The sequence below is a fragment of the Rattus norvegicus genome, chromosome 13 (assembly GCF_036323735.1).
Source record: "Rattus norvegicus strain BN/NHsdMcwi chromosome 13, GRCr8, whole genome shotgun sequence".
Lineage (NCBI taxonomy): Eukaryota > Metazoa > Chordata > Mammalia > Rodentia > Muridae > Rattus > Rattus norvegicus.
In genome coordinates, this window is record NC_086031.1 from 51946595 (window position 1) to 52068490 (window position 121896).

The 121896-nt window shown below is 39.3% G+C and overlaps 1 long non-coding RNA gene and 3 other non-coding genes across 4 annotated transcripts; 3 read left to right on the top strand and 1 right to left on the bottom strand.

Annotated features, from left to right (window-relative positions):
- Nucleotides 1–22185: 22185 nt before the first annotated feature.
- LOC108352541 (uncharacterized) lies at nt 22186–119039 on the top strand. Its single transcript, XR_005492483.2, has 2 exons — nt 22186–23084; nt 55369–119039. It is a non-coding gene; the product is annotated as an uncharacterized LOC108352541 (long non-coding RNA).
- Nucleotides 90454–90570, bottom strand: Mir3570 (microRNA 3570). Its single transcript, NR_037358.1, has one exon. It is a non-coding gene; the product is annotated as a microRNA 3570 (primary transcript).
- On the top strand, nt 90473–90572 carry Mir181a-1 (microRNA 181a-1). Its single transcript, NR_031926.1, has one exon. It is a non-coding gene; the product is annotated as a microRNA 181a-1 (primary transcript).
- On the top strand, nt 90634–90743 carry Mir181b1 (microRNA 181b-1). The gene has a single exon (NR_031899.1). It is a non-coding gene; the product is annotated as a microRNA 181b-1 (primary transcript).
- Nucleotides 119040–121896: the final 2857 nt, after the last annotated feature.

Below are 121896 nucleotides of genomic sequence, written 5' to 3' on the forward strand. Positions count from 1 at the left end.
TTTAAGTACTGTTTTGTGAGCTGGCTGAGTACCAGTGATTTGAAGGGGCAACAAACAGCTCTCCACTTTGGTACCCTTCTCAGGCCTCTTAGCAGGTGACTTCTTGCACGGAGCAAGGCAAATTTTTAGTGTATCCCCCGTCTGTATACCCTGAAGACTTTCTATTCCACTGTTCTACGCCAGTTTGACCAGTTTCCTAGGTGTGATCCCTGCTGCCTGTAGCTGACCTGCAGTGAGCATCACAGCGTCCTGCACTAGCACTGCAGACATTTCTTGTTTCTGTTGGAACCAACTATGGAATCCAGCAAAGGATGCTTAATCTACAAACTGTTATACAAAATGGGGTTTCAAAAAAGCAGTTAGTAATTAGCTGTATCGTTAAAGGTCTGCATGGCGAAAAGGTGTTGGCTTTGGTCATTTAAGAGGATGAAACCACTAACGTCTTTGATTCCTTCTGTACATTACAGCAATAAATGCCTGATATCTTCAAAATGCATAGCATGATCACCTTTTAAGTGGAACAAAAGTAGCAAATAATTCAGCCTCCTCCCAGCTGTGTGGCTGGATCCCTGGCAAGCACATCGAAGTTGATAATGTCTGATTTAAAATTACTTCTGCCCTCCTTCTCTCACCTCAGAACTAATTCTTGTGTGCGTTCTCCTGAGATTTGTGTACATAGATCAGCAAAGCCTTACATTTGTCTCCTAAGGAGCTGACACTGCCTATTAGGTTGAGCAACCCCATATTTTTCCTTCTGTCTTAAAGTCACAATGTGTGGAAAATCCACAGAGTTACAGGGATATGTAGGTATGAGATGAAACTCTGTTTTTCTCACACTGTTTTATGGGCTTGGTCTGCATAGTCAAGGAACCGAATCATTAACGCGTGCCAGATATGTGTTTGGTGTAACAGATATGGCTCAGTTCCACAGTTATTAATTGAAAATTTGATCTCGTCATTGCTATACATCCTAAAAGTTCTTATTTTTCATTATGTAAACAATATAATTGCCATTTACCAGTTTTTAGTGTTTTTTTTTTCCTGTATTGAGAAAGATTTAATCGTCAGTGAAATTGCTCTAACATTTATTGTTCAGATGACAATAGTTCATTTGAGGAGTAGAGCAAACTTCCGCTGTTAGGAAGGAAGGTCTCCTGAGCCCTGCTCCTTAGTGCACCTTTCTTTCTTAGTCTAGCATACAAAATATGAGACTGCTCCAAATCACATGTCTCAGTGTTGCACTTTCCCAAACCTGCACCCCAACTCGGGTGGCCCTATGTTCTTCCCACAGGCAGAATTGTGCATTGTTCATAAAAAGCACCACAGTTTCCCGTTTCTTTCCCAGCTTGACATCACCCGAGCAAATACTCAAAATAATCAGCTCAGAACATATTCAGTTGGGCTCATGGTTAGAGACTGATTGGCTTCATTGCATCCAGTTCCACACAAGGCAGCACATAACCATGGGAACACATGTTTGTTCCATGAGAGGAAGCAAAGAGAAAGAGAGACCAATCTCCTTTGAGGGAACCCCTGAATCTAAAAGACCTACTTCTTAAGACAAGATTATTTCCTTGACATGTCAAGTCAAGGCCCAAACCTTCAGCATGTAAGTCTCTGGAGACAACAATATCTACAACACTAGTACACACAGTGCCAACGCCTTCTGTGGGTTGTAAACATCAGTGTCAGTGGGCAGGTGAGCACTGCACATGGACTCACAGACTGTTGCACTTACTGCTGGGCCATATTCAGCACACAAGTGCATATATTTGCCTCAAAGTTTAGGGGCCGTGGGGTTTTGGAATTATGGGTACATAAGTTTAAAAAAGATAGATACATGTGGAATAAAACTTACATAGGAGCATGACGATTAAAACACATTATTATCGTAACATTCCTAGAGTAAAATACTTATTTTTATGAGCTATCAGGTAGAGCCTGCTAGGCTTCCACTTGCAGATCCTTCTTGCCTCTGAAGCATAATTCAGGGCAGCACTCTGATGCCACAAGACCACTTTAGGCTGAGGATCCTGCCTGGCCTGTTCCTAGAACCAAACTCTTGTCTCTGCTCTACTCCCTGCTGCAAGAAGATAGCGTCCGTGGGCTACACCAGAAGCATTCCTCATGCTGATCCTTGGAGGCCATAACTTATGAATGAGCGGGAGGCTGTCAGATGACTGGAATGTATGGCGGGGAGAGACCTGGCTCTTTTCCTGATGTTTTTCAGCGTGTAGGTGAATCTGCCAGGTCTGCAGCTCCCATTGTCTCGTCCCTAACTACCACAGTGGAAGTCACTGGGCTTTGGTAACACAATGTCATGTCCTTAACCATACAGGCCAGTGATTCTGAACTTGTGGATCTCAACCCCTTTGTTGGGTCGAACAACCCTTTCACAGAGGTCACCCGAGAGCATCGGAAAACACAGATATTTGTTGTGACTCATTACAACAGCAAAGTTATAGTTATAAAGTAACAACAAAATGATTTTATGGTTGGGGATCACCACAACATGAGGGACAGTAATAAAGGGCTACAGAATTAGAAAGGTTGAGAACCACTGGACTAGGCTATAAGGCAGCTTGTTTCCTCCAGTTAGCAGATCTCTGATGGCTTCAAAATACGTGATGTGGTCTTCCCTCCCTTCACAAACTCTCCACTGTCTCTTACTCATTTAGTCTTGCTGTTTTCAGCATCCTGTCCCCAGGGTTTTTTCTTGTTCTGGTCTAAGGTTCAACTTAAGTTGAAAAGTAAACTTTACATGTAGAACTTTCAAAGCAAGTTGCATTTGTAATTTATCTCCTTGCTTCCACAATGGAGCAAATCTTAATGTGCTTATTTTTTTTAATGAACTGTGGAGGGATGTTACTAAAAACAAAGCTGTGGTCCTTGTAACTTTTCCCCAAAATAGGATGTTTTTTCTTGGGACAAGCAAAATTATATATGTGACTTCATTTTTTTTTAAATGACAAATCATAACTTTAGCATATGTTTTTACAAGCCTACTCTGTGCTTGATAAATTTATTTTTTAACCCAGTGTTGTTATATGGAACTAGTGAGAACTTTGGATGTTTTATTGAGTTTATTGATCATATTCTAAAGTTATACTACCAAACTGTAACAACTTCCTCCTCCTCTTCCTCCTCCTCCTCCTCCTCTTCCTACTCCTCCTCCTCTTCCTCCTCCTCCTCCTCTTCCTCCTCCTCCTCTTCCTCCTCTTCCTCCTCTTCCTCCTCCTCCTCCTCCTCTTCCTCCTCCTCCTCCTCCTCCACTTCCTCCGCCTCCTCCACTTCCTCCGCCTCCTCCTCCTCTTCCTCCTCCTCCTCCTCTTCCTCCTCCTCCTCTTCCTCCTCCTCCTCTTCCTCCTCCTCCTCCTCCTCCTCTTCCTTACACTCCTTCCTCTTTTCTTCTTTGTATGTGTGGACATACGATGTATGTGAGTGTGTGTACATGTGGATGAGCTCTTGCACCTAAGCGTATATGTTAAGGCTAGGAGTCAACCTCAGGTGTCAGATGTCCTCGATTGAAACAGAATTCCTGGTTATTGTTGGTTTCTTGGGTGTTGGGTTCTTACTTGGCATTCGTTCCCCTAAGCTACCTAACCTGGAAGCTTCCTGAGACTGATTCTCCTTTCTCTACCTTTACTCTTTCTGTAAAAGTACTACATAGCAAGGCCCTTTAAAAAATGTGTGTGTATGTGTGTATGTGTGTGTGTCTGTGTGATAAAGGTGACATCACTAGGCTCTCGGCTTATATGTAACAGTTGTATAGTTCAGTCTTCCTGTGGGACCCTTAGCAGCAGAAACAGGGGGTTCATCTGACTGTTGCCCACCTTTGTTCCCTTCCCCCTAACTGGGCTGCCTTGTCTAGCCACAGTAGGAGATAGTACACCTATTCCTGCTGCCACTTGATATGCCAAGGGGGGTTGCTATCCACGGGAGGCCTCCCCTTCTTTGAAAGGAAGGGGATGATTGAAGGACAGGGGCAGAGGAGAGGAAAGAAAGAAGGACTGGGAGGACTGGAGGGGAAGCTTTGATCAGGATGTAAAGGAAATAAATAAATTAATTGAAAGAAAAATGAAATCGTTTTTCATCTCAGATAAATAAATCAATTATTCTACACCGATTAGTCATTAAATAAGTAAGAATAATTTTTATTACCTAGAACAATTTAAATGTATTAATTATGGTCACCAATTGGGTTTCAAACCTAGAAGAGTATCTGAAGACACATCAAAATCAAGTAAGCAAAATATCCAAATTCAAGGCCAGATGCTATCATGTGATTTGACTCAACTGGAGTCGACTGACCATAACTCTTTTTTGTGCTGTCCAGTGTAGAGAGTATCTGTGTTCCTGCAATGCATAGTTGATACCTTATGTGGAGAAAATATAAGAGAGAGAAAAGCAAGCTACCAAAAGAGTGGGAAATTATTTTAAACAGGAGTTAGAAAGACACCTCTGTGGATGTGATATTTATGCTGAAATCTGACGGACTGACAGAAGCAGTCTTAATGGTGGTAAAAAGAGCATGCTGTGAAGGAGATTGCAGGAAATAAAATACCCAGGGTGAAATGTGAATTCCCTGGTGACTAGAACAGTTGAGCTGGGCAGACAGTATAAGGAGGAGAGTAGCTCAATTCGAAGAGGTAAACAGGGCCACAGATTTGAACATTGGAGCCCTGAAAGACAGATGGAAAACTGACGTGAGGAAATATGAATTGATTTATGCCCGTTACTGACTTGGAAGATTTATGGGGAGAAATGAGAAATGTCAGAAGCATGTCCACAGTGAAGATGGAGGATAGAGACGGAGGGGAGACAGTGTAATATGCCAGTGTGAGTTCAGTGGGAAGGGCGGATACCGGTATCTAGGAAATTAAATGCGAATCTGTTGATGGTAGCTCTGGCCTTACCAATTTTCTGGATTCTGATTACATCCTAGGTATAAGGAAGAGATGCTTGAGCATTAACTTCAAGAATCCATAGCTGTGCATTGATCATTGTGACTGTAGGGAAAGCTCAGGGCCCAGGTCTGAACCTGAGCAAATTTGGTGTCCTTTCAGATTAAATTCCTTTACAACAGAAGTATGCATTATCCTTCTGTGCCTTTCCATAGGTCAGCCTTCATTTCTATAGATATTTTTTATGCTTTTATGCAACTTTAATTTCACATATATAAAAACTTTTGTCTTCTGTTTCTAGGCAAAATAATTCTTTAAGTGACAGACTCATATAGGCTCCTTGGCCTGATCTTCAGAAGTGCCTCATGAGTATATAAAATGTTGTAGGGTCGTGTTTAATCTTGCTTTCCTTCCAGCCCTCAACTGAAGAAGGCAACTTGACCTCTCTGAATTGCCCATCTCAGCAAACGACACTGGCGCTCACCCCTCTCTGCCAGAGCACCTCACGTCTCCATTGCTGTAAGGTCACCTGCTATGAACAGTTTCTGTGAGAGGATTCAGTGAGGCAGTATCTCAAGCGAGCCGAGGAGAAAACAATTTGACTTCTATTTTAATATTTTCACACCCATGAGACCTTCATTTGCACGTATATCTGTGTAGCACATTGTGCAGTGCCCCTAGAGACCAATTGGAAGCATCATGAGTAGGATGGATGAATGTCTGTCTTGTAGGAATGGGATGACTGTTGAAGGACTGTGGTCTCCTTTCCCTCATCCTGCGTGCCCTTTTAGCCTTTCTGAGTACCATGTCATTCTAAAGCAACAAGACAATGTCACCAGACAAGGCCTCTGAATTTTGAATGACACACATTTCTTCTTCCTCCTCCTCCTCCTCCTCCTCCTCCTCCTCCTCCTCCTCTTCTTCTTCTTCTTCTTTTTCTTCTTCTTCTTCTTCTTCTTCTTCTTCTTCTTCTTCTTCTTCTTCTTCTTCTTCTTCTTCTTCTTCTTCTTCTTCGTCTTCTTCTTCTTCTTCTTCTTCTTCTTCTTCTTCTTCTTCTTCTTCTTCTTCTTCTTCTTCTCCTCCTCCTCCTCCTCCTCCTCCTCCTCCTCCTCCTCCTCCTCCTCCTCCTTCTTCTTCTTCTTCTTCATCATCATCATTGGTTATTTTATTTATTTACATTTCAAATGTTATCCTCCTTCCTGGTTTCCCCTCCTCAAATCTCCTATACCCCCACTCCCTCACCCTGTTTCTATGAGGGTGCTCCCTCACCCACTCCAGTCTCACTGCCCTAGCATTCCCCTGTGATGGGGCATTGAGTCTCCCCTCCCATTGATGCCGGATAAGGCAATCATATGCAGCTGGAGCCATGGATCCCTCATGTGTACTCTTTGGTTAGTGGTCTAGTCCCTGGGAGCTCTGGGGAGTCCGGTTGGTTGATATTGTTCTTCCTATGGGGTTGCAAACCCTTTCATTCCCTTCCCCTAACTCCTCCATTGGGGTCCCCTTTACTCAGTCTGATGGTTGACTGAGAGCATCCACATCTGTATCGGTCAGGCTCTGTCAGAAGCTCTCTGCCACTCAGATCTCTTAAAGAGCATCTTAACTCTAATCCTTTGCTCAGGCTCACAAGCTCAGTTATGGCAACAGGAAGCAGACGGGACACTCGTAAGTAAGAAACACCGGGACATTCCTTCAACCCTGTCTTCAGACATGACCCGGAATCTCTCCACTTTGTTTTTCCTCCATGTCTTGGCTCACAATCCTGCCTGCTTCTTCTTCCTTTGCTGCTACAGTAACTAGCTAATTGAGTCACCTGATTATGGCCTCACTGCTTCCCTCTACTTCCCAGAAAGAAGAGAGCTTACTGTGGTGCCTTGTCTCCAGAGGTACGAGTAATCCAACACAGCAGGGTTTCTCCTCACGGGCAGCACTTCTCTTTAGCTGATTCAAAATTTATTCAATTGCACAATTAATTCAAAGAGGAAGGCACCACAAGGTTGAAATTTCAACTGAGAAGACAGGCATCCCGCTGTCCTGGAAGCTGTAAACGTTTCTTCTGGGTTTTTTTGTTTTGTTTTCTTTCCTTGAGAGCTTAAAAAGAAAAGCATATTTAAAAAAAAGTTTATAATTTATCCGTTTTATTCATTGCATTCCGGAAATGGTAGTGTGTTTGCGGAAAGGGAAATGAACCTTCGTATATCCATTTCTTAAGGTTTTACTCTGCTGGTTTGTAGCTCTAAACCATAGCAGGTGACAAGAAAGCACACTAAGGATCCTTTGCACAAGGGCATCACTTGCAAAATTAGAAAACTCAAGTGTACGTTCCTTCACTGCTAAGTCATAATCTGAACCTAATATTTTGAAATCTTTGCAAGTAAACTGCTATAAAAATTTAAAGGACAAATCATTTAAGTGAAATAGAGTATAAAAGGATATGTTTCTACTTTAATTTTGTTTATGCCTATGAGTGTTTCGTCTGTGTGCATATCTACGCACCACGCATGTGCAGTGCCTATGGCAGTCAGAAGGGTGCGTTGGATCCCCGGAACTGGAGTTACAGATAGCTGTGTCCCACCATGTGGATGCTGGGAACTGAGTCCTAGTGCTCTGAAACAGTAGCCCGTTCTCTTACTCCCTGAGCCGTCTCTCCAGCCCAGGGATATGATTTATGAAGATAAACTGACACGGCTTTGAAAGTTCTCTTCCTCTATGCAGGAAATTTTGTGAGAGGGCATACACTGTTTTGTTAACCTGTAAATGGTAGCATCTAAGTTGCCCTTTAACGCCAGCTCACTGAGTGATCATTACTTCTACACCTATCCAGAACTATCAGAAAAATTTGCATATTCTAAACTGCTACAAGACTTATTATTACTTTTAACCAGTGACTTGGTCCATGATGTATTCCCCTAGCCCCACGTTCTAACCTGATTCCCTATTGGAACTCGGCTCTTGCAAGGTGGAAGAAACGCTCTCTTCCCACAAGCCTGTGCGCCACCCTCCGTTATGTTGTGCTTTCTTCTCTGTGTAATTCTCCATCACTTCAAACCTTTTCTCAAAATTCTCAGCCATGATTCTGAATTCGCATCAAGATTTCCAGTCTGTACTTTCTAGGGCCCTTTCCCTTATTCGCCCTTCATAAAAATCTGTATGGTCATGTCTTCTTCCTTTGTTTGCCAACATTTCTGTCCTGCTGAAGTTCTCCCCAGGTTACCAGTGTCACGCTCAAAGAGCTTATCTTGCAATGTTTATGAATAGTTCTTTTGATCCTAAAAGTTTGAGTTCATTTAAGGCTGGAATATTTCCTTTCTTCCTTGTCATAATACACTGTGAGTTACAATTCCCTTTTAATGATACCATCAGACTTTTCTAGACCAAAGATAGACTGACATGATGAACATTAAAAGAAATCCGCAATGAATGCCAACCTTCATCAAAGTCCCTCTCCAAGTGAGCATATAATTTTAAAATATCCAAAACTATCTACTCCATTATAAGAGGCTTTGCTATTTTTTCCTCACAAAAACTTTGTGGCAGTATCAGACGACCCCTAAGTTCATAAATATTATAGTATATTTAAAAAATTCTTCTAGCCTCAAATGTCCGAAGTTTTAGGAGGCGTAACCATATTTTCAAGTGCACAGCATTAACAGAAAGAGGGAAAGCTGTGGGATATACGTTAATCAGTAATTTGTGATTCTTTCCCATCCCCCACACAATGAAAACCTGAGATTTATTTTCCTCCATGCTTGTTAGAGGTGAGGGATGTGGCCCTCAGCAGGGCAGGCTGGGGGTGAATGTTTTCTTTCACTGCTGAGTAAAGCTTCACATTAAATCTAAACGCCTCATCTTCTTGCTCAGTTACTTCATGATAGAGTTTCAACGGGGCTTTTTCCCTTCTCCTGCTCATTATGGAACAGATATTATAAGGGCTAAAAGGGGTCGTACATTAGCTGGATGAGATCCAATTATGGGAAAATCCAGAGCAGTACTCCTGGGTAATCTGAAAGCCGTGCAGAAGTGTTCACATGACTACACATTAAGAAGCCTGAATGTTCACTTTTTTCAAGATAATTTAATATATATATATGTATTTCAGTAAATGAGTAATGAGTATCTACTCATTAGATATAAATACAAAGTGATTAGACTTTGTAGGAAAAAAAATCCAATTCCTGCCATTCAAAAAGCCATTTTCCAATAGATATTTGCTACTGTGTCCTCCACTAAAGTGCTATAGAAGTGTGCGAGTGTAAAATGTAGAACTGAATTATTTATTTGAAAATAATGAGCGCTTCTGACTTTTCACCGAAGTCTATTTTTTTTAAATTTTCAGTTACTGTTACTAAGTTGGTAAAGCCGTGATGTCACATAAACCTGAATTCACAGCCTTTAAGTATCCGATTCATGTATCCTTCTAAAACACAGTCATTCTCTGCACATTAGCAACATCTGTTATTGCTATGACCAAATACCTGACAGGAAATAACATACAGAAAGAAGAGGCTGGGGGATGGCAGTTTCAGAGGGTTGCAGTCTGCCTTCCAGGGGCGGGGGGAGGTAAGAGAATCCTGAGGGAACAGTCATGTGACATCTGCAGCATAAAGCAGAGAAACTGCACGTGTGGCCAGAGTATCATCCCCAAGCTCCGCCTCACTTTCCAAAGTCCGACAGCCTTCAAAAAGCTTCCACTGACTGCCCACTAACTGGTCCAGTGCTTGAACTAGACGGTTCACATTCAAAGCAGGAGTATATTAAGGGATTTGTCCCAAAGGCACTAACAACAGGTGTTCCCCTTGGGATACAGAGCCTGACCGTCATTTAACTTTCAGTTTTGAAAGTAAATATACATGAAACTTATTAAGTATAAACTTTTGACATCAAATGGGAGTCTATACAAATCTCAAGGAGTAATGTTATGTCTGTACAATCCTACTGGAGTCCCTTTAACATTTTAGAGGCTTTTTTTTCCCTCTCGAGTTTCACGTTCAGATGGATAAAACAGTTACAAGTGGATAGTCGCTGGATATTGGACACAAACTTATTAAAGTACCGATTTTCTTAGGAAGCAGAGCGCCATAAATAATGCCAAACATGATAAAATTTACCTCCAAATTACATCACTCATTGGCATTTTTCACAGTGAAGTATTTCATCACACTTCTAAATTTCTTGTAAATACTTAATGATAAGCAAAAATTCAGAGCCAGGGCAAGCAAACAAGAAGGCAGCACGCTTGCATGTGAATCGAATGAACAAATGGCATTCTCCTCTCGCACCGAGGAAGTATGAAGCTAAATGTGGCTCTAGTGGACATACAGGTGAACACAGATCCATCCACGGGTAGCAGAAAAGCCCAATATTTGTGCTTACAAATGAAAGCACGATTCTTTCGTCCTTCATTATGTGTCCAGTATTAATCTAAGCTCACCCATAGTCAAGATGGCATCTGTCCCACAGAAAAAGAAGTCCGGCTCTGAATGGTTAGCTGAAATAAACTGGCGAAGAGCGAGATTGAAGGATGACCTGTTCAGCCATTCATTGTCAGCCGAATCAGCCCTGAGGACTCGTATCCAGAGTGCCCTCGTTTTAGCTAAAATTAAAAACATAACCACAGACTATTATAGCCTGGTTGTTCCTCTCTCCAGCTTTATTAATGTATAACTGACATAAAATTCCACATATTTAAATTCTGAGCAAATATTTGATATAAATAGATAATCTGTAATAAGCAATAAAGTTGATCCAATTAACATACCCATAACCTCAGACAGTCTGCAAGTATCTGTATGTCAGTTTTTAAGCTAAAATCACGGTGCTTTGACTATTACAGCTTTGTTAGATAATTTGTGATACAGTGTGTGACGCCTCCAGAGATGTCCTTTCTAAATTCGTTTGGATATGGTGTATGTGTGATCCCTATTTATTTGATGACTGATTTTTACCTTTTTTTTTTTTTTTTTTTTTGCACAACTGCCAATAGAGATTTCATGGGAACTTCCCTGACCGTAGCTCACTGTGGCCCAGGGTTTGACCACAACCATCTTTGAAATGGGATTCGGGAGCTCATTCACTGTTTAAAGCTTTAATTTCTTACACAGGCGTTTCATTTTTTTCCACTGGCCAATTTTTTTGCCTTGCTGCTTAGACATATTTTAAGTAACTCTATAAAAAAACATTACTATAGTAGATTTTTTTTAAATTGTAGGATATTCTGTTGGTGTAAAATATGTCACTGATCTTTACTTTTGAATAGTGACTGTGGAACTTGTAACTTCACTACCTTTACTGTTTTCCAGAATTTTTGATGGACTTTTGGTTTTCTAAAACATAAAATTATATCATTTCCCTAACATGCACAAGTCCCACAGTTAATGAAATATATGGCTTAATATGCATTTACCCACATGTGTTCAAACCAGAAATTCAAAAATCTGTATCCCCGGACCAAGAGCCAGCAGCTTTCGGGTCCTCAGGAAGCTGCCTGCTGTTTCTTCTTTGGCTGATGGTGAGGCTTGATTTGTTACCTCATCACTCCGGTCTCTATTCTGTTGGCATGCTGCTCTACCTTTGTGTGCATAGTCTCTTCTGTGGTTTTCAAATACCTATTGTCCGCTTTGATTGGGACGTGTGATTGCATTTGGACCTACCCGGATAATGAGGAGTGTCTTCTCACCTCGGAAATCCTACATTATGTCTTTTACCTCCTAACAATATGTTCACAGCAGACAGGTGCTTCTACTCAACGTCAGTATAATACATCACCCGTCACCTTTAACAAAAGCCTAAATATTTGTAGAATCTACCAGAAAGAAGCCTATGCATTTCAGTCATCGTTCATGAGAGGAACCAGGTCACCCAGGATTGCTAAGCAACACTCAGAAGCAGCCATGGCAAAGTTCCAAGCAGCTGTCTTATTAATATTTATGGCTCACTTTGTTTATTTTTGAATAACATTTTTAATGTTTCTGTCATTTTCATGTTTGGTCTATACAAAATGCCCACTCTTCGAAACCACGGTGCTCTAATCTGCTTATTCCTTAAGAACTGGACTATTCATTCACAGAACATTTAAGTACTTTTAAAATTTCACCTGAGTATTTTATAACAGGTGTTCCTAATTACAGGTTCATAACTTCCAGGAAAAAAAAATGATTCAAATCGATTTACCGAAATTTCTTATAGCTATGGCTTGAATTAGCCTATTCCGGTGACAATGTTTTATGGAATGCTAAGTATGTCCTTAGTGCTTTACCATACACTTTGAAAAATATAAAGCATAAACTATTGTCAAGGAACTACAGGGCTTTAAGGAAACCGGAAGTGATGTAATCTGAACAGACAGGATCTCAGCCAGCAAAGCCCGTGCTCACGTTGCTCACATTATTGTATCCTGACTGCATTTCATTCATTACATGGAACTTAACATTCAATAGAGAAGTTACTCCCATGAAGTATGCCATTTCTTAGAGCAAGTGGACACAGGACCTTGGATCCAGCAGCCATTGGTTGAGCTCATGACTCTAGCATGTGTATAAGTGAACAGACCATTCGTTTTTCATGTTGTTGCATACTGTGCCCAGATACTCTAAGCCTCTAAGTATGTAAAAGCTACCATTAGCACACACAACTGAAGCAAGAAAAAAAAAGAAATCTTAAGCTACTTAGCGAGAGGTCAGGCATGGCCTTGTGTGCAAGACATTTTAAAAGATAAGGAAGGTCATTTTGGAGACTCTTGGAGAAAAAGTTACTAAGACAGGTCTTCTGCTTGTAAGAAATGGAGAAACAGAAGAAATTAGTAGAAAAGCCAACACACATACACAGAGAGACATGCACATACATGTATGCACACACACACATATTCATACATGCGTAACATACATGGGCATGCACACATGCAGTAGGCAAGGGTGGACAGGAGGAAGAAGAGCCATGGGTTATAGTGAGTGTGATGTGTCTGTGTAACTGCGTGGGAGTTCTGGTTATGTTAGAGAAGGTCTGTGATTAGCGGAGGGACCCAGAGTTACAGGCATTAAAACCATCAGATAAAATGGCTAAATTCGATATGACAAGAGATAGGGCAGAACTGGAGTTCTTTGAGCGGAAGAATGTCATGATGATGGTGATAGATGATAATTTGCATACATGGCAAAAGGATTTAAAGAATACTAATTAAATGAAATTGGAAACTGAGAAAATATATGTCTTCTGAAATAGATAATTTAATGGAAAATTCTAACAGTACCAAAACAAAACATAACCAAAAAAAAAAAAAAAAGCCTTTGCAGGATATTGATTGAACACATGTCACTTAGGCAAGAGGATATCTCAAACGTGCATTCTCCAACATGCATTATGCACGCTCTAGTTCTTTGTGCCTTGGACAGCTTATCTATTTACCTCCCTCTAAATAGCAGACACAGTTTTCTGCATGAATTGTTTGTTTATGATGTATAGACTTGAGCAGTGTGATAAACTGAATCTCAAAGAAACGCGGCACTTTTAGAAGTTACTCAATCTTTAATACACATGGCTTAGAGTATCATGAATAAGAATGAGTACAATTAAACACCGGCCAGCAGCAGGTAACTGCTACCATCGTCATTTGTGGAAAACTTATCACCGTCAAAGAAAGCACTTCAATATGCACAAACGTTTGTAAATTGCAATTTGACCCCATTGTATGAATTTCAATAGTCATCTGAAACATTGAAAGAATCCATTCAAAACAATTCTGTGGATTCTAAATTGTGCACTCAAATGCTGTGTTCAGTACGGTGTGGGCATGGGACAAGATTATTTGCCATAAAAACAAGGAGAAAAGTTGAAGGTAGTTATCAAGAAAATTGTCAATTTTAGGAGGCAGGTAAGGAAAGTTTACTTCTTCAAAGGGGGCAAAAAAATATTAAAGACAAAAATGGTGTGATTATATACATATAATTAGGTATAAAATTAGACTTCCTTGTGGGGAAAGCTGTGTGGAGTTCTTTTGGGATAGAGAAATAAATGTCATCCCCTATTAAAATGAAACAAATGCCTTATTTGGGCAAGACAGCATACATAATTTAATTAGATGCCCTAATATTCTGGAAGATGCCGTGAAAGGGCTGCTCAGATTTGGGTACCAATTCTAGCTAAATAGTGTGCACTCCTGCTGCACACATCACAGTCCTCTTATTTCGACGTGGTTGCAAAGTCTGGGGAGATTTCTATCCCTTTAACTTACAAAACAGGACAGACACAGGAGCAAATGTGTGGGAAGCTGAGAGGCAGAGAGCAGGCCAGGCGAGCCTCCTATCAGCTCACCAAGGTCTACAGTGATCTGAAAATGCTAAGGGATGTGAGGGGTGTGGCCGTTGGGCACTGGGATGGAAGGACAACAGTTCTTGCAATTGAGGCTTTCCATTGGGGCCGAGATGTTTGATCTTCTTCATGGGTGTTAGCAAATAAGAAGAGTGGCCTGTCATTCTTTGCAAAGCTCTGGATACTTGTGCAAAGCCCCCCTTTTAAGGTGGAAGTCAGAATCAATTGAAGAACAATAGTACACTCGAGTTGCCCTCTCTTCTTAGGGAGTTGTTATGACCTTAAATCAAGGAGACAATCTGGATGTGAAGTGATAAATGACATAGACAGAGTGAAAACACTAATTGAAAAGCTGATCTGAGGGCCTTAATGAACATCAGACAGTTCACAGGCGCTAGAGAACATAAAACATCAAAGGGCCACAGTCATGAGAAATATGCTCAGAGCTATATTCCAAATAGCTGTGGTATTAGAATTGACTAGATTTGTTTCTCCTAAACATGAGAGACCATTTCCTTTAATATAGCCTTATCTATACAGTATATTATATAGAGTAATGATATATAGACATGTGTGTGTGTCTGTGTGTGTGATATTATACATCTACTATACTAAAGCCTAGGTATTAAAGTTGCTTGCCATTTTACATACATTTTTCAGTATCTTTAGTCACATCTTATTATCTCTTGCAATAACCTAATAAAAGAACATTATTCTCACTTTTTGTTTGCCCTATTGATGATATTGGTCAATAGGGCATTCTCAAAAACCTTTTGTTGACTGACTGGCTCAGTCTTACCACTGGTATTAAAAATAAAATTATTTAGAACTCATATTGTGTCTTTGACAAAGATTAGACAATATGCATCAGTTTTCTTTACAAGAAGTTTGACACTAAAGAAGTGAATTGCCTTTTTATCTAAAGTTACACATTAACAATTCCAGGCAGTCACTGAGACCTGTTTACTTATGGTATGAAGGATTAAGTACTTAGAAAGTGATGGAGAAGCATGGATGTCCGTTTCTATATCCGGCATGTGTCAAGTCTCAGTCATTAGGGCCGGTGTCTTCGGGGTTTGGGGGACAGACAGCTGTCAGGACATGGAACACTCAAAACATAACTTGCCACCACGCCCAAATCTGATGATGTCACCGAAGAAAACTGGAGAGTTATTGTGCGTGCATACCCGAGTTCTATATTACTTCCTTCTTGCTGAAGATCGACTTCACTTTTACTTCATGTTCTTGTTGAGCATGATGTGGACTTTCTTTCCTTTGGGGCAGGTACTCTGACCCCCAAGCCACATAGTTATAAGTTTCCATTCCTAACAAAGAAAATGGATTAACTCACTTTGGCCAAGGCTCAAAGCTAGTCCATGGAGGACTATTGGACAGTCTGAGAGGAGCTGCAATGGGGTTTGCTTTGTTCCTCTCAATTTATTTATGTATTTATTCACTCTACACCCTGTTCACACCACCCTCCCTCCTCTCCACCCGGCCCCACTCTCCTCCCCTTCCCCCATTCCCTCCTTCTTTTCTCCTTTGCCCTGGAACTTCAATCTCAGCAGGACTAGGTGCATCCTAGCCCACTGAGGCCAAACAAGGCAGACCAACTAGGCGAAAGGTATCCAAAGGTAAGCAGCAGAGTTAGAGCAATTCAAGATTCGATGGTTAGGAAACCCACATGGAGACCATACTGCACATGTGCTGTATGTGTAGGGGGCCGAGGTCCAGCCCATGCATGCTTTTAGGTTGGTGGTTCAGTTCTCTATGAGCCCCCATGGGCCCAGGTTAGTTGACTCTGTAGGTCTCCTTGACCCCTCTGGCTTCCTCAATAGTCCACTCTTCCACAAGACTCCACCCTCCACAGCTCCACCTAGTGTTTGACTGTGGATCTCTCTCTGTTTTTGGTCAACTACCGGGGTGGAGCCTCTCAGAGGCAAGTTAAGCTAGGCTTCTGTCTGAGAGCATAGCAGAGTATCATTGTTAGTTTCAGAAGTTTCTCCCACGGGATGACCTTTGGGTCAGTCATTGGTTGACCATCCACAACGGGATTTCCTAGAAGACAGATCTAGAGGGATCCAATAGGTCCAGCGTGTCCATCAGTGTTAGCTGATCACATGGGTATTGAACCAGTTGAGATGAAGTATGCTCCTCTTAGGATGACTAAAATGCTGTACCTTGCTGCAGTGCAAGTGACCTGCATGACACCCTTCACTGTTTTAAAGGATGGGTTTTATTTGCTCACGCATTTTATCCTAAAGAATAGTCCTGTGGCCTCGGCACTCGAATTTTAGATCGTCCCATATTTTCTTCTTATTCTCCTCCCATGCAGACTTGAAAATCAGGCACCAGCATATCTCCCGCCTGTGTCCTCTGAGGTGTTTTCCATAGCTTTCCATGCACTGGACCGTTCTGTAACGGCAGTGATTAAACAGGCTACTTTTAAAACAGTGGTCATCTCCTGAGGCAGCCAATAAATGGGAGTTTGTACTTTTCTTCACCTCCACTACTTTTAAAGATAATTTAACTTAAAAAAAGAAATTGACTAAGATATAGTTGATTTTTTTTATGTGGAGGGTCAGGGAGTGCTTCTACTTTTTTTAAACCTTTGAATCAAGTTTTTGATTTTCCCCTTTTATGTATTACTCTGATGAACCAGGAATTTTCCCTCTGCTTTTAAGACAAATTTTAAAGTACTACACATGTTCTGGCTACTATTTGCACTGCTTATAGTAAAGCTTTAGATTTTTAAGCTTCACTGGTAGAACTTTCTACTTAAATTATTAATCCAATTTAGTTTAAATTTTCATAAGTTATTAAAGTAGATTCCATGTGAATAGCTGATTTTCAGATTTTGGTGAGTCCTAATTCGAGACAGTGCTAATGTGTAGCCTTTGGGTATTAACTTTCCTTAAGTAATGGATAAAATAATTTCTCTCATCCAAGACGAAATGTGGATAGCAGATGCTTTTCCTGGGGCTTAATTAATTATCTCAACATTAGACCACCCAAGAGCTAGAAGTGAAGTTAGAGATGACTGTGTGGATGGATCTCAGAACTGCAGTGCTCTCTGTAAAGCTGAACACTTTTCATAGTGGAAACTTCCATAAATACTTGCTGTGGCCCAGATGGTATGGATTTATCCAGGTTAAGAAGTTCAAGCCACAGACTAATACATTGTCCCTTATGTCTTCTGCTGTGTTTCACTTTTTTTTTTAATGGTCAGTACTTTTTAAAATCAGGTAACTGTTAGAAGCTAGCTACCATTAAACAAATTGTCAAGTCAGCTGTTATCACAGGGCCTCAGGAATATTTTCTAAGACAAGTAAGAAAGTAAAGTAAGTAAAAGAAGCCTTTGTCAAATAAAGACCCTAAAAGTAAATACACACACACACACACACACACACACACACACACACACACACACACACATGCCTGGATGCCTGGTATTTCTTTCTGTGAGTATGTATAACTCCTAAGTAGTATTTATAATATTTTAGCCTTGCCATGCCGTTGAGTCACAAACACATGGGCATTCTTAGACATGGAGAATCTGGACCATTGTAATCAACCCTACTTGTTGTGTCAGAAGAAGCACAAATATACAAAGTGGATGGCAATGAAGAGGTGCTTCATAGTGTTAACCTAAGGATTACACAATGATTTTGCTCTTACCTCTTTCTTTTCCCCAAGTGTCACATTACCTACAGTTTTCCCACTGGCTACATGGATGGAAGATTTATCGTACCTGCCTGCAAGGCTTCTGGCTAGGAAGACAGTGATCTAAGGGATTGTTATTAACCCATCAAGTCCAGCAGAACACCACATAAGTGTTTCAGAGAAGGAGCGGGTTAATTTCAAATTTGGTTTAGGCAAAAACAATTAATACCACACAAAAGATTAAAAGCACACACAAAGCAAGCCCAAAGTACCAGCTTTTGAGAAAGAAGAAACAAATAACTCAAGAGTTCAAAAAAATGTGACCAGAGTTGAAGTTGAAGCGTGATAACCTGTAATAGACAAACGGAGTAGCCACCAGGTTGCATGGGTTTATGTTGGGGATGTGTGGGGAGGGGAGCAGCTGAGATTTTGTAGATTCAGTTTGTTGGTAGGTGAGGAAAGAATGGGTGAAGCTTTCTGGGTCCCATTCGAAGGTATCCCTTGAAGTTAAGTGAGTGAATGAGAGGCCATATTCTGTCCTTTGAGAGCAGGTTGTGGCACAGCAAGGAGAGAGGGCTACAGTTGGAAAAGAGGAAAATGGAAAAGTCGAGAAAAGTTCTCTCCTTGGGATAACGGTCCCATGGGTGGCATAGAGCTGGTTTTTAATGTTATGTCCTAATGTAAATGCCAGGGCTTTGTTCGTGAAGGAAGCCGGTTGACCAGAGACATCAACAGCACTCAGGACTTTTACTAGGAAGAGTCTAAGACCATACTTCAGACTATCATAAAAACAGGCAGCATTTTATCATGACTTCAAGCCCTTTATGCACACAACGATTCGAAGCATTTCTGTATGTGAGTATCAAAGCATGGTGTATTGACAAGTAAGAATCAAACTCCCATAAAATAATTATCCTTTTATCTAAAAATAAGTGTGTTGTTAATCTGATGAAGCAATACTGTTACTTTGTGTTGGCTAACTTAATTCTAAAGAAAGGATCTTTCTCTGTAGCTGCTGTCCTATAATCAAAAGGAAACAGGAAGTAAACTTTGCCTCTCAATCAGCTGAGGGTTTGGAACTGAGAGATTAACATGCCAGTTGGTCAGATTGCTTATTTTCTCTATTCTACCTGGTGCCAAGACAGCCACATGAAAATGAAAAATCAAAATATTGTGTTATTGGCTTTGCCCTGCATAAACCATGTGTATATTTGGCTCACTTTCATTGTCTAAATTATTTAACTTTTGCTTACTTGTAAGAAATGTAATCTTAGTACTCCAGTGAAAATTAAGCCAAGAAAAATGAAAAGCATTTTAGCTATTTCAAGGTAAAAAAAAAACTTGTTTCCCCCAAATATTTGTCATTTAGAATTTAACAAAAGGAAGAGGTTTTGTATGTATGTAATGTGCTTGGCTCATCTCTCTCTGATCTGGCCACACTTCTCAATGTGTGCTTATTGTAAATTCAGACTGGCTGTGACACTTCCTGTTCAGATAGCTCATTTTCATCTGATCTCAATTTTCCCACCCAAGGCTCAGACCACCCATGGCAAACAAACAAAATTACCACCAAGAGCTAATTTTGTAATGAAAACAATTTGAGCATAAATGTGTGAAAGGCAGAAACTTCCATGAATCTTTTTCTTCGGAATGAAAGTTTAGGGCCATGATTTAATTCTTAATCGAGTAAAGTTGTTTGCATGTGTAAAATACCGAATATTCTGTCCTTACTGTAGCCTTAAATGTTGGGGGTACAGAGAAAGCTGTTTCTATGTTGTGATTTCTAGATGTCATAGAATTTTCTAGGTTTCGGTTTTCTAGTATTGCTTGGGTAGGGTTTTTACCTCTGTCCTGATTGTTTGATATTGTATAAATAGGACATGAATGTTAAAGGGCCTTGAGATGTAGTGACTGTAGAAGCATGATAGACTGTTACTGAAAAGTGTGATTTCTGGGAGACATTTTAGGATTCCCAACATGTTCTGGGCTTATTTGGTAACATGTAACTTAGTATGTCCAATTCTGCCATCAAAAACTTTCATTTTCTAATAGATTTCTTTCTGCATGTTGGAAGCAGAAATTACTGCCTTTAACACACATTTTTTTATAGGACTAAGACTTTTTAAAATGTTTGTTTGAGTACATTTCAAAAGCACATCCATGTGACTTGGAAATTTTGAGGAAAACATATCATCATTAAATGAATTTATTGGTGTTATTTCTAGTTTCAATGTGACCAATAGGAAATGGAGCGGAGTTCCATATGTCTGGGGACAAGAGATCTAATCCTAACCCAGAACACTCATCTGGAATGGGACAGAGCAAGTCAAGAGATGTGTGAGTTATGCTAGTTATCTAGGTATGGAGATGTCTGGAGAAGAAAGATTTGATCTGAGTTCCATGTCACCCTTGCTCTCTGGTAGACACTGATATTTTGATATTGCATAATTCAAGGAAGAAACACTAACTTAGATGTCGAAAGGGTTGTGTTCATGGGATTGAGACATCCAAAGGCAAGGGTGTTGTGTGGTCTACGATTTCGGCCAGCAGCCTGTGTGGTAAATGGCAGCCGATCTTCAGTACCACATTGTAATCGACAGCCCTGTGGTGAGTGGGAAACAGAGCTTTTCCCCTTCATCGGATCCCGCACTCAGTCTGCTTTAGCCCAGTACTCATAAGTGCCATCTGTTCACAGGCTGAAATCTGTGGAGTGAAATCCGAAGTCACATAGGAGACTACAAAATACAGATCTGTAAAGAAACCAGAGGAAGCACAGTGCATGAAATGAACAAAATAATAGCCTTGGAAATAAAGAAAAAAACAGGAATACAGGGCAACAGAAGGAGAACACTTCCAACGACGAGAAGCAGTGAGCTTTAAAATATTTCAGACAGGAAGACTTATCTGAATGATTGAAATTTATAAGTGAGATTTCATAGCCCAGAGGCATTTAATTGTCCTATTTGAAAGAGTGCAAGGGGTAAGGACTGGATGCTGAGTTTCCCAGGTTGAGACAGAACTTTTGACCGCCATTTTGAAAGTTTCTAGAACTTGTTGTCCTACTAAGCATTTCATTTTAGCATTTGGACAAGTAATAGTGCTTCTAATGGCTGGAACAACACTGTAGACAACATTTAAGCTTCTGTGGCCATAAGTTCAGATGGTAGCATGAGCTTTCTGCGGGGTTCAGATGTCAGCATGATACCACAGTTGTCCTTCCTCTGTGTTTCCAGTCCTATGTGGGCCACTTTACAGTACAGTCTGAATCTGAACCTAGCATATATTGGTGACAACAGTGAATATCCCATCCCATGGTTATGCATAAATATTCAGTATGTTACACAAGGAGGGAAGTAATCAAGGCAAATGAAGCACGTGGACACCTTGGGAGAACTCCTGTTTTGTCTCTATAGAAGAATGAGAGTTGTACGTGTAATGAGTGACTACCACAGGGCACCACCTACCTTGAGAGCGTTGAAGCTCATTTCCTCAGCTATGAAGTGTGAGCGAAAGCAACTGCTGACAACTTCAGGTCAACCCCAATTTGTTATTTTTAAGGGCGTGGCTGCTTGTAGGGCCACTGTGTTTGGGTGGATGGCCTCATACCAGTGAATAAGTTGGACTAGGTGGGTTGTTTAAGGCGAGGAAACAACGGAAAAGGATACACACAATGGGAGTAGACTTGAGAGGAGTTAGGCGGGAGACTAGAGGGTGCATATAATCAAATTATATCCTAGGAATTCCTCAAGATAGTAATAAAATGTATTACAAGCCTAAAGCTAACTCAGTCGCAGTTGTGAAGGTGGACTAAAGGTGTGAAGTCTTGTTACGTCCCTGACTTAAAGTAAGGTGTCCGTAAATAACGTAATTACTCATGGGGGCATAAGCAATTGGGTAAGATCCCGAAGACGCCATTGTGGAAAAAGGTGAGTTTCTCATCGAGAAATGAAAGTAAATAAAAGAGACTGGGTTATCCTAAGGACAGACTCAGTGAAAGAGTGACGGGCTCTTAGGAGGTGTTGCCAGGAAGGGCAGGATGAGGTTGCAGTAAGATTGCTTTCACTGGGCTTAACTCGGGCGTTAGTGCTACAAGGCAGGCATTATTGGTCGGGCGCGCGCTGGTACTGAGAGAGTGGGATTTGATGATCTTTACGGGACCTTAACCTTTAAGTCTTGACAAACAGCTCAGGCGTTTTAAGAACCCTGGTGTGCAAATATTCCCCGAATAACTGGAAAATACAGTCTGTTTCCAAGTTTTATGGACATTTCGTGTTGCTTAAAGAGGTAATTAAAGATGGGATTTGAGTGAGAAGAATGTATTTCCTCCTCCTCATTAAAGGACTTAGAGTTCCTGATTTAACTTCTCTGGCATTTTGCTTTTTGATATTTTCTAGCGTTACTTTCCCCTTGGTTTTCTCCAAAATGAACTAAGGACTCAAAAACCTTAATTCTGTTGCTGGTGTCACTAATGAATAATTCAGTATGTTGGTTTAGAACGGCACTAAAGCTTTCTTAGTTTTCAAAATAAAATCAGAAAACTTATCATTGGAAGACCTTGATCCTGTGCTCCTCAACCTGACACATTCTGCAAAGGCATGCAATGATAATTTATTTCTATCATCACTGGAGCTGAGGGAAAAGCCACAACAACTACATTTTTCTTGAAGGCAAATCACACACAAGATTGCAGGTCAAGGGAATGAAAAGGGGTGGGGGTGTGGATCTTGCAAAAGCTGAGCTTCCCACCCCCTCCCACGGTCTCTGGGAGGTGACTTTAGTGGCTCCTAACTGATTCTGTCACTGTGAAATCCTACAGTCATTCTTCCACACATAAAGGACAAATAGGCAGGAGAGGAGGATCTAGATGCTTTCAGTTTTAACTCTTCACCAATAGTAGAAAAGGCAGAATGCCTAAGCTATGGTTCTGTGGCCAATAGGATGGCTGCGTGTCTCTCACATGACTGCCTGTCCCTGCCTTTCGCATGGGCTCTAATTTAGTTCAATTCAGAACTGCAGATAGTACGGTGGAGCAGGGATCCCTGAGCACAAGTGGCCGAGTTCCGAGGGACTTTAGGAAATGCTTCTCCTCCCTTCCTGGGCATGCAAACAAGATTCTGCACCTGCACCGCAGTTTGTCCGAGACAGAAGCCTCTGCCTCGCCTCGCCTCGCCCGCAGGGACAAGGAACTAGAGCAAGAAGCAGCATTTGAAAATTGTAAGTATGCATTTCTTTCCGTCAAGTGGGCTGATTGAAATAGTTTTCTGCCAGAAGCACAAAATACTCGAGGATTTGCCAGGGAATCCTTTTAGGTGCAGTTTGAAAGGTAGCCAAAGGGCAGGGAAGCTACACCGGGAGCATTTGTTGCGTGCCTTCTTCTGTGAAAGATAAAGAATTAAAAAGAAAAGTCAGGCTTTCTGAAGAGTAGCTGTAGGAGGCTCCGCACTGGGACACTGCTCGAGCATGCTGCTTTGTTCATAGGGAGAAAAAAAAAATGAAGGCACACACATATGTACTTAGTTCCCTTCTTTTTGCTCTTTATGTCTAATCAGATTTGATTTGTCCCCAGGAAAAATAAAAGACAAACTTTGCTGACTCCACAGACTAGGGCACCCCACACTTTCCAGACATCTGACAGTTATTATAATTAGCTATGAAAGACGGCTAAAGACACTTGGAGGCAAAATAGCTCTTAAATCTGAACAATGGCTTCAAGCCAGGGCTTTCTTTTGATTCATTTTTGAAGTGTTTTAAATTTTACCATAATGACAGAGACTGAACTGGGTTTTGTGTTTTGCCCACAAAATGTGAAAAGAGGTCCCCGGCACGAGTGACGGCAGCTGAAAGTGGCCAGTGTGGAGAAGGAAAAGACAGCTTTCTGTCTTAGGAGCCAGGCCTCCATATAAAGATTTTTTTTTTAAATTCCTAATAGGGTGGGGTGAGGATGTGGGGGGGGGTGGGGAGGAAGCATGCCGAAGCTTCTTCATAGAAGACTCCTCAAAGAATAAAATAATTTAGAATGCCTTCCTGCTGGAGGAGGCAAGGTTATAGCTAACATCTAAGTTGTATTTCTGGTAAGATTGTTTACCCCCTGTGGAGTTTTAAACAGAAGTGACATTCAAAGCAGCATTTTTTTTTACATTTATACAATAATTGGAAACAAATGGTAGAAATTGTTCCAGTTACTGCTTCCTTTTCACAGTCAGCTAGGGTAAGCGGTGCATTATGTCTTTCCTTCGAGAATCATCCAAATCCTTAAAAAGTTATGTTTAGTCTCATAAGAAATGAAACTGCACATCAGGTCAGTGTGATTATGACTGATGAGGATTCCGAACAACAAAGACGCTGACAGAAAGAGAGTTTATAAGAACACGCTGCCCTCCCCGTTCTTAAAAGAGAATATTAACTCCATCAATTATTGAAAGGAATTATTCAGAGGCTCCAGACATAACTAATTATGGCTTAGAGAGGTGCCAGAGCTGAGCCTGTGCTGTAATTATAAAAGTCCAAGACGCTAGGAATCATTTTTTTTAAGGGAGGCTCGAGCACGAAATTTCACATAATCTTTTAAAAATACACCAGTTTTTCTTTGTCTGCTCTCTCCTGTTATCTACACCTCCCCCACTGCCGCCCACTGTGCGCGGAGACACCTGAAGGCTAGACATAATGATCAACAGAGCTCCAGCCTGTCTGGACTCCAGCCAGGTCCCCCCCACCCCCCTTCTACAATCAAGGAGCTTGCACGCAATGCATGCCGAGCCTTTTCCACCACTATGTGCAGATCCGGGATGGAAGTCGTACACATACTGCGGAAAGATTAAAGACAACAATATCCCCTTTCTCCTACCCTAGACAGACTCAATTTTTAACCCTATCATTACCTCTGAAACCAAAATGTCTCAAGCACTCGAAGGCAGGTCTCCAGGGACCCTGCAACTCCTGCACCATTTCGCGTAGAAGCACACGCCTCATTTGGTGTGGAAATCCCATCTCCACGGATCCTGGCAGAATATTTGAGGATTCACAGTGTGTTAACTAAAAGAAACCGAATTCGCTGGTGGAGGGAACGCATTTTTGAACAAACTTAAGCTATTTAAGATCGAGGGGGGGAAAAGTCAGAGGGCTGTGGGAAGGTTCTTACAAGCCTCGTTGAGGGCTGCAGAGGGTTTCTGGGGCTGCCGTTCTGTGAGCATCGTTCTGTTTGCCTCTGTGTCTTTTTCTCATTCTCTCTCTCACACACACTTAAGATGCACACATCAGCTAGAAAAACACACCACTCTATCACAACGAACCCAGGTTAGTTGGTGATGTCATCACAGATAAAATTTCGCCTTTGTGGGCAACATTTTCAATCACCTAGACGCCAGCGTCTGCTGGGTGTGTGCCCATAGGAAGTTCAAGTGTTTGCGGGTTAACCAACACCCACAGGAAAGCAGTCTTTTATTCGGAACTATCTCTCTGTCTTTAAGATGTGTTTATGGGGCAGTATGTGTGTGCTTATCATGATATATGTAGTCAGTCAGAGTTCTGTGGTCCTAGGATGCCTTATTAATATGTTGATTGCACATGTCAGAGGTGGCTGAATTTCAATATGAATAGATGAAATGAAAGGCGTTTTAAAATAATTTGCCTCAAAATTTTACAAAAGTAATAGCCATTAAGAATTGGTATTTGTCCTTTGCTATTAATTTTAAATGATTTTTACTATTAAAATTTCTCAAGGAAAGAATCATTTATACAAATGGTTTTGAAGTGATGCCCATTCTTGTGCCTTTGTGAGCATGTATCTGGGTTAGATGAAAACTTGGATTTAGTGTTTGTGCAGGAGTTCACTAAGTATTTTTCATTTCTACTTTGTGGGTCATTCCTAAAAAGTCACTCACCAAACAAGTGCTCAGATCTTTATATTATGCGTATTATATTATTTTATTTTTCTTGTATCAACGGGAAGAAAGGTTACTGTTACCGCACAAGATGACTGAATTTGAGACAGGCATGGAGAAAAATTCTACGGACATCCTACACCTTAGCTATCAAGTTTTGATATGTAACTTATTAATAATATAGGAATGATGATATATTTGCTAGCTCAGACATGTCCGGCATTTGATATACAGTTTTTGTAAGCTTCAAAATTCATTCTTTGTACTTCTAATTTAGAAAAGATTTCCAAAGCACGTGCCTGTGAACTGAAGGACCAGCACAACAGATTTACCTGCCAATGTTAATATGTGATTGTCTGAAAGCAAGAGAATAAAAAATTATTGTTTCATTTGATTATTGCCCAGAAAAACATGCAGTTGAAGAATTGACACATTTTGTACTTACAAAAATAATCTATCCATGTTGACTGGTATTTCTGTGATGCAACACTCTACCGTAAACAAGTAAATAACTTTTTCTGAGGTATGACTTTCTATTTTTTTATGTAAACAATCCCGTCCAACGCACGCTGAGGTTCTGACTTGGTGAGACATAATTTAATTTCTTTATCCAAGAGAGAAAAGGAACAAACTGTTTTTGATTCCACCCTACATTCTGAAAGCCAGAGCTGACATTGCCCTCTGGGGACACAGGTTACTAGAAAGGCATCTTTCAAAGACAAGAAGATAATGGACTTGATTGAAATAGTTGGACTACGTGAGGCCCATTCAAGAACAAATGCTGTTTCAGATCATAACTACGAGGGAACAATTTTCTATAGTTTCTTCTCCTTATACAATGGTAATGGTCTATTGGACATGGCAGAACAAACAGGAGATGAATGTACCCAAACAGAAAACAACCAGTGCTCTTTCCTGTCAGGGATACACCAGAAGTCTTGGTTATCACAGAATATTCTTACTGTCTTTTTGTTGAAGATTGTGCTGGCTGTGCTCCTTGGTATCAGCTGACCATGTGCGGATTATATTCAACATATACATTAGAATATAGGCTTGCAGTCACAGTTTATTTTTGTTATTATATAAGAGTGTCTGAAATGTTGGAGAGTATGACTGTACTTTAATACAATGAACATTTGGGTAGCAAGATCCACTGGTTGTGATTATTCTAAGTGAGAATCGTGCTCAGGTATTGAATAAATTAGTTTATTGGTGAGATAATTATTATTACGAATACCACACACACACACACACACACACACACACACACACACACACACACACTACTTTCATAACTCAAAAACGTCAATCCAAATTTGAAGAAGAGAACAAAAATTACTACAGAACCAGATTGTGTTTCTGAGTACACGGTTGATTCCTAAAAGTCTAGAGGTCATAATCTCTTCATGAAGAGAACAGTGGTGTATTTTTAAGCTTCCCCTGTAGTCTGAAGGCCTGAGATTATTGTGCACAGATGTCCCAGCGGTGTTCAGAGAGTGCAAGGAAAGTCTAGTTGCAATGGCTAAGAAGGGGAACTGGTTCTGCTGCTTTATGCTCCAAATTTTCTTCTCTCAGTCTGGACGCATGCTGAACTCAAAATTAATTTGAATGAAGGCTATCAAAGTTATTTTTATGACTTACAAAAGAGCCACTGTTTTGTTAGATGCCCTGTGAAGGCAGAGAGAGTTTGGAAAGTGATTGACTGACCCTCTGCTTGCAACCTACTCAGGCTCAGGGAGACGCTGGGTCACACCATCTCATGAATCACAGATAGGAACTGAACCAAATGCATATTTGGGGGTTTAAAAAGAAACATTTAGGGTATATATGTCTATATACCTATTTTTTTTTTACTATAAATGGATTTTGGGTTGATTTTTGGCACATCTTTTAAAAACACCAACCCTTAGTTCAGCCGAAATAACTTTTTATAGTATAGCGTATAGCTAAGACCAGATGGCCACACGCTCCTTTCTTATTTAGATGAGACTCTTCCTTTCAATAACATCTTTCTTCCTGACCTGCTTAAAAATTCCAGCGAATGAAATCAGCGCAGGATTTTCAATTCTAATTGACCATGTGCAGAGGAAGGGCCGGGACAGAAATCACTGGAGGCATTGTAAGTCTCTCTGCCTCAGCTCTGCCTTTGTATTTTACCCTTGCTAGCCAACCCAAACTAGCTGAAAATATTGAAAATGTTTAACATTAAAATAACTGCACTATTATTCTTTAGTGAGAATTAGTTGCTTGATCTGATTTTCTCATTTAATCATAAAAATCAAAAATTGTTATGCACTTACATAGCTTCGTTTTTTAAAAAGTGCCCTAAAATAGTAGCATAACAGTTGAATTGAGATAGAAAGATGGACTGTCATATTTATTTTCCTCATTGCTTAAGTAAATCATTTCATCATATATATGTATATATATATCTATGCATTTTAAATTTTTATGGAAATATTAATTATCAGGATTGTTCATATATTGTATATGAATGCTAACTAATGAAAAATATTTTCCTTGAAGTTTATTCATACTTTTACTAGCAATTATACTGGAAATAGAAGATGAGATATATATGTATGTATATGCGTAATATATAGTTCAGTGAATTATATATATTATATGTAAATATAATATATAGTTCAGTTAGTTATATATGCTTTGAAAGTGGATATATACTTTAGTAGGCACCCCTAAATTTTTTGTTGTTCATTTTAGGGATGTGGCGGTACTGAGATTTGAACCCAAGGCCTAATACGTGCTAAGCACACATTCGACCACTGAGCTATACTCAGACCCTCTTTTGGATAAATTCTTGGCTCAAATCATTTTCTTTATATTTATTTTTTGCAGTTAAAAGAACTCTGTTCTAAGAAGAACATTTTTGGAATGGCAATCCCATGAGATACTGGCATTATTTTGATAGAAAAACTTAGAAGTAAAGTTGAACTCAAGGTGCACATTTTAAAGACAGATAGGAATTTAGAAAATAAATATCAGTTATTGGTGCACTGAAAAATCCTGAAGAGGCTTTACAGCAGTGCAGACCCTGGGTTCAAGGTCATGCTCATTATTGGGGTACAACCTAGTATGTAACAAATATATTGACTGCCCCAAAAGAGATGCTTTATCAAAAGCCACGTTCATGCAAATGCTTGAAAAAATGCACCCAGTGAATGGTAACGTTCATGAAATGTTTTGCATCAAAATTATACAAATACCAAGGTGGACCACCCATGGAATTTGCAGTTCTGAAGGCTGTGCTCTAAGTCACTCATACATGGAGTCAATTCTTCACATACCTTGGGGAAATTAGCGTTCGGTTATCTTAACTTCCTGTGAGTCAACTTGTGCCTCCATGCATTGGACTGAGGACTGTAATCGTGTCCTTTGGCATGTGAGTTACTGCCATTCTCGTATTAAATATTTTTCTTAATGACTTAAAATTGGAAAAACCAATTACAAATGTAAGTTTAATGCTCTAATTTACCCAGTTCTGTCTTATCCTATAGGACGATGTAAAAGATCTTAAGGGATCAAAACTATGAACTAACAATAAAAATGACAGCGAAGTACCACCTAAGATTTTAATTTATTAACAGCTACAGCATATCTTTACCTTTAGAACCACAGAGTTTATTTAATCATGAATCACAGCCAGGCTATAGCAAATAGTGGAGAATGGGATTATGGGTGTGATTAAATTAAATCGGTATTGAAAATTTTCATCATTCATACTAAATAATAAAGATACAGATGCAAACAAGGATGATGACTCTAATTACTTCCATTTTTCTCCTTTTCTGTAGTATCACTGGCTACTAATCAGGTCTTGATTCTGTGGGGTCAAGGCTGATCAAAAGTGTTTAATTCAACAATAGTTCTACATCTCCTTAAGCTAAGTGAGTGTTAGCACTTTTTATTTTTGTAGGTTTGTGGTTGAGATTCCCACTCTAATTCCGCTTCATGGATCCTAAGTTTCATTTTGGTTAAAAAAAAAAGAAGGGGTTGGGGATTTAGCTCAGCGGTAGAGCGCTTGCCTAGGAAGCGCAAGGCCCTGGGTTCGGTCCCCAGCTCTGAAAAAAAAAAAAGAAAGAAAATCCAGGATAAATGACGGAGAGTTATGGAACCTTTGCAGCTGTGCAAAATGTCTGCCCTCACTATGGTCTCTTTCCTGTCCTGTGAGACTGTGGGAATGACTCTGTGGTAGAGAGCCATGGGAAACCCAGGTCCCCTTTCAGCTCTCCCTGGTCACTCTTTGTACTGGTTTTCCAGTTTAGGAGCCTTCTGCAGCTTAACCTCCCCTGTATAGTCGCTGCCTCCCATCCAGGGTGCTGTGCACCCAGCCGTTAGTCCTCAGTGACGGTTTGCGTCATCCTGCATTGAGAGGCGTAATTTTATATCCTTTGCTGTAAAGGAAGTGGTGCTATATGAATAGATGTGAGGATAAATATAGGGGCTCGTGCAGATGTCTCTGGCATTCTGACAATCTGAAATGTCGTAAATAACAAGCCACCGAATTGGCCTCTGTGCCTCTCACGTCTAGCTCACGCAGTAAGCCCACCTCCAAGTGGAAGGGTTCTCTCGTTTAATAAGCTCAAGATGGATGCCCAGTTCATTCTTGTGTTCTCCCCTCCAGTAAGTATATTTCCTGGAGGAAAATCACTGTTTAAAAGAAGTAGAATTTCTTATTTTGCAAATAAAGGTTAAAGGAGAGACAATAAGGCAAGCAACCAGGAGATGAAGCCAACAGAATTATCAGGACAAGCTGTGTCACCTGACCTGAAGTTGTAAGGGTCTCAACATTTGGACGTTTTCAGCACTCATGTGCACATATAGAAACTCCTATGGAAATTTAACTTCTATGTGGTAGTAAGTGGGAGAAAAACAAGTCCTTTTAACATTTGAAGTGTTCATTTAAATCTACCACAGGAGAAGATGTGTAAAAGACACACTCCCCCCCCCTTTTTTTTTGCTGATTCTGTGGTTTGATTGTCTTGATCCATTTAATCGTTTACCAGAATATTATTCAAACGTTTTAGGCAAAAAGGAATCCCCCAGCCAGCACTGTGCTTAGAAAACACTTAAGGTGCCTCTTGTTCTGGAAAGAGTTACAGATGTAAGCTAACAGTGACATTTATTGGTTAATGGGGAGGGGATACAAAGGGTTAAATTTTTAAATCTTTGCAAAGAGGCGGGGTGAGGGGGAGTCTCTGGAAGATAAAAACTAAACTAAAACCAGAGGCTAAGCTGCCAGCGATTTGGCTGTATTTATGGATTATACTCCATGTTGAAAAGAGTAAAATCAGAAGTAAGATGACGCTGCAGGGGGCGTCTGGACTTTTCACTCAGTCTAAGGTCTGTTTAGTCAATGCTTATTAAAGCCTGGTTCTGACCTTTGCCCTCTTCACTCCTCTTGGTTCCAGGTGCAACATTTGTGAAGTGCTTGCCCATTCTTAGGCACTCTGAGCAAACGTCCATTCCTGAATGAGCAAAATATGTTGAATGTTAAGAAGAACCCAGTAGTTGTTATGGGAGCATTCTTCAAAGCTCTGTAAACTCAGACCCACTTCCTTTGTAATTAATAAGCAGTGAGCATGGCTGTTCTTTAAGCTATAACTGAGGCTGCTCAAGTATAACTTGAACCTAAAATACATTACTGCGGTATAACTGTAATATTTCTGTAAGAATATCTAAAATGGCTACTTCTACCCAAACCATGTCTCTTGGAAGGGAGTACAGATATTTTTGTATAGGTATTTCTTTTAAAGTTATGCATACCCTAAGCATACTCTTACATTGACTACTCTTAAAAGACTAATTTTATTTTATAACATGCAACTAAAAGAGAGATTAAAAAACCCAAAACAATAGCATGTTGGTATGTTGGAAACTTTTAGCTATAAGATTTTATAAATTACATTTATGGATTTATATCACATTTGATAAGTGTTGATCGTTTATGAGAAACAGACAGATTTACACATCCAAAATCTAATGCATGATTGCATGTATGAAGCATGAGATACCCCAAAACTCAACCATGGAACAGAGAGAGAGAGAGAGAGAGAGAGAGAGAGAGAGAGAGAGAGAGAGAGAGAGAGAGAGATTAGACGGATATTTAAAACCATATTAAAAAGATTTAGAATATTGTTTTACTTTTCTGAAAAAAGTATTTGGCAGGCGACATTCTAAATATAGATCATATACTCTATATGATTTTAGTTCACTAATTTTAAATACATTTTTTAATTTTAAGGAAAATTGAATCTCTGATTTTTGACAAAATACATGACTTTAAATATGCAAATGTTTCTTATGGTTAGAAAAATATAGATGAAACTTCATTTTAATTTTAAAGTATTTCAAATTACACAGGAAATTAATGGCAAAATAATATTTAGATTCATGTTTCTACTTCAAAGATGTATAATTTTCAGTATTTTGTTTTACTTATTCCAAACAATTAGGGAAAACCAAACACACAGATTCTCCTCTGGCTGCGGAATAGAGGCCTTTCCTCTAGTTGGTTGTTCATCTTTCTTATCTGCATTGACACAGTTTGATCAGTTCTACGTCAGAGACTGTTAAAAAAAAATGAGATGTCAAATGTAAAATTCCCAGTTAGCCCACTTTAAAGGAGGGGGAAGGGGCAAAATTACTGCAATTAAACCTTTTACGTATATAACTTGGTGACTGTTGTGGTAAGACATTGAAAGAGTTTTCTTCATCCTCCACTAACTTGGGTGGCAGACACGGAGAAAGCCGACACCTAGCTCCCCTTTCTGTGGAGCCTTTACAGGCCAGTCCTTTACAACTCATGTGGCACGAGGAGTGGGTCACAAGGCGATGACGTCATGCTTTAGCATCCTGTTTCTCACCTCCCCCTGCTTTTATAAAGAACCTGTGTTAGAGTCATCTCCGTACATCGACGCATTCACCTTTCTCACTCTCTGAGCCGTTTGTAAGGATGCTTGGTTTTAAAATATTCTGAGAAATTCTTAGAACTGTGCTGAGCTTGACATGGGAAGGAAACTCAGTAAATAGTGTCATGTCATTATTTTTTTTTGTTTGTTTCTTCATTTTGAGTGGCGTGCCGACCTTTGAGAAAAGAAAAGAATGCATTTCTGAAAAAGTTTCCTATATGTATGTGTTGTCGGAGATTTGCAATAACCACATGGTGGTACATTCTGACACAGACTTACCAGGGATCTTTCCGCACCTAGCCATTAGAGCATAGACCTCCTCCATCACTTAATGTCTTCTCTTACACAAAAATCTAAGAAAAAAAGACGTTAATACGCATAGGTAAGATGAATTGTTTTCTTTTGAAGATTCCTTAGTAAGTAAACTACTTGCGAAACAGTATATGAGAACACATCTGTAGTAATTTACAACTTAAGCCAAGTAGCTTACCATTTAATTGGAAAAGACTGAGGTACTGACTCAGATACTTAAGGTGGGTATTCATGCAGACTGCACTCGTCGTCCATTTAGAAGCTGCCTGCTATCCCAACATTGGGTAATTAGTATCCAGTAATAAACATTGACTCAAGACAATGGCCTCACATGACCCAGTGAAGAGAATAAGAGATATGAAGGGCTCCATTCTTTATTATCTTCTATTCAGAGTTTACCACAAGCTCCAGTAAAATATAATCACTGATTTTATTTATGCTAGAAATATAGGATAATACCATGCCCCTTCTAACAACGTATGATTGATGCACAGCAGATGTTAGATTATTTTTAGATATATTTTGTAGACAAAACCACTTATTTACACGTCACATTTTTTGATAGAGTACATTAAAGACTGTGGAAATCAGCTCTTATCTTATTTATTTTATCCCAAGACTTACAAATGTATACAATATCATTGCAATGAGGTCTTTCTTTGTTATCTTTGGCTACTTATAGTCATTAGCTGCCAGTACTCTTCCACTGCAGGTAATTACATAGTCAGTGTCACACCCTTGGCCATTTTCATTGCTGTTTTCCCAGAACCCTGGTCAATTCATTACTAGTCTTTCAAAATCCTCCTGTCTGCTTCTCATTATGCTTGTTCAACGACTATGAAGCACCTTGCATAAGGACCAAGAAAGGTTGCTCCTTTGGAAATGCTATGACTCTCTATGGCTCTGGATGGTGTAATGATTCTCTAGGAGCTCTGGTTCCAATCAGTGACTGTCAAAGACTGAGCTACGTCTCCAAGATGTTTACAAATCTCTATGCCAGTACAGCTAGAACTCCCACTGTCTGATGATTTCTGAGCTCTTGGAATAATCTATACGTTATACAAGTGTTCCATCCTTTTAAAATACAGACTCACATTTATATAGCATTATCTGCTTTCATTTATTTTGCTCTTAAAAAATGCCACTGGGCTGTGTGTGTCTTCTGAGGATAAGCGTAGTCTGTGAAAATTTCGTAGTTGAACAGGTCAAATAATTCTGATAATACATGTCATGGATAAAGCAAGGGGAGTGAGGAAACCTTGCCACTCACAGGTAAAGATTGTGTTGAGTAGGAATAGCTCTCAAAGATTCTCTGATCATCTGGGAATACTCAGTAGCATAGCAACGAGGGATAGCGCTGAACTATCATTGGGAGGTCATGGTTTGACCCAGGGATTCCCAGGTGCTGACTTAGATGGTAATAGGAAGAATAGATATCTTCAATGTATTATGAAATTTACTAGGTTTTAATTAGGCATTGGCACTATTTCCATTACAGGGAAGCTAATCCTTGAGTGAATGATGAGAACTTTGCCAAGTTTACACTATGAATTTTTTAATGCGAACTTGCTCAAGATCCTTGTTTGTGAACAGCTTGCCTCGTAAATTGTTAGTTCATACCGTGCACGAGGTAGCGCTGCACAGTTTACGACGGCAATGAACAAAGACCTTTTCACTCTGGGAATGGCCACGGAGATTTGAACTAAGAGTTGCAGGTGTCAGACATAGAAATAATTTCAGAATCAGGACCGCCACCTGAGTAACGGTAACCTATGGAGGAAAAAATTATACCAAGTGATTCAAACAGTGATTGTAATATTCATTTCAGTAATTCCCAAGATATAAAAGTTTTAACTATGTTGAAATCCTTTTCCTAGTGAGGTCCATATAAAAGATTTAATTGTTCCTTTAAGAAATGATAATCAAACAACCGTTCAAAACATGCCATAAATCTGACAGCCACAAATGTCTTGTATCTGTTTGTGTGCCCAAACTATCTCTACTTCTAAAGTAGTTGACAAACGGAACAGATGCAAATTGAAAGGCTTCTGTAAAAACTCAAATGAACACAAGACATTGCTAATGGTTTCATTTGGACTTGAATCCCATTACTTCTGTCACTTTTGAGTGTATAGGTTTAATCCTCTTACAAGACATTTTTAAATGGAATGCTAACCTAAAGAAAGAACTGCATGGGACTAGAAACTACCAACGCTTACTAAAGGGTACATAAAATACAACAATTTGTTAGTCAAAGGAAGGGTTCATATTTTTTAAGGTCGATCACTTAAAGGGAAAATTCAGTGTTTAAGAGATTTAGCTGGTGAAATGGTGCAACATTATTTTCTATCAAAAATTCAAGAGATTACTAGAGGGCTAAAAAATTGAATCCGAGCCGGGTGGTAGTGGTACATGCTTTTACCTCATCTCTCTGGATAAGGAGGCAGACAGATCTCTGAGTTCATGGCCAAGCAGGGCAATAGAGTGAGTTCTAGGACAGCCAGGGTTACACAGAAATCCTTTCTCAAACCACGCTGTCCCAAAAATCTAGGGGCAGAGCAATGGCTCAGTGGCTAAAAGCAGATAAAACTTGTATAGAGGATTCAAGTTGGATACCCAGCCCCTCACACTTCCGGTGTCCTACCCCAGAAAATCGCAAAGTCCTTGGCATTGATTTGGGCAATTTCTAGGGAACATGACAAATCTGACTATCTGCCTCAAATATCATTAAAGTTAATTACAACTGAGGGAAAGACAAAATAAGCCACTCTTTATGAGCAGAGCACACAAAAGTGGAGAGACAGTGATAGTAAGAGTGATAGAATACAGGAGTTTAATAGTAAAAACAAGGCTCTAAGAACAAAAGCAAGTGTCAGAGCAACAGAAAGCAAGAACTCGTTGATGATGGTCTGCTGACCAGTGTCCCCATCTCAATAACCCTATGTGCTTCTGAGAATCGCCCTCCACATTATTTTATGTTCTTTGTGTAATTCTAGGACTTACTTAATTCCTCTTCTTGTCCTTAAGAATTTCAACTATTCAGTATATGTTCAAAGAGAAGCGTCTTGAGAATGTCTTTTCTTGACATTTCAGACCATTAAGGATTGTACATATGTATAAGCTGACTGTCTCCAAATTTCAGATTTTTACAAATGAAACACCACATAAATGTAAAGAATATTGGTCTATTCCGTAAACATTGGCAAAGAAACACATGATCATTAGGGCACAGGACCGACTAAAGATTCTGCAGTGCACCCATTGTATTACCCGGAATCAAGAATTTTCAGAAGGAAAGTGTTCAAGCATAGACTGATTTGTTTTCTGCAAGGCAGAAGCTGATTTGAGTTACCGTTTCACGACTTAAAGCTTCCAGTTGAACACTTAGTAAGTCACGAGGGAGGTTTCATGTGTCTCGTCAAATTTCTGAGTAAACCAAAATTTGTTAGAAAAAAATTAAAAAGAAATCAAGAGTTTTAACAATTCTATATTCCTGGTTACATATTTTAACTCATAAAATCTACATGAAATCTCTAAAGAGAATATTGTCAAAATATTTTTCAGACAATATAAGCATGGATTTTATATATACATATATATATACATATATATAATGTTCAATATTTTTGATTGATTCATGTGCTTAGATTCAGCTTGGCCTTTTTGAAGGGATTTTAACGAGTCTACTCCTTTGAATGGAATAAGTTATGAGATGGACCTCGGGGCTATTGTGAATGAGTTATAGAGAAACCTAATACAGGTGTAAGATTGGTAAACATTTCTGATAGACACATTACATCAGTCTAGATGGATGTACAGAATATAGCATGTTGAGTAGGCAAAGGAGATTAAAAAAACAAAACACTGAAAAACTGTGAGGAAAGTTGACTGGGCAGCCATCACAGAGGGTCCTTGAACAAATATAACTGCTGTAAAAATTAACTGTACATTTAGAAACAGAGAAAGAATCAGACATTGCGATCACTTTTGTACCCCTGGTGTACCCCAGGCATCAACAGGTAGGCCCAATCCAATGGTCAAAGCAAGTTAGTTATACGATGAAATGAAGAGTTGTGCATCTGGGAAAGGGACAGGGAGGGAGAAAGGAAGGGACAGGCATCAGAAGGAGATAGGAGAGGGAGGTGAGAGGGGAGAGTAACCAGAATGAATTGCAGATACAGAAGAAATTGTCAAAAAACTAACTTAATAAAAAAAAAGAGTGGTATATTGTCATAGTCATAGGTCGTAGTTTATTATGGTGTATATCAAGGGAGATCAGTATACAGAAGTATTAATCAGTAAAGTAATTCGGCTTTTCTGTGGTGTTTGAACACATTCCTTCCCAGTCTTCCCTGGAATGGAACTCATTAGACATCTGACCTGAACAGTCAAGTATTGATTACCCATGATAATATGAGATAAAGCTACATAATTCTTGGAATTCATGCCAACTTGCATTTTAAAATGCGTTACTGGTTTGATGGGTTTTTTTTTCTACCTCACAGTGACTGAAATTAAAACAGAAGAAAGCACGTCATTTAGATGCAGAGATAGGAGTCTCTCACCTCAGGGTCTAGTGTGGGTCCCTAAGTATTATAACATTTGGGAATTATTAACTAGTCACTGTCTTTAAGTTGCTTAGTGGGACTTACCTGAAGAAAGTATATATGTGTGTATGTGTAAAATGAATATATGATTTGTTTATATAAACTTATAATACATATATATGTACATATAATAATAACTTAGAGAATATTTAATAGTATGGGACATCTGCCTTGTATACTGTGTTGTGCACATAAGGATGCCTGATCGTTGCAGATGTGGAAACAGCAGCAAAGAGATGAGCTCTTTTTAAGAAGTCTGGTCCTTCTTGTCTAAACAGACCACACCTTCTGTTGTCTTCAGTGGGATTTTTATCAAAGCTAATGTTTGCAACCAAATGAGTTCCTATATGCTTCTACCCTTTATGTTTCCCTGTACGAACAATTTTAAGAAGCCACGGTCAAGATGTTAAAAACTGTCACTACCATCGTTCTGGTTGTTTTTGTCATGAATTTTGATGACTAGTTTCTATATTCTCACTCTTCTGGGTTTTTAGTCATTAGGGTTTTTTTTGTCATTTTGTTTTGTTTTGCTCTGTGTGTGTGTGTGTGTGCACGTGCATGTGTGTGTGTGTGTGTGTGTGTGTGTGTGAAGGAGATGTGTCCCTGTGAGTGTAGGTGCCCATGAAAACCTAAAGACATTAGATCCTCTAGAACTGGATTTATAAGCAGTTTTAATTCACCCAGTGTGAATTCCTACAAAGTTTTGGAGCTAAGACAGTTTCCTTGCTGAAATATGTGAACTTATTTTATAAAGAAATTAAAAGTTAGGCTGTCAGCAAACAATTGAGATTGAAGGCAGATATGGGGCATTCTGACTGGGGAAGACTCACCAAGCTCCCAGGGCATTCAGAAATGAAGTCAACATAGCTAATAGGTCATAGAGAGATTCAGGTGCACAGAGACTCAGGTGCCTTAGAGTGGTTTCAAGTGCCACGAGAGGCATTCTCTGCTAGTCTGCACGTTTCTCTCATTTCTGTGGAAGTGACACTTCAGTAGGTTTCCCAATAGCGATCATAACAGACACAATGATGTGCTCTCTGGAGTGTGTTCTCCCTTCCTGACAACATAGCTGATTTTCCCTAATGAGCCTTTTGTCGACAATGTGGCTTTTTATTAGCCATAGCTGAACTACTGGTCGGTCTTTGTGTCCTCAGATTATGCTCTTCAATGTATCACTGCATTTCTTTGCCTTAGTGCAACCAGTTTCAAGAGATTTGACTAACTGGCCAAAGCCTTTATGTAAATGGGTAGCAGATGGTTTTATGAGATGGAGGTTTCCTTTACTGAGGGATTAATGAAAAAAAATATTTTTTTTTGGTAAATGCTGGGACTTGAACCCAAAGCCTTGCACATGAAGCTGGAGATGTGCCTACAAAAAGGGAATTGTATTCTTCCCTTCATTTTTATGGTTTTTGTTTTGCCTTATTAAAGAGAAATGCTCTCTCTAGATTAATGAAAACACTCAAGGAAGAAGTGAAAAAAATCATCTTATGTGACAAGGGGAGGAATCAGCCCCCACCTTGATAACTAATGTATTTTAAAAAAATAAAGGATTAAAAGATTTTGAGCATTTTACACAAATTAGTGAAGTGCAAGAAAAAGAAAGTTATTAAAGTTATTTCTTTATAGTCAAGTTTAAATTGCCTAATGGAACAAGAGAAGGTATGACACATGTGTTTTCATTGTAAGTCTTAATATATATTTATTTGACATATTACCATCATTTTCATAGACATTATCATTTTCTTTAGAATAAAGAATTATGAAAAAAATATAATCAATGCTTTTACCAGAGGAAATAGAGATCATTTTCTAAATTCGGTTACTACACATATATTTTTGAACCAATTTTTAAGTGGAACAAGACTACAGTAAGCATATGAAATATACATTTGCAGTGTGTTGGTGATATGAACACTTGTGCAGAAGCAAATATTTGTTTCAAGCTATGTATTGTTTGAAACTCCTGGCCTTCTTGAGGCAATAAATCACACCCTCTTTTCTCACTTACACTTGGCAGCAGTGAAAAAGTACAATGAATGGAAATAGACTACTGCTGTCATTCCTGCTACAGCCGGCTATTTTGTTCAATGTGGCCCTTACCTCAAACACGTAGACTGAAAAATTGCATCATGGGATATCTCTTACGTTTACTGTGATGTTCCACTTAAAATCCATCCAAAAACTTACATGCCCTGCCTTAAGGATAGGATAAAAAAATGATGATGGAGTGAGAGAAACAGGGTTAGTAGAGAGAGCAGAAGAAGACATGGCGATGTTCACGCTCTCATTGCCAGGTTTTTCTTCCAAACTTCTTTATTACACTATGAGTAGAGTGTGGAGCAGGGTGAATAGAAGAGCTAACAATGTTTGGTTGGTGGAGTTCTTTACACAAGAAAAGTCAGGAGTAAAAAATATCTCCTCAAAGGTATTCTACAAAAATTAAAAGGCAAACATAAATTACAAAAAGGGAGTTTTAAAGAGAAAAACAAAAAACAAAATTATTTATTGACATTATAAATATATCAAGAAAACAATACACACACAGACACACACATAAACACACACAGACACACACACCACACACACAGACACACACACATACACACACACACACACACACATAAACACACACACAGACACGCACACACCACACACACAGACACACACACACACACCACATACACAGACATGCACACAGATACACAGACACACACACACACATGCACCACACACACAGACACACACACACATACACACAGACACACACACACCACACACACAGACACACACACACACAGACACACACACACCACACACACAGACACACACACACACCACACATACACAGACATGCACACAGATACACAGACACACACACACACACACGCACACGGTGAGAAAGAGTGGCTTTACTACCTAAACGAGTTGAAGCGATTCCCAGAACTGTAACCATTCTCCCTGCTCCACACCCTACTCACACTGTAATAAAGAAGTTTGAAAGAAAAACCTGCGAATGTGAGCATGAACATCGCCATGTCGTCTTCTGCTCTCTATACCAACCCTGTTTCTCTCACTCCATCCTCATTTTCTCACTGACATTTTACACCAGAGACTTAGACCACCTATTCTTTTCAGGAAGTGGTACTGTGAATTGCACAGACAAAACCAGTTGATCTTCCCAACAAACTAGGGAGGATTGCCTTCTCAAACTCCTCTTCACCTCTATACCAACCAACTTCCAAATCTCATCATCGGATGCAGCATACATAGCCTTTAAACACACTCGTCCCTTCTATATGTCAACAGGAAGTCCCACTAACGGGGAAACATCTAAGAAGATAGATATCTCATCATGTAAAAACTGCCTGAAGATTCATATGCTGTAAAGACGTCTAATACTATTGAAAGTGCTTTCATCCACTAATCCAAAGAATAGACTCTCTCTAGCCAAGCACCTTTGCTATATATTATTACTGGGTTTGCAGAGAATTTGTTAAAAAAAAAAACCTTGGTTTAGTTGTGAATTTTTCATTCCTTTTCTCCATTCTCTTCTGTTCTTGGCTCTTCCACTGGTATCTGCCCTTTGCTATCAAGGGCAGATTGGCCATAGCGTACAACTGAAATAGCTTGTAACACGGCTTCTCTTCAGACATTTTTAAGAGGTATGGGATTGAGCGTGAGGAAAGCTAGTCCTATATGCTGGACTGATTTTAGCATAAGAATATAGATTATACATCCAACAGATATCTATTGGCTTAGTTGTAAAAGGATTTTAAGAAGGAGTCTGGGCAGATCGACCAAGGTTTTCAGATACCCAAAGAAGCTTGTCATTATTCAGATAGCCATCTGAGACAGAATCTTCTTCCATTCAGTTTTTTTTTATTTTAGGGAACAAAATTAACAGAATTTTTCATGGTGTGGAGTCTAAAGGTTTACCTCAAGCACTGTAGGTGATGGCAAACACCAGAATCTATTGGGCAGGCCAGTTATATTCTGGAAGACCGGAATAGCTGCAGTTTGAGTGTAAGGGCAACCTGTGGGCTGGCTGACTTCTCATAATTCATGTATTTTACACAGCAACCCCTCTTCAAAGTGAAACTCAGCAAACATGCAGATCATTTTCCTCTGGGAATCCCCTTTGTGTCACTGCATGTGATTCATTTGCACAATTGTGTTTTGCAAGCACTTTTATTAGAGAGTTGACAGCCGTTAGAAGATGCCAAATCAAAGTACGAGAGGATGAAGGTTACCTTTTAAGAGATGATTCAGAAATTCACTCACATGGGTTACTTCAGATTTCCTGAAATGAGACACTAGGGTTGGAGTATGAAATATAATGTTGTTAGTCAAGGAATTAAAAACAAGTATCCATTTCCCTTTCTTAGCCCTGTCCTTATAGACAAGCCAATCAGTGTGGTTTATGCCTGTGAGTAGAGAACGCACCTGTAGTCCGCATGAGAACAACACTCACTGGTCGTCCTTGAGTTCTTGAGAGTCTGCACAAAGAAGGGATGCTGATGCTTACCCCAGCAACTCTCATAGCTGTTCGCCCTAGCCAGGAACCCAGTTTCCACAAGAATATTTAAAAAGTAACCAGCAGCAACAACGAAAATGATTGTGCTTTTGTGTGTGTAGAACACAGTGTTCTTTTGCTTGAAATTGGAACAGATCAAGAAATTTATAGTGAGTCACAATTATTTGCACACGGAAGACAAAATAGCGACTCTCTCTAGAAATACCAAAACAGAAGAGCAGATTTCTGCAAGGGCCTTTAGCAAGCTCCCTGGATTTGTACTCACTGTGCATGCAAAACTAGAAGAAGTACTTCAATGTTCACACACAGGTACACATCTCACCATACAGGCTAACCCCTGATAACTTTAACACATCTAAGATGTGATGGCATATGCCCCTCATATCCTGATTACAACAATGCCAAAGAATGGTTTAAAGATTATGTCATTTCTGTCTGCAAGAGCTCAAAACTGGTCAAGGGGCCACTCTTCTCAATGGTATATGTTACTTGGTGGCTTATTTAATCTACCTTGGTCTTTGAGAATTTCTTTTGGTTTTTAAATTATAACCTAGAGAAAACAATAGAAATCGCTTTTTTGGAGAACATATGTCCACGTATATCTAAATGTATTTAGCTTTTATAGAAGAGTTCGAATCCTCATCTCTAGAGAGTGTAAGCATATAAACTATCATAGCCTAAGGCTTCCTATCATTATGTGGGGCTATCGCTAGTCCCATATACCTTTCAAGCTTGCTTACGATGTTTACTCTATTGAAATGTTTCTTCCTTACTCTTTGAACATTCAGATGGAGACTAGCTGAGATCGAATCATCTAAGATTCATCTCCCCTATCCATACTTGACAAATAGAGTCCCTTTAAAGTCCAATAACTTTATAGCTCTATGCTGTGCATGGCACTTACCATATTTTCCTTTTGTAGTATCTCTTCATCTTTTGAAGACTATTCCATAAATGGAGGTTTCATTTACTCAACATAAGCTCTTGATATAGTGAATTCCAGGTGAATATTTATTGAAATATTGAATTAATGGGTAAGGACTTAGGGGAAAAACAGCCAGGAAGACATCAAAGAAGCAATCCTATGACTGAAATATCTCTAGAAAGTTCTTTTTCTCCTGAATGATAGCATTCAAAGAGCCTTATTTATTTCAACAGTCTGAATAAAAAATACTCTTTGTAATTGAAATTCAGATTGGAGTTGTTTGATTTGTATTGTATAAATTCATTTTCCTTAATTTCCATGACTTTATAAGTCTGTGTTCAACAAATAGCCAGTATTGAAGATAATGGCTTCCATCATTACAGACTACAAATGGTGAGCTCATCAAACAGGCTACAGGAAACAAATAGGCCTTTTCAAATAGAAGCCATTATATGACTAGGAGAAGAGATGACCGGGAATTTATTTATTCAGAAATAAATATGTCAAAAGGTCATATGATCTATACACTTCTGCATCTGACTGTTAGCTATTCTTTTTCATTCAACAAGTATTTATTGATCACATATTTAACTCCCAGCATTCTTCTCATTGCAGAGGAGATAATGGTAAACAAATGGTTAACAAGTCCCTAGCTAACCATACACACACACTAGAATATAACCATGTATGCCATAAATACTGAGACGAGAAATCAAAGACCAGGAAAGGTGAGCTATGAGCATGTGTGTGTGTGTGTGTGTGTGTGTGTGTGTGTGTGTGTGTGTGTCTTGAGAAAGATGCACCTAAGAAGTATTTTACTTAAGTCTTGAACGAAAAGGTTTGGGGAAAACATAAACTCCAGATCTTTCCAGACCAGAGACCCAAAGACATAATGGGCCTGAAATGCAAACATCATTATAGTGAATGGGGAAGAACAAAGTGGCCATCATAGTCAAAACAGAGTGACTAGGAAGGGAGTGGTAAGAGGCACAATGAAGAAGTGGGTGGGTGAGTCGTACTTCTAGGCATGGGGAAGATTTGGTGTTTTATTTTAAAGCTGTTAAAGTGTTTGAACAGTGGTCTGTGTGATTTCTCTCTTGTGTCAACAGGACAGCATGGTGACATGCTGCTTGGAGAACAGGTCTAGAGGGATGAATAAGGGGAAGCATGGAGCCCAGTCAGAATAGTATGCTTCCTCAGGGCGTGCACAGCCATGCAGATGTTGAGAAGTAGCTGGAGCTTGGAAATAGTTAAATTGGCACCAAGGTTTTATTTTCCCCCTAGACATGTACTAAATAAGGTTCAACTCCATGTAGATTTGAAAAGTGTCCTTATGAGAAGGTGCCATTGTGTTACATTCATATGATAGTCATTGTCCAACTTATTCTCCAGGGAGCTCAATGTCAGGATTAACCCAGCTCTCAGGCAGGCCTTGGTGACATGCTTTGTGTCACAAGTCATGCCAGATCCCAGAGCTTCAAAGCTACTGTTCTGCCCACCAAATTTCACATTTCCCCCTGTGTTTTTATTCTATGTATCCAAGAAGAGATTTGAGTTAATGTATAAAGCATTTTTAGCAGAATTTAAAAAAAATTGGAATTTTAAATGACTGGCTTCATGAAGAACTTCTAACTTCTAATTTGTTTTGAGAAAATGGGCATAATGATTTTCGGCGATGTTTTGGACTTTTTATGCTAAAAATCCCACGGGTGGCAAGTCACTGTAAGTATGTGTAGCCCGTATTCTGTAGAGGGCCAGGCTGAGTCTCTGTGAACCATGTTTTCTGTGTTACTTGGGTTTCAAATATGTGTGCTTCAAATTTGCATAGCCATAAAAAGGGCACCCAGAGATACACTCAACGAGTTGTTAAATGTTAAAATGTAAGTTTATGGCTAGTTCTGATTATTGACGTATTTTGCTTAGTCTAATACATTATCCAAGGACATGATTTTTTTGTCCCAAAATGCCTCTTTAACCAACCATGTGTTACTTGAACACATAGTAAACTTACTAAAAGATTTCATGATCATGATCATATTGTACTAGAGAATGTGTACTATCAGAACACTGGAGTTCCTGTATATTCTTTTCTTATTATTCTTGAACAACATTTTAATACTGCTTAGTCACCTTGCTGTTTATGCTAGAACATGACACAGCTGCTCAGTTTTAATCAGGAGCTATGAATGCTGGTATTAAAGCCTTCCCCTCACATACATGTGCACCATTTCCCCCACCTCACACACAACGTTCATTTCCCATACTCTCCGAGGCTCACCTCTGACTCGCGGTCACTCTTCTGTCTCCTGAGTCAAATATTCGCTTCATTCTTTCTGTAACCTCCTCCTCTGGAAACCCAAGATGCTGTGCACCATTTATAGCCGTCGTTTGCTTGGCCAAGAAAGAAATAGAGTAACAGAGAGTTGGACATGAAACATGCTTTCTAAATAATCAGGGAAGTTCAATCTAACAAGCCTTCAGACAACACCCCTCCCAAAAAAGGCAAAGCAAAGGAAACGAAAAAAAAATACCCTCCATCTTTTTCCATTAGTTATGAGAAACTAAATATTTGGTTATTTAATAATGTTTACCAGTGGCTTATTCTTAAAATAAAAGAAGTGAGCATCTAGTAGGTGTTAAAAGATAATTTTAGCCCCTTCTCTTCTGTAGTAATGATGTGTGAGGTGTTTTTTTATTCCCTTTAGGGTAATTTCCAGCCTTTTTTACTTTTTTTTTAAAACAAATTCTGCCCTTAGTATTGTTTGACTCACTGATCAGAGGAAGTGTGTAAGTGTGGGAGGCAGAAGAGTGGAGGGGGGGTAGGAAGTTCTTCTTTTCTTCTGCCTGAGGTTATCTGTGTTTAGAAGAATGGGGAAGGACCGCTTGGAATAGAGAAAGAAGCCTCATCAGTCGTAGACTGCACCCTCGGCAAGGAGACCCAAGACCAGGCTGAGCGTTCTCTGTGAGCACCTCCATTCCTTACAGGGTGTGTCAGTTTTGCTCCAATGAAAGCATTGTTTCTCTTTGATGTCCCCATGTTGGAGGGAAGGGAAACCTGTGCCTTTTTCTTGCTGCAGAGGCAGGAGAGTGGATGCATACACGTTTGCTAAAATGTAGTTTGTAAGACCTTGTTCTGTCAGACCTATTGGTGCTCGATTCTATCTCTTTTGGAGATTATGTTTATGAAATTCCTATGTGCTTAAGAACTGCTGCAAGTTGTGCATGATTTGAAAAGATTATAGAGGAGCTGAACTTCCTTTTTTTCTGACGATCCCAGTGGGTACAAGAGAAGAGGACAATAGAACGTGGTAACATTCTTCAGGCCCAGGGTCCAGGAGGTTCCAATCCCTTTAAAATAGTCTATCTCTTAAAACCACAAATATTTTAAATATTTAAGTTTACTAAGCCTATAACTAGCATAAAAGATATTTTCTCACAGGACATCAAGGCATAGGGAAAGACTTCTTAGATTACAGACGGGAAACTGATAACATAACACGAATCACTACTATAGTCTGCAGTGTTAGGAAAAATTTCCTTTTAAAACATATTCCAACAGGATGAATGAAAGAAATTATGACTAAGAGAAAGAAATAAAAATGTATATGGCTTTGCTTTGAACATTTTAGCGAAGTAACCTATAGTCTAGAATTATAGGACTTAATAATGATAAACCAGAGAGTGGAGGCAGAATTTCGTCTTCCAATACACCTTTCTTTCTAGATTATAAAGGACTAAAGGTGACTGTTCCTACCCTATGGAATGTGAAAACCCTGTGAAGAGATCAGATTTGCCAAATATTTAAGCACACAGCCTGTCTTTAAGAGCGATTGGTGCTTAGGTAGAGAAGGAAGGATCTCCAGACTCAGGCAGAGCTGTGTCGCCTGCTAGTCTCTAGGTGGGAGCAGGCGAGCCCCATCGCCCTGAAGAGCAGAACTGAAAACTCAGCTGCAGCCCACACAAAATGGTGCAGCACCCATTTCATTCAGGAGCTGCCCGCGCATTCTCTTCCTCGCTGCGGAGGAAAGCGAGTGTCTCGTGTGAGAGTAAGTTTTCAACAAACCATTTACCAGACAGCAAGCAGAATTTGAGATGAGTCACGTGAGCTTGGATTTTTCTACAGACTATTCAGAGAACCCAGAGTTCATTAACATTGGGGCGTCTTTCGAGCAACCTTCATGTTTCTTACTTAGATTTAAAACAAAAATAATAATACTACAACTTGTAGTTAAAACTTGCCTTCCGAAATATCCATAGACTTTTGCCAGAAAAAAACAGGGTTCGATTAATTTTTTTAAAAAAATGTATGTATGATAGGTGGGGCTGTTATGAATACTTGTTAAGCCACTAAGACAAATGCTATATTTTTGCCTCTATAATTAAAATTTACAAACATCATTTCCCATGCCTGGCAAATTGATTGAATTTGCAAATGGTGGGAGAGAAGCAGCTGAAGGGAGAAACTACTGGGCAGCAATGAGGCCTCACTGGCTCTGACTGCAAGGCAGACAAGTCTTTTTAATATATCTTGAGTGGATTCTGTTATTTATCATGGGAAAAAATCAGTGTTGTTCTGATATTTAATTATATTGTGTATGTCCATTTCTGACCTATAATTATACTGCCTGTAAAATTTTAATTGTTAGTTCAGTGCAGGACCATTACAACCATCACTTGTTTATGACTGAAAAGATGTTAAAAAATTTGCTCCTTGCTCTTAATAATTTCTGCTGCTAGCACATTATTAGCAAAACATCATGGTTTCTTCCTGTAGGCTCAGTGTATAGTACAGGTTTCAGTGTTTAGAAAAATGACAAAGACAGGAAATGTATGGGGATGTGGTCACTGACATACACAAAAACACAAGACAAAGGGATCCCCAGAATTTGAAAGAGCATCTCTATTTGGGGAACTGTGAGATGGGTCTTAGATGTTTGACGATAAGCAGTCTTCAGAAAGAACAGGAAGGGAATGTCCAAACTTCTGAATAATCTGAAAGGAGTCCGCTGACGCTTTAGTTACTTCAGTCCTCTTCCCATGAATCCTGCTCAGGAGGACTGCCTAGGCCCCAGTTGATACTTTTCAAACTCCAGAAGCCTTCTGGTTCCCACTGCAGATTTGTTGTGCCCCAGATACGCTGCGTTGTTGTTAACATTAATTCCAGTCATCTTCCTTCTACACCCAAGCACTTTTGCTCTTTCAAATACCTACTGAAGAAAATGTGCACATGACCAAATAGCAGAAGGCAAGACTGTGGGCACAGATTCTCGATGATTTTGAGCACCAAGCAGAAGAAGAGTAGAAGACAGAGATCATCTGTTACTCACTGGAGGGATGAGCAGACAGGAGAGTAAAACTCTATTGTCCATGTTGTTTGCAACGGAGCTGAGGCCATTTCCGTAGACCTAAATTAAGACTTTACTTCATAAATCTTAGCACTTCAGTCAGGGGTCTTGCATATTTGAATCAATCAGCCCTCCACTGAGCCATGCCCAAGGCCCTTTTGATATAGACATTTGTCCAAGTCGGGGGGAAAATACATAATATTGCATTCCATACACTATAATGTTGTTTTCTTCTACATATAATTTTTCAGAAGTAAAACAAACATTGTTGTTTTGTGTTCCGAGATGGATTCCCTGTCTGTAGCTCAGACTACCCTAGAACTCCTCTGGAGGTCTACACAGCCTGAGAAATCAGCCTACCCAGGTCTTGGCTTTGAACTCTACTAAACACTAACTCAGAGCAACTCCATACTCCACAGGACAAATCATTTTCACAAATGAATATCATTAAATTTCATAGCACGAGCATATGACTGAGTTACCCTGTAAAAATAAATAATTTAAACTTCCTCCTCCTCATTTTCATCTTCATTTTCTTCTTCTTCTTCTTCTTCTTCTTCTTCTTCTTCTTCTTCTTCTTCTTCTTCTTCTTCTTCTTCTTCTTCTTCTTCTTCTTCTTCCTCTTCTTCTTCCTCTTCTTCTTCCTCTTCTTCTTCTTCTTCTTCTTCTTCTTCTTCTTCTTCTTCTTCCTCCTCCTCCTCCTCCTCCTCCTTCTCCTCCTCCTTCTCCTCCTCCTCCTCCTCCTCCTCCTCCTCCTCCTCCTCCTCTTCTTCTTCTTCTTCTTCTTCTTCTTCTTCTTCTTCTTGCTCTTCCTCTTCTTCTTCCTCTTCCTCTTCCTCTCCTCCTCCTCCTACTTCTTGTCTTTTCCTCCTCCTCCTCATTCTTCTTTCTTTCTTCCTCCTCCTTCTTTAATTTGTTCTAATTTTCCTCTTCCTCCTTCTCCTTCCCCTCTCTCCCTCTTCCCTCCCTCTTTTCCCCAGTCACAGATCATTCAACCCAGACATGGCACTCAGTTTACTATGTATCAGTACCTATAGCCCTCATTTAATTTCATGTAAAATTATTTAATAGTTAAAAAAGTAAATAATAAACTTTATACTTCATCTTTAAAATGCTTCCAACTTCTTTATTTTAAAAACAAAGGAGCATATTTTATTCTTTCTAAAACATCAACTTATAAATAGCATGAATCTGTCTCTGTAGAGATCTGAGAGAATACTATGCTATTAAAATTTTGCTAATAATCAATACTGTACATTCTACACCTTATCCTTAACAAAATATACCTTAAATATATCACTTTAATACTCGTATATCTTTCTTACCTCTAGGCTTTCTAAAATTTTACAGGCTAGAAAATTATCTTATCTTTGATTTAGCAAAACTATATCTTTATTTTTTCCAACTTGACCAAACTATATTCTTATTTCTAAACTGAACTGTTTTTAAATACTCATTTTATTGATTACACAGATAATGTGGATGCTAAACAGGTAAATTGAGACATATTCGCTTCTTTTTATCCATATGCACATGCACATATGATCATGCATGCATGCACATACACTCGAGCACACACACACACACAGACACACACACACAGACACACACTCACATACACACAAGAGAATATTTGGGTCCACTTACTTTTAGTACAGCTTCTCTGCTTTAAGTGTTTAGGTGATAACTATATTGGCTAAGATAACAAGGTTTTCAATTCTAGGTCATCTAAGTGTATGTGTATTACATTTGCCCTGCCATGCAGAACGTCGTCTAGTCTCATCTTTCTGGAGCTAAGGCTTGGTTTGCTGGGGTCAACCAGCCAAGCACATGCCTGCAGTTCTGTGGTAACCATGGAGATGTGGTTTGCTCTGATAACATGGCCAACATGCATCTTCACTTATAATCCATGGACCCTCTCTTTTCTAGCTTTCCCTATTTTCCTGCTCACCTACACTTTTAATTGAGCTGAGTCTTATATTTAACCTTTGTGGAGCAATCGCCTTTCTCTTACAGACTTTTTCCCCCCTTATGAGGGGAAAGGATTCACTATAAAAATTTAATATAAATTAAGCAGCTAATTCTGCTTTTGAAACTTTAAACTTTGAGATTGAGTTTAGCATTTCAAGCAAAAACAAAAAAAAACAAAACAAAACAAAACAAAAACCAGGGACACCATACATCACTTCAGTTTGCTGCTTTCAAGGTCAGGACTGGGATCAGACAGTCTCCATTTTTTGATACAATTAGAAGATAAAGACCTGTCAGTTCTCAGAGAGCTTAGCCCAGAGCTCTGTGTAGAAGTGGGTCAATCGCCCTGTCCTGTTAATGATGCATTTAGTTTGAGACTCATAAATCTACCCATCCACTTCTCCAAACACCTTACGTGTACGCGGATTCCCTCACTAGGTATTACCATCTCCGGTAGGGTACAGTAAGAATGGATCTTAAAAATATCAAAATAATATTTTTAAAATAACCGTCCTTCACAATTACTTGCCATTCATCTGCCCGTTAACTATGTCCGTTGCCTCAGATCACTCTGGGAGACATGGCTGTGCTCTCCCAAGCATGTGTTCAGACAGTCAGGAATGGAAAATGAATATTCATTTACTTCCAAGGATTCTGTGAGCCCATATCTTATAAGTGTTTCTGGTCTGAACCACTTGGGTACCACAGGCTGCATTTGCGTCTTTCACTGCTTTCTTTTATGTTACTGTTTGGGGTTCATTTGTAGGCAAGACTCTGTTTACCAGCTTCCTGTTATTAATTATGGGAAACGGGTTTTCTTAAAGTGTTAGGGACACTCTTGTAATTCTCCTTTGAACACTTCAGGCAAGATACTCACAATCTCCTGAAGTTCCCCAAAGTCAGATGCTCATTTGAAATACATTGTCTCTTCTCCTACCCTCAACTTATCTCTCCTTGAAATGAAAAGGCAGAAAGGGCAGAAAGCTTCTACCCAGCCACGAGACACTGAGATGTGAATTTTGAACTCTAGTCACAAAACTGAGTCCCAAAAATTCAATTAAAATAGTAAAGTGCTAAGAGACAAAATATATTCTAATGTAAAGCTACAAACAGGAGAAATGCTCATTTCATGCTTGATGTATTATTACAAAGCTTTTCTTACAGTAACATCTGCTTGGTCCATGCTAGTATATACTCTATCCATCTCTGTGTGCCTCTCTGCCTGTCTCTGTGTCTTTTTGTTTCTGTCTCTGTGTCTCTCAGTCTCCTTGTGTCTCTGTCTTTGTCTCTCTTCCCCCTCCCCTCCCTCTGCTCTCTCTCCATCCTTCTCTAAAATATAAGCAAATGTATTTGCATACATTAAAATCATAAAGAACCCAAAACATCTGGAAATTTTAGAAGCAAAGCAAAACAGTCAGGGGAGAAAAACCCAGTTTTAAAATGCAGACGTTTAATTGCGCTGTCTGTCCCGTTACAAGGGTGTAAGAGCAGAAATAACCAGAAGCCAATGGCGGAAAATTAAAACACTTTCAGGAGCCCTTGCCAAGGTAAAAGCAATGAAATTGGTAACACAGTATGGACAGGGCCTTTCTAGACTGAGGTCTGAAAATGTTACCATGTGCAATTTCGTAAATTAGCTAGTTCAACTAAAATCCTTCTCATTAACGCACACAATAAAAGTTTTTCATGCTCTTCTCTTCCCTTTGGTCATCAACATCAGGCAGTTATTGGGGGGTTTGTCTTTCATCAGTGACAAGCTCTTTCCCCCACCCTTCATGCCCCTTTACTAAGACTCTCTGAAAGTGCTGAGTGGCCAGAAATTACAGATGCAGGACAGCTGACAAATGACTGCCAGGCCCCTCCCCCAGGGCCTTGGCAGTCACAGCTCTTGCCAGAACACGCCTGAGCACAGAGCGCCTTCCAGACAAAGACACAAAGATTCCATTTTCTCAAGGAAAAATAGATTTCATGTGTAAAACGCTGGTGAGAAAAACTGAAAGCTGACGCGTATGTGCGGTCTCCAAGAGGCCGGGCTGAATTGCTCTGAGGACTCAAATTTCACTTGATTGCATCAAAGCCTAACAAATATTATTTAACCTAAAAGTATTTCAGGCTGAAAAAAAAAGACAGGCAACGGTAAGATATTTTATTTGTTGAAGCACGTGGTTGAGAAGGCGAAAGAATCTTGAGGTTGGTATAGGTATTGATCGTAGAGGAAGGATTGATACTCACATCATCCTGGAGTCTGCAAAGTAAGATTTTTTTTTAAATTAAAACCTTATTGAATCAAAGGGTTGCACACGATAGTATTAAATCCCTATGAGTATGTTTCTAGTGAAAAGAATCTCCTCCCAGCAGCCCCAGAATATCATTACTGGAGAGGCAGCGAGTACTTTATTACACATGAAACCTTGGCGTCTCAGCCTTGCCAAGCATAGCATGCAGGGTTCGTCTCGTGGGCCCAGAGCCCTGGCTTCCCCAGCGAAGGCCATCTGCTTGGCCTCCCCATCATGCCAGGCAATGTGTAGGTGCAAAGGCCAGGGCTGGGAGACAAAGAAAGACTGTCTAATGAGAAGGATTATGCTTTTCTTCTTGTCTCCCTGGACGCCCATCCCCGCTACTCAGATGAGTTCAGTGTTTGCAGAAATCTTAGCTTAATGTACTTAAGAAAGTAAGCCCTTAACAGGTTAAAATATCGTTAATCATAGCTATCAGGGGTAATAGACCAAGAAAGTTTACTGGAAATGTTTTAATGTTTTTTAAAAAGTTGTATAACAAATTTAAAAAGAAACAAACACAATTAGTACTTTCCTGTACCTTTTACAAGATCCCGCAATTCCTAAATTTCTTTTGCTTCTAGAAACATTAGGGGAAGAGAGAGAGAGAGAGAGAGAGAGAGAGAGAGAGAGAGGAAGAAGGAGGAGGAAGAGGAGGAGGAGGAGGAGAGGGGGGAGAGAGGCAGAGAGGCATTACAAAACACTTTAGAATTCAAAAAGAGGTATCATGGAAGATAAATAGGTTATTAGGTAACTGTATGACTATATAAACTCTTTATTCACATACACACATACACACACATACACACATACATGCACATACACATACATACATACATGCACACATACACACACCATTTTAAGGCACTAACTATTATGATCAACTGGGAAGGATATTAGCATCTTAAAAGATATTTGTAATATTAGTCAGTAAACTTGATACTTCATATGTGGTATTGAAAGACCCCACCTAAAGGGGACTGAAAACATCAGCATGCTTGTGGGAAAGAAACAAGAGCTTGGTTGGAAGTGTTAACTAAGCCATGCCGCCATCTTCCTTTGATGCCATCTCAGCTCTCCTGCCTAGAATAGAAAGAATTCTGCAAGTTGTAGCTCACTTTTGGAGACTAATCTCTGCTCTAAATTGCAGATATATGTACTGAGGGGAAAGGGTGCGAGATTTTTATTGTTTTAAAAACTTACATGTGCAGTACGTGGCTCTGTCACTCTTGTGCATTCACTGGCATAAAGCAATTCAGGGCTCTGCATTGGGACCACTGCAGTACAGCTGTGTGTGTGTGTGTGTGTGTGTGTGTGTGTGTGTGTGTGTGTGTGTGTGTGTGTTCTCATAATATTTCAACATTCTGTAACCTGAAGTGCAATACTCTGCTTTAAAATTTCTTATAGTGTACACTCCGTGTTTACTCAGACGTATTGACTTTCCTCTGTCCACTTTCACCACTACTCTACTAACTGTTCAGGAATCCTTAGTGGCATGGGCTGAAAGGCATGATGGGAACCTTCCTGCTAGAAAACAGTCCTCTTCAGCTCCTCCCCACCTGAGGAGCCTGTGCCAGGACATGTGGAGTGGGTAGTACCCTGACTCACAGTGCTAGCGAACAGGGTCATTATCCCCTCTTCAGCTGGATTCTAAGGGACTCATACATACATACATGCACACATACACACACCATTTTAAGGCACTAACTATTATGATCAACTGGGAAGGATATTAGCATCTTAAAAGATATTAGTAATATTAGTCAGTAAACTTGATACTTCATATGTGGTATTGAAAGGCCCCACCTAAAGGGGACTGAAAACATCAGCATGCTTGTGGGAAAGAAACAAGAGCTTGGTTGGAAGTGTTAACTAAGCCATGCCGCCATCTTCCTTTGATGCCATCTCAGCTCTCCTGCTGAGATTGGAATCCTGCTGGGATTCCAGAGCTCAGCTCCAAAAGACAGTGAAAGCAAACTATCCCAGGAAAAAGCCAGGCTAGGAGGTCTGAAGAAAGCCATAGCCACAGTCTTTGGAAATAAAAAGAAGAGAAATACATTTAAAGAAAATAAATCATGAACAACCCAAGAAAATCAGTAATCAGTAGTAAGAAGCAATTTTTTTTTGGGGGGGTGAGGTATTTTTCATTTTTTTCTAGTTTTCTATACATTCTCTAATATATTGAAAGGAAACACTTCTATATTCAAATAACACTACTGAATTGCAATATTTCTTTCCTGAGAACTTAAAATTTCAACAATGACCATAGGCTGAAAGAATGGTATAAAAGTAGCATGATGCCACAGGTAAGCTTGACTCTTCAGAGAAATGAAATGATAAGAAACAAAACTATATATTTAAGATATTTTAGAATGCAGGTAGATTTCGTTGATAATTGATGCATTTAAAATATTTTAGACGCCTGTGTGGATGGAAAGTACACAGATTACTTGTCTGTGGAAAAGCAGTATTCATAATTGTCATAGTCTGGAGGTAGCTAAAATTATTAGCTTACATTTAACAGGTGTGTTTATGCAAGTTGGGAACTTCTCTGGTGCCAAAATTAATCATAAAGATAGCAAAATGTAGGATGGTCAAAGTGAGCAACCCTCACAGGCTGTTGGGGAGGTAGCCACCCCCATAAAAGGCTATGAAGGGGCTTTGTCTAATTTTCCTGCGTTCAAGAGAGGCTCTTTTTTGTTGCTGCTTTGCATAGGCTCTGGATTCAAGGACCAACACATCTCATGAAGGAGAAAGAAGGCAGCTCCATCGACATGTTCAAAGGCCATCCAGTAGGAACCACAGCCATGTGCATGTCCCTGAGGAACTTAAAGAGGTTGGTTTTCTGCACCCTAAAATTAGGCTGTGATGAATGTACATCCTTTCTCTGAGCTCCCTGGAAACACTATGGTCTCTGCTGGTCAGACTTTCCTCTCTCAATGTCTCCACATAGATACACTCCAACATTTCTCTCTCTCTCTCTCTCTCTCTCTCTCTCTCTCTCTCTCTCTCTCTCTTCCTCTTTTTCTTCTCTCCCTTTTTCCTCCCCCTTTTTCTTGCTCTCCTTAGCAGATGTCTTTTATAATTTATGTTGTTTGCTATCCTTTCATTAGAGCTAAGCTGCTTCTTAGGCGATCGGGCAGCCAGAGCACCTAAGTACACACTAGAGGAGAGTGATACTCAGGAGCCGCTCGCAGTCTCATTGGGGCACTTCTAATAAGCATCTTGGTGCCACTGAATGCAAAGCTGCATTCAAATAACAGCTTTCATCTTCGGTCTTTGTAAATATAAAAGTAACCCTTGAAACCCTTTGAAGGACCCAACCAAACATCATGCACAAAAAAAAAAATCAGCAAGGCTTTGAAAGACATGTTTGTGTAAAGTCATCACACTGCCTTTATCAAGCAAGTAAATGATGGCTTTTAATAAGACACATGACATTCTCAATTATGAGGGTCATGATTATGTGTCCTCCATGATGTTTTGTGTTCCCACCAGGGTGTTTTTCTTTTCCTCTGTTTTTTTATTTCTCACATCAAAAAATTTCAAGACTCTCTACAGTTCTCTGTGTAGAAAACGTATCCAGAAAGCTACAGTTGTTTTTGTTTTGTTTTGCAGTGTTTGTTTGTTTTTTAGTGAAACCACCCCTGACACCCTGAACCAAAAGAGCAAAATAAAAAAAATCTTTGTTAAAAGGACAGACATACTGGAACTAGAGGGTTATAGGTGAGAGGAATAAAGTGGAGGATTGAAGGCTATAATTTCTCCTTCTGTGGTGGTAGCAAAATCAGGAGATGGATGAAGTCAGGTGACTGCAGACATGGCTGCTGGAATCAGAGCCAGGAGGAGTAGACGGCCAGAGCCTGGTAAGAAGAACCCCACTCGTCAGGATGTGCTGTGTGGCATGGTGTGGAGTCCTCACTGAATCCCTTCCCCACTCAGTGACCGTGTCCTAATACCTGCCCACTTGTATCCTAGATTTAACAGTTCTATGTTTGGTTTTCCTTCCTTCTGTTTCCTTACTTTAAAGCAAAAGAAAAGAAAGGCCCCTGACCTCTATTCCCTGCTCAAAGAAGACACTGCATCGAAAAGAACCCTTAGTGGACCAGAGGCACGTGCGCTGCATGTGCACTTACAGTCCTCGGTTTATAATGTAGCCTTATCCTTATTTTCATAAAATTAAATAGAATTCTAGAAATGATAGTAAGCACAGAAACTGTACGCTGTGACTCATATTGAGTGGAAAGCAGGAAATCCTAAAACTGTCTCCTAAGTCATCGGACTAGCTAGAAAAAAATGCTTAATTACAGGTTTGTACACTCAGAGAGGATGCTGAAGAAATGTTTGAGGAGAAAGGCCCTTATCAAAATACACACACAGCAAACTGGAATTGCCATCTAACCTAGACAAGAGTATGTGTTTAAATTGCCTGAGGATATTGTTCACACAGCAAACTGATGTCAATCTTATATCTTCTGACGTCTGTATACATATGCCGCTCAGCAGAATTCTGCTGAGAATTGAATGTTTTCTTCTGGACACATCTGCAGCTTCTGTTTGGCTTTGGCTTTTTTTTTCTGTTCTGAAGGTGTTTGCTCACTTCCCTGTAGTTTTGATTTGCTCCTGAGGATGCCCAGAAGAAAAGAAGGTAAGGACTTGCATAAGTTGTGTTAGGCCTTAGGGAATTCTTTCCTCGTTTTCAGTATTGTGGTTTGGTTTGGTTTGGTTTCTTTGACTGGGTGAGATGAAAGTCTTGTTTTCTCATTTATAAATAGCCCCACGAGAACTGGTAGCTGTGTGAGCACAGAGAAGCATGACAGACAACTGATACATCGGATCTTTAGAAGTACTGTCAGTACTCTGTAGGAAATACAGCTTACTCTGGAAAACACAATTGACACAACTGTTTAAAAGAAACAAAGATATTAAACACACCAATAAATAACTGTACATTAAAGTTGTAACATTCTTTTTGTTGTTGATTTTTGAGATAACAGTACAGACTAGCCTCAAACTCACAGTCATCCTCCTGCCTCTGTCTTCAGTGCTAAGTTTACAGAAATTAGTCGACACACGACATAAAACTTTAATTCTACCCCTTAACCAATTATTGAGTTTTCCTAGGAAAATAGATTTCTTTAAAACCATTTTGCTAATATTTGAATCAGCACACAAAATTGTATAGTTTTTAAAAATTTGGTATGTAGGATGCCTTAATTCCTTAAAGTTTGCCACACCTCCCCTGGTTAGGAATGCAAGCTTGGGATGTTTTGAAGAAATCAGGGTGTTTCTCTTCTACAGATGGTTTGATTGAAATGTTTTAAGGATAGGTGTCTCTTCAGTCAAACCTAAACATTTTGATGAAATGTTTGAGTGGTTCTCAGTCTCCACCTACAAATGCCATTTGCTGTTTATGTGGGACGAACGTCTTGCAAACTAAGGTCGTGCCTAAATAAAACAGAAATTCTATAACCATCTGCTTTAAAAGAGATTAAACCAGAATTTTGCCAGTTACATTTCCCCAGCGTTAATTTTATGTAATAAAATTATAGTATATTGTGCATAGCATCTTTAGTTATGATGCTCTAGGAATGCCTATGGGTGGTGTCGAATTATACACACGAGCATGTATTCCAACTCTATTGGGAGTTTTTAAAGGTGCATTGAGAGGTGTCAGTGGATCATAATCCATTTCATTCAGAAACTGGGCTGCATACTTTAGCTTCTACTTCTGGTTTGAGGAAATGAAGGGAGGTAAAATATGAAGTCTTATCAAGAACAGTGTTAGGGGCTGGAGAGATGGCTCAGTGGTTAGGAGCACCGACTGCTCTTCTAGAGGTCCTGAGTTCAAATCCCAGCAACCACCTGGTGGCTCAAGAACACTGTTTACTCCACTGTCAAAATGAGCAGTGCAATCTTACACAGCAGCTTGCTTTTCCCAAGAAGGCGACTAGCCAAGCTTAACCCTCACACTGGGGTAGGAGATATTTAACTCAGAATCTCAGTACAAAGAGAAGCCTTCAGTTCAGATGTCCTGCTGATCCAAACCAAGTAGCTATGTTTTCTGCACCGGGGTGAAAACTCTTCGCAGGCCTTGGAAATTAGAGTGGAGCTTTGGGTAGAGAGGAATTTCACTTGTCTCGTGGAACCGTACCACTGTGATGGAAGGCTCTCATTTCCCACGTGGGTAACATGAATTATAGCAACGATGGCCAATTTATATCGAGGGAAAAGTCTGTTATTTTTCTCTAGGTCAGGGTCACTCATCCTGACCTCTGCTGATATTTTAATCTATATAATTCTTTTCATGGGGAGATCTCACAGTCTTGGCTTCTGCCTGCTGTGCGACAGTTCCTCCCTCCCTAACAACTCATATTCATACACAACCAAAGGTCCTTCAGAGACTGCCAGCTACCTGCGAAATATATTTGGTATCTTCTTTGATCTACACATACAATTAGTTATATTAGACCTTCACACTCACTTCAATAGAATTTTTGTGTGTGTGCAGCAGTTTTCTGAACAGAGCAGACAGCTTTGATGCAAATGCTCCTGCCAATCCGTATCTTATCGGTGTGTGTAAAACTGTAATTCCGGCTGTGTGCCCCTCACCTGCATCACTCACGTGATTAACGTAATAATATTAAGAGTCATCGAATGTGGGCTAATACTGCTTTATTTAAAACCATTCAAAGTGCCCAGCTATGCTGATATAAAATAGTTGCCTTCATTTGGATGTGAAACACTCTTCTTAGGCGTTATCATTAGATATAATAATATGTTTTTAGAACCTAGTTTTGACAGTGTTGAAGAAAGCAGGGCGATTTGGATGACTTCATGGGAAACAGCATATAAAAGTGGTATTAATTGTGCTTTGTCATCGGTTTGGAATTTCTCCAACTACTAGTTTCCTTGAGAAGGCACGTAAAATATTGAACGCTGAAGAAAATTCGAAGCAAACATGTATGACCAACAGGGAAGTAGGTTGATAATTATGGTCCTTTCCAGGCAGGAAGAGACACCTTGCTTTTGAGTATGTGTTCATGTGTTTGTTGGCTGGTAGTGATTTTGATTGGAAGGAAAAACATAAAATTCTCATAGTCACATAGAAAGCAAGAAGATGAGTCATCAAAAGGAAAATGTTCTGGGTACAACTTGAGATGACGAAAGGGAAAATACATGCCATGGCCTTAACTTGCTCTTTTTAAAACTGTTAATGTGATTAAGATAGTAAGTATATTGTAGTTTGAACTCATTACCAAAAGTGAATAATCTGGGTCTGTTAACTGAGGAAGACTAATTTCCTGAATAAATCGATAATTTCCCTTTGAGTGAACGTGCACGTGTGTTTGCACATAGGCTTGAGTTTACATGTGGGTGGGTCATGTGGCCTCCCCATTGCATACCTGTGGGACAAAGCTGATTTTCCTCCTTATTCATTTTAGTTTTTTTCCAATTTTTCAAAAGTTTCCGTGGTTCTCTGCTTCATGACTTCTACCACGTGATACAGAGGCAGTAAAGTTTAAACATGCCTTGTTTACGTTATTATGTGTTTACAGTTTCAGATTTTAATAAGTCATCCAGAGCCACATACTGTGGTATGGTGAGAGAACAGGCTTTCCTCCGAGGGCCTTAGTTGTATGCTAATGCAGGACCTGGGCTAAACTCCATTCAGGGGTAACTTGTAGCATCACAGAACATACAGCTGTATATCGGTAGTGTCAAGAGTTAGACATAAAAGCCAGAAGACTTTAGGGCTCCAGTTTGTAGTAACTACATCAAACCATGGTCTTACGTTTCTAGCTCATTGTTTTTCTTTATGAGGAGGTTATAATGAGTGTGCTTTGTTTGATATGTCACATAATTTTTAAAATTATGGTGGAGTCTTTCCCTGGTCATAAATAACAGGATCTGAAATAAAAGGGATGAATAGATAGGAGAACTTATTGCTAGTAGATGTTTCATGTGATAAAATAAACTTTTATAGTGAACGAGTTCACATCAAAGAGAGATTACAACTTGGTTTAATGGTGAACTGGGAAATAGATTTTCAGCAACTTTGTGGCTAAAGGCATTTCTAATGATCACAGTCTGTTCTACACTAGAGTTTTACAAAACGTTGGCTGCACCAGGACTACTCAAAGGGTTGTGAAAATATAGATTTCTCAGCTTTGGGCCAGAGTCTGCTTCAAGTGAATTTTGACAACCTTGTATGTATGACCAGTTGTCCGGTGGTTTGTGTCAGCTCCTGCAGGTATGACCAATTGTCCAGTGGCGTCAGATGGCCACTGTCGTAGAGCTTTACTGACCCTCAGGAACCAACTCTCAGTTGGAGCTAAGAACTTTCTCTTTGATAGAAATGACAACTAGTACAGGTTAAATAAATAAGTTCGTAAGTTGGGAATACTCATTTGTAATAGACTGACAGCTTTATCAGAGGAATGGATGGATTGTGAATGAAGTTGTTTCCAACAAATTCCTTCACAAGATATTAAAGACAGGAAATACAAATATCAGCCAGCTTAATTTTAAAAGTATATAATATATAGTAACACAAAACAAAAATACCTCCTATCATCAATGTTTTATTCATCTTTTCTTGATTATCTCTGTTCTACCTGCTCTCAAGGAATTAACAACTCTGGTTTTTCATAGTTCAGCCACACCCAATTATCCAGTATCTCTTAGCCTTCTATGGTTTTTTATCACTTACATGTACTACAGGTATCTACTAACTCAGCACGGTTACTTAAAATCCATTAAGACTTGAATAAATTGAATTAAATGCTAATCCACGGGATAGAGTGCATTTCATAAGTTAGACAGAACTGCAAAGCATATCTCGACGGATATTCAGGGCTACCCTCCATGGTGGTGGAGACCACACACCTGAAGCACATGCTGTAGCTAATCATGTGGATGAGACTGTGGGAATTGTGGCCATTAAACATGGAATACAGGGTGTTGAGTGCTGGCTTCTCTCTTGTACGTTTAGCTACCTGAGTAGCCCCTGAGTCAGATGTCAGACGACTCATCCTAAACCAGGGGTCAGCTTCTCATCTTCACTCCCATTTTGACACCATGACAGAAGCACAAGTAAGAATGGCTTGCTGGGTGACCGTTTAGTTGAAGATTATCCTTTACCACAGCCAGTCAGCTGTCACCATGCAGCTTTCTACATAAGGCTTGGTGTTTTATAAGAAGTTGAAGACAGTAGAAATGAAAATGATATGAAGTCCTTCTCTTCATGCTCGGGAGAATGAATCCAAAATTGAATTATAGAACTCACCATAAACCAGGGCACCAACTCTTCTGCTTATCTGGCAGAAACAGTGAAATCATTTAACCAAATTAACAACACAAACCTTTGCAAACAAGACACCGTCAATTGAATTAATATCTAATTTGTCAATAAATATTTGTTACAGTTGACAATAAATTCTGACACACCAATGCATGTGTGCTTTAAGATTACACATAGAATTATGACTCTTGAGTGTACCTGTGGAGTGAAAGCTTGCTGAGATCTGGAATCTGGTAGTTGTTCCGACTACAGAGCAAGAGAAGATGGAAATAATTGTTTCTGGTGGAAAACTGGAAAGCCATCATCCTTTCCCCCCTATTCCATTAGTGCTACTTGCAGAACCTTGAGTAGAGGTACTGATTCATTAGTGAGTAAATATTTTTATATCCCCAAATGCAGTGGATAAACACTCCATTAGAACACTAATAATTAAACTTCACATTTTTATTTCCTGGCTTTATAAACCATTGTTTTCCAATACCTTGCCAACAGTATCCAAATTTGGGAGTTAGGGTTAGAAGTTGTCTTCTGGGGGTTGGGGATTTAGCTCAGCGGTAGAGCGCTTGCCTAGCAAGCGCAAGGCCCTGGGTTCGGTCCCCAGCTCCGAAAAAAAGAAAAAAAAAAGAAGTTGTCTTCTGTTTAGAATGACTAAAATGGCTATAATTAGAACAATGTAGGTCTGTCTCCCCTGTCCTTTCTGTTTTCTATGTAGTTTACCAATCTTAGCTTTCCTTTTTTACAGAGGCAAAAGTATAGATCTCTTTGACACAGGACTTGTAGGTCATCATGTGCCTCTCCAAAGCATTGTTGATCCTGGATTCAGGGTTCTGAATGGTGGGGAGGAGCAAACTGTGATGACAAAATTGTATCCTTTTCTTCCTGCAATTACTTCAGCGTCCATATAGCCTTGACATCTGGAAGCCCCCAGCTACTGTCGCAGCTGTGATTCCTGCACCATTGCAGGAAGTTAAGCACATGTTGCAAAGAACACTCATTGTTTTGGTATTTTCTGGGAACTCAAAATCCAGGCTATTAGAGAGCATACACTTGGTTCCATGGACATATTGGAATCATGTACTCATGTGAACCGCACCATAATATGAACCACTTACTTACAGATGGTGTAGGCTGTGTTTTCTTAGCAACACACACACACACACACACACACACACACACACACACACACACACACGCACACCACATATCATGGCTACATCCTGAATTTGGCCATTTTTAGATATACACTGGTCTTCATTGTTCTTGTCTTTGATTTGGAGACATCTGCCAACGTTTTCTCCAATGATCAAGGTGAGAGGGACATGTGCCTCAAGACACAGTCCTATTTAAACTGTGGGAAGAGAATTAAGTTAGACAGTAAATGGGAGAATTTTACCACTCTGTCTTTGTTCATATAGAACTTCAGGTAACAAGCAAATGAACTCTAAAACACTTAGGAATCAGTTCAAAAAATCTTCAGTTTCCCAAATGAAATACAGAGTCACCGAGTGTTGGTAAAATCCAGCTGACTTTTGGCATCAGATCAGTGTAGGGAATGGTTTTGTGATTTGAAGCTGATGAACACTTATGGCTGTTTACATGGCATGCTTTGATTCTTTTAAAATGATCAAAAGGAGTGGGCGCTACATGGGCTAGCTATTAACTTATCTTCAAAAAAAACATAATGACTATCCTCAGCTTAAGAGCATTAGTAGGTTTTGTTCACAAAATTAAGAGGGAGATGGATTTTATTAATGCTCCATAATCATTTTGTTAATCAAAATGATTGCCAGCAATCTTCTAGAAACTAAACTGCTCCAGAAGAGATTGAGTATTGCTGTCGCTCACAGTGCCACTTGGCAAAAATATAATTGCATATGATTTTTATTTAGTTTACTGATTGTATTTTTATTTCTGTTTATTCATCTTGCTTTCATTTACTCCAAAACATTAAAATAGTCTCCGTAGCATATTATTCACCCTAACTTGCTACTTAATTCAATATTTCCCTTTGCCTGATTATTTTTAATTTTGCACTCATAATGATTAATGATCTCTTATAATTCAACAGTTTATTTCAGATGATTAAAGTAGGCTTGTCTCATTCATGCGATGGCTTCAAAATCTATCCTCTTTTGGTTAGAATTTTTGACAGTGTATTTACAATATGTTCATAAGACATTAATTTTATATATGTTCGAACAGTGTGTTTAGCTTTAGAGGATTGCTCTTCTGATAACCAGAATTTATTGGACATTATTCTAATATTTGAATATGATGTTTCATACTGAAGACTTAACTTTAAAACAAATCTTTGTTTGAATAGTGGCTGGTTTTTCTACCTCTGTTGCCTTCCAAAACCTTGCCAGGGCTCATCTTTCTGAGTAGCAATTACGAAGCCCAGAAAGATGTTTAGATGAATTTTTTAAAACCCAATTTAAAATTGCACAGAATGCACAATACATCTTGTCCAGTTGCCTGGTTGCCTTTCTCCGTCTGCATTTTTGTTCTCTTAGTGACAATTCACTTTTCATTGCCCCACGGTGAGCAAGAGCAAGTTTTGTATTGGTTTGAGCAATTCGTGAGCATTCAGACACAGGTGAAGTATTTTCAGAATCAATACAGCAGAATTGTGTTTGGGATGGTCTGTTCACACACCATTGATGCTTTGTAACACATTGGAGAAAACACTCCTTTTTACTGCTACTTAAACAAGAGGGCATGGAGCATTCCATTTGCAGAGAAGTTCCATCCATCTGCTCATGGGCAAAGGGGAAGGCAAAGAGCTGCAGTTGGGGAGACCATACCCTAGTCTTTCCTGAGAGGAGATTCAGCTCGCTTTAAAGATTCCTCAACAGAAAGGACCCCCACCCCAACCCCATTTATCTGGCTTACAGACCACTTGCAATCGCTTAGGGCAGGTTAATGATGTCATTTAGCAGCTGCAGTCTTGACGTAGATTGTTTCCTTATTGAAGAGCACTGTGCAAGCCTGATTTTGAATTGTTTCTGTTGGACATCTATGTGTCAGAACTTAAGCTTTTCTCCGTATTTTTTTTCTTCGGCTTTTCTCACACCTCAGAAATCACTTTTAACTTTCCAAAGACATCTCAGTTCTGCAGCTCATTGCTAGAATCTTTGATGTCATGACATAAAATGTCACAAGGTGAAAATAAAAATGATTTGTGCACAGGACATTGTATCTTCAGAGTGTTTAAGCCAGCCTTAGTAAAGGTCATTATCAAGATTATCCCATGTGACAAATTTGGTTGATAGATTTTATTTTGTACCGTGCATGGGTTTGAAACCGGGTCCTCACACATACCAGGCAAGCCTGCTACCACTGAGTCACATCCCCAGACTGGAGCTAGCATCATTTTTGTCATTACATAGACTGCCTTTAGTTTCTGAGAAGTTCTTCCCTACAAAAGAAACTAAAAATGATTGTTGACGATGAGAATAGACATGCTTCATCTTGGTAAAAAATATTTCTAACCCCCTATTTTTTTTTAATAAAAAATAGTCACCATACAAATGTATGAGACCTAAAATATACTAAGATTTGAAAACTATCACCAATGTATTTATCACATGAAATACATGATTTGGGGACAGATTTTATAGTGTCACATCTAATGGACCATAAGAAGATAACTGAAAGGAAAATGGCTTTTCTTTTGTCTGGTTTTCTATGGACACATACTGAATCTGCTAGGAAAACCTTCCGAATCATTTTTCTCCCTAGAGAAATTACTAGACATTTTTAAAATCATAATTTAATACAAAAAATGTGAACATACCACTAATCTGTCTGTGACTTAGAATCTTGACACGGGCTGCCTGTCATTTGTTATGGTGTGGTGAATAGTTTACTTCAACCTCTTAGCCCTTGAGCTTCCTTAGAGGCACAAACAGTGTCGGTGCTCTCTGCTTAGCCTTGTGAGCAAAATATATCGCCATTGATCCCGAAGAAAAATTACAGAGAAGAGCAGTGAACTACAAAGTCCCTACTTCCTAACACAGAAAGATGTAAATGGTCTGCATCAAGTCCTGGAGTTAGAGTGTAGGCTCTTCCTACCAGATGTGGATATTTTGGGCACATTTTTTTCAGCACTACACAATCAGAATCCAGCCCAAAATAAGGATGGGAGAATACGAAACCCTCCTCCATGTAACGTGTGTTGCTTTTTATGTGGTGTTAACAAGGTGACTCTGATGGAAAATGTAGTCTGTCTTAGTTTAAGACGGAAGGCACAAAAAAGATGTTTTCCTTCTGGACAGCAGACTTCAGCACTGAGGGATCAGAGGAACAACTTGATCGGCACTGTGAGTGCAGACCTAAAGATTTCACAGCATTCCTGCCTCCTTGCTAGGCCTTATGTCTCTTTAATGGCATTTAGATTATCCTCCTCTGCAGCCACACAGTCAAAACACCATGTCATTTTGGATACCAAATTGCAATCAGTCAGGATGTCGCCATTAAAGAATCCATATATGCTGTCTCTTGTTTTCAATCTTTTGATAGAAAAGGTAAGAGTACTATCTTCTAAACTTGGTCTATAGTTGAATGATTCAAAATGGACAGAGGACATGCTTTTATTTATAGACGTCCCTTCCTTTGTGTAATGTATTCCTCTCACAATTTTATTTTAACATTGCCATCTATTTACTGTATCACATACATGATATGCTTACACATGATATACGGAAATTAAAAGTATATATTCAATTATAGGAATTTTCTTTTCTCCCAATGTGAGATATTTGATATAGAGCATACTTATACTAGAATAGGTATTAAATATAAAGAAAAGGCACCACACTCTGAATTCTGGAATGGCATTCAGTACAGATGGCGTGTTTCAAATGTCATACAAGAAACGAGTTTTAATTGGAATATGTGCTTTTAAAATAATGTTTATTATAGTGACTTCACACTAAAACCCTTCTGAAAAAATTAGCATCTCACTCAGTATTCCTAAAGATACACAGGAAAGATGTTATGCTTTCTATAAAACACAATATATCCACCCCATTTGATGGTTTATATAGTAACACATGTAGCTATCCATCTGTATCATCCGTGAGCAAAGAATAGAGCTGACTTCCAGGACCACAGGGCACCCATAATTGGGTGGAGAACTTTGGCTTCACTCTTCCTCGTGTAGCATAGTATGGATTTCATGCATTTGCAAGAGGAGGTTTAGGTCACAGACAAAGTAATAAGGTCACAATATGCTAGCTCATTTTAAAACCAAGGTGGAAAATAAGTGACTTTAATACTTTCATGGGAGTGTTTTTGGGGGGGGGGGCGTTGTTATTGTTTTGTTTTGTTTTCTGAAGCTCTCTTAAGTAAGCTTCACCTGAGAAGAGAATATTTATTACCAAAATGTCTCAGTTTTGGAAAAAGTCATTTACTACACGTAAGTGAATTCCTAAATTTCTGAATGTTCTGAGTTCTGAGCAACTTATATTTATACTCTCTCTCTCTCTCTCTCTCTCTCTCTCTCTCTCTCTCTCTCTGTGTGTGTGTGTGTGTGTGTGTGTGTGTAGAAAATTACATTTTAAGCTATAAGAACCATGGAAATAAAAAAGAGTTCTCAAACTGGAAAAGTCTAAAATCTTACAGCATTACTTCACCTCCCTAAGAAACCAGGTAAGGAATGACAGGTGTATTTACTGAGAAGGGAGGTGATTCAATATTTTCTTTTATTGAATTGGGTTAAATAGGCCCACATTGAATTAATCTTTGGCAAAAACATCATGACAAGTATTTTACTGACAGACTTTTTTTTAGCCAAATAGAGCCACATAATATAATGTTTTAATTAAAATACAATTTTCTTTTGTTAGAAGCAATGGAAAAGAAGGAATAGCCATATCCGGAGGTGAAATCATAGAGAGGAAGTTCTGCACGTGTGTGGGGAACAGTCAGCTTTAGACTAGGACTCTCCTCCCCTCACTCCTAGGATTCAGGCTAGATACTGGAAGCCCATTCCTTGAATATATACATATGAAAGAGAGAGAGAGAGAGAGAGAGAGAGGAATGATATATACATATATATTCATTGATATATAAATACAACCTCTAGTCTTTAAAATGGTACTTGTCTCTTGTTGGTTTAATTAAACCTCTTACATTGTTTTGTTCTGTGTCATGGTATTAGCATGAAACTCTCCTGGCCTAGAACTCATTATGTAAACCTGAACTCACAGAGAACTGCCTGCCTCAGCTTCCTCAGTATCGGAATTAAAGCAATAGGCTATTTTACATGGAGGATTGGAGGATTGGTGTGCATATGGGAAGAGTAAAACCTTTAGAACAGTGTAATATGAAACTCAGCAAGGATTTCTTTACAAATCTAAAAGAATGAAATATATTTGTGCACACGAATACATATTAGTAGCTACTTGAGTCATTTCACAAAGCCTTACTAAGTCATTTATTTTATCCAAATTCACTTTTCATTATATGAGGTCAACACTAGTAGAATTTGCACTTAATATAAAAAGTGCATTTTAATGCTACGAAGCACTCATTTAAAGAACAGCTCAAATTCCCATCCAGCTCTAGGCCGTTACGACCATTACACCATATGCCAAGCGCAGCGCCACATCAGTTGTCACTGCACTCTCTGTATTTATGGAACTGATTCCTTTCTTACATCCTGTGAACAAGTGTAGAGTCATTTGATTAGCTTGTTCCAATTATCACAAGGCCATCGTATCAATTCACTTGGAAGAAGGAGAGCCTTCCTTTAATTGGCTCATCCCAATTATCACAAGGCCTTAGATTTCTTTCATTTTCATTTGGAGGAAGAATATCCTTTCATTCATTCATATATAAATATATGAATACTAATATATATATGAATACTAATATATATGAATACTAAAATATATATGAATATACACACACACACACACACACACACACACACACACACACACACACACACTAACTCTTGGCCTGTCGTGATTAATGATATTAAGGAACAAACAGTAACAAGAACAACAAGAACAACAAACCATAAAATAGTTGTTGAATCTTATTTTCAATGCTTTTTGGCTATGAAGATTCTTTTGTAAACTTGCGTAAGTCAGTATAGGGCACCTGTGGTCTTGTCAGTAAGAGGGTATCAGCATCTGTGATCTTGACAATATGAGCTCTTTTTATCTTGTGATTTTGTCCTTATAAGCACCTGTGCTTTTGTCCTTATGAGCACCTGTGATGTTTGTCAGTATGAGCACTTGTGATCTTGGGTGTTAAGTTTTTGGGTTTTATTAATTCTTTCCTTGGATCGACAGAAAGCAGGACCCTGATAATTGTTTGTTACATTTTTAAATTTTAAAATATTTTCTGACATGAATGTTTCTATTTTTCTAATGACTAAAACTTGAGTGTTGATGTAATATTCATTCTGCTCTTCTTAACTTCAATCTTGTAAAACGGGATTCTCCCTAATAACACGATCTTGTACATTTTATAGAGGCAATTCTTGTTTCTTCTTCAAATGACGGGCTGCATTTGTATGAAATAGCCATCATTAAAAGTATCGTATATTTTAAGATATTTACTGTAGTTTATAAGTTAGTAAATACTGGATAGGTAAGTCTATAGATGTATATACAGGCCAACCATTAAGGAGCCTCATTTGACCTTTCTTACTCATCTTAGCCAAAAAAAAAAGTGCGATTTTAAAAAGATAAGTGTCATCCATTATTAAGGGGCAAAGACAGAGTGCCAACTCTGAGTGAGTTCTTGTAAAAACACTGCAGTAGATCACAGTGCAGATGGAATCTTGTTTGGGAATCTCAAAGTTAATAATTCATTTGGAGTGTTGGTTTTTATGTTCCCCTTACCCTATCATCCATATGACGTAAGCCACCACTGGTTTTACTGATGTTAATTTACTATGACATTTTAAAATATAGGTCAAAGTCATGTAAACAGAATGGCACTTAAACAGATTATGTCAAACGTGTAACATGCTGTATATTACATTTGTCTCGTTTTGTTTGTGTTGTTTTCATTATGGTGCTCAGGTTGACTTTGAACTCTCAATCCTCTTGCCTCAGTATCATAGTGCTTGTATTACAGAACAGCGCCATGCCTACCTCTTCAGCACAATCCATTTCTTGTTTCTTTGTTTGTTTATTTGTCTTAGGACATGAGACCCCGTATTCCAGGCTGTCCTAGAACTCACCATGTCACTGATTCTCCAGCTTCCACTTCCCAAGTTCTAGGATTGTAGGTATGCACCACCATTCCTACAATTCTTCGATCAGGAGAGTAAGCCTCCTGTATTATATTTGTCAGGTTCAAGAGCAAAATATTTAAACCTTAGTCTCATCGCCTTTAAAAAGATCTGTAGAAAGACATTTCTTTAAGTATGGGTGGACAGATCACGAACACATTTGGAGAATGAAAACATTTCCCCTACTACACCACACTTGAGGATCTAGTTACCTGTTCATAAAGAAGTACAGTCATTATTACCAAGACCATTTTCCATTCAACTGCTATTGAATTTCTCGGAATAGAAATGCTGTTCATGCTTGTACACACAGAGCCAAAACCAGATTCAGCTCCTTCCCCATTGGATTAATCCAGTTCCAAGTCAAAGCACTAGACTACCATTTTTCACTCACAAATGCAAATGAACAGGTACAATGGTAATGACTTGCCTTTTTCTTTGTGTGACATAGAAAGTTCCAACCCTAGTCATTCCATCGACATATCTTCTACACAGAAGACAGGACAGGCAGTGAAGGCATTAAATAATGCAATTAATAACAAATAATTTATGTGATGCATAATTCATAATATATTCATGAAGAACATAACAAAACTTCTAGATCACTACTTTCCAAGAGGCTTATTAAGGAAATAGATGTTATAGCTACTTCGCCCCTTATGCTATGCCCTGTATGACAAGTGTTCTTGTTACACGTACAACCACAGGACTCCACCAGAGACCTTCACAGGGGAATCCTAGGCTCTGATCAGCACTCCCTGAAACTCCCACAGTCTCTATCTGAGGAGGAGACTTAGTCAGCTTTCATCTTCGTTTAATGTCAATTCCTCCAAATTTCTGAGTTTGCTCATTTGTTTTTCCAGAACTAATGGTTTCTCAGACCTTAATTTGAAAAAGCCAGCCACTGCCCAATTATTTGATCATTTGTTCAAGTGAAAATACTCCTCTAAATTCCGTTTGTTTTAAGCTTTTGAAGCATATGTTTTTATATTATATTAAGTATTTTATTTTATATTATAAATATAATATAACATTATATAATAGATTACATATTATATAATTGATTACATATTATATTATATTAATATGCTTCCTTTCACTTTTAAAAATTTGCTTTATAAAAACACAACTCAAAACCAAATGATCTTTTAATTAAAAAAATCAATTTGAAGTTACTTAAGATATGTATTCTGTAACATTATGAGATAGTTGGGTAAAATGGGGCTTTAAAGGGAATGCAAGCAGTTGACTTAAAGAAAGGAAGGAGTGAGAAAAGGAGGAGATAATGGGGGATTCCGTGTCTGTTATGTTTCATGAACCGTAAGGACTTGTGGGGAAGGAAAGCCAAACATGTAACTGACATGCCAACTCATTCCTAGGGAACGCATTCCTTAAGGCATAAAAATATTATTAAGCATTTACATTCATGTCACTACGAAATAGATTTGTCCTGTATTTACATATGTAACTTTGTAAGTGAAGCATTGGTATAATGATTCCATTGTTTCTTTTAAATAAATAACCACTATAATACACAAAGAATTTCAGAGTTCACTGCATTGGCAGTATCGTTATGTCTAGCATTTGTCCCTAGAGGGGTAACAGTGTGCTTTGGGCATTTTTCTGGAATGTTGGAGGATAGTATGTAACCGAGATTACCCTCAAAGTCAAGATCATCTTGCCTGAACTTTACCTCCCAAATACTGGAGTTTCAGTTATGTATTACCACGCTTGGATTGCTGAATTAATTTCTTTATTTATATTTATATGCTGCTAACTTGATTACTTTAGTATAAACTGTTATAAAGGTTAAATTTGTAAGTAGCCACAACTTTATAGGTATCCAAAATCCAGAAATCTAGGTACATTTAGATACTTTGAAGCAAAAGCAAAAGCAAAAAACAAAAACAACAAAAACACAAAACATTTTTGTTCAGAAACATATCTCTAGTAAAGTTTTAAGGCACTATCCATGTGATTAATGGAAACTATACAGTTTGTATAGAGGTTCTCTTGTAAATGTAGTAGCATGCTACTGGTCATGTAAATTGTATAGAATGACTCTCCTCCCCTCAAAGTGAAGGGCATGCATGGATGGGTCAACAGCGGGAGAATCAACAAAGAGTACCAGGCTGTACGATGATCATCGAAGATGAGCTCTAAAGGAAGCTTTGTGGGATGTCCACACAGATGGCTGCTGCCAAGCATAAATAAGAATGAGCAGGAGGAGGAGGAGGAGGGGCGAGCAGGGAGAGGGAAGGAACAAGCAAGTCCATGTTCACAAGATGTTCTCATAAGCCCCCTTATCGTTCTTTAATGTCTTGACCATGGGAAAGGTGAATTAGAGGAACCTTCAGTTCCCATCTGTAACTGATGAACTCACCTACTAAGGCTTTTCTAAAAATCTAACAGAAAGTCAGTTGCTGTGTTTATCTCTCTTTCTAAGATGAGCTGCATGAACGACAGCTACAGTGTTTCAGTAGAGAGCAGGAAGTAGGAGAGAGGCAGGAAGCTTTCCCAATGCTGCCCTTACATCTTTGAAACTTATTCTAGTAACTTTTCAAAGCACCACTGTCCACCTTGCCTTGTAAAAATCTCTGTCGAAGAAAGAATGATAGAATGAGAAACTGATTAATTCCTGCCATGAGCTAGCATGTAGCTTTAGAGAACAATGCTTGGCTCAGGTGACTGCTGACACTGTCTGTCTATTCTGCTGCCCCTTGAGTAGGGCCCAAACTCTCTTCCTAGCTATCAAAGCATTTTGAATGTATTTTAAGTTCAAGCTTAGCAGTTCAATCACCCTCCTGCCTCTCTTCTCTCTGTGCCCAGACACATGGATGTCAGGCAGGGATATGTGCTGGTTCCCTAATAAGATGTGGATCCCACGCTTCTCTCAACAGCTCGCTCTTGTTCCACTGCATCTTCTCTTCATTTGGAGATCATTTCTGTTGATCTCTTTAGTAAATTAAAGATGCTGAAATTGCTCAAAATTGCTCAAAAATAAAACCAACCGTTGAGAACTTTTTCTTCAAGAAGTCAGCATTTACAGAAATACCTATGGCAGCATACTATATGACAATTAGGAGAAAAAGATTTTATCCAAAGCTACATAGTCCTACATGAAGGAGAAGGAGGTATTTTTTTCCCACAAGTCTTTGCTGTGGTGATTACAGCAGCCTTTTATTCAGACAGTTCTCAGCCTGACCTTGGGAACCCGTTACCTTCTGGGCAATTATATTTAATACTGAGGATAAAAATACATGATCCAGAGAAGCTCCTGTCTTCTGTTAAGTCTGCATACTGTGTATCCTCGCTCGCAGAGAGACCTGGAGCTTCTAGTAGAGCAGAGAGCACTGGTTTCATCATGAGTGACAGAGGTAGACTTCTTGAGGAGTTCTATTTTAAGTGCACTGTCAGGACCTCGTTATTTAGAGCTGGGTACTTAACCACTGGGTGTCTAGTCTCTCCATGCTAAATTAAAAATGATTATATTATTTAAGGCACCTTACCATGCCTGAACAGAAATTCTATCACAGATTGGAAAGACAGTAGTGAAACACAAAGTAAGACTGCCACCCCGATAGGCGCTCCCTTCTAACAGGACACACAGACAGTCAACGGAGAGACTAATGACCCCAGCCTTATGTAGCACCCAAATCTTAGTGTGTACCCTATCTTCCTATAAATGTGTCAGGGTGAGTTCCTTCTGTGTGTCAAGTTCATACTGAAAAACTCATGGTATTAACTCTACCATTATCTCATTTCACACTCTCTTCTCTGCACTGTCATTTGAAATCTAGTCCTTGCTGTGGCTTGAAAGACTGTATGGTTTACTTCTCTCTTTCTTACTAGTTTGTGCTTGGTTGTGTTCCAAAATTCTAGGGGGAAAGCTCGACATATCTGTGTACATATGTGTGCACAGCTCATCTTATATGTACATGTATATACATGTAATATATATATATTGTCTCTAGGGCAAGTTTGAATAATTTATGGACAATAACTGTATTACTAATCATAATTATTAAATATAATACCTAGTATAATGTCCTGTTGATGTATGGGATTGAGCACAGAAGAGCAGAGTCAATTCAGAGTTAGAACAGAGCTGCTGTTTCTTATGTAATAGCGAGCCGAGCCACAGAGAGTCATGCCAGATCAGAGGCATGAGTGAAGTTACGAAAAGCCAGTCTAGCTAGTAGTACAGCATTCTAGACCAAATCATGGCATGTGCCAAGGGGCCAAGGGTGCCCTCTGCCTGGCACACTTTGTTAATGGCAAGGACATCTTGCAAATGAAGCAGAGGCGACAAAGAGGCAAGAGGGAAAAAACCACAATAAAAAACAAACAAAACGAAAAGTATAGCTAATTCATGTCGACCGTGGACTTTGGTTTGAGAAGATACCAAACAGAGAGGTAGAAGCTACTGAGAGGTTCTCCAGGTATTCGGTGCGAGAGGTTTTGTAAATGTGATGGTGGTGGAGAGAGAAAAGAACATATTGTCTTCCTAGCTGTGTGATTAATCACCGCCACGGTGAACACAAAGACCTCCACACAGGATTTAGGATAAAAAGGAGCTGTGCAGGGTTCTACTGAGAGAGTATACACAGATGAATAATGAGAAAGTTTATAATCTTAGCGTAGAAAATGTGAACTGAGCATGGTACCATCCACACATAGTCTGAAAGGTCATTCTATTATCACAGGTTGTGAAATTTTATTCACTTTGAATTATTTTAAATGCACATTCATTGGAATAGCAATGATTTCCCAGCATGGATATTATATTGTAACCTGTTGGCTGTCTGGTATATTGTAACACATCAATACACTAGAAGGCTGGTTGTACCCCACCTCTTCAAAAGGAGCCGCCTTGGAGCAAATGTTTTGCAGAACTTGATCACCCAAATCTGTTGGGTATATTTTCATATGTACCCTAAGCAAGAAAGCAAGGGATGAATGTAAAATTTATCCTTTAGCATATATATGTATCAAAAATATTTCTTATTAATATCTACATTTGCTACATTTTTCTGTTTTCAATAAAGAAAATGGCGTCTTGAAAGAGAAACTTCTCAACTCAGTGTCTTCCTTCAAGGTGACCAGAACGTCTATAGTACTTCAGGGCTTCCAAGAACAGAAACCACTTTCCTGGAAGTTTTTATAGTAGAAGTCACACCTGGGTATCATTCAATTTTTGTGTACCAGTGAGCACAATGCACCTAGAAGATTTTGTGAAAGAAAAAAAAAGTCACATTCTCCATTTAGGTTCAATAAATGTTACAGAAAGACGGAAAAGAAATCGCATGGAGTTAGTAGAGACTATGTAGGCTTTTAATTATGATCCTAGGCCAAAGTGATTGGGCAGACTGCCTGCTATACGTTATAAATTAATTCCATTCATTATTTCCCTACTTCAAGTTTTGGCTGGCCTAATTAAGGGCTGTTATATAATTCCAGCTTTGACTACCTCCCTGCAAGGCCCCTAATCACCTGGCGCAGAGGCCCAGTGCAGACAATTGCCTAGGCCTCCCAGAGTCTGACTTAGACAGACTTGGGCCTCTGATTTATGGGCCAGTCCTCCTGGAGAAGAATGGAGAGCCAAGACAAAGCTCAGCCTCGGGCAGATTGTGTGCCCGGGTCCTCGGTCCTCGAGTGTGCTGCCTGAAAGCTGTCACCGGAGAGCTGAGGCTTTGGAGTGGCCCTAAGCCACCATGCCCAGCCTTTCTCAGCCTCTGGGGTTCCACCTACCCTGTGTTCCAAGCTCTTCCCAGAGAGTAGGACAGTAGTAACTAGCCCAGCTAGGCCCTCAGCTAATCAATGAGCAAGACACACAGGCAGCTGAATCCCTTTTGCAATCAGGAAACTGACCGCTCAGCTTCCTGGGAATGGAAAGTAATTAACTTGGTCTAGTACTCATTTAAAATGAAAGAGTTACACATTCTATCTGACCTGTTCATTTTAGTTCATGTAGTGTTGTACAGAAAAAAAAAAAACTAACAATGCCTTTCCCGACTTCAAGGCAAATTTACTTATGGCCTAGAAATTAATTTATCATCTTATCAGGAACTCAGACATAAAAATCCAGCCCTGTGCGTTCACCGATCCTGTTGTAAATGCAGCTGCAGGTGGCACACAGGGTCTCCATTCCTGATAAGACACAGACTTGAGCTATTCAGACGCTGTAATGAGCTTTGGGCCAGGCCAGATGGAGACATCAAAAATTTGCTTTATACATGCTCATACTTTTTTATTCCTATTGTTCTGTTTACAGCCTTACAGGGGGTTTTGTGTCTTGAGACTCCACTGATGTGCATGCTGCTGGGTTAAAGGCTTGGGCATGAACCCAGTCACAAAATAAAACTCAGTCCAGTGTAACGGTGAAGAAAATACCTACGTCCAAATTGATACGGGAGATATGTCTTAGAGACCGCTACATGATCCTCTAGAACTGGACTATTTTCCCATTAGTTCAGGGCATTAGTTGAATAATGAAAGGTATAATTTTGAAAGGTATTTTAAGGTTCAATGTGTATTTCTGCAAGTAAAATTTACTTCTATATTCAACTCTTGATTTAACCTTTTGCCTTACAGATATTGAAAAGAAAGGAAATGGTTTCAGTTAAAGGAAAAGAAGAGGAGGAGGAGTTGGGGAGGGAGAAGTATATTCGGGGATTTAAGAACCAGAAAACACTTTTACTTTTAAGTCTGAGCACATAATTCTCTGTCCTAGAAATAATCCATTAAGCAAACTGCTCTTCAGAGTGAAAGATACCAAGTGGACACTGATATTTCGTGACAGTTTGAGATCAAATGTATTTGCCTATGGCTCACTGGGAGAGGCGAGGGAGGCAGGGGCTAGAGATGCTAGCCTTCTACGGGGCAGTGCTGCGATGACATTGATCTAAAGGAACTCTGACGTCTCAGATTTTTGAAATGCATTTGTGAAGCAAAAGAGAAATGCCACTAGAGGTGAGGAAGAAATGCATGCTGTCACAAGAAACAGAACTCTACCTGTTACCTCTGAGCTGAACTAACAGAAATAAACACGTAAGAAGATTTCGAATGTGGAGTGGAACCAGTAAAATACCACATGGCCTAACCCATGAATTTCACTAAATGCCAGAGGGCACAGGAGTTAAGACCATCAAGTGCACTGGCTCTTGATTATGCAGTCAGCCCTCACTCCTGCTCCAGTTTTGTGGAATTTTATACAAGGTACCTACATTGTCTATGTCTCGATTTCTTCTTTCATAAAACAAACAAGCAAACAAACAAAAAGAGAACTGAACTAGACCATGCTAAGACTGAAAATCCATCTACTAATCTACTTTGACGGTAAAAGCAAACTGAACTAGAGCTCCTTCATTAAAAGTTGACACTTTGTCATTAGCTTATGATTACTGATTTGTAGGTACTCACATTTTCCTATTGAATGTATATGTTTCTATTCCTATTGAATGTATATGGTAAACGATCCAAATGTCTACCAATATTTAGCTGAAAGTCTTCATTGGATACGGTTTCTAACCTAGAAAAGGTTTTGCTACGGATCTACCCCTCATATGTACAGTTTCCCAAATTAAATCAAACCATTGCATAACGTTGAGTCTCAAAGAGGAAAATAATACTCTCTGTTGTTTCAGAGCTGAGCTGCTACTGAATAAGATATATTTAATAAGCAGTGAATTGGTGGATAAGTATCAACTTTATCTCTATCTATGTCAATATCTATGTATCTATAGATATATTCCAGTCAACTCTATGACTGCCAAGGCAGGAAAAAAAATGCAAGCTCAGCTTAGTTAGGCCTCAACTCTCTAGAGCAGAGGAAAGGGAGATTCCACCACATAAGCGGATCTGAATGTATCAGAACTGGCATCCTCTCTACTGAGCTGGAACGCTAAGTCCCAAGAAAGCCCCATGTTCAGCTTAACTCTTTAGTCAACCCTCATGTCCCTTGATGCTTTGCTTCTTTTTAACTGGGAGCTATTGTGAGACAGATTCTTACTGTGTAGCTCAGGTTAGCCTCCAGTCCAACACAAGATCCTTCATTCCCTGCCTTCCTGAGGCTGGGATTACAGGCACACCCTCAGAGTCTGGTTCCCTTTGAGGCTCTGAGCTTTGCCAGGTCCAGGGGAACTATCCCATCTGTTGGCAGCACCTTGCCAGTGGCTGGCACCTTGCCAGATTTGAAAACTTCTGATTAATTTCCCCCTCTCTTTTTCTGTTCTTTTTTCCCCAATGTCTTCCTTCCCACCATCTCTTCTTTCTGTCTTTACACCAAGAAATGTATTTGAGCAAAGGAAGTTTCCTACTGAAGAAGGGTGGCCAATGCTTTACCTGTGGATGTAGCCTTCTGATTAAATTAGCAGTAGGAGTTTCCGTGCTTACTTCACATGTAAGTTGAGGGTTCCTGTTTTGATCTCCCCGTTCCTAAAACACTGTGTGTCTTTTTAAGGTTTTGTGGCAACTTCCTCTGTTTTTGCCATGTGGGGCATCGCAAAGCCTATTGTAAGCCGGAAAATAACCCCACTACCTCCTCCAAGTTTATCTTTATCTCTGAAGAAAATCTCTTCCAGAACAGCTGTTTTTTATATAGCTCTCTGCAGTATCCTTAAAACTATAAAACTGAAAGACCGGGGCCTGAGGACATATTCTATATCACATGTACAAAAGCATGAAAAAGTCCTGGAAACACCATTGTGCTGGATTTAGTCATATTTCCCTCCAAATAGAAGCATTCTGTCGCACTTGGACTAACTGCAAAGCTCAGGCTTTTGCATCCTCATCCACTAGGAAACTTCGAATGCATGTGTTTTTCCTCTCTGGTCCCCTCCACTCAGTGGACTCATGCAACTGTACTAAAGAGGAAAGCCATGTTTGGAAACATATGCTGTTACAAGAGTGTGAATGTACTGAATTTTAGGGGACAGATGTTTTTAATTTCCAGTATGTTGTGTGTATCTTAATTCCATTATTTCTCCCAAAGTATTCTGAATTTATTATAATGAATGTATGCCTAATTTTAAAATTTTACTGTCCATTCCAATAACGTATCGTTAGTAACTATAAAGGCTTAGAAAATGTATGCTTTCAAAATAATGCCGCTTGCAGTAAAGTAAAAATTATGTCGAAGGGCTGAGGAAAATTGAGGTCCTTTCCGTTCTTTTTTTCCATATGCCCCCAGTCATTTCCCGTAACAGGAATGAGAGTTTATTGGTTGTTACCCTGTCTCTCCAAGGGACATTTTTAGTTCTCTGATATAAATTTTCTAATGTCAGAGAGATAAAAATGGAATGCCCCCAAATGTTTCCATCATATCATGGGATAATTAGGATAATGTAAAAGATATCTCACAGTTTTGTTCATTTGGCATGCTGCAGGATAAAGTGTGCTTTAGACGGACTCTGAGATTGGGATTATTTTCTAAAATTTAATAATTTATCTCAAAGTTCATTTTGTCATAATTCATGCAATACCACTCAGAGTTAACAATGGGAAACTATTAGCAAATAAGTTTTTAGCTTAACAATCTTCCACTTAGTAAGCAGTTTCTTACTTTACAAAGTAAAACAGATACATTTTTCAAATGTTATTGTTGAAATTATGGGGGTTTTGTTTGTGGGCTTTGTTTTTAACCAGAAAATAAAAGGTAAAAATAGAGTGGCATAGTATATTTTCAAAACTCTTTCTCCAGGTGAAAATACCTCTGAATTTAATCCTGACTTCTGTTAGTTAAATAGAAGATGTAGGGAGAATGAATCAGATTGTACAGGTCAGTCAATGTGTTTGAAGCAATGTTGGGGAATCCTCTTTTTTTTTCGTTGACTAATTTGATTTGTTGCTCTAAATTTCTTCCTTTGACAAAAAGCAGAAACACTATGTAACATTATGAAATGTAATTTCAAGAAGATATGAGGACCACAAGTTACAGTGTAAATTGGTGTCTGGAAATGATGCTTGTGGAAAGACTAAAGAGAGGACTATGTGACAGTAATGCCCCTGTTGAGTTGGGGGTGGGGCATTTACACACACATATGAAGAGGCCAGAAGAGGATGGCAAGTGTCATCTCTCATGCATTTTTGACTTATTTTTTTAAAAGGTTGTCTCATCAAACCTGAAGCACACCATTTTGCATAGGTTGGTTGGCCACACACTCCTAGGATCTACCTGTCTTTGCCTGTGAGCACTGGGGATTTAGTTCAGGTCTTCTTGCTTTCAGCAAACATATTTACCTCCCTGAGCCATCTCCCTAGACCCACTCACTAATTTTTAGACATTGATATGAACTGAATTAGTACAAGTAAAAGAAGGAAATGTAGATTCTAAGATAAGGTATTTTATTTTATTTTACTTTATTTTTATTTTCAATGGCCTTTCTATTGGTATCCTTTGGGGAAAGTATCTGTCAACTGAAATACTTTAATTAAAAACATACTGAGATGGTATGAACATGTCTGGAGGATGCTGGAATCCATAACATCTTAGAGTATTAGTAAGGGGGGGGGCTTTGGGTTGCTTGATTTTGTCTGTGAAATAAAACTATCATTTTAAATGAATATTAATGTTTATGTTAATGTGACTGACTTTTAAACAAACTGATGCTATGCATAAATGTGTTGGGGGCTGGTCATAAAGAGAAGGATCTACAATTAATCAGTGATACAATTTGTTAAATAAAGCAGGTAATCAGCTTGGTATACATGGATTTTTCTCCGTGTAATAGGAAATATTGCTGAAAGTCATTGGTGTGAACAGAGCAGGGGTAGCTGACGGCTTGCCTCAGGCACCAGCCTACAAGAAACTTTGAAGAATTGGAGACAAGAAAGGATAATTATGAGAAGATCACTCAATGAGACAGTAATATATTGGGTGAGGCAATGCTCCCTACAAAGATACATTTTAGGAAGTAATGAAGTATGGTTGCTTGCAATGCAGTGCAGAGGGCAGGGGCAGAAGGAAGAAAGATTATGTATTCTATGCCAGATGGGTGACAGATGAGATCCAAGGCAAACTGCAGTAGGCTGTATGAGGTCATACAGGAAGCAAACAACATTAAACAGAACCAGAGGACTCATATGTGGCTCACTTAGAAAGGAATTCAGGGGTTTCTTCAGCCTGCTCACTTTAGAACTTCCCTATTGGATGTCACTTTACCTTTAAGTAAATAAAAATTGCAGCAATCCTTTGATACGTTTTTCTTGGGCAATACATTATCATACCTTTATCTACATCTGCATCTTGCTCAATAACAATATGAACGAATATTTCAGAAATGAAATATAATTTATTTTTCCTTTTTTTCTTTTTTCTTTTTTTCAGAGCTGGGGACCGAACCCAGGGCCTTGCGCTTGCTGGGCAAGTGTTCTACCACTGAGCTAAATCCCCAGCCCCCCGAAAGTATAATTTTAAACAGTATACATTTTGTCAAAAATTACTGTAAGAGCAATTAAGATATTTAGGTATGAGGTTTGTTTTTAGTGTGATACTTTGTTCATATTGTTTGAAGGCAATGTACCGTCCATTCACCCAGAAGAGGAAAATTCTTATTTTAGTGGAACACTTTGTCTCAAGTGCTTTGGCTCTTGCTTCAACTTCTCTGTGTCTAAACTTCTGAGAGTGACTAGCAAACCTCAGACCTCAGTGCAGTCCATGCTGAATAGATGGTACCCTCGTAGTGAAGTTAGCTATTTCAACAGCCTTCCTATGTATTCATGTGGTATGGAGAATAGAGACTAAAGAGACTGTGTCTGGATAAACATTCAGAATTTGATGCTTACCAGGGAATCAAGGATAAAGCAACAATTACATATTGAACATCTACTCTGTTCTAAAAATTATATTAGATCCTCAAGGGCTCTGGGAACAGTCTATGACCCCAATAACTTTACAATACCACAAAAGACTCAGGTCGAAAAGGACAGGCTTGGATAAGGGTCTTACATGTCCCTTTCATTTTTAGAAAAAAACATTTCACAGAGAAATTTGTAAGACTGAAGTTAGAGTCTAGATCCCTTTGAAGTTAAGATCCCTTTGACGGTTTATCCCCAACCTACTCCACTAACATATTCTTCCTCCATTTTAAATGTCACCTGCAAGTATCAGAAGACCTTTAAGACTCAAAGTGCACATATCGCATATAATTTACATAGATTTCTTGTGCAATTTTGGAAAAAATGTTTGTCTAATATTGACAAATAAAACAGTGTTAAGAATAGAAGTAGATGCATTTTAGACATTAGATGATCAAACGGTGGTAAGTTTGTCCAAAATTATTCAATATTCAATAAACTGTAAAATAAGTGTCTTCTTTTTAGAAATGCTTCTCTTCGTCCTCTGGCTGGTATTTGTTCTGGTTGTTTGTATAGTAATAACCCTTTTCTCTATAAAGTCCTTCACATTTGTGGATTTGTTTACAGCATGTGTGTTTGAATTTTATAACTAATCTTGATTTTTTTTAAAATCAGTGTATGCTATTCCAGGGGAAATTTAACTCTCTGTGCACTTGTGTGCTTCACTCACATGCTTGGAATGCTGCAGCTGCTTAGCAACCTCCAGGCAATGCTAAAATCAAGTTTTAAGGGAGGAAACTAGAAAGAATAGCGTTGTTTGCATTTGCAGATGGGGTTTCTTTTCAGTGCCTAAACTGAGTTTGAACCAAAATTATTGAATCCATACACTTTTTGATCCTTAAATAATGGAAGCCAAAAGCCTGTATATTTTTGATGGTAAATTGTAGAAAACAGTTATACAAACAGGTCAATTGGGTCACTTTCCTCTGCATTGATCTCCAATAACCAAGTATGAGTGATACAGCAGACAGATTGCTTGCAAATTTTGTTCAGAATGTCTTTGAAAAGTAGAGTACAATGACATCACGTTTTGTCTTAAAGTAAGTATTCCCGTTCGGGACTAATCATACACAGTGTAATGTCAACTGTAATTTTCTACTCTGTGCTAGAAATAGAAAAGGTTGTTCACTTCTGTCATAGCTAAGCTCTCATTACAAATAACTTCTGAAAACTTAGGCCCATTGATTTTCTGAAAATATGCAAATTAAGAAAAAGCACCCCAACCAAGAAGATGCGGACAGTTCTTGTTATGGAGAAACGGTCTCATTTCTCTCCTTCTATGGAGACACATTTGAGTATGGTGTAATTTTCAAATAATTTTTGAAAGATGCAAAGCCACAAAGTATGAAGACATCGCTAAGCTGCCTGGATTATAACAGACCTTTTACAAAGACTGTTTTCACTTCGAGAGAAGCAGAATAATGTCTAGACAAAGTGTCTTTCTCTCTCCAGTTTATTATTCAGTCATTCTAGCCTTTGCAAGATCCTAATTTACAAACTATGATGACCTGTTGATAAATTTAGGAGCAGAGAGCACTATAAGTTACTTATTAAGACCATCTTGCTACTGTGTACTGTTTAAAAATGTATAATGTTGGAGCCCTCTAGAACTATTCTTTATCTAAGAAACTAAGAAATAGAAGCTAACAAAATATAGCTTCTATATTTTGACAAGAGTCCAGTTATCAGAGTCCAAGATCAATTCTTCCATGCTTGGAGAAGTTCAAATCTTTGGTTGTGACATATTTGCTATTCAACTTGAACCAACATGTTTAACGCCATGGATCTTTGAGAGGAATATGGTATTGATGAAACTAAGTATTTAATGTTTGCTGAAATTCTTTTTGGCCTCATTGATGCATGAGGGTAACACAACTGCACTGCGGGCTCCATGATAGAAGATCAGTGCTCACCATAGTCTGCTTAGATTGTTCATTCTTAACACAGCAATTTTTATTGAGGCAATGGAACAATATTCAATGTGTGTGCAATATATACCAAAACTCGAGGGAAAAGATTCACAAGTTTTCTGTTTCACGTTCTTTTATACCATGCAAAATAGTTACCTAGAAAGATATCACGACTGCTATCATTTAATACCATAATTTTTTTAATTCCCACAGATTTTACTTTGAAATGTACTTGTTGTTGCTGCTTAAGCCTCTTCCACAAGTTAGTCATTCAAACTGTTTTTTTTTTACAACAAACTTAGGCTCACTATAATCCCATGAAAGATAAGTTGTATTGTATGCATTGTTCACACAGAGTAATGTATAAAACATTTGGATCCCTGTTGATTGAGAGGACAGATGCCTGGACAATTTATGAAGCCAGAAATATGTCTGCAATATCTTATGAAAACAGTAAGGTATTTTAATGACATAATAAGTGGAGAATGCAGTTCAAAAATAGAGAGCTTAAGAGACTAAGTTAGAGACTGAATTTTGAATATAGCACAGAAAATTCAAAAGACATTTAATTAAATTCTTAAAACACAAAAATTCAACTACTTTTATAATATAACATTCTAGAAAGAAAAATGAAATGTATTGCTTCGAGTGAAACAAAATCTTAAGAGCCTAGAATGGCATTTTGGTTTTGGCTTTTTGTAATAATGTATAATAGATCTCTTTCACTGGAAAAAATTAACCATTTGCATAAATAAGAGGTCTGTTTCTTTTCAAAGATTCTGATTTATTTTTCCAGAAAAGACATTTATTCCAATACGTGTATTCTTTTCAATTTTCAAAGATTAATTCATGTTGTTAAAATTGCTTTGAATCTATGTTAACATATCTGTTCTTCCCCACTGAAGGGAGAAGTCAACTGTTATTACACAGTCTTGGATCAAGGACAGAACATTTCTTTTATAAAGAAATAAACACTGCCCACCATGGCAATGCCACCATTTATAGACATGACAGGATCCTCGATTCAATCATGATTTAATGGTTTCTTTCAAGTTTATTCTAAGTTTCACATTATTGTGATATTAAGTCATCGTGAGCTCTATGAAATCATAATTTAACCCCAATTAATTTTTCTTATCAATGAATTATGTCTATCATTAAAGAGTCAAAGAAATATAAGCAATAAAGATTTCTGAGAGTAGACAAAACAGTTTTCTCCAGAATTGATCACACCAATTAGTTAACAATACCAAATGACAGATGCTACATAGGAGAGTCTGGATGAGAAAGAGAAAGAGAAAGGGAGAGAAAGAGAATTTATGTGATTACAAATAATTGCTTAAAAAATTAAAAATATTTTGGATGTCACAACCTGATTTATTTAAAATAGAAGTTCTTGAGTTTGGGGGAAATGGACTAAGTTCTGTTTGTTCTTTCTCTCTTTCCCTCTCTTCTTTTCTTGTTTTAGGAAGAATTATACATTTCAGAAAATACTTACAGCATATATACAACAAATGAGAAAGGGAGGGAGGTGAGGGAAGCAGAGAGAAAGAGACAGAGAGAGGACTGAAAAGGTTTTCTAGTGGATACCAATCTTTTAATGATGACTGGATAAAATTCTAAAGCACGTTTGTGCACATCTGTGTGATATAGTGATTTAAATGAAAGCAATTTAGGACGTAAGCTCAAGGACAAGCAACCATGACAGATGATCAGGAATAATCACCATCCCCACACTGCAGTGGTGCTGATGATAAAGACAGAGATACATTAGGTTAATCAAGGGCTCCTAACTTTAGAAGAGTTTAAGATTAATTGTTACTTTTACATAGACATCAATCGTCTTCAGAAGTACCTGTCTAGAAAGAACTCTTCCTCCCTGTCAGTCACCTCCACCTACCAGCCAGGTAAGAACCCCACTCCTACAGAGCATTCTAGCTTGCTGGGAATGCAGTAGAACATCCTGGTTTTCTAGGATTGACAGCTGCAATTAAAGGTAAATATTTGTTGTGTACACTTATAAGAAAATTGTATATGGGCATGTGTATCCATATATGAGAGTTTCAATTTTAAAACTTAAAAGACAGCTTTTTCTTTTAATGGGAAAAGCATTAAATAGTTAGGAGACCTGGACTTAATTTGGCCTCTAAGTAATGATTGGAAGGAATGCTATACTTTATAGAGTATCGATTACATGGAGTTTTTATAGAAACTAGGTGGTCTAAATGAGAACAATTTTATTATGCAGATTTTATCCAGGCAGAGGGCTTATATAACCAAGCTGTGTGGCCAGCTTCAAGCCATCACCTGGGTTCTATTCCTTTTAATGTACTGCACAGAAACTTTACAAGCAGAGATGATATGTAGACTTTGACTACTACCATGTTTAAAAATTCAGCATATGATAATAAACGGTTATTCTAAGGCAAGAATGCAAGTGAAATAGTATTCCTAGGGTATTAGAGAAAGGGAGGTCCAGTACTCAAACATGCTGGTACACACCTAACATAAATTGTCTCACCACTAGAGAGGCTGAGACGTGGGATCTAGACATTGCAGCCAGCCTGGCTATACATAGAAAGAGAATGAAAAACTGAAGAAATGTTAAAGTACAGCTGTGTGACTGCTGGGCAACTAAGGGCTCCCATTGCCAAGCCTGACAGCTTGAATTACATCCCCATAGTTGCATGGTAGAAGGAAAGAACCATCTCCTGAAAGGTTACATCTGACGTCAGTATGAAAGGCCTAGCATGCCTGCACCCTTCACCCCAAATAGATGTAATTGAAAAAAATAAAAGGTTCATTTATATTTAAAATGTCTGCAAATAAAGGTGAGGTTCACATTGGAGTTATACTGGTTCATTTTTAAGTCTTATGATTACTGTAAACATTTCAGTTTGTACATGATTTGTAAATGAACAGCATAAAATATTTATGACGTATTTGTATCACACTAAACCATGGGTTTCTTATACATAAACGTAACTGATATGTACATTAAAAATCAGTTGTTTTTTGTTTCAATTACTGGCAATTTTATTAAATAGACTACTAGGATGTTTGGCTTTCACAAAGCAAGATGATAAGGCATTTTATAGGGCGAATAATGTAAATTACAACAGTGCTGAAAGAGAACAGTATCATTCCTTTGGATCTCATCTCTAAAGTGATGACTGTCTTTCAGTCCAGCTTTGACCTGACTGTCCTGTTTCCCTTCATTGGGGACCAAGGGCCATGGTCTCGGCTGAGCTCTTTACCATATTTACTGAATTTTGACCTCTTTGATGTTTCACCTTTCCTACTGAGATGGGCAGAGGACCCTGCGATTATAATAATAAATATGAGAGAGAGAGAGAGAGAGAGAGAGAGAGAGAGAGAGAGAGAGAGAGAGAGAACGAACTTGTAATGTGAGCTCTTAACCTGTCTGACTGGGAAGGGAAAATTGCTAGTGCTCAAACATTTCATGAGACTTCTTGAACAGAGGAATGACACCCCAATGGAAAGAGACATGGACGTGCAATAAGGCGCCTTGAGACCACCAACCCCAGTCATTCTGGAATTATCTTCCATCGTATTTCACAGAGGGCATGTGCTCACTTTGGAAGGGGAAGCGGCAGTCATGTTTCCTATTGCGAGTGTGACATTTCTTACTTCTCGCATTTTGAAAAGAGTCATATTCACAGCAGTAAAGAAAACTAATTTATAAGTGTGCTTATGAGTATGTTCCTACCCCAGACCCCTAAGATAATTTCCAGCTGGCTAGAAGTAAGGCTAAAACGTGTGTGGTGGCACCATCTCCTTCCCTCTCATTTGTCAGATCAATGCCCACATCCCAATTCAGGTCAAGGCATTCGGTGGAGGAGAGGGCTGCAGAGTGACTTTGAGATGCTCTATTTCCCACACTTGCCCTCTGGAAGGACTGGCAGAGGCAGTCACTTAAATTAAATACAGGTCATCAAACAAGATATACAGTCTATTTCTAAAACAGACAACCCCAGCATCCCGAATCCCTGTGGCCTTTTACTGAGGCGCACTGCGCTTCTTTTTCATGTGCCTCTGTCAATTCATGTTAAAGTTTGCTTTGCTTAAAAGTGATATTTCATGTCTTCTCTGACCCTCTTGCTCAAAGCAAAGAGATTGCTTTGGTTTATTTATGACCCGCTAACCTTAAGCAAAGCTGAAATCCTTAATGCTTCCAAAGCCTCGGGAGGAGAAAGAAAAGCTAAAGTAAATTCGGTGTTGGTGCAAATCAGTTTGAACCTGTCCAAAAGACCTTCCAAAATTATGAAGGGAGTATAGTTGGATATGTGTACCCAGATGACATATTTCTGGTGGCTCTCAATTCAGGAAAAAAAAATGTGCAAGGAGACAGATGGTTAACACCAATTTAGAATCCTGGAATCATAACATTTTCTAAAATTAGTCAAATAAAACCATACACCTTCTAACAGAGACTATAAACATTTCAATACTGTTCAACATTAGTATTTTGGCCAATTATTAAATTGGGAAAATAACAATGTAGGCGAGGTTAGCGACTGAAATAGTTTGGAATCAGCATTGTATAAACCAGAGGAATGGTCAGCTAAGTCAGCAAGGAGACATTCTCCCTCTGTAGAATACAGTCCTGAAGTTATTCTCTTACTGTAAGGCAGGCACAGCAAGGGCAAAGAAACTTTTCACCACGGAGAGAGAATTTAAACTATCAAGAGGATCTTGTCATCAAAAACTATAGCCATGAGAAGGGTACATGGATTATTTTGGGTAAATAAGAGTTCATCATTGCCCAGCTGCCACACTAAGATGTGTATGTGAGCGATGCGCAGTTTAATCTGATTTCTTACTAGGCACCAACCGCTTTCAGTCTCCCAAGAACTTCAAGATGGTATTCTCCATATTTTTATGCTAAGAATTTGAGAAATTTGGACTTTTTTCTACAGTGAATTTTAGAAGGTTCCGGAAACCCCTCACGCTGTTGTGCTTTGCTACTAATTGTGATTTGGATGGAGTTTGCTTGATCGTAGTTCCAAGTTTGTACATTGAGATAGGGCACTGATCATGACTTAGAGTGTCTCACCTCCGCACGTTTGGACAGATGCTAGTGGATGTCAGAAGCAATGACAGTTATGTATAGACCAATGGGATGCTGTCACCAATATAGTAGTGCAATGGGCAAGCAAGGGAACATGAGTCATATGCATTCAGGTGAAACTGATAGCATAAACAGATGACCCCAGGAGGACGTGCTTTTTTTTAATGCCACGAGACAGTCTTCTGCAGGAAAGCTGCCTATCTCAAAGGAAACCACACAGTTATATTCAGAGTAGTCAATTTTGTGTCCCATAACTATCTGAAGTCTGAATGCATACCATCAGCAGATTATTGCCTTATCTACCTCAAAACACCAAGTAGAGAGACTTGTCCTGTTTACAAGATACTAAGCGACTACAGGTTTAGCATACAATACTCTAAGTGAACAAAACGTATATGCATAAAAATTTGGACTGAATGGTTCACCAAAATTTTATTAATAGTTACAGTAACTTGTATAAAACCAGAAATAGTTGCAAAGTCAGATTTTATTTTTATATTCATTTTCTCATAGAATCCTACAGAAATAGAATGTAGAAATTTTCTACCTTGGTTCTGAGGATTACAAAGGGATTTTTGTTTAAATTGATTATTGAAATCAGTTATAAAGACATGTTTGATACAGTTCATACTAATTCGTAAATGCATTTTACTCAGAGAACTCCTAGAAAAATGGATAGAAGTTATTTCCAGATCCTCTAAATCATAAAATATAACCATGTTAGGACATTAATAGCCAAAGTGAAACAAGTTGAGTCTCAGCTAGTATGCATAGGTTCTATTAATTTTCATTGTCGTTTAAAATTCTGTGTCATAGGCAAAGAAAAATGCTTTAAATTGGTTGGGTTTACTTGTTCTAAAAATAAGTATATTTTAAGGAAATTATACTAATTAAAATGCCTATTGTATACTAAATGTTTATTCCATGCACATCGTAAACATAGATCAAAATTTTTAGCAATTTAGTTTGAGAAAACTTAAGTGGTTTCTGTCTGATTTTTGCATAACCTACATGCTTCCTTGTTGTTCTAATTATATGGACACCAATATTTAAATTATGAGATACTTATATACTGGTTTTTTTTGTTTTGTTTTTTTAATAGATTAAATTTTGTCGAATGATAAATTTTCTCTGCCTTTAACAGCCTGGAACTAAGCCCCCCCAAAAGGTTTTTTCTTCTTCTTTTTTTACTTTTGGAAAAAAATCAGATCCTTTTCTTTGACACAGCAAGAAGTGGAGGTTTGCCAAAGTCTGGGCTGAAGGAATCCCGCTTCTTTTCTTCCGTACTCTTTTGAAATGGTTTAAAATGTGTGACATGTTTGGTTAAAGGATTGGGCTTCCCTCTGCCTCCCGCCTGCTCCAGATTCCCACAGATACTGTAAAATCAGCACACCTCTGGCTCACAGGTTGCTTCAGTGAACATTCAACGCTGTCGGTGAGTTTGGAATTCAAATAAAAACCATCGACCGTTGATTGTACCCTATAGCTAACCATTATCTACTCCGCGGCTCTCTGCGTTTGCTGAAGACAAAACCGCAAGGCAGGACCGGACAGGATTCTCTCCGCCTGTGCAGAGATGATGTTTACAAAGGTCACAATCAACATTCATTGCTGTCGGTGGGTTGAACTGTGTAGAAAAGCTCACTGAACAATGAATGCAACTGTGGCCCCGCTTTTTGCTGTCACAATCAACAGACGTTCCCTCCCTAAGAGAGGTCCTGGAGGTATTAACACAGTTTCTCCGTTTAACTTCTATTGTTTGAATTTTCCAGGTTTGTTTATTCTATTCTTATCAAATCCTATTTCTGTGAGGAAGTCATTGATTTATATAAGAATAGGGCTTTGCTATGCTCCCGAGGGCTACAAATGCGGTACTTCTCAAAAATGCTAAAGTGGTGGATACCCAAAGTCAATACTGAATTGGCTCGGCTTCTTGCTGTATAGTGCAGGTGAAAGGAAGAACCAAAGTATCTTACTTCCGGTTCCGCTGTCTGTCACATTGTTGCATCACAAAAAGTAGCCATCCCCTCATCTTTCATTAGAATTCCTGGTCAAAATGGGCTTGAAACAAGAGCTAATTCTTTTGCTCTACCTATGGAATGACTGAAATGGCTCCACTCCGTAGGTAAGCAGTGGGAAAGTGCATGAATAGCTAAGCAGTTATTATCCAGGGGCTCTTTATAATCATACAGTAGATTCATTCCCCGGAGAGACCTCAGATTGAAGATTATATTTCACCATCTCTATCTTTCTTCTTCCAAGAACCTGATCTGAATTGGTAGACCTAATTCCATGACGTCAAGTTAAGTGTGCGTGCGTGCATGAGCACGTGTGTTTGTGTGTGTGTGTGGGGGGGGTGCGCGCATGCGCGCCCGCATATGTTTCCCAACTTCCTAACTAGTTTGACTCTATGTTTCAAAGAGCACATCTGTCATCAAGGTTCATCACCACCAACGGTAAGTACAATGGTTGGTTTATTATGATTTATAACAAGATGTTCTACATACAGTGCCTAGGGACCTAGAAGATTTTAATTCATTGGGAGCTGTATCAAACTCATTGTCCTTTCTCTTTCTTGATCGTTTAATTCTGATATACATTCAATTCACACTACAGAAATCCATTCCTGGGACCTTGCTCTGGTGTTCAGGATATTTTACAGTATTTTACACAGTTAGTTCACGAGTTTTTGCCCTGCTTACGACACCTCTGCATCCGTCATAACTCCTTCCCCTACCATCTGGATCTTTCCATTTAACCAATGACAAGGTTCTAATCTCAACAAAAAACAAGAAGCTCAAAGAAAAAGAATGTTTCTGTTCTTGCCTCATTGCTTAAACAGCTCCCTTCTTTTTTCTGTCTTAAAAAGCTATGGGTTTGGAAATGGCACATAATTAGTAACGCGCAGAAGAGTTTCTATTTGTTCATTTTCTCATTACTCCTCTTCAATCTACAATTTCACATCTTCAAATGTTGCTCTCTCCCAATTGTGTAGATTTTTTTTTTTTAGTGGAAGCTGGTCTTGGTGAAACCAAATCACCAGTAGTATTCAAATTGGCAAGCAAATATCAGACTTTTCTGCCAACTGCCCTCCTGGATCTACCCTCCATATTTGGTATTTGGAATTCTTCCCCACAAATGTCATAACATTTCTGACATTACTCACATTTAGGGTTTTGTCTACCATGATGGTACCCTGGTTTGTGGGATGGTCTGTTGTTGGCTTTACTTGTCTTCTGTTATGTTTCTTCTGTATAACTTTGATGTGCATTCGTATATAAATGTTTGTAAGTCTAAGTGCACATGCGTGTGTGTATGTGTGTAGACACCCACAGTTAACATGAGCTGTCTTTTTGCATCACTCTCCACTTTATTGAGTAAGGCTCTTTTACTAGCCTGGACTTTGCTGGCAGGAGTGCTGGGACTCTGTGTGTCACACCTGACTGGCCTGGACCAGGGTTCTGAGGGCATGGATTATAGGCCCCATGCTTATAGAGCTGGCACTTATCCACTAGCCGTCTATTCTGCCCCTGTATTTGCTTTTGAAGTCACTTAAAATCTGAAAGCTAGTATCCTAGTAAGATACTCCCTTGTATTCTCTTTTCTTATGCTTCAGGAACTAAAGGAATGTCCAACAGAGGCATGATGTTTACACCCGCTGAGATGTTGTTGTTGTCTAAGTCTTAGTCTCCTGGTTGGATACCCTAAACATCCACTGTCTTCTGCTCTTGGGCCTAAATCTCACTATAACCACATTTACTTCTGATCTTTCCCCACAGGAACAACACTCTCAAAGATCTCAAGATCTTGTGGCAATCCCATGTTGCTACCTCTTGTTTTATCTTCTTCCAAGCATATAATACCAAAGGTTTGAAGGTGCTCTCTGCTTTGTGTCCTACTAAACACCCAATTCTTAGGTACCCTGAAATGTATTGCACTGGCATGGAGTATTCCAATATTCCCATTAACACGATTTCTAATTTTGAGCATCTACTTATATTTTCTCCCTATTATTTTTAAAGGCTATTTTACATTTATTTATTTTTATTTTATATGTATTTTATTTTCTATGCATTTATATGTCTGTCTGCATGTATGTACGTGTAACACATGTGTGCATGGTACCTAGGAAGATGCCCTGGAATGAGTCACAGGTGGTTGTAAGCCACACCAATCCCTGTCCTCTGGGCATCTAGCAAGGGCTCATAACTGTTGAACAATTTCTCTTGCCCTTAAAAGGGAAGGTTTTTAAGTAGGATAATGCTGTAAAACCTTCTGAGGTACCCTTGACTAGAATAACATAGCCTACTATGTATAACAGATAAAATCTTCTTGTGAGAACATTTGAGTATTAAGTAGATGAAACAAAGATGAAATTGCTCACAGGGTCCCAAGATTTATTTTATTTCTTTAAGGAATTACATATTCTTCTCTAAAACAATCTAAAATAAATGTAAATCAAGATGTGACAGGAACTTTTATCAATATTCCCATAAAGCAACACAGGGAGAAGAAAATGGTGGAATACATTGCTTGGATTCAGTGGGCCCCATTAATGAGAAGGCAACCACCACAAGGAGGGCATGTGGGCAAAAAATGGGGGAGCCTTAGGAAGCCGGATATATTAAGCCTTTCATATAAAACTGAGGAAAAGCAGTAACTCGCAAGGCAAACAATGGGATGGACAGCGTAGTCAAGGAATGAATGTGAGTGCTACAGAGGTGATTTAAAATTTTGCATCCTTTGTGAATATTCCAATGTGAAGTAGTGTGATGTAGGAGTCTTTTAGTAACGTGGGCTGAGGAAGAAAGCACAGCACTGTGCGATGCCAGCACGAGTGCGTTCATCTTACGCTTGACATGCTTATGTCAGTTCCTCACATTGATGCCCTTCATTCGGCCTGCTTTTTGAACAGGTGATCTTCATCTCCCCAGGTTATGGTGTGGTAGCCTGGGAAGCACACCTGTCCCCAGGTGAGCCACTCCTGGGGCTTGGCTGTGATTTACATATTCCCTGCTCCTCTTAGCAACTTAAACTAAAATTTACTAAAACCTTCATACCAGGTAGATACATGCCGTAGCAAAGAGTCATGAAGATTCAGAGTCGTCAAGCAATTATCTTTGTGTGTATGTTAGCAAGTCAGAATAAGAAACGAATAGCAAAGAAAAAACAATAGGCGGCAGGGATGAAGTGTTTTGTCCACATCTTTCCTCAGGACGTGGATGAATGATAGTACAAAAAGTTTCCACTCCAGAATGCGTTCGCTCAGCTATTTTTATTCTGCTTCTTGATATATATTGTGATTCTATATGATCTGTAACATTTTGTACTAAATTCTACTCTAGATAACTTTAATGGTTTTGTTAGGTAAGCCCTTCCGCTCTTGGCCTTGTTCAGGAAGCTATAATATGATGTAAACTTTATGGAAACAATTTGGCATGATTAACCAATAACTTTTAAATATTTGACAGGAGTGATTTACTTTCTGGGATTCTCATTCGTTATTATTTTTGTTGCTAAATAGTGGTTATGAACATTTGTGAAGTACAGTATGATCTTTGACATATCTATAGCAAGAGAAAGGGCACACCAAGCTAGTAAACTAATAAACACCAGGCTAATAAACTTATTCATTACCTTAGCACCTTTGTTTCTCCTCCTCCTGCTTCTCCATCAGTTGCAGTTACATATTATCTGTTTGTAGGATTTTTTAAATTATTTATTTATTATGTTCACTGCTGATTACCCTATATGTATGTCTTTTGTGAGGGTGTAGGAAGTCCGGGAACTGGAGGTACAGACAGATGTGAGCTGCCATGTAGGTGCTAGGAATCGAATCTAGACCCTCGGGAAAAGCAACCATGCTCTTAATCACTAAGCCATCTCCCCAGCCCCACCATTGCTTCTTATAGTGATGTTAAAATCTATACTTTTATTATTTTGAAATGTCTAGATGGTATGATTAAGCAGATGATATAATAATTCACTAAAGCTTTTTCCTCTAGTTGAACCAAAATTTAGTGAGACATCTCTTTCCCAGACTCTGTTCTCCACTCAGCCTTTGGTAATAAACCTTCTATTCTTCAATAAAATCATTATCTTTAAGTTTCATATTTAAGCAAATCATGTAGCACTTGCCTTTCTATTTCATTGATTACAAATTCATCCAGGTATATCATTGTTGACAAAATTTCCTAAGCCTGTATAGTATTTCACTTTCTACACATGTACACACACACACACACACACGCGCCGCACACACACACACTATATATATATATATATATATATATATATATATATATATATATATATATATATATCAGGGTTTTACTACTATGAACAGACATCATGATCAAGACAAGTCTTATAAAGGGCTGACTTATAGGTTGAGAGGTTCAGTCCGTCATCATCAAGGCGGGAGTCGGCAGCATCTGCGCAGACATGGCACAGGCAGAGTTATGAGTTTTACATCTTCATCTGAAGGCTGCTAGTGGAAGACTGACTTCTAGGCAGCTAGAATAAGGGTATTAAGCACACACCCATAGTGACACACCTACTCCAATAAGGCTATACCTCCCAACAGTGCCACTCCCTGGGCCAAGCATATACAAACCATATATATATGGCATGGTTTCTTTACCCATTCATGGGTTGAAGGACACTTTCTTTGTTTCCATATCTTGGCTATTATCAATAAGGTTTAAATGAAGAGAGTACAAATACCTCTTTGATATACCTTCCTCAGTACACACACACACACACACACACACACACACACACACACACAAGATGTAGGAATATAAGGACTTACAGTATAGGGATTCTGTTTTTCATTTTTTGGAAGAACCTCCATCCAGTTTTTCCAAATAGTTGCACTAATTTACATCTAAAGTTCGCAGTAGTTCCCTGTGTCTTTAGTCCTTGTCATTGCCCTCTTTGCTCTTGTCACTTGCTACCATGTATTCATTTGATAATGTCCATTCTAACGGGGGTGGGTGTAAAATCATTGTGATTTCAATCTGCATTTCCTTGATAGGGGTGACAAATCTTTTCCACATATGTGCACTTTAAACAATTTTAAGTAAATTATTTATTATTATTTATGTTTCTTTAAAAGAATCTGAGTGTTAGATGTGAAGGACATAAACATCTTAAGATTGTACTGTTCACCTATATAGGCTTGAATTCAAAGCACAATCAAACATTAAATTTTAATTACTCATTGGGCTCTGACTTTTAATGATGTACACGGATTATTATCACATGAACTCATTATGGAACGATGAGTTTAGGGAAATTTATGATTTACAAATCTTACTGATTGTTGACTGAAAGATACGTACAAAATTCACATCCTAGATTGTGCATCTAAAGACAATGAGTTTTGAGACACCAAATCCTGTGTGAACCATATGGATCTGGTCGTTAGTCCTTTCTTCTCAGCTCCCAGAGTGCTACCATCGCAGCTTACCATTGCATCATGCTTAAGATGGACTTGTAAGTAACAGTAGGAAGATATGGTGAGAAACGCACAGAGGAACGCAAAATGTTCTCAAAATTCAAAGGCATTCTCAGGCTGTTTAGTTATATTTCATAACTCTTTCTTCTTTGTGTAGTTAAAAAAAAGATTATCTCCTTTCCACGCATTGTTTTCTCTCAAGTACAATTAATTATTAACAAATTCATTTAGTTAAAAACCCTATTGTTGACTAGACTCTTTTTTCAAAAGTTTTCTTATGGGGCTGGGGAGACGGCTCAGGGATTAGGAGCACTGCTACTCTTCTGGCAGGTCTTGTCCAGAACCCATAACAGGCAACTCACAGCCAACTCTAGACAATTGGAGTCCTTTTCTGGCCACCATGGGAACCTGTACATATGTAGCATAATCTTCACAAATGCACATACACATGTGCATGCACATACATGTACACATAAAAAGTGTGCTCCCTTTTGCACTGCTGTGCTTTATTTCAAGCCACAATATCTGCTTCGTTGCTGTCCTGAACGCTAAAAGCTTTGGTTGAAAAAATAAATAAATAAACAACATGTTACATTTGAGATTTGATGAATTTACAAAGTTGAATGGAATTACCTTTATTTAATGCACACTAACAGAGGTACATTGTTCCCTTTAATCCACACAAAACCATTAGAGATACCAGTTTATAAATAGGATATAACACATTAGTGCACCAAATGTCACAGCACAGGCCAAGCGAGGACTTGAGAGCTGTACTGAAAAGCTCATGTTCCTGGGCTGAGGGTGCAGATTCTGATGATTAAGGAGTCTAAGAAACCAAACGATAATGGATTCCTTCTGAGGCATACCTGGGTTGTCTTTAAGGGTGTGGCTCCTAGAAGATCAACCATGTTCCAGTGGATGGCCCCACTACCAAAACTATATGGATGAATCGAGTTGGAATCAACGGGTTATTAAATTTAAAACGGTTTGTCAAAAGAGACCATGATTTGGAGAAGGTCAAGATATGACAAGACTTACAGGAGGGAATGGGAGTTCATATGATCAAAATACATTGTACAAAATTATAAAACACCTAATAAAGCATTAAAAATAAAAATAGTTTGTCTTGCTTATTCATAAATTAACTTAATCTGTACAAGTCAGAGGGCTTTCCTTCCTGGTTTCTTCCTTCTTTTCTTTTCTTTCCTTTCCTTTCCTTTCCTTTCCTTTCCTTTCCTTTCCTTTCCTTTCCTTTCCTTTCTCCTCTCTCTCTCTCTCTCTCTCTCTCTCTCTCTCTCTCTCTCTCTCTCTCTCTCTCTCTCTCCATCTCTCTCTCTCTCTCCATCTCTCTCTTTCTTTCTTTCTCTTTTCTGCTCTAAACTTTATACAAAAGAAACATCAAGCTTGTAGCAGCTGTGTAATAAGTTTTGAATGAATACGTAAGTTAGAAATATGTCTACTTAGCAGCAAGCAGTACGTGTGGGGAAGTGGAGGTAACCTTGTGAAGGAAAAAGTAGATGGAGAGCGAGACGTCCCAGGCTCCTGTGACTCCTTAGAGTCCTGATCTTCCATACAATGCATTAGATCTAAGATGGCTCCTCGAACATCAGTGAGACAGCAGAAAGCAACCGAGGCGAAGGCAGTGGATGCTTCCCCCATCTTTGAGCAAGCCATAACAAGTGACAATGCTCCCCACAACCTGCTCCTTCTGAGGAGCCTCATCAGACAGAGCTTTTATGGGAGCGAAGTGACAGTGTGACGAGATAAGATTGGCCAAGAACTCATGGCTTGGTATTGGTTAAAACACTGCACACAAATGTATGTGCTCTGCAATGAACTCAGCTCTGCACCCTGATGCTGGTCCCCCAAATCTCATTCCTGGGATTGGTCACATGACTCTTTTGCCTCTCACCCTCATCCTCCATTCTGCACACAGCAGTGTCTGCAAAGGAATAACTCTCAGAACTCAAGAATTTCAGCCATAGGCTGTGAGTCAAAACTGAGTTGTGTAGTTCTTCGAAAAATATAGACTCCATATATGTGTGTGTGTATGTACATATATATGTATATATATATATATATCATAATGTTTCTAAATTATCAGACCCTAATATTTATGTACATATTTATCATATGTGAATTTAACTACTCTATTTACATTTTTTAAAAAATGTTTTTTGTTGTGTGTTTGTGCATGTGTGCATGTCTGTGCTGCACCATGGCTCACATATGAAGGTCAGAGGACAACTCGCTGGACTCTGTTCTTTACTTTCACTCTATGGGTCCTGGGGATCAAACTCAGATAACCAGGCTTGGTGGCAAGCGCCTTTACCTGCTGATCACATTGTTGGATCTAACTTACTCCTTAGTCAATCTATGAACCCTATTATTGCTTCAAATAAAAAAAAAACATCATTGGGAGGGGAAAAAAAAGAAAAAAGGAAGGAATCACAATTTTTAAAAAGCCACCAGCTATGACGCTATCCATGCCGTGATGCTAACAATGTAGGTAGACTCTTCAGGATCAGAAAGCAAACGGTGTACCCACTGAACATCCCTATTTGGTTCGTACTGCTTACATTAAAATACAATTAGGTTAGGCCTGGAAAATGTGATGTATGTAAAACAGATGGGAAATCTGGGGCACTCATTGTAATTCTGAGTAGTTGAAAGTTTACAGATGTTTAAAGAATTTTCTAAGATTACTTTGGATTCCCGTGGTTATTTTTATCCGAAGTACTGAATTTAAATGTGAACTCTCACCCCTCATCCTTAAGGTAAGGATAGCCTGTAGACATAAGCTGATTTTTTTTTTTTAATCTTGAAGATGTAATAAGAAGTTTCGCTGGTAAAGTAGCAGTGAAATCTGCATTTTCACAAATCCGTTTACTTTCTGCAATGCCATCAGAACATAGTACAGTTTTGTTAGATCTTCATCATATTTTCCAATCACTTCGCCATCATCCTTAGGCAAATTTATTCCCTTTTTCAGCTCCTTTAAGAAAGCAGATTGTGAATACCTTCAGCCTTCCTTAACTAGACATTTGCTATGCAAAAAATGTCCTGAAATATCAGTACCAACAGGAATAAAATATTCCCGTGCATTCACTGCCTGAATTTCTCTAAGTCCCGGGCAGACAGCTTGGAACCATGAACATAAAGTCTTAGCTTGCATTGCCAGATCACACAAAGCCATTTTTAAGATGCCTGGTCTATGCTATCAGTCCTCTTACCTTAGGCAACCCCCTCCAGCTGCTTAAGTGCTAACACATGCTTTATAATTGCAGGGAATGAGATGGTTTGCACATTAAAATTAGATGTGGAATGAAAGTGCTTGAACATGGCAAAACAGAAGGGAGTAGTGGGTTGAGTTCAGAAGACAGTCTGAGCATGCCAATACTCACACAGACTTCATTCCAAGATTTTATTCTCCATTCGAATTCGTAGGTGCAGCCTCTGATTTCACTGCAGAAGGGCAGAAAATGCATAGACTCTTTCAAAGAATATATATCCCTGTGAAAACACACCCTCCAATTTATAGAGTTTATAGCCATGAGCAATCTCTGAGGCAAACATCAGAGATAGCCTTTGAAAGCCAAGCCAAGTAATGTAATGGCCACTAATGACATTTGTAGCCTTCCAGGCTTCTATAGCAAGAGTAATGAGATCCCAGGCTCTGGGCCGTAAGGTGATCACCTCAGCTTTGCAAAGAAGGATTTCTGTGGCAGGTCTGGTGCTACCCAGCTGCTCAGGCATGTTGTAATGTCAGAAGGCAAGGGTGGTGAAATCGCCTTTCTCCAGACCATTAGATGGCTTTGACAACTGATAATAGACACAAGCTAATACAGCAGTGAAGATGGACCCTCCTTTATTAAGTAGGGGGGCGGGAATCAAACATTGTGTAAAACCAGGGTCCTAAAGCACTGACAATTAAAGAAGAATGTACACACGCACTTTCTTGGTTTTGAACCTGAGGTCATGAGATCAACAGGTGTTTACTCGATTGTTTAAAAAGCATGCGCCAGGAAGCCCTGCATTTACCTGTAGAGTTAAGTGCTGGGGTACACCAGAGCCAGCGCAGACACACTTATTATCTCTTAGAACTTGAAGTCTACTTACGGAGGACGATCTCAACCGCACTTCTATAATTAGAGGACTTCTAAATAAAGGTCTAGAGAATGAAAGGGAGACCACTGGAACCTTCGAGAAAGGAGAAAAAGTCAAAAGTATAGCTGAGTTTTATGAGTGTGCAAAACAAAGGTACACATACCCCTGCCAATAACTCATGGGAAAAGTGAAACATGTTTAATATAGGCAGGAGTATCATTGATAATGTGTGAAAAAAAAGACTAAAGCCTCCTTTATGGAGACAGACAGAATAATCCAAGATCTTTTCCTGCCGAGAAATAAAACGACGCCGTTGTTAGTTGGTAAAGAGTTCAGTTCAATCTAGTGAAGGTTTGAGGTGTCAAAGAGATTCTAGGTCCAAGATATTTTAACAGCTTCACTGTGTAGAGTTAGTCTTGAGATGGACCAGGCTGGTCTAGTGTTAAGTTTTCTTCTTGCGGATGGAAAAGAGAAGTTAACATGTTAAGAGTCTGGGGTCAGGAAACTATCACAGGAAGCATCCAAGCTAGAAAAAATAACAGGTGCATGCACCTAGGATGGGAAAAGAAAAATAACTCAAGGGAATGAAAGAAGTCAGTGTGGGGACTGGAACAGAGCTCCCTGTGGAGGTAGGCTACCCCAGGGCCCATTCCAGAATAGACAAACCTCTAGAGTCTACTCTCTTTGGCACAAGAAAGTACTCTGTAGGCTATGGGAAGAAAAATATGGAAACCAACCCAGCTACAAAAAACCCTTCACCTACAATCTATCTTGTCTGCCAAATGTGCTGGGGCAATAGTGGTACAAAACATGTGGGAGCGACCAACCCATAAAGGGAGGCCATGATCTATACTGCCTGAATGGCCAGGAACAGGAGACTTGATAGGCCAGTGTACAACCAAACATGACTGCCAACAGAAGTCAATGAAATGATTCCTAATGATATTCTGCTATACACATAGACCCATCGATTGGCACACTGTCCAGTATTACCAGAGAGGCTTCCTCTGGCAGCAGATGGGAACAGATGCAGAGGCCCACAGCCAGATATTATGTAGAGAGCTAGTCTAAATTAGAATTCTCTATTGGGCCCTTCGCTTCAGAGCTCAGGGAATCCCCCAGAACAGTGTGAGGAAGAAATGTAGAAATCAGAGTGGGTGGAGAACATAAGAATATGGCCCAGTGAATCAACTAAGCAGGCCTCATATGGGTTCACAGAAATTGAAGCAAGAAACATGAGGCCTTCGTGGTGTTTTGTAGAACTTGTAACAGTGGGGCCAGGCATATCTGCACCTCTTTTGCCTGCTCCTGGGATTTTTTTTCTTCCTATTGAGTTGCCTTGTCCAGCTTCAATATGAGGGCTTTTGCCTTGTCTGATTGTAGCTTGTTTTGTTCTGTTTGGCTGTGGTCTCTGAGAGGCCTGCTATTTTCTGAACATGAAATGGAGAAGCAGTGTTATGGAAAAGAGGGAGATGCAGGGAACTGACAGGAGGAGAGGGAGGGAAAACTGTGGTCAGGGTGTATTGTGTGAGAGAAGAATCTGTTTTAATCAAAAATAGAAACTAATAAGTAAATTATAGGAAAAAAAAACAGAGAAACCATGTTGAAACTTTGTCTATTGTCCTGAACAGTAGAAAGCCCCGGACAATTTTTAAGCCGTAGAGCAAGAAGAGTGGTTGGAAATTGGTTTGCTACTTCAGATGTTTACTTTAGGAGGCCATTATCCGTGCCTGGAAGAGAGACGGTGTAATTAAAACCACAGAGTTCCAGTGCACCTGGATGACATCTATAATGGAGCAAAGAACTCCAGGCACCAAAAGATTAAAAGACTCAATAATCTATACACATTATTATATTTAACAATTGTGCCGATAAGTTTTTGACAACCTGACACAAACCTCCACATACCCGGAAAAAGAGAATCTCAGTTGGGGAATTGCTTCCGTCAAAATGGCTTCTGGGCATGTCTGCAGGACATTTCACTCACTGCTAATTGATGTCAGAGGACCCAGTCTCACTGTGAGGGTTATCATCCTGGGCAAGAAGCTCTGGGCCACATGGGAAAGGTGGCAGAGGAAGCCAGAAGAAGCAAGTCAGTGAGCAGCATTCCTCCGTGGGCTCAGAGGTTCCTGCCTCAGCTTCCCCAGATGATAGAATGGAACCTACAAGTAAAACCAATCTTTTTCTTGTTTTGGTGAATGTTTTATTACAACAACCATTAGTGAATTAGAACAACCACTGAGCCCAAACATTGCCCACCTTAGGGGCAGGGAACTGCCTTTCAGAATGTGGATTTATCATTTCCTAACATGTTTAAGGTTATGTGTCATTTCTGTTCCCTGTGCATGAGCTGGACCTTGTAAATTAATCTAATAAATGCAGCATAGGAGATGGAGGGTCACTTCTAAAAGGATGATGTGGTCAGTAAGACTTCAATGTTGGTTCCTTTTTTATTTACTTTTGGGTTAGTCTCTTTGGGTCAACAAGCATCTGTATTGTGCAGTGGTCTTATAGAGAGGTCTTCTAGGCAAGCACTGGATCCTCTCAGGCACCCAGTGGATATTTTTCCAAACGGACTCTTTCCCACTTACATGTTGGGATGACAGAAGCATATCACGCTAACTCAGCAAGTGATTGTGACAGCTCGATGACAAACCCTGAACCATAAGAACTCATCCCCAAGACATCAGATTCGTGGTTGAATTAGATAGATCATTGGGACCAAAAAAATGTGTGATAAACAATTTGGCTTACAGTTTCACTCCATGATTACTGGGCACAAATTGCTTTCAGGACTGAGGCAAGGAGCATATGACAGAGGAACATGGCAGCCCTAAGGCAACTGCAAAGCAAAAGAGAAAATGGGGGGGAGTGTTTTCAAAGTACCATACTCCTGCTCAGGAGGACATCATCAATGATTTAGGCCCCACATAGAAGTGTCTGCAGTCTCCTAATATCACCATTCTTTAATACCTGTGCCTTTCAGACTATGACCCTAACTCATCGGAATAGCAAGGTGAGAAGAATAATTTGGTCTATCAATGTGGACTGTTTGATTGATTAATTTCACCCCTAGCTATAGATGATTAATAGAGAGTGTTTATTTCATGAAGCAAGCCGTTAAATCTCATTGGGTTATACTTATATTGGTATTATTTCTATTTATATTATTTGTATTGAGAGGCCAAACTGACTCTGTATTGAGACTGGCCTCCCTCTTAAAGAAAAATAATAAGTTAACCTGTGAACTTGACCTGCAGCAGAACCCAAGCTGCCACCCACGTACCCTGAAGGACCCCTCGGCTTGTCCTTCAGCAGAGTCACTCCCGAGCTACTTCCTAGCAACAGATTAGCAAAGATTAGTCTGATTGTTTCAGAAGGGCTTTCAGGCCATTCATGCTTGTGTATGGTCTGGCTTTAGAGCACCCACTTGTCAGCATACAATAATTATTCAATTATATGCCTGTCAGGCTAAGCCCATCTTGCTTGCTCACCATTTCCTATAAAGCCTTGTCCCCCTAAGAGGATGCACCCTAATGAGATCACATCAGAATTGGTTCCTTGGTGTTTATCAGGAGCTCACGAACACTTCCTGGAACAACAGTATTTGTATTTGAAACTCCACATGTAACTACATTTTCACTACTTTATCCTTTTCCTGTTTTTAACTGAACACCTCAGTAAGTAGCAGTAGTGTGTGCATGCCTCTGTGTGTGTATGTGTTTGCAATCATGTACATGTGCATGAGCATGTGCGTGTGCGTGTGTATGTGCATGTGTATGTGCCTGTATGTGCTTTCTCAATGATTTAGAAGTTGCAAAGCAAAGAGAATTGATAATGGAGAACCTGATATTCTCCACTGTGACCATCTTCTTTGGTATATGCGATTTTTTTAATTGGATAATTTTTATTAAATTTCAAATGTTATCACATTTCCCCATTTCCTGTCCATAAACCCCCTATCCCATGGCCCCTTCCCCTTCTATGAGGGTGTTTTCTCATTCACTCACCCACTCCTTCCCGCCTCCCTGCCCAGACATTCCACTATACTGGGGCATCCAGCCTTGGCAGGACCAAGAGATTCTCCTCCCGTTGGTGCCAAATAAGGCCATCCTCTGCTACATATTCAGCTGGAGCCATGGGTCAGTCCATGTATAGTCTTTGGGTAGTGATTTAGTCCCTGGGCGCTCTGGTTGGTTGGCATTGTTGTTCTTATGAGACTGCAAGCCCCTTCAGTTCTTTCTATCCTTTCTCTAATTCCTCCAACAGGGGTCCCATTCTCAGTTCAATAGTTTTCTGCTAGCGATCGCCTCTGTATTTGACATGGTCTGGCTATGTCTCTCAGGAGACATCTATATCCTGTTCCTGTCAGCCTACACTTCTTAGCTTCATCAATCTTATCTAGTTTTGGTGGCTGTATATATATGGGTCACATGTAGGGCAGGCTCTGAATAGCTGTTCCTTCAGTCTCTGCTCCAAACTTTGTCCTCATATTCCCTCAAATGAATAGTTCTTTCCACTTTTTAAGAAGGAGTGAAGCATCTGCACTTCAATCTTCCTTCTTCTTGAGCTTCCTGTGGTCTGTGGATTGTATTTCAGGTAATTTGAGCTTTTGGGCTAATGTCCACCTATCAGTAAGTGCATGCCATGTAATTTAGTTACTTCCCTCAAGATGATATTTTCTAGTTCCATCCATTTTTGAATTTCATGAAGTCATTGTTTTTTAATAGCTGAGTAGTACTCCATTGTGTAGATGTACCACATTTTCTGTATCTATTCCTCTGTTGAGGGACATCTGGCTATTATAAATAAGGCTGCTATGAACATAGTGGAGTATGTGTCCTTGTTATATGTTAGAGCATCTTTTGAGTATATGCCCAGGAGTGGTATAGCTGGGTCCTCAGGTAGTAGTATGTTCAATTTTCTGAGGAATCTACAGACTGATTTCCAGAGTGGTTGTACCAATTTGCAATCCCACCAACAATGGAGGAGTGTTCCTCTTTCTCCACATCCTTGCTAGTATCTATTGTTACCTGAGTTTTGATCTTAGCCATTCTGATTGGTGTGAGGTGGAATCTCAGGATTGTTTTAATTTGTCTTTCCCTGATGACTAAGGATGTTGAACATTGTTTTAGGTACTTCTCAGCTATTTGATATTCCTCAACTGAGAGTTCTTTGTTTAGCTCTATAACCCATGTTTAATAGGGTTATTTGATTTTTCTGGAGTCTAACTTTCTGTATATTGAACAATCCCTGCATCCCTGGGAAGAAGCCTACTTGATCATGATGGATGATTGTTTTGATGTGTCCTTGGATTCAAAGGAGTACATGGCAGGAAATAATCAAACTCAGGGCTGAAATCAACCAAGTAGAAACAAAAAGAACTATACAAAGAATCAACAAAAAAGGAGCTTGTTCTTTGAGAAAAATCCACAAGATAGATAAACCCCTAGCTGGACTAACCAGAGGGTTTCCAAATTAACAAAATCAGAAATGAAAAGGGAGATATAACAACAGAACTGAGGAAATTAAAAAAATTGTCAGATACTGCTACAAAAACCTATACTGAACAAAACTTGAAAATCTGGATGAAATGGACAATTTTCTAGACAGATAGCAGGTACCAAAGTTAAATAAGGATCAGATAAACCATCTAAACAGTCCCATAACTCCTAAAAGAAAAAATAGAAGCAGTCATTAAAAGTCTCCCATCCAATTAAAAGCCCAAGACCAGATGGGTTTAGTGCAGAATTCTTCATAGAATACCCAATTGCCAATACTGTCCAAACTATTCCACAAAATAGAAACAGAAGGAACACTACCCAATTCCTTCTATGAAGCCACAATTACACTTTTACATAAACCACACAAACACCCAACAAAGAAAGAGAACTTCAGACCAACTTCCCTTATGAATAGCGACGCAAAAATACTCACTATATAACATTTTAAAAAGGTTGAGCTCTGAAGCGGAACTGTACCATAGAATCTGTTATATTTCCCACCTCTTCTGTGTGGAGACTGTATATTTTGACCTTCTAATATGCTAAGATTTCTTAAAATACACTTATAAAAATAAGTCTCAGTTGATTTAAAGTAGAATAATCACTAAACCATTGCAAAGAAAGTAAGTTGAAGTATAGTACGAATGTATTCGTACTGAACAAATATCAAAGGACATGGATAAATCTAATTTTTCCTGCCTTTAGATTGAAATAAATGTCTTATTTCAGTCAAGGATACATTTTTCTTTTATAATTCATATGATGCATGTTACATTTATAAGCAGTTGTCAATTATATTATATAATGATAATATTAGGAAGAAACAAGATGGATATAGATATAGATGGAAATAGAGATAGAGATACATACAGATATATAGGAATATGTAATATATTACCATGTAAGTAGCAAATAATTATACTTTGAGCAGATAGATAGCTCCAGTTACAAAACATGATAGAGCAAAAATAAGGTTGTGGACAAGCATTTCTGTGTAAAGTTGATTTGTCATTCCTAAAGTGTTTGTTGAATAAAAAGAAAAGTTAATTTGACTGATATTTGCTTCTTTAGTCCCCCATAAGTGATGACAAACGCTTGGTTTATATTTCACAGAGTACTACCATGGAGTATGGTGGGCTACACCTTAAGGTTTCTGCCTCGTGTTCATAAGTGTTTTACCCATTTGCAGATTGTCTTTCTTAAAAGATGGTCGATCTAGGGAAATAATTATTCTTTGATTTGAAATTCTTTACGTGGGGGTGGGGGTCTCGCACAGATACTGTATTAAATGCACTAACAGAAAAAAGCTTCACTGTTACAGCAAACAAAGGCAGAATTTTTTAAACTGACAGTTATTCAGTTCCTTGATGCTTGTGATGGACATTGCTTGTCAACTCATACGAACTGTTGTGCTGAGTGTTTCCAGAATTGCCTGCAATATGGGACCCTCTTCAGAGTGCTTCAAATGCCCATGTTTATTTGAGAGGTTAACCAGAATACAGAGATTTGGAGAGTCGGAGACAAAGAGCTTCAGTAGAGAGACTTTAAGAGCACCTTCTTCTTGTTTTCTTATCCTCATGGATATTTGGAGTTGACAACACAGGGTTTATACACGGGAGACAAACGAGCTTACCTTTAAAAGATCATTTAACTTATCTTTAAAGAGAAGTGATTTAAACGCACTGAAGTTTGGATACTGTGGGGCGATTGGGCAGAAAGTTTACAGCAGTGGTCCTTTCCACTGCCAGGCAGATTTTTAAATGTTCATATTACTAAGCTCTGCCACTCAGTGTTGCACCCTTTGTATGGAGCAAAACAAGAAGGAGACTATAAAACTTAAGCGTGACCTCAACCACATAAAAGAGAAATGAAATAGTTTGTTACACATCTGAGCAGTCATACTGGCAAAGCATTTACATGCTGGGATTAGAAGAATACATGTCTGTGCACATGAGTAACAGATAATTTTCAAATTCCTGTATGTGGGGGAGATAATGGTGCATTCTTCATGGCACTCAGACATGTTTGCACATGCTTGGTCTGCTCCTAGAGCACGAGTTACCTGAGAGGTTGGGGAAGTTTCTGGAGACATTGCGAGGGAAAGCCTACTCCACCTACACGTCCTTCACTCAGAATAAGTATGCTCTTAATTATGTCTCATTTCCTTGTGTGTATCAGGCCTGACAGATCCTGAAATGTCTAGGGAAGATGGAAACCTTTGAGTAGAGATGAGAACAAAAGATTACACTCAAAGCCAGACATAAGAAGGCAAGGCAGTGCTACTCTCAGTGCACGCAAGAGCAGGGGACATAGAAGGAATTTTCAAGTATCCTATTAAATTAGGCTTCCAGACAAATCGGCTTCAGCCTGTGCTCCTCAACCAGGCAGTGCTGAGCTTACATAGATAAGGATAGTCAGACTCTGCCGTTGTTTTGCTGTTAGGAAGAAGAAGAAGAAGAAGAAGAAGAAGTGATGTCTAAGGCAGGATTTGTATTCCTGCACAAAACATCATGACCAAGAAGCAAGATGGGGAGGAAAAGGGTTTATTTAGCATACACTTCCATATTGCTGTTCATCACCAAAGGAAGTCAGGACAAGAACTTACACATGACAGGACCTTGTAGGCAAGAGATGATGCGGAGGTCATGGAGGGATTCTGCTTACTAATTGCTTTCCCTGGCTTGCTCAGCTTGCTTTCTTATAGAACCCAGAACTATGAGCCCAGGGATAGTGCCACCTACAGTGGGCTCTCCCTGTTCATTAATGAAGAAAATGTCTTTCATGGGAATCTCATGGAGACATTTCCTCAAGAGAGGAGGCTCCTTTCTCTGTGATAACTTCAACTTTTGTCAAGTTAACACAGACACAGACAAAATGAACCAGCCTGTACAACTGACCCCTTGTCGACTTGACACAGAAACACATTACTATTAAGCCTTAACCCTTACTTTCGGATCCATTCTCAAGATCTAAATAACTTTTAAAACATCCCATAGTTTATATAAATTCTTGCATATTAAAACTTTATTCTCTTTAAAATATGCATTCTCTTTTGAAATTCAAAGACATTTTACAATTCAGAGCCTCTTTTTTAATTTGAGGTTAATAACAGTCTGTTTATTTATCGCAGTAACTGGAAGTACAGATTTAATCCTTTGTTAGCAAAGCAAGTGTGTACAGCATTGTCTCCTCAGTGCACTGGTATTACATCTAGCATAGCCAAACTGAATTCCAAAGCAGAAGTACATAACCATTGGTTATTTAAACACCTAATAAATACAGTACACAAAGCCAGTAGTCTTCCTTCTCTGTAAAACCTCTAAGTGCCTTTATTTCACCATTTTTATTAGCTCTGTAATTGTTTATATTCCTGGTTTTAAAATCCAAAATAAATAGTGGTATTCTCTCTTTTATCTTGTGTTTGTGTCTTCATTGTTAGACAACATTTATCAAGTGTCCTGTTATTTTCATTAGGAGTGTGCCACAGACACTAAATTTCTTCACTGCATTCAGTGGTTTGGGCAACCTCATAGGCAGGCTAACAGAGAGATGAGTTGCTTCTGAGACTTTAAGGCTGGAGACCCATTCTTGCACTTACAATGCTGGTTTCCTGGCCCTGAACTTCACCACAACCCACTTCTTCCTCCCAGTTCAACACAGTTTTTGTCATCCTTCCCCTGGGATCACAGCTCAGGGAGACCACATAGGCACGCACAAGGGTTGATGAACTCCAGCAGCATAGAACATGGAAACACTTAGGGTCTTAGGATGTAGAGATGGAGAGTGGTGGCATAAAATCCCATACCAAAATGAGGAGGTTCAGAGACAACTTCCAACAAGACGTGGGGGACTTCTTGGAAGAAGGGGATTTCAAAAGTTTGAGTTAAAGAAAGTGAAAGGTATGACTGGTAGTGGAGAAGAGACAGCAACATGATGATTTAGAAGAAAGTTGCGAGACAGAGCAGGCTTGGAACAGGTGACAAAGAGGATGTGAGGGAGAATGGGGGTGCTCAAAGGCTTTCTTCCTTGGGAAACTTCTTGCTTTAGCAAGGCCTTGTCTGTGTGGTTCAGCATGGCTTCATGAAAGTTAACACGTTGGTTTCACCTTTAGGACTAAAGGGCTACTAGAAATAATTTGGCTTTTCTAAGACTTTCTATATCAGTGTACCATGAAACTGGCATGTTCTAGAAATGGTTTTGTCATTGCAGATTGCAAAACAAGCCCCACTGGCACAGACAGAGGTGGAGCTCACTGACGCTGATCTCTGTAGGCCTTGCATGCAGTTCTTAAAGAAAATGCAAAGACCCTGTGACTGCAATTCTTGTGTGAGTGCTAGGTAGTGGTGTGGGCTTCTATTTTGGATGTGTGCTGTAGAGTACTTTAATTTTTAAATTAAGAGTGCTATAATTTTTTCAATTAAACTGCTTTAAAATAAAGGTGAATGGAAAATGGGGTTTTTAGCTCTGTCTTTGGATTCTCTCTCTACTCCGTGTCTGCTGTCTCCCTCTTCATCTCTGATTTTGTTCATTTGCCTACAAATATATCAATCGTGTTAATCTTTTCAGAGAACCAAGTCTTTATTTCATTAATTTTTTGTATGGATATTTTCTTTTTTACTTCATTAATTTGAGGCCTGAATTTTTTGATACTTCTTCCTAATATTATTTTGTACGTAGTCTTTCTTCTAGGGTCTTCAAATTCATCTTTAGACTATTTGAGAGCTCCATTTTTTTTTTTATTAACTTGAGTATTTCTTATATACATTTCGAGTGTTATTCCCTTTCCCGGTATCCGGGCAAACATCCCCCTCCCCCCTCCCCTTCCTTATGGGTGTTCCCCTCCCAACCCTCCCCCCATTGCCGCCCTCCCCCCACCAGTCTAGTTCACTGGGGGTTCAGTCTTAGCAGGACCCAGGGCTTCTCCTTTAGTCTTCTCCTTTAGTTCATCTTTAGACTATTTGAGAGCTCCATTTTTTTAAACTAACTTTTTTCTCCATCTTTATTAAATTGGGTATTTCTTATTTACATTTCAGTTGTTATTACCTTTCCCAGTTTCCAGGCAAACATCCCCTAACCCCTCCCCCTCCTCTTCTATGTACTTGTTCCCCTCCCCATCCTCCTCCCATTACTGTCCTCCCCCCAACAATCCCATTCACTGGGGGTTCAATCTTGGCAGGACCAAGGGCTTCCCCTTCCACTGGTGCTCTTACTAGGATATTCATTGCTACCTATGAGGTCAGAGTCCAAGGTCAGTCCATGTATAGTCTTTAGGTAGCGGCTTAGTCCCTGGAAGCTCTGGTTGCTTGGCATTGTTGTTCATATGGGGTCTCAAGCCCCTTCAAGCTCTTCCAGTCCTTTCTCTGATTCCCTCAACGGGGGTCCCATTCTCAGTTCAGTGGTTTTCTGCTGCCATTCGCTATGTATTTGCTATATTCTGGCTGTGTCTCTCAGGAGAGATCTACATATGGTTCCTGTAAGTGTGCACTACTTTGCTTCATCCATCTTATCTAGTTTGGAGGCTGTATATGCATGGGCAACATGTGGGACAAGCTCTGAATGGGTGTTCCTTCAGCCTCTGTTCTAAACTTTGCCTCCCTATTCCCTCCCAAGGGTATTTTTGTTCCCCTTTTAAAGAAAGTGAAGCATTCGCATTTTGGTCATTCTTCTTGAGATTCATGTGCTCTGTGCATCTAGGGTAATTCGAGCATTTGGGCTAATATCCACATATCAATGAGTGCATACCATGTGTGTTTTTGTGTGATTGGGTAACCTCACTCAGGATGATATTTTCCAGTTCCATCCATTTGCCTATGAATTTCATAAAGTCATTGTTTTTGAGAGTGGAATATTACTCCGTTGTGTAGATGTACCACATTTTCTGTATCCATTCCTCTGTTGAAGGACATCTGGGTTCTTTCCAGCTTCTGGCTATTATAAATAAGGCTGCTATGAACATAGGGAAGCATGTGTCTTTGTTATTTATTGGAGCATCTTTTGGGTATAGCTGGGTCCTCATGAAGTGCAATGTCCAATTTTCTGAGGAACCTCCAGACTGATTTCCAGTATGGTTTTACCAGTCTGCAATCCCACCAACAATGGAGGAGTGTTCCTCTTTCTCCACATCCTCGCCAGCATCTGTTATTGCCAGAGTTTTTGACTTTAGCCATTCTGACTGGTGTGAGGTGGAATCTCAGGGTTGTTTTGATTTGCGTTTCTCTTATGACTAAAGATATTGAACATTTCTTTAGATGTGTTCAGCATTCCTCAGCTGTGAATTCTTTGTTTAGCTCTGAACCCCATTTTTTTCGATATTTTTTTTATTAACTTGAGTATTTCTTATATACATTTCAAGTGTTATTCCCTTTCCTGGTATCCGGGCAAACATCCCCCTCCCCCCTCCCCTTCCTTATGGGTGTTCCCCTCCCAACCCTCCCCCCATTGCCGCCCTCCCCCCACCAGTCTAGTTCACTGGGGGTTCAGTCTTAGCAGGACCCAGGGCTTCCCCTTCCACTGGTGCTCTTACTAGGATATGCATTGCTACCTATGAGGTCAGAGTCCAGGGTCAGTCCATGTATAGTCTTTAGGTAGTGGCTTAGTCCCTGGAAGCTCTGGTTGCTTGGCATTGTTGTACATATGGAGTCTCGAGCCCCTTCAAGCTCTTCCAGTTCTTTCTCTGATTCCTTCAACGGGGGTCCTATTCTCAGTTCAGTGGTTTACTGCTGGCATTCGCCTCTGTATTTGCTGTATTCTGGCTATGTCTCTTAGGAGCGATCTACATCCGGCTCCTGTCGGTCTGCACTTCTTTGCTTCATCCATCTTGTCTAATTGGGTGGCTATATATGTATGGGCCACTTGTGGGGCAGACTCTGAATGGGTGTTCCTTCAGTCTCTGTTTTAATCTTTGCCTCTCTCTTCCCTGCCAAGGGTATTCTTGTTCCCCTTTTAAAGAAGGAGTGAAGCATTCACATTTTGATCATCCGTCTTGAGTTTCATTTGCTCTAGGCATCTAGGGTAATTCAAGCATTTGGGCTAATAGCCACTTATCAATGAGTGCATACCATGTATGTCTTTCTGTGATTAGGTTAGCTCACTCAGGATGATGTTTTCCAGTTCCAACCATTTGCCTACGAATTTCATAAAGCCGTTGTTTTTGATAGCTGAGTAATATTCCATTGTGTAGATGTACCACATTTTCTGTATCCATTCCTCTGTTGAAGGGCATCTGGGTTCTTTCCAGCTTCTGGCTATTATAAATAAGGCTGCAATGAACATAGTGGAGCACGTGTCTTTTTTATATGTTGGGGCATCTTTTGGGTATATGCCCAAGAGAGGTATAGCTGGATCCTCAGGCAGTTCAATGTCCAATTTTCTGAGGATTCTCCAGACTGATTTCCAGAATGGTTGTACCAGTTTGCAATCCCACCAACAATGGAGGAGTGTTCCTCTTCCTCTACATCTTCGCCAGCATCTGTTGTCCCCTGAGTTTTTGATCTTAGCCATTCTCACTGGTGTGAAGTGAAATCTCAGGGTTGTTTTGATTTGCATTTCCCTGATGACTAAAGATGTTGAACATTTCTTTAGGTGTTTCTCAGCCATTCGGCATTCCTCAGCTGTGAATTCTTTGTTTAGCTCTGAACCCCATTTTTTAAATAGGGTTATTTGTTTCCCTGCGGTCTAACTTCTTGAGTTCTTTGTATATTTTGGATATAAGGCCTCTATCTGTTGTAGGATTGGTAAAGATCTTTTCCCAATCTGTTGGTTGCCGTTTTGTCCTAACCACCGTGTCCTTTGCCTTACAGAAGCTTTGTAGTTTTATGAGATCCCATTTGTCGATTCTTGATCTTAGAGCGTAAGCCATTGGTGTTTTGTTTAGGAAATTTTTTCCAGTGCCCATGTGTTCCAGATGCTTCCCTAGTTTTTCTTCTATTAGTTTGAGTGTGTCTGGTTTGATGTGGAGGTCCTTGATCCACTTGGACTTAAGCTTTGTACAGGGTGATAAGCATGGATCGATCTGCATTCTTCTACATGTTGCCCTCCAGTTGAACCAGCACCATTTGCTGAAAATGCTATCTTTTTTCCATTTGATGGTTTTGGCTCCTTTGTCAAAAATGAACCCCATTTTTAATAGGGTTACTTGTGTCCCTCCAGTCTAACTTCATGAGTTATTTGTATATTTTGGATATAAGCCCTCTATCAGTTGTAGGATTGGTAAAGATCTTTTCCCAATCTGTTGGTCGCCGTTTTGTCCTAACAACAGTGTCCCTTTCCTTACAGAAGCTTTGTAGTTTTATGAGATCCCATTTGTCAATTCTTGATCTTAGAGCAAGAGCCATTGGTGTTTTTTTCAGGAAATTTTCTCCAGTGCCCATGTGTTCAAGACTCTTCCCCACTTTTTCTTTTATTAGTTTGAGTGTACCTGGTATGATGTGGAAGTCCTTGATCCACTTGGACTTAAGCTTTGTACAGGGTGATGAGCATGGATCAATCTGCATTCTTCTACATGCTGACCTCCACTTGAACCAGTACAATTTGCTGAAAATGCTATCTTTTTTCCATTGGATGGTTTTGGCTCCTTTGTCAAAAATCAAGGGACCATAGGTGTGTGGGTTCATTTCTGGGTCTTCATTTCTATTCCACTGGTCTATCTGTCTGTCTCTGTACCAATACCATACAGTTTTTATCACTATTGCTCTGTAATACTGCTTGAGTTCAGGGATAGTGATTCCCCCTGAAGTCCTTTTATTGTTCAGAATAGTTTTAGCTATCCTGGGTTTTTTGTTATTCCAGATGAATTTGCAAATTGTTCTGACTAACTTTCTGTAGAATTGGATTGGTATTTTGATGGGGATTGCATTGAATCTGTAGATCACTTTTGGTAAAATGGCCATTTTTTACTATATTTATCCTGCCAATCCATGAGCATGGGAGATCTTTCCATCTTCTGAGATCTTCAATTTCTTTCTTCAGAGGTTTGAAGTTCTTATCATACAGATTTTTCACTTGCATGGTTAAAGTCACACCGAGGTATTTTCTATTATTTGGAACTACTATGAAGGGTTTTGTTTCCCTAATTTCTTTCTCAGCTTGTTTCTCTTTTGTGTAGAGGAAGGCTACTGATTTATTGGAGTTAATTTTATACCCAGCCACTTTGCTGAAGGTGTTTATCAGATTTAGTAGTTCTCTGGTGGAACTTTTAAGATCACTTAAATATATATTTACAAATAGTGATATTTTGACTTCTTCCTTTCCAATCTGTATCCCTTTGATCTCCTTTTGTTCTCTGATTGCTCTGGCTAGGACTTCAAGAACTACATTGAATAAGTAGGGAGAGAGTGGGCAGCCTTTTCTAGTCACTGATTTTAGTGGGATTGCTTCAAGTTTCTCTCCATTTAGTTTAATGTTAGCGACTGTTTTGCTGTATATAGCTTTTACTACGTTTAGGTATGGGCCTTGAATTCCTGTTCTTTCCAGGACTTTCATCATGAAGGAGTGTTGAATTTGTCAAATGCTTTCTCAGCATCTAATGAAATGATCATGTGGTTTTTATCTTTCAGTTTGTTTATATAGTGGATTACGTTGGTGGTTTTCCCTATATTAAACCATCCCTGCATGCCTGGGAAGAACCCTACTTGATCATGATGAATAATCGTTTTGATGTGCTCTTAGATTCGGTTTGCAAGAATTTTATTGGGTATTTTTGCATCGATATTCATAAGGGAAATTGGTCTGAAGTTCTATTTCTATGTTGGGTCTTTGTGTGGTTTAGGTATAAGAGTAATTGTGGCTTCATAGAAAAAATTCGGTAGTGCTCCATCTGTTTCAATTTTGTGGAATAGTTTGGATAGTATTGGTATGAGGTCTTCTTTGAAGGTCTGATAGAATTCTGCACTGAACCCATCTGAACCTGGGCTCTTTTTTCTTTGGAGGCCTTTAATGACTGCTTCTATTTCTTTAGGATTTATGGGGTTGTTTAAATGGTTTATCTGATTTAACTTCAGTACCTGGTATCTGTATAGGAAACTGTCCATTTCCTGTAGATTTTCAAGTTTTGTTGAATATAGACTTTTGTAGTAGGATCTGATGATTTTTTGAATTTCCTCTGATTCCGTAGTTACGTCTCCCTTTTCGTTTCTGAGTTTGTTAATTTGGATACACTCTCTGTGTCCTCTGGTTAGTCTGGCTTAGGGTTTATCTATTTTGTTGATTTTCTCAAAGAACCAGCTTTTGGTTCTGTTGATTCTTTGTATAGTCCTTTTTTTTCTACTTGGTTGATTTCAGCTCTGAGTTTGATTATTTCCTGCCTTCTACTCCTCCTGGGTGTATTTGCTTCTTTTTGTTCTATAGCTTTTAGGTGTGCTGTCAACCTGGTGATATATGCTCTCTCCTGTTTCTTTCTGCAGGCACTCAGAGCTATGAGTTTTCCTCTTGTCACAGCTTATATTGTGTCCCATAAGTTGGGATATATTGTACCTTCCTTTTCATTAAATTCTAAGAAGTCTTTAATTTCTTTCTTTATTTCTTCCTTGACCAGGTTATCATTGAGTAGAGCATTGTTCAAATTCCCTGTATATTTGGGCGTGCTTCCCTTATAGTTATTGAAGACCAGCCTTAGCCCGTGGTGGTCTGATAGGATGCATGAGATTATTTCTATCTTTCTGTATGTGTTGAGGCCTGTTTTATGACCCATTGTATGTTGAATTTTGGAGAAAGTACCATGATGTGGTTAGAAGAAGGTATATCTTTTTGTTTTAGGATAGGATGTTCTATAAATATCTGCTAAGTCCATTTTTTTCATGACTTTTCTTAGTCTGTCTATGTGTCTGTTTAATTTCTGTTTCCATGATCTGTCCATTGATGAGAGTGGGGTGTTGAAATCTCCTGCTATTATTGTGTGAGGTGCAATGTGTTCTTTGACCTTTAGTAAGATTTCTTTTATGTGTGTAGGTGCCCTTTTATTTGGAGCATAGATATTTAGGATTGAGAGTTCATCTTGGTGGATTATACCTTTGATGAATATGTAGTTCCTTCCTTATCTTTTTTGATGACTTTTGGTTGAAAATCAATTTTACTCAATATTAGAATGGCTACTCCAGCTTGCTTCTTCCAACCATTTGCTTGGAAAGTTGTTTTTCAGCCTTTCGCTCTGAGGTAGTGTCTGTCTTTGTCTCTGAGGTGTGTTTCCTGTAGGCAGCAGAATGCTGGGTCCTCCTTGCATATCCAGTTTATTAATCTGTGTCTTTTTATTGGGGAATTGAGTCCATTGATGTTAAGAGATATTAAGGAATAGTGATGTTGCTTCCTGTTATCTTTATATTTGGAGATGAGCTCATGTTTGTGTGCCTGTCTTCTCTTTGTTTTGTTGCAAAACGATTTGTGTCTTGCTTTTTCTAGGGTGTAACTTGCCTCCTTGTGTTGCTCTTTACCATTTATTATCCTTTGTAGGACTGGGTTTGTAGAAAAGATATTGTGTAAATTTGGTTTTTTCATGGAATATCTTGCTTTCTCCATCTATGTTAATTGAGAGTTTTGCTGGATAGAGTAACCTTGGCTGGCATTTGTGTTCTTTTAGGGTCTGTATGACATCTGTCCAGGGTCTTCTGGCTTTCATAGTCTCTGGTGAGAAGTCTGGTGTAATTCTGATAGGTCTTCCTTTACTTGACCTTTTTCCCTTACTGTTTTTAATATTCTTTCTTTGTTTTGTGCATTTGGTGTTTTGACTATTATGTGATGGGAGGAGTTTCTTTTCTGGTCCAATCTATTTGGAGTTCTGTAGTTTTCTTGTATGTTTATGGGCATCTCTTTATTATGGCAGTTTTCTTCTATGATTTTGTTGAAGGTATTTACTGGTCCTTTGAGCTGGGAGTCTTCACTCTCTTGTATATCTATTATCCTTAGGTTTGATCTTCTTATTGTATCCTAGATTTCCTGTATGTTTTGGGCCAGTAGCTTTTTCCGTTTTACATTATCTTTAACAGTTGTGTCTATAATTTCTATGGAATCTTCTGCTCCTGAGATTCTCTCTTCTATCTCTTGTATTCTGCTTGTGATGCTTGTATCTACGACTCCTTGTCTCTTTCTTTGGTTTTCTATATCCAGGGTTATCTCCCTTTGTGCTTTCTTTATTGCTTCTATTTCCATTTTTTATTCCTTTAGCTGTTGGATTGTGTTTTCCTGGAATTTTTTCAGGGATTTTTGTGATTCCTCTCTATAGGCTTCTACTTGTTTATTTATGTTTTCCTGCATTTCTCTAAGGGAGTTCTTCATGTCTTTCTTGAAGTCCTCCATCATCATGATCAAATGTGATTTTAAATCTAGATCTTGCTTTTCTGGTGTGTTCAGATATTCAGTGTTTGCTTTGGTGGGATAATTGGGCTCTGATGAAGCCATGTAGTTTTGGTTTCTGTTGCTTGGGTTCCTGTGCTTGCCTCTCGCCATGAGGTTGTCTCTGGTGTTACCTTGTTCTGCTATTTCTAACAGTGGCTAGACCATCCTATAGACCTTTGTGTCAGGAGTGCTGTAGACCTGTTTTCCTGTTTTCTTTCAGCCAGTTATGGGAACAGAGTGTTCTGCTTTCAGGCGTGCAGCCTTTCATGTCTACTGGTCTTCAGCTCTTCGTGTGGGTGTGTGTCCTGAGTCCACCAGGCAAGTCACTTGGAGCAGAAAAATTGTTCTTACCTCTGGTCTCGGGCCTGATGTTGCTCCTGATGGCTGCGTTTCAGCTCTCTGTGAGACCAGCAGTTAGAAATGTCTAGACCGCCTTTTTTGGGTCCCTGTGCACAGGGGACCCAGATGGCGCTAGGCATTTTCCTCTAGAGTCAGAAATGTGGTCAGAGAGTAGTCTCGTCTGGCTTCCCAGGTGTGTTTGCCCCTCTAAAGGTTTAGCTCTCCCTCCCACGGGATTTAGATCCAGGGAGCTGTTTGACAGGTTCCCTTCAGATCTGGGCACAGTCTGGAAAGCAGTGGACCTGCAGCTTGAGTGCCCCATCTTCCTGTTCCCAGAGGCCCTATACAGTTGCATCTTGGGCCAGGGATGTGGGCAAGGGTGGGCAGTACTGGTGGTCTCTCCTGCCCTGCAGTCTCAGGAGTGCCCACCTGTCTGGGCGATGAGCTGTCTCTCTCACGGGGTTTGGGAGCAGGGAGCTGTGGGCTGGGATCATCGAGGTTCGGGCTCCAGCTAGAAACCAGAAGTGTCTCAAAGTCTCGTAACTGTAGGCTCCACTAAAATATTTTCTTACTTTAAGAGGGAAAAATTTCAAGGCACAGTGACAATCAAAATCAAAATCAAACTTTAACTGTCCAATGTCTGGAATCCTATCATAATCTTCTGGGCTCCTCTCAGGGCTTGGGTTACTTCTCAAGCTCTGCCCCTTTGAGCACACACCTTGTGTTCTGGGCACTAGCAACCTGTACTCCACTGCTGCTGCTGTTCTTGGTGGTTATCTCAGGGTAGTGGCATTTCCAAAACACTGCTGTCTTCTGCTGCAACTGGACTACACTTTCAGAAGTAGCATCTCATGGCGGGAAGCCTCAACTTCTCTGCATGATCCCTTCAGTACTAGACCTTAAACTGCCACTGAGGCTGCACCTTCACCAATGGCCTCTACTGGTTTCACACAGTGCCAAGCATCAACTGCTACCATTTCATGTTTCAAAACCAGTACCACCTTGGTTAATCTTATACATTACCAAATCTAGATGTGAACAGGAGGTACAATCATAGGTGCCTCTGGAGCATAACTTCTCTATGCTCTCAGGAAACACCAGAAAATTTGACCTTAGTGATGCTGATCTCTTCCTAATCACTGCTAATTTCTTAGCCCCAGATAACTAAAATCAATAGTCTCAGTAATGAGAAGGTTTTGCTTTAGTAGTTCTGGTATCTTTTTAATCACAGCTGATTATTCAGCCCCAGCTAACCAAAACCACAGAGTCTTCAAAATCAAAACAGCCATGGCCCTGATAAGTCTTTCATCTTCCCTCTGAAATTTCACAAGCCAGGCCTCCATCTTCTGCACTATTCTTAACATTATCTTCTAAGCTCCTACAGAACATCCCACAGAGCTTTTAATATTCCAATGGTTCTTCTAGCTCAAAGTTCTAAAGGCCTTCCACAGTCTTAGTAAAAACATGGTCAATCTGTCACAGGAATACCCCGTCATGCTGTAGCAGTTTGTCTTAGTCAGGTTTTGTACTCCTGCACAAAACATATGATCAAGAAGCAAGTTGGGAGGAAAAGGTTTTCTTCAGCTTCCCCTCCCCTTCCACACTGTTGTTCATCACCAAAGGAAGTCAGGATAGGAACTCACACAGGGCAGGAACTTAGAGGCAGGAGTTGATGTAAAGGCCATGGAGGAGTGTTGCTTACTAGGTTGATTCCCCTGGTTGCTCAGCTTGCTTTTAACTGGTTTCTTAGAACCCACAATAGGTCCTCCCACCCATGATCGCTAATTGAGAAAATGCCTTACAGGGGTATCTCATGGAGGCACTTCCTCAAGGGAAGCTCCTTTCTTTGTGATAACTCCAGCTTGTGTCAAGTTGTCACACAAAATCAGCACTAAGAGGAAGAAAAGGATGAGGAGAAAGAAGAGGAGGAAGAAGAGAAAGAGGAAGAGGAAGAAGGGGAAGAAGGTGATCAACAGGAGAAGTATGGGGAGGAGGAAGAAGATGAGCAACAAAAGAGAATGTCATAGAATTTGAAAGTTGAGGGAAAGTGAGAGCTAGGAAAATGGCTTAGTTTCTAGTCTGCCTCTTGCATAAGGATGGGCAACTGAATTTAGATCCCCAGCCCCTGAATCAAATCTCAGTCACAGTGGCCCATTCCTCTAACTCCTGCACTGCTGTAACAGGAAGTAGAGGAGCTCCGGGACTTTCTGGGATCTAATATAGCCAATCGGTAAAATCCAGGATCACTGAAGTCACATTCTCAAAAGTTAAGGTGAACAGTGATAAAAAGAGATATCTAATCTGTATCCCTGGCCTCTTCATTCATGCACATACACAGCACACATATGCAATACATATATGTACATATGCATAAAGTATAGACACACTAAACACACAAAAAATGGGAGATGTAGGAGAGGCAATAGATGGAAAGACTTCTTAGAGAGGCATGGTTGGTAGCCAACTAAGACACTGCCACTTTATTCCCACAGCCACAAAGAACTAAATTTCATTAACACTTTGAAAGATCCTGGAAGAATTATTCTTCCCCAGAACACTCAAATAAATGGTCAATCTTCCCCTTGGCCTACCCGAAAATTGATTTCAGCCTTGTTGCATCCAAAAGAGTGGGCCCAATTAAGGAAATGTGTCTGTGAGATAATAATAACCATTGTTTTAGGCAGTGAAGGCTAAGGTAATGTATTTACAGAGAGAAAACTAGCATACATAAGAAGTTTTTTTTTTATTAACTTGAGTATTTCTTATATACATTTCAAGTGTTATTCCCTTTCCCGGTTTCCGGGCAAACATCCCCCTCCCCCCTCCCCTTCCTTATGGGTGTTCTCCTCCCAACCCTCCCCCCATTGCCGCCCTCCCCCCATGGTCTAGTTCACTGGGGGTTCAGTCTTAGCAGGACCCAGGGCTTCCCCCTCCACTGGTGCTCTTACTAGGATATTCATTGCTACCTATGGGGTCAGAGTCCAGGGTCAGTCCATGTATAGTCTTTAGGTAGTGGCCCAGTCCCTGGAAGCTCTGGTTGCTTGACATTGCTGTACTTTTGGGGTCTCGAGCCCCCTCAAGCTCTTCCA